Here is a 142,202-nt window from a genome sequence, read left to right as displayed (position 1 = left end):
TTTGAGCAATACCTGATAATTTACACCTACACCATTAGCAGTGGAGGGTAGATTTCTGGTGGTGTGATGCTGGCTGCCTCTCAGAGAGGTTTCCCTGGAGCTCTGGGTGGCAGGCTGGTCTGCAATCATGCATGCAGGGGCCTGACTAAACCGGGGGTTGTTGGAGCTTGAACTTGGCACACATACTTGCGTCTGAGGCGGAACAGAAATGGTGGTCTGAACGGGTAAAGCATTTGGTTGAGGGATGAAATTGGTAGTGTAAGATGATGGCACATTTGGGTTTGAAGTGTTCATTACTGATTGAGCTAAAGAAGAACTCTGCTGAGCAAGCTGCAGGTTGGAAAACGAAGCTCCCAAAACCTCCATCAGGCTCATGTAGTTGATATTCTGTAATGAAGGGAAAAAAAACTTCAGGTCAGAGTCACTCTAAAGAGTCAGTTGAGTCAAAACATTTCCTTTTGGTTAGTCTGATGTTACCTGAACCAGTCTGAATAAGTCTTCACCCAGACGGTGTTGCAATAGCGGTGTCTGATTAGATAATGGGTGAATGGGGGTTGTAGAATCCACTGTGGGTGCACCAGCTGCAGGGCTTTGCGGTTGGAGGCTTGGAGGATTGACAGGTGCGTTGGGTGGCAGCACTCTAGTTGAACCAGATGTATCTGGATGAACCTCAGGCTGGACAGTGGCAAGAGCTCGGGGCTCTGGGTGTGGGGGGGCTTGCATGCTTTTAGCATGACTGTGGCTTGAACAACAAAACAGGCAATTTCAACACCCAATGTCAACAATGATTTTTCCTTCCTGAGCTTTCACCACCAAAATGTTGATGTAGAAATAACAAAGCCGGGGCTGTGTTTTATTCTATATTTTATAACTGAACAGTGTGCTGTTGCAGAAAATCATTAACATAACAAATTTCAAAGAGTTATACAACATTGGAATTAATACCTTCTTCTATAATCTTGGCACTAACTTATTGCAGTAATGACACCTCTTAAATAAAATATTTAACAAAGTCATGAGCGTTCTTGCAAAGTAAGAAAGTTTACATTATAAACTCACAGAGAAGTGGAGCTGGACATGTCTTCCGCGTTTTCTGAAAAGTCCAGGTCTGCAATCTTTAAACTCTGCAAAGAACAAAAATCACTGTTATTTGTGTGTTTTTAAAAAAGTTGATGATAGATATGAATAATGGGAATCTTGAATGGTAATATTCACTGTTTCAATTGTGCAGATGTTCCCGTTGGAAACAGAGGATGACACTTCAAAGCCCTCACTGTCACTAGTTTTGTCTGCAAATAATAAACACATCAATTAATATACGGTGCTGTTTTAGAACGGTTTGCATTAGCAATTTTGATGATCGAAGATAACATAGGTAGTCTACCTTGTTTTTCAGGTGTAAGATCCAAGTCACCAAGAGATGGTTGTTGTTGTAAACTGGATTGTCTCTGCTGTGCATCAAAGGTTAGTTGCTCCTGGTCATTAGTGAGAGGTGTTCTGTGAAATGTCAGTTCCTCTGCTTCATCTGCATGAGAACCACTGCAGAGAAACAAATAATATATTAATGCATTAGGTAATTTGTATTTACAGTAAAACAAAAAGGAACTATGCTGTGTTATATGAAACCGTTCACGAAGAAACCATGTCAAATGATGATCAGTGCAAAATAAACATCTCCAAAAATATACACTTTCACCTATTCACATGCAAGTTTATTTTACTCTCATTTGTTGGTTGATGTATCCAAGCTAATTTTAGTCTAATAATAAAACATTGTAAATAAAAACATGGGGCACTCACATGGATAGTTCTTCTTGTTGTAGATTGTGATCAAGCCCAATGATGGGAGTGTTGGCTGAGCCAGGGTAGCCTGTATCAACACTGCTCTCTCTATCCAGTTTCATATCCATCCCTGGTTGCAGCACAGGGGCTACAGTCCACTGTGTTTCTGGAACTTGGATGTGGGTACTGTAGAGATCAGTCCCGAGTAGAGAGGTGTACCTGCGCTCCAGCAAACTGAGGGAAGTGAGAACAGCAGGTGCCGAGGCTTTGACACGGATCACCACTCCTTCCTCAACTATTCCTCCAACCCCTCCTCCCCTCTCTTTCTTCTTTTTGCCAAGATGTCCTAGTAGCACCCTCCTATCAGCCCAGCGTACCATCCACTCTAGCAGTCTGCCCAGCTCAGGAAACTGAGCTTCTAGTTTAGGATCCAGGCCCTGCTGCAGTTCAATCACAGCCTCCACAGGCTTTGAGGAGCCAAATATCAAGCTCTTTGAAGGCTGCTCTGTCGGAAAGATACTTTGACTAGGGCTAGTTTCAGAATCAAAGAGCCCCCCCTTCATTCTTTGGCTAAAAGGCCTCTGCTGGCGGAGGCCAAACAAACCTTTTTGCCTGCCAGTTCTCAGCCCAGGAAGAGAGGTGACTGAAAGGCTAGTTCTGGATACGGGAGCTTCACTCCAGACGGGGGAAGTTTGAAGATCTGGTGTTGCACCTTGTTTCACAGGCTTGTAGCAGCAGCCGGCTCTGAACACTGGAGGATCATTGCTTAAGTGTTTTCCTGCTGGATGGTGCGCATCTCTTTGACGGCGATGAACAGTTGTGAGCACATCAAAGGTGAGAGAATGCAACTCTCTCTCCCGCAGCTGGGAAGAGAAGCCCTTCAGCAAAGGAAGTTCCCCACCTGAGTCACCTCCATCAGCACTATCCTTCTCTAGCACGTAGCTGAGGAAGAGCTCCAGGAAATTTAGATACTCTTCATCTTCCAGCTCAAACTCCCAGATGCCAACCACCGGTAGGGAAGGCTGCTCATTTTCCTTGGCATCACCTGGCTTAATCTCCTCCTGAATGACGCTTTCAATCTTAACAGCAGTCTTCTTTGCATGTTTTCTGTCTTTTGCCTTTTTTGCTTTTTTGCCCCTGAAATAAACAACGCAGAGCACAGAATAAGCCCCAACATGCAAGATACATCAGTGTAATGAAGTGCTGCTATTCCACGCTGGCTACCTTTTCTTGGCTTTGCTATGCATTTCAGCCTCAGATGTATTATCCACTGTGTCTCCATCACTGTTCACTGGGGGAAACCCACAGTCAGTTAAGGTGCTGGTGCTCAGACTTGTACCCAGTGAGAGCTGCCTCAACATGGCCATCCCATGCTTACTTCCCCTGTCCTCCTCTTCCTCCTCTTTCTCCCATAGATGCAACTCAGTAGGGGCCAGGTGCCTCATCAAACGCCCCAGGTGTTTTCTCCTCTGCCTCAATTTGTCTTGAATCACAATCATCATCAACTCGTTCTCCTCCTGTTTTTCCCCCTCTAGAGCAAACAACAAACATAATAACATCACATGCATTTAGGAGTTGATGGAACATCATCATAAATCATGACAATAGTGTTTGAAAGCAACTTGTTAAAGAACAGGGGTGTTTGTACCAGGAACATGGTATTGCCTCAATCTCTGCATCAGTGAGTTATACTTTTCTCTCAGAGGGACTCTGACAGACTCTTCCTCCTCTGGGAAGGCTCGTACAAGCGTGTCTGCCACCTAAGATGAAGAACAAGCAAGGATGAGAAGATGACTCACTCAAGGTCATTCCGTTTTACTTAGATAAAGATTCCCTGTAGTGAAGTATGTAAAAAAAAAAAAAAGGTAGGAAAAAGTCATATCACCAGAGAGAAAGGAGGAAGTTCAGACACAAGGCTGAGCAGTATGTCCTGGAGGATCTCCTCAGCATTGAGGAAGTGAGAGAAAGGCAGGAACCGACAGGCCCAGTGGACAGCATCAACGCAGGCAGATGTCACTTCTGAACCACCAGGGATCTGAGGGACACAAATACACACATCATAGCGCATCCATGGCTGAGGATTTATATGATACATGTATAACCATGCCACATAATCACACAAATGGAATACCTGCTCATCTCTATTAAGCTGTCTGGCAGCCTGATACTTCCTGCAGGAAATGGAGAGCTGATCCCTGACATGAAGCATCCAACATAAACCACACAGCTCCCTGAAACAGACTTGTAAGAGAAATATAGTTAATAAGTTCTACCCAAAAGTAGACAATTGATTATGATATCTGCAATTCACTATGAGGGGCATCTTACTAATAGTTTGAATGGTGTCAGGGTCCAGGTGGCCGTCTTTCTTAGGTCCCTGTCTGAAGAATCCACTACGGGTGACAAACTTCATCAGGCCCTCTGGGAACTTATTTTCTTCTTCAGTGGCTGATGGATAGGAGTACTTCTTTTTGATCTAAAAACAATACCAGATATTGGCTCAATTTAATATGGCATGGCAGTTAATACCAAAGTGCAATCACTAACTTATCATATAACACTCATTAAGTCAGTAAGTTATCATGGTAATATTTGCACAAAGTGAGGCGATATAAGCAGGATAGGGAAATATAGGCAATCAGCTTTACAAGATACAACAAACCATCATTTCAGGTTTCATCTTTGTTCCTATAGAGATTTTCAATGGAATTCCATTGCTAGGCAACAGCCTTGTTCCTGGGTAACTTCCTGTCAGCTAATGTCATTCACATACAGTGCCTATAGAAAGTCATGATACCCTTTTGAAAGTCACTTTTTTGTTTTACAGCCTGAAACGATAATGCATAAAAAATCAAATATTTTTCCAGCGCAATTTACACATTTTGCCTCACAACGAAGTGGCTAAAGGACAGGAAGGTGAATGTCCTAGAGTGGCCGAGTCAGAGCCCTGACCTAAATCCTATAGAACATCTGTGGATAGACTTTGAGTGCAGTCCATTGCCGCTCACCACAGAATGTGAATGAACTCGAACAGTTCTGCAGGAAGAATGGGGAAATATTCCCCAATCTAGGTGCACAAAGCTGGTAGAGACAGATCCAAACAGACTGATGGCTGTAATTAAAGCAAAAGGTGCCTCCACAAAGTATCATATCGGGGGACTTATCAATTTTCCAATAGTGCTATTCTAGTTTTATAATTTTATTAATTTTCAGAAATCAAAAAAAAAAGAAAATTCACTGAAATGTTGTATGGCAAAATGTGTAAATTATACATTTTTATGTTATATAGTTTCAACAGGGTATCATGACTTTCTATAGGCACTGTACACTGACTGTTTTGCAATGTTTATGTTTACATCTTTAAACGTAACCTATTCGCATGAGGGACCACTTCATCTGTACTTAAAAAAAGAAAAAGAAATTGTCATTTCTTCAGGAAATAAGCTTTTGTTTATGTCAAGTGTATTTTAGATTGCACTCTTATATTTGCATTGCGTGGAATTGTAAACAAAGAATGTCAGCCTCACTAGTGGAACGATTAATCCTCTTATGAAACCAAATAAAACCCTTCAGTCCCAGAAAGTACCTTGTGTAGTATGTGTCTGGCACGGCGCAGATGGCTGATGTACCACTGGGCAGCAGGATGGCAACAACGTGCAGATCTCAGAAGTAACAGTAATCTTTGGAGAACTCCAGACACTTTGTGACGTGATGCAACTTCGGCAAACTGCCCTGTTGTCCCTACTGGGTCCTAAGTATGAGACGACATTTAACAGTAGAATTTATATGTAAACATACTATATTTAAAGGTCTTCTATGTAATGTACCTGTGTGTTGGGGGAAGGCTGAGGGCAATAAAGAGGTGGAGAAGGCAGATACAGCCCACTGGGCACCAACATAGGCAGGCAAGAACACAGGTATTTGGCTGTGTCCAGCAAGGAAGACAAGGGTGAAGACATGACATTCACTCCAGCCATGACTGAAGCCTTCAGAATCTCCTGTATGGAAACTTGTAACAAGTCCCAGTCTTCTCCTTCTGAAGGGTCTAGTAAAAGGAGTAGAGACAAAGCATGGATTAAAATCAATTGGTTCCATGTGTGTTGTGGTCATCTTATAGCTGTCAGAGCTCACCGACCTGTAAAGCTCTTGTCACCATATTTATCTCTGCATTCTTGGGAGTCAGACTTATTGCCGAGAAGACACTTCAACTCAACCTGAAAAATGCTTTCTGGTTCTAAAGCTGTTGGGAGGTGGAACTCTCTCCTCTTGAGCCTGTCATAAAAAAGATGTCATTGAGATGTCCATGAAAACAAACATGGTAAAAGAAATGTGATTAAATGTATTCTAGTATAAAAAAAAAAAACAAACTAGTTCACTCCTTTTGATTTTACTGTATGCTTTCACACTGACCGAGTGAAGTCAAAGTGGTCAGTGCAGTAATTCGTATAGGCCAGACTCAGAGAGGCCGCTGTCTTCCAGTCCCCAAGATGAGAAGCCAACCACACAGTCTCAGGAAGCAGACCCCCTATCAGGAGAAGATCCTGGGCATAGTCTACTGTCCATACTTCTGACAGCTGCTGTTGGCGCACTGCTCTAGCTGCCTCTTTCTGGCACAGTGGCACCAAGCGCCCAACACTAGGGGCTGATAGAGAACATACTGTATATCAAACAGCAACATAAATTAAGAAATTGTCTTTTTCACTGACACATAATTATTGAAACACACCATGAGGTAAATGCAGTGGAGGCAGAACGGCCACATGGTGAGTGGGCAATATGTAGAGGGGTTGGTTGGTGAAATAAGAGGCCATGAATCTCCCCAGGGTCTGAACCACGGCACAAGCTGCGTCACTGTGAAGGTCCATTGGCAGCCACGAGCAAGGAGTAGACTCTGCTGCAAGGCATAAAGGCAAAGTTCATAACAAACTAGAGCGACTCTGACATCATAGGATGTAGCAGGTATCTGATGTAGCAGAATGTGCAAACAAAAAAATGTGTCAAACTATTGATCACCATGGAGAAAGATCCAAGTTTCTATCACTGGGATCGAGTATGCAGTTTGATTAGTGCCAAAAGGATTTACAACTCCCCCATTTACCATGTTCATATTTAACAATATCAAGATTAAAAGAGGACATGTCACCTTGTCTCAAGGAGGAAAACATACTTTGACCACACAGCCTTTTCAATGACACATTCAAAGCTAATCCAAAACGGTCGGAATGACATATTACAACCTTTTGAGTTCACTCAGCACTCCTTGACGTATTAGTATGTAGAAGCTATTTACAATGTGATTCCATTAACTGACTCACACATGAAAGACCTCTAAAATGCAGGGGAATTATTGACCATGACTGACCTGCTTTGCAGGCCGGGTTGTCCTTCTTGTGTCCAGCCCTGTGCAGGATCAGGCGGGCCAAGTGGTCCCCCAACTCCTGAGCTTCTCTCAGATGGTACTGGGATAACAGACTATAGAGGAGTGCCAGACAAAGCCGTGTCTCCATGAAGACACTACGATCACAGCCTAACAGAAAGACATGATTACTATTTCAGACTGAATGTGATTATGTGGTGTACTTAAATGGGAAAAAAAACACAAAGCAATGGTTCGTACCTTTGTTACTCTCCTCACAAATTTGTGACCGCCATGTGTCAGCACTTTTTGAGTACGAGCCACACAGGAAAAGATGTTCACCTTGGGGGAGAAGGGTTGGTTTGATTTAAACTACCCAGTTTATTTCCTGTAGTTGGTACAATAACCACAGTTGGATAAATAGTCATTTTGCTATATACCTGGGTAACTCAGCAGTGCAGCACTCTTCTCGAGCCTTTCTCCTGTAGCCTGCAGAGCTGTTTGGATCCGTGACATGATGACAGACACCTGTTGCTGTTCCTCCTCCCAGCCATCACAGCCTTTAAAGCTTTTCAGTTCCCCCATATACTGCTGGGTGATCTTGTAGACCCACTGCCACACTCCCAACAATCTGGACAAAAAGAAAACCACCAATCTTGTTTGACTTTGAGACAGACTTGAAGAACCCATAATGAAAAGAGGGAGACTTCCGTGTCTTTTTTTTAAATTATCAAGCAGTTTGAGGTTCTATATAAATACTGTGCGTATTCATGTAGGTATCATGCACACAGCTCAGATTCAGAAACTGTGCAAGAACTGTTCAGAAACAAACACTGACACATAAAAATACAGAGAGATGGTCTGTACCTGCTGGATGGACGCTGGGGAACAGGTTTTGCCCTATTTACAAAACTGGATTTCTTTTCCTTCTCATCCTGTAACAGAGGCACATAGTGTGCATCAGAAGACCATTGTTGTGGTGGCTGGGAAGATTCCTTCTCTGCAGAGGACCAAACAGGTCTTTGCTGTAGGCTGTACGTGTTGTCAAGAGAATCAGAGACCAGCTGCAAGACAAGCAGGGCTGAGGACAGGTCATGAGATGATAACTGACAATGACCATTCTGATGGGACTCAGGGTGAGGGGTCAGCAGTAGGCGTATCAGCTGTTTACTGAGCTCTACCACCAGCCCCAGACAGCATGGCCCATCTGAGAAAGTGCTATCCCAGGGAAGAAAAGACAGAAGGGCTTTGAGAAGGTGCACAAGGCAAGAAGAGGTATTATTTTTCCCTGTGTAGACCATGGAGTACGGGGTCAAATGGAGTAAAGCAGCAAACCGGACCACACAGTAGAGGGTATGCTTCAGCAGACGAGTTCTATTTTCAACCGCATTTCCTAGAGACATGCCAAAAGCCCAAGCTGTTAACAGCTTAGCCTGGATTTTTCCAAGTTCACGATGAAGAAGAAGAGTCTTCCTCTCAGTTTCATCCAAGTCCTTTTCATAATCTGCGCTAGTACCAAGTCCAGTGTCAGTCTGTGTGTCCAGGGCGTGGAGTGTGTCAAACATTGAGGCAAACTCCAGACGGCCGCCATCCTCAACATGAGAACCAGCAGGAAGTCCATCAACATCAGAGTCATCCTCAAAGAAACTCTAGGGAACCACACAAACACACAGCAGGTTATAGACATCTAACATAAGTGAATTATGCAACGTATTACTCAGGGTAATCACATGCACAAAAGTAATTGGATTTTCACTGTTAGTAGTAATCTAACAAAATGCCAAATTCGAGAAGGCTGGGTTTTTCAAGTTATAAAGACAAAAGGATTTAAACTTTAAGATGCTGATGAAAATAAGTCAATGCATACACCAAACTCCATACATTTCTAGGTTATACTATTTGACCGACCTGTACTTTTTCAAGAATGTCCTTGGTACCACCCAATGTCCCCTGATCCTGCAGGAAAAGTGGTAATGTGGATCCATCTGTGGCTGCTGAAATGACAGAGTCTGCGGTGTTGGGCCCACGTGTAACAAGGCTGCTGTCAAGATTCAGGCAAGATAGGGGTGCCAACCATGTCTTAACATGAATCTGAAAATAACAAATGTGAAGAAACCATATTGTCAAGTATAGTCCAGCCGACAGTACATACAAAAGCGGAAACTGAGTAAGATCCCTGTCCCCAGTTTATCACCTGGGATTTATCCAGGCTCCGGCTCGCCTTCTCAAGGTCCTTGCTTGTGTCTGTTAGAAGAGATTTCAGCAACAAGGCAGGAGAAGGCCTATCTAGCACCCTCATAACTGTGGCCATGTAACCATCAGACACAATAAGATAAAACAGCCGTGGATGCCAGTTCACAGAATACCGCTGCCTAAGGACATCACGCACAGACAAGCTAGAGCTGGACAGAGAGGCCTCCCCTTTCCCTGCAGACATTGGCGCCCTGTAGAGGGAAGGGATAAAAAACTGTTATCAGGCACATTATATTAATGGTGAAATGATTAATTGATTAATCAAGTACATGATCGCCAACTATTAATGTCTTTGGTAATTGTGAAAGTCATTTTTCCAGCCAAAATACAAATCACTTTTTTGTTTCAGCTTCTCAGAGTGTGAGGTCATCAGCAGGTCAATAGATAATAATCAGTTGCAAGTTGCAGCCCTACATTATACATAGTAAAACATTACATTCTTCACACTGGGTTTACACTTGAATTCTTGGGACAGTATAAAGGAGAGAGGCAATGACATGGCTCTTTAGGTGAAAAGTGAAAGTGAAGCAATCGATAGCAAAGATGACCACAGATGAGAGAGGAGAATTATGAATAAATAACAAGCTCAAACAAATTAATAACTTGTAACAAGGGTTAATAAGTGATTATCTCAAATGTATACCGGTAAGTGACGAGAGGGTGAAGGGGTAGGAAGTGTGCAGGCCCAAAGTCAACATTGCAACCACAGCTTGTTAGAGTGAGAAGCCCACCAAGGCGAGCTAACATAAGAAGAGAGCCTCTTTTCAGAACACAGGCCAGGAAGAGACCGCCTGGTGACCAGCTCACACTGCCCACCCAGTAGGACCTAAAAGAGAAGATATGTAAAGTTCCATTTCTAAATTAATACACACTGTACATCAAAGGTTTGGAAGTAGTTCTATTGACAGATGGCATTAGGGTTATTCAACACGCACCCTTTATTGGCAATCATGTCCTGTGGTTTAAAACCTGGCAGTCTTGATTCAATTGTACAGACATTGTTGTCTTTGCTGATGCTGGTACATTTTATATTTAGACAATCTGGAAATGGCATATGGAACTAAGGCACACTGTCAACCCTTCTATGTTTATTTAATGTAGTGTGTCATACACCTTCACCAGCAATATTTAGACAGCAAGACTAAATCTGCCTTAGAAGCCTACGTGCAGTAACAACGAAATCCCCAATAACATGATTTCTGCACAATTTTTGGTCTGAAAGTATAGAGGTTAGGATGGATTTGGATAAAAATTATTAAATGGCAAACTAGTAAACCATAATCCATCATCAATGTGCCAAAAAGTCATTTGTTGGGACACTAAACAACTTTAAAGCCATGTTTTTTGGCTTATTTTTTTCCGCAGCTACTGCATTTAGGCTTTGTAGGGTAGAGATGTTGACCCATAGATTAAGCCTCTCATTGGCTGACTACTGCACAACACCAACCAAAGCGCATTTTTATTTACATACTGTACCTTATGTACTTCGAGGGGATCTCCATATTCTTATTTCCACATCCTCCAAGGCCACTTGATATTGAGACAAAATTCTGTGTGCTCACAAATAGGACCTGTGTTGCCTGCATTCAACAAGAGGGAAAGACATTTTGATACACATTTTTGGGAAAAAAGATCTATAAACATATAATGATAGATGGGTCAGATGCACACCTTGGGTTGTCTCTGATTCAGGACGATGGCCAACAGGCGGCCATCTGGGGAGAAGGCGGGCACCAAGGCCCCTCTGGACTTCACTGGTTGGCAGGGCGGGGTGAGACGAGACATCGGGTATGACTTGGTGGCCCACTGTATGCTGTATCCGACAGAACTATAAAGAGAAATGTGTGCCTTTTACCACTGTAATACCAAAAGAGAGTCCTGTCTGTGTTACATACTGCATGCCTGCTCACTCACCCCACTCTCACATGGCCCTCTTCCCATTGGATTTTCAAGCAGGTGATGATTAGCTTCTTTCCAGATGTGAAAACAAAGGCTGAAAAGCAGGCATCACCCAAAACCTAAGTTTGGAGTAAGATAAAATAAAATATGAGACATATAGAAAATAAGAAATGGAGTACAGATCGGTCTAACATTATACGTCAACTATATATTCTCTTCATTATAAAGACCTCTGTCTTGGCGAAGATGGTGTGTTGGGATGCTTCTTTGTCTTTTGAAGAAGGCAGAATAGAGTCTTCAAGGGGCTGTATATGTGCCCAGCGTCCTTTGACTGTGCCATCTCGCACCCCCGTCAAATCCCTGACATCAATACACTCCCACAGCAAAACTTGGCCTGTTATGGCTACCAGGAGCACACGCAAACCATCCCCTGAAACCTGGAGGGACAGTTGTGTGGCATTCCCTGTGAAAACATGCACACATAAATCTAATGATTAAAAATGTAATATTTCAAATGTATAACTGGAAACAGGACACTCTATAAGCAGCTAAAGTTAAAAACAAAGAAAGAGTAAACACCCACCCACAATGTGCTGCCATTAATATATCCAGGATAAATAATGGAACAGTACCTTGAACGGCAGTAGTCATTTGAACTACTTCTGGGACTGCTGCAGCAGTCTTCAACAATTCTTTATCCCTGTTCCACAGAAACAGCTCTCCTGAGACCAAAAGTCCACAAAGCCACATACCTGAAAAACAAAAACACCTGCATAGTGTATTCCTGGAATTGCCAGGTGACATGGCTTTTGCTTTGAGTTTACACATTAAACTTACCATTGTGGGATGCAGCCATTGTCACCACACTGTTGAGCAAAGGATGCAGTTTAGGAATCCTCTTCCTGGTACGACCAGACACCATGTTGATCTCACTTATCCGTTTGTCATCTAACAGGAACACAGATTCCTTCTCCTGAAGACGGACACGACACAGGTTCACAGTAATGTTCTTCTGACTAGGAGGGGTTCTGGCTGAAATGCTTTTACTGCTTTACTTGTCCTCACCTTCCCAAGCCAACAGAATCGTGGCCATGGTTTCTTCCGTTTGATACTGGATGACAACACGACCTCCAGCTTAAGCTCCATGATTAAAAGACAGCATCCGTTCTTCCTGTTGATTACACACTCAGGAAAGGTTAATAGAGATTGTAAGATCCCACTGGTCAAGCAAGGCGATAAAGCGTTAAATCAAACGTCATAGGTTAGCTGATAAACAACTATTGTATTTGATTCAATGTAAACATTCTGATAAGCTACGTAGCTTGTTATAAATGTCGCTCTTAAATATGCAATAGAATCGTTATGTGCTAACGTTACAGCAAGAAGTGGCATGTACTGACAGTATTAAAGTAACGTTACCGTGTTATTAAGTTTACCTTTAACTAGCATTAGCAACCTAGCTTATTTTTATTGGTCCCGAAAAAAGCCTCACCTGAGCTTTTCAACTGCATTTATCGTGCGCAAATGTTACGCTCGCATAATTTGGTCGCGTAAATGTTAATATTAATATATTATTAAATGTTACACCGTAACTAATCAAGCAAAATTTCGAAACTCCCTCCGCTTCTGTAGCCAGAATTGTTTCCCATGAGCCTCTGGGAGGAAGCTTCAACGCGTTGCCGTAGGAACGTAAATAACTGTCGCCTTGTGAGGCCGTGGCATAGTCAAGCATAGTCCGTTTTTTTCGTTTAGGCCGTACAGTCTATGGTTCAAACCAATGTTACCGTTTTTATTGTTAAATCAAATGGAGGAGAAAAAAAAAATAATAATGTTTTTTTTTTTTTCCTTTTTGAAGGAAATGAAGTCCGGTTACCCGGAAGTGAAAGCAAATATTTCAAAATGAAAGCCAGTAAAGGATGGTAGAGTGAAAATGTTATTTCTTATTACTATTATAATTCTTATTATTAGTATTATTATTATTATTATTATTATTATCATTATTATTATTTAAACATCAGAAGCTAAAAGGGGGCTTTGTTTTCCACTTTTCCCGTTTTTAGTTCAACACAAAAATAACTAAACAAAAAACAAATATTTCCGCTTCATTGGTTTAAACTAACGTATAGTATGATGAGCACATTTGAATTTGCCTTTCAATCAAGTGTTTTATATAGTGAATACTTAGGAATACAACCGTGGTAAATGTGGAGTAGTTTCTTTGTTAAAAGTTATAGGGGATATTCTGTCAGACTCAATCTCAAAAATTGATCTCAGATAGACTAAAAGTTCACAAAACATACCTTTACACAACTTATATAATAGCTCATCTACTAGAGAGGGTCAACTGTGAATGAAGTGGCAATCTTTGTGCAGCATGGGTTCATCCCAGATTTGGCTGTTTGGGACGGTGCAGTTTAAACCAAGAAACAAAGTGTACACAGACCCATATTGACTATGTTGTTGCACATCAGCTTACACTGCTGTCTTACCTTTGAACAAATCAAACTTGATGCATAAAGGCTGAAACTTTAGGTTCATGATTGTGTAGCTTACTCTGTACATTCAGTAATGCTGTCCACTACATTAATGCTTCAGAATACTTCTGCACAAGCATACTTGTGCCAGCAGATGGCATGCTTTAACAGACATAGCCAGCAAAGTGTCTGTTCACAGAAAGCCAGTTCTGACTAGCAGAAGAGATCACTGTGGTAGATACACAAAAGCATAAGAGGCTTTTTGTACTTTGCCTCTGAGCAATTGCAGATATCTCCCCAGAAGGTCAATTTTCTACTTCTGATAGAAACATTCAACTAGCTGAATGCAGTAAGCGGTCCTCTTCACTATTAACATGCTTTGGGTTGTGAGAACTCTAAAGCAATAAGGTCTCTTATTGGCTTGTTAGAGAGAGTTATTAGGTTTGCCCCCTGACCCCTGCTGGTATTTAATTACCCTTGCACTCTCTCCTTTTCATCATGATGAAGATGACAGCAGCCATTGCCAAAAGGTGAAAGAGGAGACTTCACTAGACATTAACTGGTTCATTTGCTTTTGCCTGCCAGGCACAGATGGAGCTCTTTATTACTGTCACTGCCAGGTACACTCTGGTCTGATGAGAACCATCTTAAGACGGAAAGCTTTACATCGTATGAGGACATGATGCCAGGGACAAAACAGAATAATAATCAGGATGAAACAAACAGCTAAAGCCCTACAGACTGTGTGCATTTATAATTTCAGATTATCCATTCTTTTGTGAAGAATTTGTTTTGTTATTTCAATAGAGCAAGACTAACATGATATTATTGTCATGCTTATGAGTGTATTGTTCAATCTAGCTGGGTTCAGAGTTTCAATTGTATCCCTTGGACCATTCCTCAATAAGGCTTTTTACGAGTTCAGTGTTTATATTTGTGTGTGTGTGTGTGTGTGTGTGTGTGTGTGTGTGTGTGTGTGCGTGCACGCGTGTTTACAAATGTTTGCATAAGGTTGAAGCGGTATGCCAGTTTTATGGAAAGTGTGTAGATATGCAAATTTTGCATTTGCATATCTACGATATTGAAAAAAATGTATGTTGACAAATGTATACAAATACAAAGGCTTTCAAGTTTTAATTATACAAAACATTTGCTCAACAGCAAAAAGTTTCATTCTATTAAGGGTCATTGTAACTTTTGATAATAATAACAAGTAATACCATGATACCATGAAAGAGTGACAATTCATGAGACAGTTTTGATACCTTCAGAGTCATATGCATACTCCTCTCGTAAATTATCGGTCAATTATTGTGATATTTTAGCCTCTCTGCATGTGTTTATTTATATGAATATCTTGACATCTCAACTCAGCTATATATGTCAAAACAGAGGGATACATGGCAAAAGTATGTAATGCACAAGCTTGAATGAAAAATGGTTGTTCTGAACAAAAAACATGGCTTATCAAGTAAGCAAATGTACAAGTCGTCTGAAAATGTATGTGCTTAATTTGATTCTGAAGTTAAATCCATTTTGGTTTGAGTTTGCATCTCTCTCTGATATAAAACACCTATCAGGAGAAATTAAATAACTACATTATCATAAAATATCATTAGTAATTGCAATACTGAACGAAAGTAAACATATTTCCACACAAATCTTATCTGAGTTTGTTAATCACTGATCATAACATACAAGCAGGTTAAGACTGAAGGATGTCTGTCAATCACCCAGCATCCTTTCTACAAAGGAAAGAAAAAAAAGGTCTTCTCTGTAATTTCTCTATAATTAGTACTAATGTTGCCTGCCCTCTTAACAAGGCATGCCTACACATAAAGTAGGGACTGTTGGGTTAGGATTTATGGATGTATCCTCTTGCAAACTTAACAATTACTTTGTGAATTATAAAATTTCATCATGTGTTTTCCAACAAAGGATCAGTATGATGTTTACATAATGCTCTTCAAACGCATGCTAATTGAGCTACTTTTAATTTTGATAACCCGATTAGTCATTACAAAAACATGTGATCCTCCAAAGAAAAACAATCCATCTACATCTTCAGTGTTCAATAGAGACATTAGTTGGCATGGTAACTTCATTTGCCATCTGCAGGCCTCATTCATACTGAAAAATGACACTCAGGAAGCTGGAAAGAAAAAATTCAATATTCTTCCTCACAGCAACATGGGTCAGAGTATGTCTGCTGCACTCGATCATCGTCCTCAGAAAACAATAAAAAACCTGTCTTTGAAGGGTTGAATTTGTAGTTGGTTTCCATCATCACATGTTTTGTTGGGGATATGTATTTGTGTACAGAGTGCAGAGAGCAGCATTGTGTGTTAAATATCGACAAATGGGTGTTCAAAGTCTAATTCAGCATTTGAGAATGAAAAGTGTTGGGAAAAAATGTCATTGTTTGCTTGTCTCGTCAGAGTTAGAAGAAGATCGATACCACTCTCATACTTAAAGAGTGGTATCGAGCTACTCATCAAGAAAGAAAGAAAGAAAGAAAGAAGTGTATTTCCACAAATGTCTAACTTTTTACCTGATCAGACATACTTATACATATATTTGAACATATATTTTGACTGAAGCACAGCTGTTCCTAATAACATTAACACTGCATACTAAATTGTTTTCAGCAACAAATCGTCAAATTTATTGTCTGTTTTCCCTCAGGCTATAATCTCATTTGAGAGGTTTTCCTGTACATTTTTAACTATGTTTGTCTGTGAAGCCTTACCACAGATGGTTGATTATAAAGAGTTTTTAGGCTTAACAAGCGTCTGTAGAAAACACAGTGTATCATCCATTACCTTGGTTGACTGTGCTAAAAGGTTGCTGATTCAAGGCTTTACTCATTTATGAGGTTGCTAAATTGGTTTGTATTATATTTTAAGGTGTTTGTGTCACTGGTGTAAAGTAAGTAACCTGCATGGACTCAAGTACTCTACAGCTTTGAGGCACTTTGAGGAGTTTTCCCATTTTATGCTTCATTAAACTTCAATACATTTCAACAGGTAATATTGCACTTTTTACACACCTACATTTATCACAGAACTTAGCGCGGCTTATAGAGTTACTGAACAGTATAAAGTCAAACGTATCTTTCCTTACTGTGTTTATCCTGAGGGAAATTGCTGTGCGACAGTTGCAACAGTTGCAGTACAAACAGGGAGGAGTGCAAATATAAAATGCCAATGCAGGTGCAAGAATAAGAATATCAATAAACAGAAATGCAAACAATAGACCTAGCAATGTCTACCACAATTACATATTAATGCATCAAAAGATAATAATCAAACATTATGATATTCATGTTCATATATTACTTTGGATGGGATATTCTCTAAGCAGTAGCCTACTTTTAATTTTGATAGCCTACTATAAATAATAAACTGCTTTTGAATGGAGGACTTTTCCTACTTGTTAGTACAAATTTACTGCAATTATTGGAATACTTCTCTATATCATTGCTTCTAATCCAGTTCACAGTTTCTCCCTCACTATCCCCCAAGTTAGTGTTGGAGATCTTTCTCCCAGCTGCTCCTGAACACCTGATCCCATTAAGAGTGAATTAAGCACTGCTGATTAGAAACATCTAGATGCTGTTAGATGTTAGAATGATTTCTTAATCGATCAAGTTAGGAGTCAAGTTAGACCGAAAACTTGCATTTGTTTTCATGCTAATATATATCAGACGTTCTTCCCCTTTAAATTTCTCCGGGAAACAGCAAACGCTTACTTTTTTGGACGGGTTTGGCATCGCGACAGCGGCCGCCTGCTCTTTCATACGATTGGTGGAGCCGTGGGAATATTCAAATACGGCCTTGATTGATTGGCCCAGAGCCGCTTTCAACAGTGCAGGGGATTCATTGCCATTCCGACATCACTCTCTATGGCACACACACACACTCTCTCACACACACACACATGCATACACAGCCTGGTCGGCAGCCGAGATGACACACAGGCAGCTGCACGGAAAACATCATCGGTGAAATTATTAATTCTACACGACTGTTGAATATGTCGAGGAAGTAAAAGTTCATGGAGCCACCTTCATCAATGGATATACGTCCGGAGGTTTCGCGGAATCAGTGGCGAGATTGCTTTTGTAGAGGAAATACGCCTTCCGAGCAGGAGAACAACCAATCAGCCGTGGGGAACCAAAGATAAACAAGCTTTATGATAAGACACAACTCTGTAAGTCATCGATTATGTTTCAGGATTACTCTCCTTGATGGTTTGGGAACACTGTGTCGGCTCATGCGAAATGTTTCTCTGTTTCTCTATGTTTTGTTGTAGCAGCTTGATTGATATTTAACGTTAGCCGTGTAACTACATGGCAATAAAAGAAATATTTCAGGTTGTAAAGATGCTTCAGTGCACGATGTCAGGTTTCGCCCTGCAGTGATTCCAAGTCGACAGCGCTAAAGTGGTGAAAGATGCCCAGTGCGCACTAATAGCCTAGATAGGAGCGTCTCGCCCCTTACTATATTATGAGTGTCCTGCTGTTGGCTAATGTGTATTTATATTGGCCGAGTCCAGTTATGAGAATTTATAGTATATTCACTATATAGAATAATTTAGAATAGAATAATCTAATACATGGAATAATTCCTAAAATGTAGACTATTCAACAGTTACACACGGGAATTAATAGGTCCAAATTGGTTATGATACTATAAGTTAAACATTTGCATAACAAAAATCTGTAGTTTCTAAATGTTTTTTTTTTCTGAGGGGAAAACTGTTCTCCTGTGAGCCAATGCAATTTCCTGGTCTCATCCTTTTCATTCTCAAATGACATCTTTGTTGGGATGGGGGCTCTGCGCGCAATGAAAGGCGCTTTATATGTCAGCATCTCCAGTGGATTGGGGAAGTGCTTTGAAGTATATTATCGGTCATTCAGGAGCTGCCTCTGAAGGTTTCCATTTCTATTGTCTAAAAGCCGGAGGTGGGATCATCGCACCTCACTGCACCGGTGGCAGCCGAGGTTGAAGGTTAGCTGCAGCAGAGGGGGCCTATATAGATTATTGGCCAGGTGTGAAATTCTACCCCGCATGCTTTTCCTGCTTGTGCCAGATCCTTTATTACCCAGAGAGATGGGATGTCACAGCTTCTCTCCAGAGGCAGAGAAGGAAAGCCTGCAATTTGGTGTTTTATTGTCCCCTTCTTCTTCATTTTCTTTCTTTTTTTTCTGGCTGTTTTGCGACCAAAGGAGAAAAATACCTCAACCCCCCCTTGGTTTATTTAAATTGTGAGGCATGTGACTATCAGGAATAGGCTTATATTTCTGTTTTATGATTTACTGTAAACATATTAAAATCATGGCATTGTATCTTTTGATTTACCACAATGTCATCATAAAAAATGTAGTGCCTTATCCCCCTTTCATCATAAAGTATATTGGCTTTCACTATAAATCCTTGGCCACTTTTACTTAGCCAGTGGATGTTTAGTGCTGCATGTTTTTTAGAGGTATAATCAAGACACCGCTGTGATTTTCAATTATAGAATATTATACAAAACTAGTCTCAATGAGATATTTATATTATTTTGGTTGTTTGTTTGAAAGTTGCTTTGCCTGGGCGTGCAGTTGTTTGAGGAGGCTTGTAAATTGCGTCATGTTATTAGCAGTCAATGTGCAGGTATCCCATGGGGGTTTCCCTCTGATCTTGCATCACATCCCAGCAGTAATTCCAACTCCGTGAAGGGAAGGGATTTGTCATTTGGCTGGCTGCTTCCCTTTGCCCTCTCAGGAGCGAAGCTGAGCTCTGATTTATTGTGAAGTTTCCCTGGTTCGCTCAATCTCCATGCCTACAGAATTACTGAATGGAGGAAACGGCTCACCACGAGAATGACCTTTTCTTGGATGACTGTTGCCCAGGCCAGTACAAGGACTGATTAAGGTCATGTCTTTTTCTGCCATGTCATCCGTAGCTTCACATTTAAGGTTGGTTAAGTGTACAGTGAGTTTTCTCTGTTGTGGATTAGCCTAAATGGTTTGGAGCCAGAATGATAAGATGCCTTTGAAAATAAATATGCACCCAACCACGCTGCCTTAAAGTAATGTCGATGGTTTGGTCGCTTAGCAGTTTATCTCGTGCACCCTCTGTAATCACCATTTCATCTGCTGAAGACATGTCATGTGTAATTACAGGCAGACTGCCATCTTTTGAAATCTGTCTAATTGGTCTTTTAATTCTAATAGGATGAAGGGGGGAGTGAGATGGGGGTTAAGGGTGGAGGGTTAAGGACCGGGGCCTCCGAGGTCATTGGGGGAGGGGACAGGACTGCAAGGGTTATTTGGAGCTCCAGTCATTTTTATTTTGTCTACACGATGGTGCTCAGTCATTACTTCCAATTAATGATTAAGACTGCCAAATTGCAATTGATGCATCACCATTTGCCCTAAATAGAAAGGCACTGAGATGATGACATTCTTAGTCGGTCCAGAGATCAAAGACCCTTTTTTTTTTTTCATCCTCAAACATTTTTGATGTTATGGTGATGCATGGTAGAGAGCTTATCATTAGGTTATCTCCCCAGAATAGGAGCCATACAGGCAGCAGTTTCTCTATCTTTGAAGATTTTAATGACTCGAAAGAATCAGTGACCCTGAACAGTAAACAGCCAGAGGATGGGGCTTGGGGCTTGGGGAGATGGAGTTTGTGTAACATAATGCCATTTTTTTCTGTCATTTTTGTCTTCATTTATGGTTTTAAAAACAGGCGATGAGAATGGGATACTTCAAAATGATCCAGTCCATGCCTGAGTTGACCAACAGATGTAAAGAACATTCAATTTAAATCCCAGTTCGATTCTTTTGAAAAATAACTCATCTTTCCGCAAGTGCACTCTTTTACCATCTGTTATCTTTAAAGTCAAGGTTTTTTAAAAGCTGGACAGCATACCCATAGCTTTTAAGTATGCATACTGGGATAAGGATAAGATAAGGCTTTGTTTACCCTCTACTGCTACCTTGGCATTGGCCAGACTTTACCCCATGCAGTTTGTTTCTATTACCTTGGTACTGTCTTTGTGGACAAGGGTAGATTTTGGTCAGTCCAAGGCTTTCCACTCACCAAGGCTGCCCTCGAAGATAAAAATCAAACCTGTCAGCTTTGGTTTAATGGCTCAATTTGTTTTTGTGTGTTTTCATCATCTGTATACATATAAAGTCAGAATGATCATGTCCATGTATAACCTCTTGTGTCTTCCATTAATATGATGTTGTGTGTAGCAGAACTATACAATGTGTATCTTCCCCAGGAGTGGGGGTCTTGGTGGAGATCTTCACTCTACTGAGTGCACTTTTCTAGTTCATATAATATTAATATATTAGGTAGGTTAACCACTAATCATTCTAGCAACATTGCTTTGAAAGACTGCCTTACAGATATGGCGCTATATTAACTCCAAAGTAAATGATTAATTGTTTGTCAAAACTGTTAACCTTGTAGACAAATACTTCATGCTTGCAGTGGCTGCTGCCGCTGCTGCTGCTGGAATTAATGGGGCAAGCTCTGATCCTACGGAGATGCTACTGTCATTTGTTTCAAACCATTTGTTGCTGCAGTGTTAAACGTTAAATTCCACTGAAAATAGCATTTGAAAATGTTCCTATTGAAGGCGATGTACATTTTTTCACTGTTGGGTAGACAAACGGTCGAAAGCTTAATGTATGTCTGTAGAATTTATTTGCACATTGCTCAAACAGTTTTAAATTTCTCACACAGTTAAGGTTTTTCATAGTTTATATGTCCTTTATTCAGATTTAGACATAGATTTGTAAGGAACTTTGATGTTATCCTACAATGGAAAAGCCTCATAGGGAGGTTGTTGAACAGGCAGGGTAAAAATGCTATTTAAATATAGCGTATGATTATACTGTAACAATAGCATAGAAGGTGACAGTGCTGACACCGCATATATAAACACATTTGCATTATCCTTTGCCCAATTATGTTTTGCAGTAGTGAAGAAATATGTGTAGATTGTTTAGAGACTGTTAAAGATTGTCAGTAGTTTGTTAAGATTTTTCAGACTTAAATGCCCTCAGCTTTATTGTAACATAACTGCCTTGTTGTGATGGCTACATGAAATTTTGCAAGGGAGAAACTGTAATGTTACCCAGCCATTAACGCTGTATGATTTACACCCAGGATTCTCTGGACATCTGTCTGAATATTGCGACTGTATTTACATAAATCTTGTGCTTGCCTTGCACGCGAATTCTACGGTAAATGCTTTTTAACACAGTTGTAATACCTTTTAGCTAATCTCAATGGAAATGAGGCTCATTGTTATCAGCCCGCAGGCCTCGAGTGTTCTTGCAGCGTAGAGCAGAGTGGCTCCGGGTTGTTTGGTTATCCTGTATGTGAACCTTTGTGTCCTTTTTTTTTTTCTTTTTCTCCAGAGAAGAAGAGAGAATTCTGGGTCTCTCTTATATGCTGCTCTGATACCAATTATGCAAACTATTATAGAATTTAACCAGGCCAGCTCTTATCGGCTAATCCAGAAGTAATAGATTCTATTAAAAATGTATGAGGGGTTTGGGGTGCGTGCGTGCGTGCGCGCGTGTGTGTGTGGTATATAGAAATGAATCCAGCAGCTGCTGTCTAATTCTGTCTGTATGTCAGACTACATCTCTGGTGTCCTTTATTTTGCCATACGTAATATACAATTAATTATACAGTAAGTGGATTGTTATTCATGGCCCTTGTCATGTTCATTCAAAGAGAGAGCCCTCTTTTTCTCTTCTGTAATGACCAATTGCTCTTTGTTAATCATTTATTTCCTCCTAAATTAACCTTATTTTTTTTCTGCCTTTCTGCTCTTTCCCTTTTGCACTTCTGCAGTTTCTGAGTGGAAGGAAGGAAAAACATTAGCATAGCACTCACATGCTAATCCACCCAGAGACCGAAAGGGATGCTTGTCTTAGACCTTTTTCATTATCATCTAATTATCAACTGAGGATTCTGAGAACTGCTAAGAGGAGCTGAGATGGTAGGGAGGGGCATGTGTCAATGTGAAAGTGAGAGTGTGTATAGAGTCAATGTGTGTCTTTATTCTGTACATTTCATGTTTGTTTAGAGGGAGCCTCCCTCTCTGCCATTTGCTTCTATCTCTGCACTGACCCTTGATGCCGCACAAACTCATAAAAGACACAGAAGGTCAGACAGATGCTCTTGTGTGAGGGCCTGTAATTTAGAGCTTTTTCTGCTTTGATGGATATTTTCGTGCTGTCGCATCGTATCGCCAGGTAAAAAACAAAGCATGGCATATTATAGATTTTTAAAAAACATTTTGACCTGTTTAGGCATGCAATGCAAACCTGAAATGACCTCGACATCAGCTACTGTTTGTGAGAACGCATACATTCATATCAGTTGGACCGTGTAAATCGATTTTACTTTGTCATACAAAGTCTTTGTATTATCCAATCAAGCCAATGTGTGAGAACTCACAGCGAGTGAATGGAGGTGTTGATGATGTTTCTATTTTGTACAAAACAGATGAAAACAAACATCCAAGGGTGAACAAGATGGGTCATTTACCCAAAGACGTAAGGCTGGACAAAATCTTCTATCCCGATAATGATTTATATCACGATATAACATGTTCTCTGGTAATTCAATAAATAAATAGATAGTCAGTTTTTCAGTTTGTGCGCGTTATTATCAATTCAGATGTCGCATAATTGTGTATCACAGTCTCAATATATGATTTCATCACAATACGATTCCATTGAAAGATGATAAACGATCATGTCTAATTATGGCCCACTCCTACGAAGATCGCAATGAAAATATCTGGAGAGACAAAGAGATTCTGGAATTTCTTCGATGCAGAATAGTCAGACAAATTCAACAACTGCAAGAGACTTAGTTGTTAAGGGCCAAATGACAGACCACGGTGTAATCAGCATCCTGTCCTGCCAAATGAAGTATTTCCAGTGAGAATGCGTCTGACTCTGTCCAGACCTGATCTGTCGTACATTATCCAGAGTTCATATGAGCAAACAGCCATGTCTGGGTAATCATAGCCAGCATTTCAATCTCAAGAAATATGATCATAGCCTACATTGTCTGGAGTTGAACTTCTTTCTATTACAGCATGAATATGAGTGGTGCTAGTTTGATGACAATACGCAATAGTGGTCTCAAGATAATAAGCTGAGGGATACTGTTTTTGTTGAACAGATGTCATTAAAACTTCAGTTAAAACCCTAAGGCATCTGCTAGTTAAACTAAAAACAGCCATTAGGAAATCTCTCCATCACTGCCTTCATGGCTCTTCAGCTTCCTTATCTCTCACAAAGTTCCATGCCCTGATCCCAGGACAGACGACACATTTAAATAAAAAAAAAATCTGTCAATGACTTGGAAAATGTATCTGACAAAACTTCCTTGGGGGACAGTTAGATGGACTGCAAAGCACAAGGTCTTTATCATCCCGGTATGCCCTTGGTGGACTACATCATGCTGCTTATCAGCTGCATGGAAGGCACCTGGGAGTAGTGAAGATTATAGATGACCTTGCAGCTTAAAATGAGTGCTCTTTTTCTTATTATGCATGTTAGAGAAGCCCTTAAATATGTGATCTTGTAAGACATGAGAAGTACAACCATATAGGCGCTGATTTGTAAAGCTGATTGAAGGAAGTAACACTGACAGTTAATGTTAATTACAAGGATTCTTGAACTGATTTGTGAAGGTTGAGCTGATCTATGCTGCATATTGCAATTTTTAAGATCGCTGACTTTGCAGTTGCCATGTCGTTAATATTGCCGCCATTCACTATTGTGAGAAGTGCAAGACATAAGACTTTTTGTTGAGGAGAAAATTATACGGAGGATTTATATTGCTTGATAACTTAGCCCAGATAGTATCATGAATTCTGGCATCACTTTGATTTCATATCTCTCTTCCCTTTTTTGGGTAATTCTACTCGAGAGTTTCCACAAGATCTATTTAAATTTAAAATTTAGATAACAGGATCAAAGAAACCATCATTACTTGCACTTTACGCACCATTTCTAGCTCCCTTCTGCTTTCAGTGAAAGTTTTTTTTTTTTTCTTTAAGCTACTGCAGGCTTCTCTTTGAATTATAATGCCCTCCTTGATGTATTTTATTCCAGCTGCAAATGATGAGAGTAATGGAAGGTATTCCGATTCACGTCTCATTTTCTGCTAGTGAAGGGATTTCCCTGGAGAAACTTTTTCTCCCTTGTGTTCCTTCTGCGTTTTCCGGCGCCTCCATCTTGACAAATGTGTGGTAATGGAAGGGTTGTTGTGAAATTGCCATTATTTTCTAAATGGAATCTGACCATGCTTAGGCTTTTAGGTCTGTGTGTGTGGGTGTGTGGGTGTGTGTGTGCGTGTGCGTGTGCGTGTGCATGTGCGTGTGCGTGTGCGTGTGTGTTCAGATGAGACAGGTTGCACTGAGCAGTTTGAAGTGGGCTTGTCACCAAGGGACAGATGTTGAGCGGAGGAGGGGGGCGGGTACACGAGAGAGGGAAGAGTGTGTGTGTGTGTGTGTGTGTGTGTGTATATGTGTGTATGTGTGTTGGCACCTGAGAAAAATCAAAGCCACTCTGTCTCTTCCTTTTGAGGTGAAGGTAATCATGTCTCTGCACCTCGTCACCGAACACTCTGTTCTGCGGTTGACTCACTTTAGCAGCCCTTTGGACCCTGGGGGAGAAATGAAAGCAAAAATCCAAAAGAACCTTAAAACTAAACATGAAAAAAGGCACTTTGACAGCTGTATGCTGCAGGCTTCTATTAGCCTTGTTTGGGACTTCTGCATGTGTAATCATTGGACTTATTACGTATGTTACGGTAGCCCCGGGTTCTTTAGTTTTGCAGTGCTAGCATTCAGACTTGGTGACTGTCAGATAATCAAAGAGAATGTCAAATGCGATTATCACTGAAATATTCCCTCAGTGCCTGGCTTTATCTTCAGAATGATTGCTTCAATCAGCGCATCTGTGGTGATGCACCCCTTCGCCTTCAGACACAGCCTCTCATTTCCTCTGACAATACTTAACTCTGCAAACAGCACAGCCTATTTGGTGGAGTGAGCTGCTTTTGGCTTTCTCAGCTGATCAATAAGGCCTAAATTTATAGAAAAATAAATCCAGGTCTCAGGGCTAGTTATAAATTGAAACACACGGCCAGAGGCTAAAGGCCCTGTAAATGATCCGTGTGATTGCAACCGACAGAGCAAGGTTGATAACAGGAAAGAGCCATCAAAAGAATTCGGAAGAAGGAGGAGATGGAGTCGTCATTATATTATGTTACTTTTTTGAATGCTCCATCTCAGCAATTCAAAGAGGGGCTCCTAAATTTTAATATGGTAAAAGGACCCAAGTGGTTGCAGAGCTACCAAAGTAACATGGAAAATATTTTTAAAGAGGAGAGCCTCCTATGGGGTTTTAGTTTTCTCCATAAGCAAGCTTGCAGTTTTCAAACTGATGTTTGATGTAAGAGTTTGAATGTATTACATATAATTTGATGTCTTTTCAAACTTAATGTTGGCATCTACTTTTTTTCCAGTGATCCTAGACACTGTGTGGCCTAGCTTTGCAATCACTAAAACTTTTACAATCAAAAGACACAAGAACAAAAATGGTGCAAGATCAAATCATTTCTCGTGAGGTTTTCCTTGATTAGTTGTTCTAGGGATGTCGATCTCAATCTGAAAAATCTCAAATGTTTACTTAACATGTTTATTTGCCGTCAACTATTAGTATTGGTATAAGTATTAGTATATTATTGGTTATAGACTTAAAACCCTTTTTCTTTATTTCTTTAGCAGGTTTAAACAGGCTGTGTGCGGCCCTAGAGAACTATCATGCTAGCCTGTATCCAGAGACGACAGGATATCTCATCGCAGAGTCTGGCCTGCGCACCCAAAAGCCTTGATGTTCCACCACCGCCATTACTGCTCTCAGTGCCACCACTGCAGCCACGCACCCACAAAGGTGAGTTTGCATCACGCATATAAAGACATTTTTGCCAGAAAGGACAAACAGAAAATACTATACGGATACCACAAACACACAATTTATTCAGTTTGTAACTAACATAGAAATGACTGGTATAACAAGTAAAATCTCTGTCATGTTCCTGAGTTACTTTTTTAATCAATCATGTTCAGCTTGACCTCGTCGCCTCCAAGTGCACCTAAAGCTCATGCATGGTTTTAGTGATGCGCTGAGATTTCAGCTCCTCTCAAAGCATCAAGAATTTAAAATAATGGGTCTCCTGATGATGATGATGCCTGTTAATTGGGTTACTAATCAGTGTGCGCCTGCAGTGCATATGCATGCAGGTCAAAGTGGACTCTAAAATAACAGAGTTAATCAACTCACATACAGGATCACTAATGATGTTCACATTTTGTGCAGAAAGTGCTCCCTGTCTGTGTTGTTTGACCTTCATCGTGAGTGATTATACCGCAGTCACTGAAAGGTTGAGTGGGTGTCTCAACCTAACCTGGACTGACATTTGTGATTAGATTGCGTTCAGTTAATTGATTGAATGTGACTTGTTTGCCAATTGAGTTCATGGTCCGATACTAGCTTCTTTATGGTTACTCTATATCTATATTATTTGTGCAGTGGTCCAAATTGCCTTTTTCTTCCTGGACAGTCGAGATTCACATAATGAGATCACATTGCCACAAATTAAGTTATTCTGCTGTGGTTTCCTTTTCCCGATTGCTTTAAAAATTTGCTGATGCCTTTATACTTATGTGCTGCCTCTGGTTTGAAGCTATATTGAAGATCTATAACTACTTACAGTTTAATGGTCCTGCTGTGTGTATTGCAGCCTTATGGACGTACTTAGCCATGGAATATCTTGAATTATTTGGCCCTTTAAAGATTCTTGTGTTTAGTATAGGTGTTGCAGTGTGTTATTATTTCATGCTTATGCTGTCATATATTTTGAGTTTTATTTGGAGTCATGGAAGAACAGCTACTGCACTGCAGAAGCTAACCGGGATCGTAAATGAAGTGAAACAGTACGACTCAGACTGTGGGCTCATGGAAAGCAAGTGCATGCATATACTGACTAGTAACATTTTGTACATTCTGACTTTTCTCAGACAGAATCACCATAATTTGACTATCTAATGTTATCTTAGGCTATGGGCTCCGGATTATCTTATCTGACTGATCCTGTTGCCAGTAAATGTTTTCTTTAATTTGCATTTTATACAGAATATCTTTGTTCATTCATCATGAAATCTAATCTCCCATTGAGTATGCATTACATAAGCCCCTCTCACACATGCACTGGAAGAAGAAGGGTAATTTACATGAAGACCCAAATGAAAGTGTTGACCAATACAAACCGCCTACGTGACTGTGGTGTACTACACGTCATGTCCTGCCACCCCTCGCCTAAACCAAACAGAGTGTTTCCCGTAAGTCAGAACGCACATGACACAGTCAACCTCCTGTTGTGTGCTACATATGAGAAAGGACAACTTAAAACCATTCTTTTTTTTCTGAGGTCACCAAACTTCATATACTGAAAATAACCTTAAAAGTCGGCACGAGACTAACACAAGAGTTACGTCCATACGGCCAATTGACAAAACGCATGGATAGTTTGAACAATGTGTTTCTAACTGCATCAGATAAATGCCTCTTTGTCTTTTTTTTTCTTTGCTATTAAATATAAATTGGGAATCAGTGGAGCACTGGTCTGCTAAACGCTTGAACAGAAGGGCCTTGTTTGCCTCAGGCAGAACCAGGGGTGCATTTCTCATCCTGTTTACCTGCCCCCCCCCCCCCCCCCCCCCTCCCTTCCTTTTTGAGTTTTATGTACTGCGACTGTGCATAGTGCAGCTCCCTCCAGCTCGAGCCTGACATTTCAAGCACACCCACAGGGAATAGAATGCTGATGGGAGCTCAGCCTGTGCGGCTCAGGCTTCTTCATTAAATGGCTCGCTGTTGGATTGAGTTAAATAGGGACGGTCTTTAGTCGATGCTGCGCTTTTGAGAACCATTTCCATTTTTAGCTATCACTAAATGGAACGCACAGGACATGAAAGCTCTCAGCCACACAAACGAAAGATTTCTAAGAATCGAGCGTCAGGAACTATGTGACAGCGAATGAGAGCTGTTCTTCTCTCTGCTATCTCCGCTTGAAAAAAAGCAGGGGCTGGAAGGGCTTTTTCCCACGCTGCCGGCCTGCGCTCGGGTCGGCTTTGAGAGGGTAAAGTTTGCCCAAGCTGGGCCAAGCGGCACAGAAACAAATGAGGAGTGACACTGGTGCAAAGGAGTATTCGCCAGAGCTTCCTGGAGCACACATAACTAAGTGTTCAACCCTGAGGTCACTCTGTTCTTTGAGCACCCTTCATGTAGAGATCACTGACATGGAAAGATGGAAGCATGTGAAAATTGGGTGAATGAGTGACTGTATTTTTATTTATTGTGTGTTTACAGAAGAATTTTGTGAATAGAGAGGTTAGTATGAATGAGATTCAAGAGCATGTGTTCTGGTGTCAGCATGTCCTGTGTCCACCTTTTCCTATCTATATCTAATGGTCCTCAGGGCTGCTAGGTTGAGTAAACCTCACAGAGGCATTAACTGGCAACCTTCTTTTAACCCCATGGGAGATAAATATGAATACATCTTTCTTTATATGAGTCTGTTGACATTAGAAAAGCTCCTGATTCCTGTATTAATCAATATTTTTTCATATCAACATCTAATGAGTGATGTGTAAGGGGCCATTCAGTGACAAACCCAAGTATGGAACTCTGAGCTTTTTAAGCTTCTTAAAGCCCATTGTTTTGGTTTTATGACGCATTTAGATTTGCAAATGGTAAATTCATTCACAAACAAAACACAGTGTTATAGTTGCAGAGTTGATCTAAAACTGACCCAGAAACTTTGGCTTCCTCCCACTATTAGTGTTGCACGTTAACAGAATTTTAGCCCGCTTTTAGCTTTGGATGTTTCTCATCAAAATACACTTTGGGAGTTGTAGATAACTTCTCACCTGACATTTTTATGCACACAGTCTTCTACTTTTTCATCAAATAAAGATATTTTCAAACAGTTCATCTTTTGTTTAGGAGAGTTTTATGTCCATTCAAGTCCATGCGATTAAAAGATGGGAATTTACTGAAATCATCCATCTCAATAACAATATCCCATATATATTGCATATACATTTTATTTTAAGTTTGTGACCTGAATTGAGAGGGAGGACATAGCAGCTGTTAGTTTTGATGTTACTGCACTGTCTAATCAGCAGACAGTCAATTTCAGAAGCTCGTCTCAAAGAGATGAATGAAGTCAGGGCCAATTAATTACACGGTTCTAATGACTGGGCTTATTGGGCCAACTGGGTGCATAGAGGGTGTTGCCATGGTAATAGAGACATAGGTTTTAATGGGCTTTGCTCAGTCCCTGTTTATTAAGGTAGGCCAGAGAATATAAAATATCAGGATGTGGTAAACAAGTATTTATGCCTGCTGAGAAGCACTGTTCTGTAATTAACTGCCATTTCTCAGTGCAATGTTCCTGCTGAGGATTAGATGCTGGTAAACATGTCATCTCACTGAAGTGTTTCACGATAAGTCTTCGGCATAACATCAAAGACCTGTCCAATTTTTGCCTGGCAGTTCAACCAACATGTATGGATACTAACAAGGGATAATTTAAGATTTTCTTTTTTGTTTTATCTCACATATTTAGTGGTCATTCTAATGGTTTTCCTATGTGGGCCCTCTGGGTATGTATTAGTTGGAAGCCGTGGTTTTGGAAATGCAATGAGCATGTCCAACTGCTGTTTTCAGCCCTGCCTCTGGGGCTTGTTGTGCTCATAAATTAGTGATTAACTGAAACTGCTCTGAAACAATGAGGTCTCTGCTCTAATCTTGGGGGAAATGGCTTCAATGTGACCACGGGAAAAGGATTAGCCAGTTTAAAGTGGCAGAAAGCATTGAGTGGGATTGTATGGGGGTGTAATCGGGGTTATGAAATACCATATATTTAGATCCAGTAAGTTCCCAATGTTTTTATCCCTCCAGAATATTTTCATGCTAATATTTATAAAAATGTCTTTTCTTTAAGTCACAAACACACAAATATAATATATTAAGCCTTGTGGTAATTGAGAGTTTATAATTGCCCCTCCTTCCCGCCCCACCCCCAACTGTGCATGTCCCCCTGCATGGAAAGAGGAAATCAGGATTAGGTGTTTCCTGTGAAAGTGTTCCAGTTCACTCAGCATGGTGCCGCAACAGTTGAGCAGCATGTTTAATATGTGGAGCCACTTCCAACCGAGAAAACATTTAAGCCTGACTTGTGGGACCATTAAATCTACCCATAGAGGGCTGTAGATGGCTCACACATCAGTGACAAGCTTTTCAGTCCTACGTAACCTACTTCAATCAAACAGCAAGTGGATGGAAAATGTTAAGGGTCAAATCATTTGAATTTGTAAGCACTGCATGATGCTCCCAGGGGTAAGGTTGCTCTGGAAAAGTGGCTAGTGTTATTTTCTGTGCCGTTTTTCTGCTGCCTCTGTGCCTGTGTTCTGTCAGGGCTGAAGAGTGAAACAGTGTGCAGTCTGCAGGTTCAGGGTGATTAAGTGCTTAAGGTCAGGCTGCTAATTATTTCTGCGCTGCTCCTTACCTAACAACACAGAGCTGCCATTCCCCGTTGTCATGTGAACAGCCTCATCTTTGTTTTCATTTTCATATCTTTGTTTTACACCACTGAATTCTGTTGTGTGACTGCAGTGCCTCTTAATAAAGAAACCTTGGAAACCATTTCACAAAGGTAAATATAGTTGACAATCTAAGGAAAAACTGTTGTAAAAACGTGAGATTTCCATGACTTTTCTGATTCTAAAGCAGGTTGAGGAGCTGTAAAAAATACTGTGAGAGAATCAAAACCTCAGAGAAATTCACACAGCTCATATTCAGAAACTGTGTCTTTCGTTGTCAGTTGTCAGGACTTATGTATGGTTGTGATGTCACAACTATACTATGTATATGTAGAAAGTGCCGCCACAGTGCAGTTAAAGTCGTTCCCCGGCTGTAATGATATGCAGAGATGCAGAGAGTGCAGATGCGGATGACCGGAAACGCCGACCAATCAGAGCAAACTGGGCTCATTTGGGAGAGGGGCGTAAAGAGACAGGCGCTAAAACGGAGCATTTCAGACTGAGAGGGAATAAAGGTAAATTTAAACAAATACTATAGGAAAAATAATGTGTCTTTTGAATATTAAAACATCTAAACATCTCCAGGCAAACACCCAAAATACAAAAATGAAGCTGAAAATGAGCATAGTATAGGCCCTTTAACTCACAAAATGTGACCTGTTTTGTCTATAGTATATGCAAAACATTTCTTCTGGCCTATGTGCTAATTATTACATACTAAAAACTCATTAATGCAGACCTACTTTAATATCAATGATTAAAGGAACCATGTTGTTCCAAAAAAATATTTACTAATTTACTGGCAGATACATTTCTGTGCTGTAGTTTCAAATGCCTGGAATTTAAAAGAGCGAAATAGCTGACTGAATATAAGTATCACAGCCTTATAATAAGTAAGAAGCTTGGGGTTCTGGCTTGATTCGTACATTTTTACTTATTTGTGTGGTTATTTTCAGGATAAAGGCCAAAATGAGCTGGGAGTGACTGATGCACATGTTTTAAAAATACCCTCCCTTTGAAGGTGCAAATTACCTCTTATCCAGATAACTATAGAAGCACTACTTAATGCACGTCGTTAATTATCACTTTCGCAAGTATGCATGTGCCCTCATGTTGGGAGTTAGGGTGAGACATCAGCCCCTACACAGTAGGTTTGTGCCTTTTTGGCGTAGTGCCAGATTGTAATTATTGAACCACAGTTTTTAAACACACAGCGAGTATTGTGAAGTCTTGCTTCAAGACATACAGTACTTATATTACTCCTATCACGCGCTTTGGGAAAGCCACAACTGGATGCTAAACATGTTGTGCTCAGTTTATGGCAATTTAACACCAATGATTGGTCTTAAAGTCCTTAAGATTGAAACAGTTACCTCTGGTTGTAATTTAGAGCATCTTTAACATTGGTCATGATTTCTCTGATCTCACTATGTCTGCTTCTGCCAAAATCAGCTCAAATGATCCGAATGATATGATTTAATGCACACGTCAAACAGCAGTGGTCCTCAGATGATAAATACGTGAATGCAGAGTGGGGAAGGCCTATTTGCTAATGAGGTTTCCATAGTGCCACATTAAGGCGGCCTCAGTGGGAAGTGCAGCTGTGTTGTGTCTCCATGGCTCTGACAGGTTTGTAATCTCCGGACTAACAATATCAGACACCCTGTGAAGACGTGTTACCATTCAAAGTGTTTGAAGTGTTTGTGGAACAGCGAGCCGATCGCAGCGTGCAGAGCTTGACACCGACGTTTTACTGAACAAGAGAACGACGTAAAATGCTTGTTTTGCTAAATTATCCGCCTTTGATAATTTAGCAATATTATTCCAGGCAGAAAATAGAATAGGTGACGGATTTATTATACTAAACATGAGATCAATTCTCATCATCTAAGCTATTTTCAGGTGGATATGAACCTCTTCTGCATATAATTTATGGTAATGAATATTCAGCTTTTAGCCAAAGGCCAGAAATCGTTAGTGCAGCTGTATTTTCCCTGTTCTCACATCTTGATAATGTATACAGTTTGAACACCTCGCCAACATACTAGATGACATGGTTTTATATAGCTGAGCTACACTGTGATACATAATAAACAGTGTTTTGCTTTGTTGTATTTCTCTGTAGAATTCATGCTCCTGGCACACTATGGTGCCATTCCTTCATCTCCGCTGGGAGATTGCTGGATGGATTGCTGGATGGATTGAACACTCCACCTTACCTCTTTCCTCCATTTTAAACACCCAATTTATTTCTTTCATGAGATGGATCTTTTAGATTGAATCATTTTCACAGTCGGGAAGCTCACTGTAGGCCTGAAAATGAAATGAACTCCCAAATCAATTTCAAATGGGAACAAGTGAGCTCTCCCCCGCATGGCTGGAATTGGTTTTGTTATTGAAAATGAAATTAAGTGTTTTGTTTTTATTTTTCGCCCTTTTTATTGCAGATTACCGCCTTGTTCTTTTGCCTGCTGTGATTTCCGCCGATCCGGGATAATTTCAGCACCTTTTTCTTTTTATGTCAGGAATTCCATAAAAGTGTCACACTGAAAGGTGGCGGTAATTTCTACCAGGTGATTTATTGTTTTTAAATGGGCCACCTTCTCCACCTTTCCTTTGTCGCTAGGAGTTAAGCAGCCATGAAATTGCCAGAATAATAGTGTTTAAATCCAATCTTAGTTTGTCCCGTCAGCTTTCCCCGCACACAATTCAATCAGCGGTGCTCTCGGTGATTGCTCCTTTTCCATCTGCATCAACTTTTCCCTTCACAGTTTAGGCTCCAAGCTTTTACAGTAGAATTGGTTCAGGGTTATAAAAGCATCAAGTGGAACCAAACTGTTCACAAAATGGCGATTGCTCAAATGATTACAGAGTTATTGAGAAACAACCAAAAATGGGGTGTGTATCAGCTAGGAAGAATTTTAGCATTAGCATTTAGCTACAATCACCCTCCTCTTGGGCTTCTCCTGCTGTGGTTTAACAGCTAAATGTCATCAAATAAATGTCATTGGAGCCATTTCAGTTAAATTAGGGTCCTCCTCCCTCTCCTGTTGCCATTTCCCGTCTTTTGATTTCCCAGGGCAAACTCATTTTGGGCTGAAATAAGTTTGAAGTGATTTCATTAAGCACTGCTCAAACATGGCTGGAGGGGTTTCCCTCCGTAAAATGAGTTTAAACAACATGTTGATGCCTGCCATTATTCCCTAAAACAGGTTTGAGATTGAAAGCAAAAAACAACAGAACACAAGCTTTCTCTGGGCTGCTTGTAGACTAATCACTTGTTCCTGTCTCCTTTGTTCCCAGGTGAGCCAGCCTCCATGATTTCTCGGTATCCTTCTCCTGCAGAGTTGGACGCTTTTGCCCAGAGGACGGCCAACAGCCCACTGTCCATCAAAATATTTCAATCTGAAATCCGGGTGCCACAACATAAACAGCTTAACAAAACAGTAAACGGCTTAGACACCACAGGCCAACGTTGTGGCCCCTACTCACACCCGTACTCAGGAGGCTACCAAGGTTTGTTGGCTGTCATCAAAGCCTCTGTGGTAGTCAAAGGTGTTGTGAAAAACTCTGAGGGCAGGAGGACTAAACATGCAAACACCCAGACTTCTGTGGCACCGTATAATAATCCTCTGAATAATGGCTATGCAGTCAGACACGGGCATAAAGCCTATCATATAAGCTCATGTAAGCCCCATGATGTTCCCATTGAGACACTTTGTTCTAGAGCAGGGATGGCCTCTGGAGATCAGAGCCTGGCCCCCCAGTCTGAGCTGGCGGAGGTTCAAAGCCTGATGAGGCAGATGAGCAGAGTTCCCCACAGCCAGGCCCTGCAGCTGGGGGGAGAAGCTCGAGCCAGCCCCTCTCTGCAGGCTGTGGCTGCAGTGGCTCATTCAGACTCAGACTTTGTCCTGGGAGTGCCGCCCCAGAGCAGTCTCGCATTTACAGGGGCAGTGCTGCCTACACAAAGCGCAGACATAGCCAAAGCTGGGTACTTAGAGAAAGGAGACTACACTGTGTGGCAACATAAACATCAAATTCAACAGCAGCAGCAGCAGCAGCAGCAGCATCCCTATCAGCAGGGAGCAGTGAGGATGTACAGCATGAGTAACAGTGCTCAGAGGCACAGAGCCGCAGAGCCCGGGGTTGGCCAGTCTCCTGAAACCTGCAACCATTTGCCGTACTCCTCGCAGCTATCGTATAGGCCGCATGAGCAAGTCAGCAGCTCCTCTCTGAACTGCGCCGCCATGCAGGGACAGTACTTTGCTCCTCACTGGGACAATGTTGTGGCTACCCCTGATAGTGACTGTTATACTTCTCAGGTGCTAGCAACGGGAACATGTGCAGCCAGGCCTAGAGACATGTGGCTCTCCCATCCCCATCCCCATCTCCACCCAAACCGCCATCAGCAGCACCACCACCACAACAACCCCCTGCAGAGAATCCAGCCACAGCTCCACCCTCCTCTTCCTCCTCACACCCAGGTCTACAGCGCAGACCAAAACCTCTGTTGTGGGCTGCCTAGTTCTAGCTTGTGCCACGCTGCAGTACTTAGCAGCAGCCTGCAGTCTCTGGAGTGCCTCATCAGTGAGATCCAACCTCCCTGCATCAAAGAGTGCATGCTGGGCCGTGGGTACGAAGCCATGGCGATGCCTCAGCTACTGGAGCACCACCAGCAAGCCCACATCCAGCTCCCCGTCTACAGATAAGACACGGTGTGGCGCCACACAAAAGGACGCAGAAGTGACAGACGTTTTATAGACAATGGAAGTGTGAGAATGAGACATGCCTTTTTTATAGTTTGTGCATGTACTGTATTTGTAGAAGGCTTTGTGTTTTGAGCCTGAAAAAGGTAAATGATAATCACAACTTAATATACAGGTTTGTCTTATGGACTCTCATGGTTTTATTTTTATATCTTAAATGACCATGCCTGCTGTTCCTCATTTGATATTGATGCTGAGCAATCATTCATCTGATTCATTTGAACACAAACTGTATATTTTGCAGGTGATTCCTCCGTAGGCCTTTACAAAAATGGAAACTTGCTGAACTGAAATAATCATTGGTAGTCCTACCCATCTGAGAACATTTACTTGAATCGCTGGTAACTGTTTTTGTGAATATATTGTATATTTTTACATAAAATGGCTACTTATTTCAACATTCCTCAATCATTAACTGAACTTTTGGTTGTCTGCTGCTTTGATATGGATTGTCTTTGTCCCACTATTCAGTGACCCCTGTGTTCATGCACAGTGCCCCAGTTTGGGGGGGGGGGGGGGGGTGTCATTTTGATCATTTGTATACAAATGTGTATTTTTTTGGTTATGCAGCCGCAGAGAAAGTTATGTGACATCTTGATTGATTTGATTTGGACTGTTGCATATCCAAATCAACACTGTGGCAGTGCAGGCCAAGTGAGATGCGCCCTTTTGTGGTACGTTTGTTGACATTTTCTTTTTCAATTTTAAGAGGTTGTTTGGACATTTTTCTTGAATGAAATCATCTTTGGAAGGTTTTGACACTGTGACACAACACCTGGGTATATATGAGTGCCATGACGGAGAACAGGCCACCTGAATCATTTACAATATCTTCTTTGTAGGGCTATATTATCTCTGGTGGTGTGAGGTGTATGACTGAGTAGTTCTTTGTGTGTCTGCACTGGTTCTGTAATAGTATTTATTTATGTCAGCCTGTTTAGTTATATGGCACACTGTCTCTATAATTATAAAGTGCAATTATTATATATGAACATGTGAGCGATCTCCATGAAGTATGTTGAAGTAATTACATTTTGCAATGTATGACCCTTATCCCTCAACCCTTTTTTGCCTCTTCTTAATAAGGATTGTCAAGTAAATGAAATTTTCCAAACGCGGCACATATTTTGTGTTATTATTAGTTATCTGCCAGACATGCAGCTGAGAAGAAGGTTTTATTATATTCATGAATGATAAACTTGTTGTGGAAAGATGATGCTTTTTTCTGGTTTTATTACAAAGGGATTTAAGGCTTAACCACCTGGCAAGTCTATTTTTCCAGCCATAGATCTCATTATATTCAGATCTCTCTTTTCACTGGAGGATCTCAGGTTTATATTGTGATGTAAATCAATCCTCAGCTGAAAGATATTGGACCGCTTCCTTTATAAATGAGTTGAAAGTGCAAATTGTGTTATCTCAGTGCTCATATTGTTATGTCAATTACTAGATGGAGGGCTGACACTTGAGGCAGAAGCCATTGAATACTTCAAAAGATACATGTAAATGAAAATGTTAGATTACATTTGTGCATTAAAAATACAGGCTTTCTTGATGATAAATCCACCAGAATATTAGTGGTCACATTATGTAGAAATGGGCTTGCCCATACCCATTATTGAATTGCTAATCTTTGATGGCGGCGTGCCTGCACCTCTTATTTTGCTTCATTTGTCCTCCTAAATTGGATGCTATAGCACTAATGTGGTTTAGGCGACTGTAGGCATAAATAGCACACCCATTTTAAGTAGTCCATTACAAAACAAATAAGCTAGATGGCATGAATAATGGCATTAGATGCACTGCTGGGGATAAAATTGCACTATTCAATTGATGACCTCATTGCAGATAACAAATATTTCAGAGTTAAAGGTCAGTGGCTTTGTCATTGAGGCATTGTTGTAAATGATTTCCTGTCTTTAGCCTATTGTGTCCTGGCTTCCCTTGGAGCTTTTCATCCTATCTATCAGTCAGGACAGGCCAGGCCGCTCTGCTAATAAACCTACAGGATTGCAGACATGCTCCTCTCGCTCTCGCTCAGAGACGATTAGAGGAACCAGAGCCAGGCCGACCTCTGGGACACACTTCAGATATGTGAGATTGGGCAGAAAAGGTAGCTTGATCCGGGGGATTAGGAGACATGAAGAAGAGAGGGGGTTTTCTGATGTTTCATAAATGAGTGTTCAAAATCCTCTGCGTTAACATTTCTTTCAGCAATCAGCCTCAGAAATAGTTTTTTGCTGGGAGCAAATTAAATTATGGTTCACCAGAAGAGCTTTTCAAAAATGCACAAAACTGCTCTTGGAAAACTCTAAACATAAATCACAACTAATGTTCAAAGTAATTTAAGGTCTGGAACTCTAACTGCATTGCATTGTATGGTTTTTTTTAATCACTGAACATTATTTTAAATAGCCCATGCAGTAGCTTCAACACAGATGTGAATTGAAAAAAAAAAAACAGACAAAGAGACTAAGATTAAAACTAAGTAAATATCGCCACCTAGAGTAAAATTTATGAACTGCAAATTATTTTTATGAGTTAAGAGTCATTCAACTCACCAGTAACACTTATTTAGTTTCACCATTTATTTTCACCAGAACAAATATGATCATAGTTCATCAACCAGAAACAAACCCATCAGGAGTATGAGAATCAATACAAAAAATGTGGATCTAACGAATAAATTACAGATTAAAAAGGTGCACACGATGTGCTATCTGGTGACGTGAAAAATATTGTTTGACATTAATGAAACAAAATAGAAGAACATACATCCGTTGAGACAAATACAATACATACAAGTTGACCACACCTTCAGACCTGACACAGACACACTGCAGACGCCACACAGGTTCAGACCTCAGAAGAAAAATAGTTCAGGTTGTTAACTTTTGCTTTGTTGGTAAAATAGAATTGCAAATATATTCATTCTGAGCTTATTTTGAAAACATTGTGTATTTGTACAGTAACACCAAGGCACAAGTGGATTAATGTGCACCTGTAATGGGCTGTTAAAATGTAAAACTACTACTGGGGCCGCTGCTCAGGTTAACAGTGGAGGTAAGTCCAAGGCTCAGGAGGCAGAGAACATCTCAATGTGAGGCATCAACACAAGTGGCAATAACAGTGTTTACAGTGGTGTGTTCTTCTCTTCATGGAACCGGTGAAAAAGCCAACTGTTAATGTCATAAATACGACAGCAACCCATGCAACATCACTCAGTACAAGAGTAACAGATGCACTTTATCTCTAACCTGCAATCATTTGGAATGATAAACAAGAACAAAAACAACCTTCTGCATTAATGTGTTTAAATTTAAAGCATTTTCATAATTATTAATCCATAAATACAGCAGTAATATTTAGTAAGCCTACTAAAACAAATAAATACCACACGGAAAGGAAACAATAGAACAATTCTATTGAAATCACATTTGAAAATGGGACACTTGACAGGTATGAATGATGTCCCTGGAAATCAAACAGTGTAGTCCAGCTCTGCGTTCAGATTTGTGTACATCTCATAGATGGCATCCACAGTGGCAGTGTAATTACCAAGGAACTGACGTACATTCGCCAGACAGTCCTCCTCTTTCACTTCCTCTCCTTTTGACAGAGCCTTGAGGAAGTTTGATTTGTAGGGAGCGGCACGTAGCGCTGCCTGCAACAGACATAAAAAAAGAACATTAAGATCACGACACATGTAAAACAAGAAACATAGATAAATACAGGGTAGGGGCACAAGATAGACACATGAAATATAACACAGCAGCAAAGAATAGGGGTTCTCTGGTAGACAAAATTATAGAAACACTGTATTAAATGCAAGCCACTAACAAATGAACTAACGTATTGATGTGGTGATATTCTATTAAATTAACAATAACAGGAGAAGGGACATTTTCCTCACAGTGAAAATCATTTGAACCATCCAGCCGTGGTATTTCTTTAGTGCCTCTTCGTAGGCTTTGGTGACATTAACCCGAATTAGGTTGGGGTTGTTCTCATCTCTTTCTCCATCTGCCAAACTCTGGAGCAGGATCTGTATGAAACGGAGACCCCTGCAGGAGAGACCCAGTACATACAAAAAAAGATCCAGTTTAGCAGCTGAAAGTTCAACATACAGTATGACATAACATTAAAGTCCGGGAGCACTCACCTTTTCAACCACATCAGAGCTAACGTTGCTCCAACTTTGGGCCACTCTGCTGCATGGTCTTCTCGCTCTGCCTCCACAATGTCCTGCAGGGTGGCGTACTTCTCAGGATCCTTAAGATACACTCCTTTAATTTTCTGTAAATGCACATCTGGGGTTGAGTTTGCAAGCAGGAGCTCATATAGGGTATCCCTAACAGTGGTATGATAATACACCAGTGCACTAGCAGTGGCATAAAAATACAGACATATCTGAATCTTACCGTTATATTGCCATTAATGTCTGATTTGATGACTGAAAATACACTGGATCCCAAGCAGTCTGGAGAGAGAGAAACAGACATTTGAGAGCAAAGCAATAAAATATGAATGACTTCATCAAACACGTCCCATGGTTCAGAGGGGAGGATGAATACGAAATAGCCTTGACATACAAACAGAGAGAGGGGCTGAAAATGCAGTGAATGCAAAGTTTCAGTTGTGGCACAATGAGGCCCAATGTGTGCTCTGTTCAATAAGTAAACAAAGAGTTTCTCTATAGGCTAAAACTGCCACAGTTGGATCCCCCCCCACCCCACCCCACCCCTGCCGTGACCCAGCAGCAGCAGCAGCTCTACTTCTGGTATGTGTGAAATAACCACGTCCTTGGGATCAGACTTTATAGTGACAAGTGATATGAACGCGTCATGAGGAACAAGCCAACCAAGTACAACCGTGACTGCCACAACACCGCGCCGTCTCAAACTCGTATATTATGTGCGTTGTTTTTAATCGAGTTCAGGTGTAAGCGTTACTCACCAAAAAATGAAGGGATATGAGACACAGACTCCAGGAACAACTTTGTGTCTACCGTCTTGTCAGGAGGCAGCTCTTTGAATTGGTTGTCCAGTAAAAGAGCCATGATACCGCCGTGATACAGCGGCAGTCGCGAGCAGCTTTCGTGCTGAAGAGGAACCCGGAACTCTTGGTCTTGTCAGATGGGTGGGGAAGCGCCACCAGCCCCTATAGCTTTCGTGCTTCTCCAACAGGTGGGGAATTATACATGGGCGTGTTGAAAACCGCTGCTTGTCCCCAATACACGCACACACACAAACAAAGAAACACGACAAAGCTTGCTGAGGTATGAATTATACTTTATTAAACCTAAGGCAGGGATTGTTTTCAACCACAGAGGCAGTGGGAGGCTATAAGTTACAGAGCACTAACAGGGTTGAGACCAGGGGTGGAAAGTGCAACTGAATACACGCACTTTTATTACTGTAACTGTAGTTAGTTTGTCCATAATGTTAAAATCCGCATTCATTTTTTATTTTTTTTTATTTATTTAATGTGGTGCTGTGGGTTACTAACTCATGAGCCAATCATATTTGGTTTGAAATTAATATTTAAAGGGTAGAACATAATATGCTAATTTTCAGGTTGTATTTTAGGTGTGTATTAGATGTTTACACGCTGTATTGTAAAACAAAAAACACATTATTTTTCTCATACTGTGTGAAAATACCTGTATACACCCCCTGTCTGAAACGCTCCATTTTAGCACCTGTCACTTTAAAATGAAAAGTATTATAATAATTCATTACACTTTGCCAAAGTGGCCTTACTCGGTCTGGAATGAATGGAAATCACTAGTTTATGGTGGCTAATGTTAAAGTATAGGCTAATGGACATTACTGAAATGTTACATCGTTTTACATTAAGAACATCTGTGCAAAAAAGAAAAGTGAAAGTAATTGGTGGCTAATCACAAGACAGTCCTGCATGACTAGTTCTCTCTTCAGATCATCCTACTAAAGATGGTCAGAACTACAATTTAGACAAAAAAGTATTCAAAGATAATAGGTTAAAGAAAAAAAGATTAAATAATTAACAAAAGCAAACTCCTAGATGATGCAGCAGAAAGGTCGCAAAGCGGACATTGAGCAAGATAAAAGAAGAAATTCAATAATAAAAAAATAAACTCGCTTTTAAGACTTTTGAAATTAACATTAGACATTAATATGTAATAATATGTACTCTACCCTCTCTACCTCTGCAGTATTCTGGTTGTCTCTCCACCCCTGGTTGAAACTGACCTGGCTCACAACAATGAGTGACACATTAGACCCAAGTTCTACAACGGGTACTTGAACTTTGAGGGCACATTTACGTTATCAGTGATTGTAAACCATAGCTTTACGTATGTGACCACAGGTAGCATCTAACACACTGGAGGTACAGCACCACACCAAATAGTCAAGCGTTGCCCATAACTTCCTGCCAGCTGAGACGTCCCAAACCTCAGAACAAAAGTTAGTCTGTGAGGAGCATCGTGTTAAACAAAAGCTTATGAAAATAAACATTGGTATTTTCTTAGAGGTATGACATACAGTTTATAAATAGAATAGCATTTGGGTTATTTTGATAAAGAATTACATAGACACATACATCTTATATATTTGCATAATGCTATTAAAATTGATTCAAAATGGATTTCACACACAGCCCACATTCACAAGCACACACACACACGCACACACACACGCATGCACGCACACGCACCATCAGAAGTATGGCTGTAACATTATAACTCCAAAAACTACTGAATCCCCTGCTGGAGCTGCTGGATGGAATGAAGGTTTGCACACTCTTGGTACTGCTGGCCTTACATGGTGCTCAATGCACTGAAGCTACTTTTATAGTCACAGTTTGCTCACTAAACAAACGTTTGAAGCAAGTGGCATCACAATGGTTCAGGATTAAAATACTGTCCTTGCATCTTAAAAAACATTTATAATGGCTAAAGGAAAATAACTGATATCACTGGTGTAGGTTAAAGTTCATGTACGGTAGTCTGATCCTTGATGCCAGGTGTCTTGCAGACTTTTGTCCCTTCTGGACCCTCAGCCATGCCAGACACCCAACCTCAAGAAACATACATTTTGAACTATGTGGAAAAGTACAATGTAGAAGGTTCAACTGCTTGTTGTTCTAGTCATTGTATACATATATATATATATATATATATATACACACACACACACACACACACACACACACACAACACTGCACTTTTGGATTTTGGGTGGATTAAACTGGATTAGTAACAGATTCTGTCCTACAGCTTTATAGGTGTTAGTTTACTCTGTATCACCATGATACAAAAACAACAAAAAAAAAAGAATGTTTTGATTGATCTGTAATTTTTCATGGTGTATCTCTTCTTTTTTTTTTTAAAAGGAATGCATGTGACCGCTTACACTATGGGAAATCAAAGAAATGGTGTTAACACTGATTAAGTTGAAATAAGCAACATCATTAATAAACTATTTTGGGTATATTAGGAATGTCTTTGGGATTTTAGTTGTTGTTTTCTTTGGTTGTCACAGTGACAAGTTGCTTGGCAGCTTTGGCAATGTCATAGGCGCACTGGATGACCTGCTGAGTGACCAGCTGGATGTCTGACGGGCAGGGGTTGTGCTCTGCGGCCTTCTGGCACTCTCCGTGGAGCCGGCTGGCGCTTGACGTGAGCAGACACAGAGACCCTCGCACGGTCTCCGAGGACGGCCTCTGTGAAGGAAAGGAGGGTTGATGGCGACTCGATAAAGGGCTGACATGACAACCTCCATAAATAAACCCTCATTGTGGTCAGTGGGCTGTATGTGTGTGAGTAAACATAAAACAAAGTAATCAAATAGATTGTAAATATAAAACTAAGTAATGCAATGAAAAGGGCCTATCTGATCTAAACATGTAATTCAAGATTCCCTTTGGCTGTTTTCAAACAAACAACAAATCCCATAATTGCTCGGGGGAGGAACGTCAAGCTGTTTGCAGGAGTCATCTTACCTTGGGAAACAGGGCGGCCATCTCTGTCACAGCCATGCAGATCTTTTCGGAACAAGGCAGGAAGCTGCGCGAGATGGAGACAAAAGTCTTAATCAACCATCCCTGTGGCACATACGGTATAGAACCACCAATGCAAAACAGCTACCACGATCATACTTCATGAAATTGAGCAACAGTTAATATTCCTTGTGTCAACCGTTAAAACCATTTACAAATACAGGACACTGTATGAATGATATTTATACAACTTCAACAAACCATTCAAAAATGTCTGACCGAATACCTACCTACTGTATTTGAATATGTAATTGAACTGAGATAACCAGTTTGAGTGAAATGTGTCACAAAGCGCCCAACAGGTGAGCAAATACAACACTGGGTTAGTACACAGCATGGTTGTTGAGGCTTCAAAATAAACAGCTTTAATTACATCAACATCATGACTTATACTAAAACTAAAAGCCGTTTTGTGGGCCAAAGACATCAATATCCTAACAGAAGAAGCCAATGATAAAGCTGTGAAAGCCTGCATTAGAACAGGGATACCCTGAAAAGAAGAACTATAGTTTCATATTAGTTAGTATTAGCAGTATATTAGTTAATATTTGAGTGTGAGGACTCACTTTCTAATGATATGTAACCAGTCAAGTCGCCTACACCATTTCTCACACAATTAAAAAGAAAATAAAGATGGATTTCCATGGATAAGCCTTTTATTTTAAAATATTTATACTGGATATTTAAACTGGGGTATTTAATATCTTATGTCATGATAAAGGGAAATTAAGTGCAGTAATGTAAAACTGAAGCAGGAAATGAATACAGGAAACCTAATTGACTAAAGTGAGTTGCTGTGGATTTTGCAAGTCATAGGGGAATACGTGGCCATGTGGTGTTTCCTGTCAGCTGCATTTAAAGACCCAAGACTTACCCCCAGCAGACACACCATTTCTAGGGCACAGGGACAGGGGCCAGTTTATGAGGCTCAAAATCAATGGCTCTCAATACTGGTCTTTGGGACCAGAGTGCTGCTGGTTGACTGTAATTGGCTTTAAAATTGGGTGTAAATTAGTCTCTGGTTAGCTGGCTAGAATAAATAAAAACTGGCGGGGTCCCGGGCCCTCAGGACAACTAACTGAAAAGCACTGACCTAGAAGCAGTTGAGACAGAGGATGGACCACCATTTACCCTCTTTAAAAAGGAAGAATGACAGAAATACAGTCATGGCTGAAATATATAGAGTTAAAGCTGTGGTTTACAGCAGAATAGAATTTTAAGAATTATCAACTAACTTTTAATACATTTGATGTCTTATAAGTTGAGTGATTTGTTGCTTTGTGATTACTATACTATTAACAATCATGACTTACCTTTCATGTTTGGTCTCCTGGGCGGCTCTCAGAAGCTCCTGTATGTTCTTAGTGATCTGTTCTGTTTTACAGATCACGTTCTCTGTGCATGGCAGGGTAGCATCTTCCTCAGTCTCCTCCCCCGGCTCCACTGCTTCAGAGGCTGGGAGAGGGCTGCTACAAATGAAAAGAAAAAAATGTTTTATCACCGCTTACTGTTATAGACAAAGGTTTACATACTTTATTTAAACTATTAAACTTTCAGATTTGCAGTACACTAGCTGAATTAAAGTTTTACTCCATAAGATTTGAGATACCTTGTTTCTTCTTTCAGAGCCCACCATCTTGTCATGTTCACGGTCACTATGTGTGTTGACTTTTGTTTTTTTGCTCTTTTGTAAATTTTATTGACACACATTCCCCTCTCCACTTTTGGTCTGTCCCCTATACGTTACCCTCTTAAACCCATACACACACATGTTCCTACTATACTTCTGCCCTTACTACAAGCCTTACTCAGAAGTTGGAAGTTCTCCTTTTTCCGATACAAGTGAATGCAGTCTGGCTTATAATTTGAATTACAGCAATGAGTTTATTCTGGACATCACAATTCAGTGCCTGTTAAGTGCCATATAATCCAACACACCAGATGTAAACTGTTGGGATAAAGCCAGTTATTTCAGATGTTTTATAAAACAAATACCCTAAATTGCACTAAAAGAACAAATCAGTAGTTGACATAAAATTAGTATTCAGTGTACTGTATATAGCAAAGAACAGGATCGATTCATTTTCGCTATTGAAATAGCTGATAGCAGTGACTATGATCAGCACTACATACATATATGCTACCAGAGGTAGACGACATGTTAAAGGCTTTTAACATCTGGTAGCTTACGTCAGACAGGTGCAAGCCACACTGTTCAGTTCAAGGACTCTTTCTGAACATCTGTCAAAACTAATATTAGTCTAACTTCCTCCTCTCTCTTCATGTGACCTTTAACATTGTAAGCTAGCTAGCTCTATCACATACAACGAGTCACAGTCAGTGTCATTTTGCTTAAGTGAACACAAACGTTCTTACCCAGTCTCCTCCAGTTCAGAGTGGTTGGGCGTCGTGTCGTAATCGTTCTCCAGCATGATACTCTGTCCTTCAAGACTGCAGCCCTATAGACACATCAGCAAATTAACATCAATCAAATACAGAAATAAGTGTATATAATTAGCATAAACATATTAACAGAGCAACTGTAGGCACATACAAATCAGAGTCATGCATTTCTGATAGTTCACACCATATAGTGTATATAAAGATGACGTGCCGTGTGTCCACTTCTTTCCGCTGTACAAAAGTGAAGCCAAAATATCCCAGATACGAATTACCGCCCAGCACTAGCAGGATTTATGACCTATGCTGCAGCCAGCCACTAGGGGGCGACCAAGATACTTTGGCTTCACTTTTGGGGAGCCGCCAAGCCGTCCATCTTTATCTACACTCTATGTTTTACATTGTCAGACATTTGGTTTTAACGCAGATGAAGAGAAAAAGACAGGAAATATACAACCACGTCATTGTGGTGTAACACAGCCCGTACTGCAGTGGATGCGATTAGTAGATGCAAAGAAATCCTGATGAAAACTGTTGATACACTTACCAGTGGCTATGAATGAGCCATTTTATCTATCTCTTAATGGTTATTTGACTCTGCTAACTGATCATATAAACAGATTGTCTCTGGTACAACATTTCATCATCACTTCTGATGTTTACTTGAAACCAGAGCAGCTCTGGTAAAGGTTCTCTGTGGATAAAAAAGCTGGAGTTGTTCAGATAACTGGCTGAAACAGAGGGACTGTGGTGCATGCAGGCAGGCAGGCAGGCCGACCATTTACTGATATAAAGCAGTTTAAAGACACAGGTCAGGAGGAGAAAGAAGACTGTGGGGTCAAGCAGGGGGATAGTTTTCACCACCCCCCAGGACTGCCTCTGAACCGAGGGAAACTTCAGTACTTAACCCTTCGAGATCGCTCATCCCACGACCAGGACAGGGAAGAGGGGAAGGTAGGGAGGGAGGAAGCAGCCGTCCCCAAAGGACCCCTCCCAATCTAGAAAGGGGTCAAACCAAGTTGAGCATACTCTATTGAGATGCAATGAATGAATCATTAAATAAATGAATGAAAAACCAACACCAGCCCCAAGCCAGGCATCATTATTTTGTCTTGTGAAGACAATCCAACAGTAACATTGGTGCTTATGTGCTTACATTGGTTGGGAAGGGTTGTAAAATCACTCCGTCATCTTGCCTAGCTGTTTCGACTCGGTGGGGGTACTGCCTCGGGGAGGAGCCCGTCTCATACATGGACATGGCGCGACCTCCGCGGGGTGGGTGTCGACCAAAGGGCCCCTGGGGGTTTTGCTGTCCACTGGGGGGTTGCCATCGCAGTGTTGTGTTTTCAGTCTGCAGGGAGTTCAGCTGAAGAGAACAAAACATCTTTCAAGACAACTCAAGCTGGGGGATGATCCCCTTACAAAAGCTCAGCCACACATCAATAATAGAGTAATACAGCTAAGCCTTGAGGTGAAAAGCAATTCCTTAAAATCAAGTTCATCAGCACCTCTGTTTTGTTTTGGTTTCTCACAACAAAAGGTTTGTTTCTTTGACAAATGACATGCTGACAGTGTGTGTTGATAGCAACTCCTGAAGCATGACAAAACTGCTGCATAAGTGGTTGCCCTTATTTACATGAACAGCACATATAAACTGACTAGAGTGATGGGAAACATGACTTGTTCAGCTTTCTGTCGAACAGCTATAGTCAACAATATACAAAACATTAATATTAAAAGAGGAGATTCAAGAGGCTATTTAGCTTAGTTGAGGAAATATCTTGAAGTTCCACTATATCAGCAAATTGAGGTTTTGGTGGGTTCAACAAGGGTGAGGAAGAAAAGGGACTGGAATGGAAGGACACTTTTAATAAAAATAGGACAGTTAAGGAGCAGATAAACCAGCAGGCGGAGACAAATAAAATACTGCCATCTCCCAAAATGGGTGCTTTTTTTATACACAATATATTTTTTCTAAGCGTGCAAATTTGGCAAAACTATCAGGTGCTCAAGTGTTGGTAGCAGCAACTAAGTACTGGCAAACAGAAATTAATTTGTCGTTATTGTTGCATGTGAGGGAGTATAACCCCATTTACACTTTGTAAATCTGATCTTTGAACAGAATGGATCACAATCTGATAAAAAAAAATGTGTGTAAATGCATCTAAGAAACAGTCAAGATGAATTGAAATCTGATTGCTGAATGTTGAAAAAGGTGTAAATAAAAGTCCCTCTGAAACATATGTTTTTAGTAAAAATATATTTCACCAGAAAAAGGTAGTGAGAATGGTGAAAATAGTCCATAGTGGGGGCACTAGAAACAGACTGCTGCCATTGAGTTTTTTCAAGTGTCATCACAGTATTGGAGTGGTAGCATGGTGGATGGGACCTGTTCTCTGACCCAGACAGGACCGTTATGGAGACAAGGGACATTTCCCAGAATCTCATAGCTGACAACAAACAATCACAACAGGATGACCTAATTTGAAAAACTTACAAAGAACATGTACAAGTATTATCTGAGGCAGAACTATCTGGAACAAGAGCAGGTAACATCTACGCGTAGCTGTAAGATGTTTGTTGAGCTTCTTTCTTGAGAATTAAACCTGTCAAATCTGCAAATCTGCTTTCTGAGTCTCGTATTTATGTTGAGCCACAACAGTAGCAGACATCTTAACACAGGAGGATTGACTCAAAACCTTAGCAAGTAAAACCGAAAAAAACACTTGCATGCAAATACCATTGGGGCTTAGTGGGACTTTTAGAACTACTAAGAAATAAGGAAGTGAATGACGCAATGCGGGTGGAGAGCTGTGTGTTGCCAATACTTGCTAGATGCCTTCTGGAAATCGCAAATATCTATTTTAATGATATTTTGTAATGGTGAGTATAGAGTTGATAGATCACACACACTCAAACTCTAATAATTGCAACATTTAGATGGTTTGATGTAAGTGGCTGTGTGATGGTTCTACAGATTTATGATGATGATCATGATATCCTCTGGTTAACATTTGTTGATTAATATTTACATATGACTTGTGAATACTCAATCTGTTTTAGACCGCAAAGAACTATAACATCTGATCCTGTTTTGCTGTTCCACTGAGCAGCATAGCAGAGGAAGTCTGGTGATTGTTAATTATTACCACAGGAATTTTTACCCCATCCAGACACATAGCATCCATTTTCTCTGTAACACTAGTAGTGAATTCTAACAACAAAAGCGTATATGGCATTTTCATCTACTTAAAGGTTGAAGTCTGCTCTGCCCTGCGACTGCAAATTCATTCGCTGTTTAATTCAGACAAAGTCTAATTCTAAATAGGGAAGTGGCCACGTGTGACACATTCAAACAGGCATGATCTAAACATAAATTTCTAATGTCCTTGGGTGAGATCAAATTACCAAATGTCTCTGGTAACATGAGGAAGTATCAAGTCCTGCACACAGACTAAAATGTTAACACTAAGTGGGTTTTTAGAGAGGAAATAAAGGCTACCAACACTAGCATGTGTCAGAGAGGATGTAAATATAAATATCCAATAGAAAGTGACCTCTTATAATGGATCTTGAAATATTTGTGTGAACTGTCATTCAAATAAAGAGAAGGAACTCAAACTATGAGGGCATACCACATTTAAACAAGTCCTGCAAAAACAAAAAAAGTGTCAATAATCTGCTTATAAAAGTGTCAATGATTTGCTTATAAAATGCATGGGAATTTACAAACCTTGCTCTGCATTGACCGCAACTCTTCACTGAGGTGGCAGTTGACTTTAAGAAGCTGTTGTATTTTGGCTTCTGATGCAGTGAGGGCAGTCTTCACCTCCATGAATTCCTGTACGGTGATTGGTCCATCAGATAAGTCAGATGACTCTGAGCTCTGCGGCAGAATATGTTACAGTGTTCAGCATTTCATCAGTTTAAAATGTAAAACAAGAAAGCGTTTTTCAAAACAGAAGCAGGTTCCAGCAATAATTAACCTTGGTTCTTCCATCATTGCAGCTGTCCCCACAGGTGGCCTCTTGCACTGGATCTTCATCTGATGCCACACTGTCGTAATCGGGCTGGTCATTGTCCTGGCTCTCACTGTTATGGCGACTGTCTATTCCCTGAAGGATCAGCTCCACGCTCTCTGAAGGCAGACAACCAGATCAAAGCATTAGAGATCAAACAAGCCCTGCTGGCTACAGGCAGCTGTATAAATCAAATAGCTAAGGAACACATTTTATTTTCATTAACTGAATCCAAAAATCAGGTCTCGCTCTTCTTTGTTTTACCCTTAACAAACAAACAGGCTAAGACATGGTTTGTTATAATTTACAGAATACAGGCGTTTTTCATTATTTAAGCTCTGATCCACAATCTGTTGGCACCATCTCTGCACAAACATCAGTACAAATGGTCCACATTCTAAATATAGCTGAGCCCACATGGTCCACATTTCTATACAAAATTCAATACTGACTTCATGCATCTTACTTCCAACAGCCAATTTAGACTTTCTTCACTGCTTATTCTCTGTTATTTTTCCTTCTTTGTATATGCTAATGGGACATTTACTGTAATACAAACCTTAACTAGAATTACCAACTTGCGGTTGTATGCCTCTGCCAACCAGTGAGATTGCAGTTTACATCCACACTGTCCAGGCTTATATAATATATGTAGTGAAGACTTTGAAGGACTTTAATGACAGATATTAAGTGTAGTTTTGGGCAAACTATAGATGTCTCCCCTTGAATGGCGTTGAATTATGACCAGATAAGCGTTTTTGCAGAACATTATGATGTCACAGTGAAATTGATCATCGACCTTGTGGATAAAAATCGCATAATTTTATGCTATTAGGCATTTGTGTGAAGTTTTGTCATAATTAGTGTAACAATTCTTGAGTTATGGATAAAAAAATATGTTTTGTGAGGTCACAGTGACCCTGACCTTTGACCTCCAAAATCTAATCAGTTCATCCTTGATTCCAGGGGAACATTTGTGCCAAATTTGAAGTAAAATCTCTCCAGGGGTTCTTGAGATATTGCGTTCAAGAATGGGACAGATGAACAACCCGGAACCATAATGCATCCGTCCACGGCTGTCACTGTTGCGGAGGCACAATATTCCCCACACTAAAGTATTCAAGGTCTATTAGAAATAAAAACTGAAAGGCATAATGTACCTTTGGGACTGTCGCAGGAATTACCCCACTGCCGTCGTTTAGCATCAGTTAGAATATCAATAACCAGGGTGGCAAATTCATGAGCACTAAACCTTGCCAATTTTTGACGACCCTGGGGAAGAAAAAAAAATCAAAAAACAGAAAGGAAAAAAAGGCAGCACTGTTAAATCCAGTATTTGCACAACACATTGAAGTTCAAACACTGGGGCAATCACTTACTTGGTTTCTGGTAGATGAGTACTCTGGATTGACAGGCAGAAAAGGCACAACTGTGGTGTCCGTTACAAGTGTGCTGTGGTTCTGAGTGGCCAACCACACTGAAAAGACACAAAATAAGACATGACATCTAAGATATGAATTACAAAGCGGGCATAAAAAGCTTTATACTGAAATTTCACCTGCATCTGTTTCTCTTCTGTCAACTTCATCGTAAACATCCATGGCAAGTTCTTCAAACTGATGGTTACTTAGCTGGAACACAATAAAGCATAATTTCTCATTCACTTTTAACATAATTCAATAGCAACTCAATTTTTGACCTTTTGAATCACATGTTAAAATGTCTCACCGACTGGAGCTTCTTCTTTGCAGCTTTTGCAAACTCGGACAAATCCAGGCTGCTTTGGGCATAAAAAAATTGATCATTTTGCTGCAAACAAAATTTCACACAAAAAGACAGACACGCAAAGGCAAAACATACTTACTCATTTCTTATCCATCAAAAGAATGCAGCATAGGAAAAATAACATTATTATTATTTTATTTTATGTAAAATGAAGAATTGACAAGTAGCCTGTTGGAGCTGATAATATCCCTTGGTAATAGACTTTTGTAATTAATAGGTACGAAACAAATGTTCTACTATGACTTAAAATATAGCTAGTACCTGTCTGCCATGTGTGGAATGATGAAGTGTTGCCCATTTCTGTGATCTATGACACACAAGAAGATGACAGTGAGCAATTTCCAGAGAAAAACTAAGAAGAAAAAGAAACTCCGCTCTAAAATGCCATGCAGAAGCAATGCTACCTTACCTGGTCTTCTTCCACAGAGGTAAAATGTTAACCGGTCAGTGAGTTCATACTGTATCTCCACTAGCCTGTCTGCCAGCTCCTGATGCCCAGCTTGTCTGCACAGATTAGGAATAAAAGGTCATGTTTCAAAAACAGGCAACTGAATGCCTGTTTCCTTTAAATGAAGCCATGTCAAAACCTTGTATATTCAACAATACATGTGTAAAGAAGAATACAAAGTCAGTTCCCAGTACTCAGTTTTTCAGTAATACGTGTTAAACTGAAGTAGAAGGTGTTTTGCTGTTAGCTGGCCATGGTGCCCAGTCATGTTTAGACAGCATTAAGCCTGTCATGCCAAAAACAACATAAGATGGAGTTTTTACTCTGATTTATTTATTAAGTAAAACAAGGCATTGATTCTAGCTCTGATCTATGTGCAATGCAGATATTGTCTCATTCATATAGTATCTGTTTTGTAAAATACGTAAACTAACAAGTATCATGACAAATACTGTCAGCTCGATTGCTTTTATCTTATTTTCTTATTTCTAGGTTCGAGTTCCAACTTTTGCTAAACTAGTCCAGCTGAGTCAGCTAGAACACTGTTCCTCAGAGTTTTTCCTTCCTCCCCTGCCTCAGTTAGTCAAACTCTTATTGAATTACTCAGACAAAATGCCACTGGGTCTGTGTGTCTAATGTCCATTGTAGTGTAAGGCATGCTAAATATTTCCGCCATTTCAACATCTAACACTTTTTGTTTTCCTTCTGTCACTTCCCTTTCAAGTCATACTGTGCATCATTTCCTCATTAACACCTAAATATATGAAGAGTACAACTTTCTTTTAAGTTTGTTTCTGTGTTTAGTCTCAAAGGATGTGTATCATTTCCTGCCACTAGTAAGCTCGGATGTGTCACTTGAGGTGATGCTTGCAGTCACACTTAACGTTAGTCATATGTACAGCAACAACAGTAAAACCTGTTAGCACTTTCCTATGATTTCTACATAGCACATAACACTATGAGATGATACCACAGAGCTCACCAGAAACCATGGGTAACAGAGGTGGCATGTGAACTAACTATGAATTACAAAACCCTTCAGTGCTTCAAAATAATACGTTGCATATTGTGGTATCTCTAAAATAACAAGGTGTTGATACAGATTTCCCACTGCTCATATCCAATGAGCATAATTTAATACAACAATAAACAGATAACCCAGTGCTTAATTAAAAACATGGGCCCTGCTTTACCTTGCATAATCGATGGGGGTCTTTCCACTAGAATCCAGAGCCCCGGGATCAGCTCCATAAACTGCCAACAGTTCTGCTTGTAACATCTGTCCTGCTTTGGCTGCTATATGTAGTGGAGTGTTTCCTTTCTCCTGTTGTCCCAAAAAATACAACACAATGATGAAGCATTCGTATTATGTCAAGTTTGACCTAACAAAATGTGTTTGTTTGTTCAACCACACTTACTGGATGGAAGAAGTTGGCCTGTGCTCCCAAAGATAAGAGTCTTAGGCAGGTCTCTAGGTTTCCAGTCCGAACACTGGAGTGGAGTTGCTGAAAGGAGATCGAAAACTAGTTTTTTTTTTTTTGTGAAGTGCATACACACATTGCTGACTTCAAAGGATACAACTGCCCAGATCAGAGTGACATGATTAAACTTTCCTGCTGGAAATATAATTTTGATAATAAGTATGGGGCATCATTTGTAATTGAATGGTTATTGAAATGGATCATATTAATCCATAATCCAGCTTTCATCTTAAATTATTTGCAAGGAATAAGATAATTCAGAGCACAAATCCAAGAAGAGACTGAAAAAAACGGTTATTGCAAGACTTGAGGTCCAACAGGCTACAGTATACTACAGTACATAATAGTCACACTCCTAGAGTGACAAGTACAAGTAAATGTGAGTGGCAGTGTGTTACAGGAGCACTGAAAGCTAAATATCTATCTATAAATAGGCCAGGCCATTACTGAAATATATAGGAAGTCATATATCAAAATTTAAAACCAAAAAACATTTCATGTGCAATGGTAAGCAAGTGAGTGCACCTTGTGGTGTTCAGAAACACCACATCACCAGTAGTTAACCACCAAAAGGCTTAGTCACATGGGAAAATGTTGGCTTATTCATACATATAAATACTGTCGGCAAATGAAGAATGCAGAGAAGTTAACACTAAAACAAAAAACAGAGCCATTTCTCACCTTGCTGAGGTCTTTTGCGGTTACACTGTCATCCTCTCGACAAGGCATCCGATGGACATACACCAACATCTGATATTTGGCCTTGATAAACTCTGTCTTGTTAGGACTGGAAACAACAAAAGATGCTCACAACTAAAACAAGGAAGACTGAAAATCTGCTATTTTCACGTGCCTATCACCTCACATGATCCATTATACGTTCAATCAAAATATATTTCAAGTGGGAATGTCCTGTCTAATATTTTTAATCAGACGGGATATGTGCACATTCAATGTAGATGTTTCTTTTACATCGGGAACTCTTACAGGAACTTAATTTAGTCTGGGTTTGTTCACTTGACGCGCAGGTTTAATGTCTGAGTTCCTAAAAAGGGTTAGCCCCCTAGAAAAAGTTCCTGTGTTAGAAACACCCAATAAGACAGCATTCATCTTGAAACCTTTATTTGAGGTGGAGGACAGCGGCCTGCTGTTTGGTGCAATGCGTACTACTCTCTGTTTTCTGGTGTTTGAATGTGTTTGCTCTGAGTGTGAGGGTCGGACTCAGCATGGCTGTGTTTATATGTGGCTGACTGTTTATCTTTACTGTACCAGCCAGACACCGGCCGACACAGTGTTTATACCTGGCAGCAGATGTGGGTGACTGCATCACATCTTTCATTTTGTATTTCTGTTACGACTTCTTTGTTAAGCCCACTGATACCAAGCCGACTTTAAAGAACTAGTGGTAAACAAGGCTGACTGTTGCGTCGCCTTACGCCGCCTGTATCTTGTCCAAAAAGTGGTACTTAAACACACTTCAAAGACAATAGCAAGTAGCCAACTAGTGCACACGTTCTGCGCAGAAGAGGAAATTCTCCATAAATCAAATTCAACATGCATTTTCCCCACCTGAACATCAACTGATCAAGTCACGCCATTTCTTAAAGTTTCATGAGACCGACTGGCCATGAGTCATGTTCATGCATGTTCACTGACCTTAACTATGAAAATCAATGTTGCCAATAAAGCTTTATATCAAAGTGCAAACAAGCAAATCAAAATCAGCACTGATGCATCAAAACCTTTCAAAAGCACTTACTGAACTCTGTCCTGGGGGTTGGCTTTGCGCTTCCCACTCACTGAAGAGGAAGGGTCCAGAAGACTATGCTCCCATATGGAATTAGCTCCATTGCCATACAGTGTCTGGACCATCTGCAACATGAAACCACATATAACAGTTAAACCTGAATGTATTTGCATATATATAAGGTTGATGATTTGTCATATTGCGCAGCAACTGTAGTATCTAAAGTGATTCTTTCAATTTGCATCCGAGTATTTGGTGTATACTGCATTTAGCAAGCGGTTTTCCCACTTCTATCTTTAATCGCATTTAAGATATCCATAATAGCATTTCTCCTATTTAAAATTTAATTATTTCTAGTCAGAATGATGATTTAAGATATCCACAATGGCATTCTTACTAGCACAAATGACGTCATTGCCATTCATGTATATTGGGCTTTCAATTCTAGATATCCACAATAACATTTTAGATATCTAGAATTAATATTCTGGATACTTGTAATTTCATTCTTTCTAGTAAAATTGCAGTTGTAATCACATCTGTACTAGTCACAATTATTTTGGACAGTCAAAATTACATGATGGATATCTGGAATGGTTCTTCCTTTGGGATATCTGGAATTAAAATTAGGAGAAGTAACAGTTGGATTGTAGATATCTGAAATGGGAGTTTTCCCAAGTAAGAATAACATTACATATATCCAGAATGTTCATTCTAGATATTTAAAATGTAATCGTGGAAATCTGAAATGACAATTGTAGACATGAATAATTCCATTGTGGGTATCTAAAATGTTATTTTTGACTAGGAAGAATTGAATGAATATATATCCGGTCTAGCTATTAAATGTTTAAAGTGCTTGCCACGGTGTATGTGGGGGGCTTGTGTCCAGCTGTCTCCTCACCTGTAACTGGGAGGGTGGCCACGGAGAGTGAGTCATATGTCGGACTTGAGAGCTGTGTCGCCCCAGACCTCGATGGATGCTGCAGCACTCATCGCAGATCAACACACCCCTGTTAACAGAGGCCCAGCGTGGCTCTAGAATAAGATGCAAATGTTAACGTTAGTTGGTCCACCAGTCTAACGACAGATGATAAACGTTAACTTACACACAACCTTACACTGAAGCGTGTATGGTCATTAGACGAGGGTATTCATCAATCACTGACAGCAACAAATAACACTTCCAGGGTGGTTTGCTTCTTCGACACATGCCAAAATCACAATGCAACCAGGCGTGGGTATGCCACTGTTGTTGCAACATAAACGGCTTGTAATCCGTTTATTAATGAGCTAAATAAGCGAATTTATCTGGTGATGCTAACATTAACATTTAGCCTAATTAAACCATCATCCGAGACAAATTAGTGTGGTTACCATTACAGAGACACGACATATTTTCACAGGTTTCCACAAGAACAACATTTACAACATTGACTGGGTTAGCAAACTGGACGTTAAGTTAAGTTGTAGTAAGGGCTGTTAGCTGCTTTAGCTAAGCAGCTAAAGCTAGCTCGTTTGACATCATACCCGGAGAACTGCAATCAGCGCAGACCTCTCTGCTTCGGACTCGCTTTGACATCCCTTGATAGAAATCCTCCAGGAAAAGACAAATATTTGAAAGGTATGTTACAACACAGCTAGACAAAGATAAGACGGGGACTGCCCGCCCTAGCAGATTGTATTAACCGATTCTAACAGGCAGAACTGTGCTCGTCTGCCTCCCTCCTGTACCGTCCCCCCTACTGTTGAACAAAGCAGTGTCCCATTCCAACTCTAACACAGCCTCCTCTGTGCCTCCTTGTCTGCCTCCTCTGTGCCTCCTTGTCTGCCTCCTCTGTGCCTCCTTGTCTGCCTCCTCCCCCCTCGTTTACCTTGATGTCAATCCTATGCAGCTATACCATTCAACTCACAGCTAATAAGAGCATATGTGCTGTACAATATGTAGCCTATTGTATGTGGATATATTGGTCAATTTAAGATGAGGGTTCTGACAATGGGTGTAGATAAAATAATTCACAAAGTTCACTTTTACCAGCAACTGTTCTGCCCAAGGCTGGGTTCAGAGGCGATTCTAGAGTCTGTTGGGACCCTGGGCCACAATTCACAGGGGGCCCCTCAAACTAGTGTCCATCACCATAATGTTATGATCTGACACCCAAAAATGTGAAATGTAGACTTTTTCAATTTCAAACGTGCACATTTTAGTTGTCATTAGGTTTGTTTCAACTGAATCATGCAGGTCACTTGCAATTGCAGTAAAAAAAAAACCAACAACTTGCACCTGGAGTGGGTGGAGTCAGGTGGGGCCCTCATAGGGAGGTCAGGTTTTTCTACTGTCATTGCAAACTTTGGTCATTGTCACTGCTGTACTACTGTCTAGTTTGTCAGTCGTCGTCTTCCCCCCGGCCTGGGGCCCCAAGCAGTTGCAGGACCTGCCTGCTGGGAAGTGGCACCTCCAACTTGATTATGGACAAGGCCAGTGCCCAGACTGCCAGGAGGGCTTCCACGCCTCAGGCTGTGCATAGCCCAAGACTTCTGGAGGACGTTGAATGCCAGGGCCCTCAGTGTGCACAAGCTGACCACTCGGTTCCTAGGTGCATATAACGTTGACTAATCGCTAGCAGCAGCAGGCAAGGGAGGCCACTGCTTGGGGCCCCAGGCCAGTAGTGGTCCCCAGAGGGCTGACAAACTTTAAACTACAGCAGTGACAATCTGCAAAGTTGGAGACCTGACACACCTTAGAGGGCCCCACGTAACTACACCCACTCCTGTGCATTTTTTTGCCTATAGCCCATTCATACTCTAGAATTGTCTCTGCCCAGGCGCCTTGGTGTTTAAAATGTGAGCTAACTACTATGGCCCCTGGGCCCCTCAGTGCTTACAGTATGAAGAGTTTGGCGTTTAAAGCGTAACTGACCTCTAGGGCCCCCTAGTGTTAAAGGCAACAAAAAGCCATAGTGGCCACAGTGCAAGCTTCAGAGTGCAGTGATGCTGTTGTTGCATTGTGTCTGAAAGGGCCATTAGACAGAATAAAAAATGAAGTGCAGAGTAGCGTGTGTCAAACTAGGTCTCAGCTTATGGTCACTTTATCAATAATCAGACCTTGTCAGACAGCTATTGTTTGACAATCTGGGTTGTGACTTTGCAAAGAGGAAGGCCAGAAAGACACCAACATAGGAAAGCTTTGAGCCTCCAAGAGACATGTGCCCACGGGCCTACCATGATCTGGCACTGGCATATTCACCTGCACTTGTATAATTCCACATTAACACTTTAAACATCTACTGTACGATATTTCAGAGGGAATTATGTTACTTTTTATTCCACTGCATAGATACATCCTATGTAACCTACTTCACTGCCTCCTACTTAATGTCAAATTAACTTCAAGGTGGTTGACAACATCCTGACTACCTACAGTATCTAGCAGTCATGCAGACAGATGAGTCAGAGATGTCTCTTCACCCATCTTCATTGGACCAGTCAGTTAAAAAGGCTACGTGTATCCAGCACAACAACACCAATCTGAAAACATTTTACCCGCACTAGGCTGATCATTTCTCTGCTGATGGGAAATTTAGATTGTATGCCCTGCAGTCCGTATGCTCATTTTCGTTGGTGTTTCTATGAGTATAATGAGGGGATTTCTGGTGTCTACAGCCAATGTGGCTTCCTCTTTTAATTCCAGTTTATGGTAAGTATCATTATCATTAATACTCTTATCTAGTTGTTTTTTGACCTAAGTGGCACTGATGAACCAGTGTGGTCCTAAAAAAAAGCCTGATAAAAACAATCTGTGTTTTTGTTTGTGTTTTGGTCCTGTTACATTTTCATTTGTGGCATTTCTGCAAGAGTCTCCCCATGTTTTAGTAGAGTCTAAAGTTGAGGTTTGTGGTCAGAGGATATAAATTTGTCTACTCTCAATTATTTTCCCAGTACCATGGTAAGTATCCCTTTAATATCTCTGGGTGTATTAGTCTATTGGGGCCAATGCTGCAAATCAGTGAGTAGGACTGACAATTATATGTTATTATCGTATTTCAATATGATTTTTGCGTCAATGTTAAGTAGGCCCCACTTTGATATATTTTGTAATTAGCTGGATTAGCAAATAAAAAAAACAGCCGGGTTATTATATCCATCAAAAAGGTCCTATTATATCACTGTATACTGTATATACGTGTGTGTGTGTTTGTGTGTGTGTGTGTGTGTGTGTGTGTAGTGAATCTATAGACAGTATATAGAATTGATACTGTGATATAAAAATCCCAGAGTAGCAGACATTAGTGAAAAAACAACATAGGCTACGGCAGCACATATAGCGTAAGTGAACTAACCTATTCTGCCTCGATAAAATCCAACCATTATGGGTCTCAACCATATTCAAATTTGCTTTATTGGCATGTCCATAATGTAGGATTGCCACAGCAGGTTGTACAATATAGCCTTTGCATTTACATTACTACTCTATTCATACAATTTACTTATAAAATAATATACATGGCCTATGATAACATGAGATACAGTTTGACAATTAAATACAATGTTAATGGGGAAAACCATATTGTGGGGTGGTTGTATGTGAATGCATTACAGTGACGTGTCATTCTCTTGACTTTCTGTGGTTTAATTGTGAGAATTAATCTATTGAAGCCTTGAATTAACTGTTATTGTCATATCTGTGTATCAGAGTCTGGAGATTTTATTGATAGAACTAATTAAGAAACTTTTCATGAAAATATACCAAATGTGGATCCAACTCAGGAACAATAAATACGCACACCTTGCGTGTTATAGGGAGTGGGTAGAGGACGTGTGCGTGTCGGCGTTGTACGGGTTTGATGTAAAGGCTACTGTGACTTTAAAGGGGTGTTGGTTCCCAGAGAGGTAACAGATAGGTTTAATTTTGTCGCTAAGATCACATCGAGCCTCTCTGTCTTTTCACCAGTGTTGTCTCAATCTCATTGCTTTTCAAGAAGACATTCTCCAAAAAAAAAACAAATAAGGGGGGAAAAAAGCCGTGCGTGTCAGACAGACGCTACACCCTTCCTGGAGCGATGGGAGGTACTGCCACCGTTATTGTTTTCCTGTCGTGAGCCTGTCATCGTTTATTTCCCAACACAAGCAATCTGATCAGCATATTCATTATGTTTTCTCCCGTGACAGAGGCCGAGACGCGTCAGAAATTGCTGCGCAATGTGAAGAAAGAGGTGCGTTTTCATTTTAATTTCTTTCTCGCTCATCACAGTTTATGTTTACTGGCGCTGAAAGCTTAGACAATGTATGTGTGCGTGTACGTGCGTGTGTGTGTGTGTGTGTGTGGACATCGTTCATCTGGTTTGAGCCACGACTACGCCATACAGGCCTGTTTATCATACAATTGAGCATTTATTTGACATAGCCTAATAAAAGCGGATGCAATTAGTAAGATGGCATGTTTTTGACTGCTGTTAGACTGGCGTAAGATGATGGTGACGATGATAGTGATGAAGATGATGATGATGATGACGATAATGATACAGATGATGGTGGTGATGATGCTGAATAAAAACTGCATATTTATGAAGCGCCATGTAAACATTAATTTGCTTCTATTAATGTTTTTTCATAACATGGGATAATCTATCAATGTATCTATCTATCTATCTATCTATCTATCTATCTATCTATCTATCTATCTATCTATAAAGAAAGAATGGTTAAACTGGCATTTCTGTAACGCAGCATCTTATTATTCAAAACTTAAAGGTGTGACCTTGGCATCTGTTTCATTGGCATTTAGAGTGTGCTCTTGAAACAATCAAATGCAACCCAAGCTGAGTGATTAACTAGTGAGTTATGAGCCATTAGGATATTAATCTGACAGAAATGAAAGACAGAGCACCTCAGCCCTTTCCAAACTGCTCTGTGACTCCGTGACTCCCCAGGTAGATAGAACAGGATGTCTTATTTATTGCTGAGAAAGACCCAGTGCTTCCAGTCTTATCGTGTCCGTGCAACCCCAAACCCCCCCCAAACACCTGTGACTCATTGCCTCTTATACATGCATGACTCTGGCACTAGATCCTGCAGTAAGGTGGGGCTCTGCTGTGATATATAGATTTAAAATACAACAAATTAATTGGAGTTATAGCATTTAGATGTTCAGTTCAGGTTGAAAAAGCAGACTTTTTAGGTCGTAAGAACAGGGAAGCAAGCAATTTTGCATCTGCAAGTCTGTGATTCTGGACATGTTTTTATGCAATTAAATTCCAATATACACCTAAAAACATTAAATTCATTCAGTTTTACGGCTCCATGTTGCACTGCCTATCAACGTGACATTTAATAAAATGTCAGGGTTTACAAATAATGTAATTTGCTAAAAAAAAACCAAGGTAGATACAGTAAAAAATACCAAATTCTAAAATTTGATTTAATGATGATGATGACAGGAATGACAACTAGTTGTTTACAAAAGCTGATATTTTATAAAGTTATCTCAGGTGCAGCTTGGAGACAGATATAGAGAAAGCATTATTAATATTTGTGTATTAGCTGACAGGGATGATCTTGCTCTGAGACGCCACAGAGTTGCATTATGGGAAGTGTAGGCAGTGTTTTGGGTGTTCAACGCACAAGGGAATTATGTTCTCCAACTTCTGGAGTGAGCTTTATAGGATGCTCGTAAAATAGTTATCTGATAGTTCCTGCCTTATGCATCTCAGCTGCGACATTCCCAGAAGTCACAGGAGTCAAGAAAAATTTCCTCCAAAACATCTAAAACAAAAGCCAAAACACATGTGAGACTTGAGGGAAATCTTAGGGTTTTGGGCAATTTTCTTTCCATGCTCTAGTTAAAGTTATGACGCGGGAAAGCAGACAAAAGTTAGTGTTATAGTTTTAAAAGAATCCAATGTTGATCAAAGATAGTGTGGGAGAGTATGCTAGAGGTTACTGAGTCCGACTGATGGGTTCACACAATAAATTAATATTTTTTCTCTATTTGTTATCCACACGAATGTGTTGTTGAACTGCACGGCTCCTTCGTTTCTCATCATAACCCCATTTACTGTCCCTGTTGTGCTTCTTGTTTTGACTCCCTGTCACCTCATGTAACTGTGTCAGACAGATTAAGTCTTGTCTCACCGTGTACCTTTCTCTCTTAGGTGAAACAAATTATGGAGGAGGCTGTAACAAGGAAATTTGTGCACGCAGACAGCAGCCACATCATATCCTTCTGCGGTAAAAGTTTTTTTTGTGTGTGATTACATTGCACAATAAGCCATCTTGCTTGGGCATGGTGTTCCAAAATACAGGGTACATGCTCCAGGCCTTTTCCATTAGCTTCAGTCTTTCAGAATGGATATCGTGCACAAGATGGGGCTAAAAAGAGGGAAAGACTAAGTACATAAGAGAGACGGAGTCATTTTGTGGCATCATTTAGTTTTTTGCATCTTATAAAAATTGTCTTTTTTTTTGTTGTTAGTTACAGTTTAGCCTTTTGTATATAATTCGTGAGACTATAGCACAGGATATGCTGTGTGAAATAGGACAAGCCAGAGATGTTACAACCACACTAACATGTAGACTGCAGATGGGGGACATCCGTTTGTCAACAAGTTCAACCACACAGTGCAAAATGGTCCTTTACAGTCTAATCAAGCAAGTCCTAACAATTAATTTTCATATTATTATATAGCTATTAGTCATGCCTTTTTAGATTTAATAAGGTGGATGGGTGGATGGATGAATGGATGGATATATATTAAAGTATCCTAACACCCTTCAAAGGTGTTGATACTAACCAGGAGTGAGGTGTGTGTGATTCACATCCCTCATATCCTAGCAACAGTAGACAGTGTTGGGCAGATTTCAGTCTATTTCTACCGTGCAACCTGAGCTTGCTTTTCCCCTGATTTTTTTAATAAATAAAATATTATGGCTTGAGGCTTTTCACAGAGGCTTTCACAGACAGGACAGGAATATTGCGCTCTTTAGGGCATATAAAAAGACACCACCATAAGAGACCCCCCCAGAAATGAAATATTGACTAATACTCTCTGTGTGTTTGTGTGTGTGTAGCCGTAGTGGAGGCCTGCATGCTTCATGGACTGAAGCGTCGTATTGCAGGTCTGCTGTGTAGCAACAAGGTTGCAGCACTCTTCATGAAGGCGGCAAAAAGCTTTTCGCCTGCTGAGGAACTCTGCCACAAGGTCCACGAGCTGGAACAACTCATCGAAAACAGGTAAGATGTTGACTTCCACCTGCAAGAGGCCAGTGACATAGAATCGTTATATGCTCTCTTTTTTTTCTAGCCTAGAATATCTTTCCTCTTTGTGTTCTACTTTTATGTCCTATAATGCATCTCAATACCACGTCTTGTCCAATATGTCTATTCAATTCTGGACTTCTCATCCGTCAGGTTTATTTTATTTTATTTTATTTTTTCAGCAAGCAGAATAATTCTTCAATAAGTAATGACCGCAGTCGGCAATCCAAGCTGGGCAACCTCCCTCCTCAGGGTCTGAAGCACCTGTGGATCCGGACTGCACTGATGGAGAAGCTCCTGGACAAGATTGTCCTGTACTTGGTGGAGAACAGCAGGTATTGTTATACATTATTCAATTAAATTATAATCTACTGGCTATAAAGTATTTATCTGTAAGAACCAATAGGTATACCAATCTCAGAAACAACTGTTGGTGTTCAACCTTATTGAATTTTATGCAAAATATTATATTCTTCCAGCTTTTCTCCTTTTGCACAAACTGTATGTCCACATCCCATATTTTGTGGCTGCAGCATAGACTGTATGAAAAAATGGACGTAGCCTCTACGTCGAGGTCTGTTCTCTCAACTTGATCCAATCGTACTTGCCTATGGAAGATGCCATCATGTCAGACTTTGACTTTTTTTGTACCAGGCCTTTAACAGGTTTAATTATGCTGTGAAAACGACCTGTTTAACATGGGGGTCAATAAGAAATTGCTCTATTATGAAACCTACCCCTGGTGGACACTCAGCGAACTGCAATTTTTGACACTCTCGCATTGGATCATCCAGGAAGTCGCTGTGGTTGGGGCCTAAGTTGCAGCTATTATATCCAAACAGGAAACCGGGATTTGAAATCTTGAAATGTTCTAAATATTGTTTCCCATAGTGCCTTCTATGAGAAAGGAGCCATGCTGTTGGATCCTGTGGATGGACCAATTCTTGCATCTCTGTTGGGTAAACCACATTAACCTTCACATGGAGCACACTAAAACAGCCAAACCCTTTATTTTTCCTTAATGTAATAACTTTCAGTTTATATTATTCAGAATTTGACTAACTTTGTTTTACAGTTGGCCCTTGTGCTTTGGAGTACACCAAAGTCAAGACTGCAGACCATTTCTGGACGGACCCATCTGCTGACGAGCTCGTGCAGCGGCATCGCATCCACAGCGGCCACTGTCGGCAGGATTCACCCTCCAGACGGCCTGCCCTGGTTAGATAGTGAAGTACTTCACTGATAAATTAAATATTAAGTTATAAACTACTGTGTGTAATACACTTCTGATGTCTTCTTAACCTGTATCAGATCCAGAAGAGACAGTCCAGTGGTAGCATGGATGATCGCCCTCTCATGTGGGTGAGGGACTATGTCGAATCACTCCACCAAAACTCCAGAGCCACACTTCTGTTTGGAAAGAACAATGTCCTGGTGCAACCGGTGCGTGTTTTTCTATTTCAGTATATCTTTTAATACAATAATAATACAAGACTTTAAGATCCTTTCCACCTGTTTACTGATTTATACCCAACTTATCAAAATAGGATTGCAGATGTCATGCTGTGATTTTATATGTTTTTACTGTTGTCTGCAGAGAGATGACATGGAGGCCATCCCAGGCTATCTTTCCCTACATCAAACTGCAGACCTTATGACACTGAAATGGACGCCCAATCAGCTGATGAATGGCAATGTGGGGGAGCTAGATTCTGAGAAAAGGTTGGGCTGATAAAACCCAATCTAATAAAAAACAAACTCGCTTTTACACAGTTTACTCAAGGGCTTCTAATTTCTCTCATCTTTCAGTGTTTATTGGGATTATGCTATGACAATTCGTTTGGATGAGATTGTGTATCTCCACTGTCATCAGCAAGGTACTATCAGCAAGCAACCCCCCATCTTGTTTTAAACAGCCAAAGTAGGACTTTTAAGAGTTATTCATGTCGTTACTTATTGTGGTAATTTCTTCAGTGAACAGTGGTGGGACGGTGGTTTTGGTGAGCCAGGATGGGATCCAGAGACCTCCTCTCCATTTCCCCAAAGGGGGCCACCTCCTCCAGTTTCTCACCTGCCTGGAGACCGGCCTGCTACCTCACGGACAGCTGGACCCGCCGCTCTGGAATCAGAGAGGAAAGGTCGGCATTAACAGAGCATAATAATAAAATATCTCAGATTTCAGTCATTTACGCAATAGTGCTACATTTCCCTACTTTACTATGATCTGTTGTTACAATCTGTTGCTTTTCCATTCACAGGGAAAGGTTTTCCCCAAGCTGCGAAGGAGGAGTCCACACGGCTCCTGTGATTCTGTGTCCGATAAGGAAGATGATGAAGCAACCGATTATGTGTTTCGGATTCTCTTTCCTGGCAATCAGATGGAGTTCAGTAAGTGTCTTTCATCTTCGTGCTCTACCCCTCTAAACTGATCTAATAAAACATCATCAGAGATAACATCTACAATTGCATTACTCTCTTAATACTGATTTCCAGATTAGGCAATATAGATAAATCTGTTTTCCTTATGCATATACTCGGTGTAATTCTTTTAAATTAATTTATTTTTATTGCCACATATTTTCCTGCCTATTTAGTGTCTTTGTGTCCATTTCACATTCTAGTCCCGTCCTCAACTTTGCATGGACATACAGTAATTTGTCCGCCACATCTCCATCTCCATCCTCTCACTTGGTTTGTTTTTTTTCTTCCATTTTTTAAAAACGTTTTCTTATCATTTTCATACATGCACTTTTACGTCAAAATATTCCATCTGGTTTTACTAGTTTATGATGATAGTTGCAATGGTAATGATAAGGGCTATTATGCTTAGCAGTGGCCCTGGAGCTGATGGACCAGGGCGTAAACATGTGGCAACCTACGCCCAGAAAGTCCTCGTGCTCCTCCTGCTCACAGAATGGCTCCTCTGATGGCTCTCTGCCTAATGGCTGTAATCAGGAAAGGTAAGCATTTCACTGGGACAAATATAAATTCAGATCAATCGGGTGGACTAAGTTTGCCATTTTCCTTTTACCATCAGGGCTCCCTTAAAGCTCCTTTGTGACACGATGAAGTACCAGATAATTTCCCGTGCTTTCTATGGATGTGAGTATAAACAACGGTTAACTTTGATTAATTTGGGAATCATTTCATTTCCGGTGACTCTTATCCATATGAAAATGTTTTTCCTTTCCTCTCCAGGGCTTGCATACTGCCGTCATCTGTCCACAGTTCGTACCCACCTTTCTGCTCTGGTCAACACCACTATAGTTGACCATGATGTGCCCTGTAATGCCCGGGGAGGCCTCTCTGTGGAGGTCTGGGGCCGATTCCTCAAGGACAGCTCTGTAAGATTCCCACAGAAACAAATAGCCATAAGATATATGTTGGTTTTAATTGATTTCAGTATTAAATTGTTCTTTTAAGAAGTGTGTGATTTCAGTGTGCGATGATAAATACTTGACTTCTTTTTGTTCAGGCGTATGAGGAAGAGGAGATACACAGGCTTGTGTATTTTGGTGGTGTGGCTCCTTCACTGCGTAAAGAGGTCTGGCCCTTCCTGTTGGGACACTACCAGTTTACCATGACTGAGAAATGCCGGCTAGAGGTAATTGTATCTTCTGTCAGACTGTCTACTTCTAAGGTACACACATGGATGGATTACTGAGCATGCCAACCGGGCACAGGCCAAGGGGTCCATAAAGTGAGGCACAAAGAGATGCTAAATGACTGAAAATAGACACAAAACGACCACATAGAGACAAAAAATTATGACAAAGACACGCAGAACAAAACAATGACATAGAAATGTAAAATGGCAAAAAATAAATGCAAAACCCCCACCGAAAGATGCAAAATGACTAAGGCTGTGCCCAGGGGCTTATTGTCTCATAATTCGTCCATGAGTTCACATGTACACCACAGGGCATGTTTCAAGTTTTGTTTACACATGGTTTCTCTTTCAGATCGACGAGCGGATGCGGACCACATATGAGCAGACTATGAAGGAATGGCAGGGATGTGAGGCCATTGTCCGTCAGAGGGAGAGAGAGAAACATGCTGAGGCCATCGCCAGATGTTCGTCTGGAGCCAGTGTGGAAAGAGGTCCGGTGCAGCGGGACTCCACCATCAGTACAGATGCAAGTTTGACCTTTTGACAAAATGTTCTGTATTATATAACCATTATCACAACAGAGAAAATACACAAAAAACTGTTTATAGTATTATGAGGACATATCCAAAAAAGTTTGCTGACAGTTCTGCCTTTTGTCTCTTCTCCACTCCAGTCGTCTCTAAGTAGCAGTTCAGATCAACAGAATGCCCACTCACAAAGTGATTCCAGCAGCAATGCACAGGTAGTTACATGAGTATGAACATCACAGCAGCAATGCTCTCCAGTAAAAGACCTAACTGAATATATAGTTCATGATAATGCCCTCCATTTTCCAAAGCATATCACAACTTTTTAGATTAAATCAACTTGTCTGGAATAGGTAAAGAGTCTTAATACATGTTTTTTCACCTTTATCCTTTGTGCCAGTTATACTACTGACAAAAAAATGGGGCCGCTTTCAAGGGTATGCTGAACTCTGGCAATTTATATCTTCCTGGCAGAAAACATTTATGAGCTCTGTTGTCAGAAAGATGAAAGATAAAGATTCCACAGTTATGGTAGTGGCTCTGTGGGGTTGCAATGAGTCTATACTGCCTAGTTTTGCCAGTATTCTGTCATCATCAAAATAATGGACAATTTTTTGACCTGATGAGTCAGAGGTTTACCAAAGTGACAGTGCCAAATTACATGTCAATCCATTTAATAGTTGTAGTTGTCAGGGGATCACCAAAGTCATTAGGATACATAATCTGGTATCTATGACTGTCTGCACAAAATTTTGTGCCAATTAATTTAGCTGTTGAGATATTTCTTGGGATGAGTAAAAACTTTGGAGGAAATGTCAGGGGATCACCAAAGTCACGAATGGCATCCTTTGTCTAGGGAACTTGAATGTCTGTGCTACATTTCACAGCAATTCATCCTATAGCTTTTGAGATATCTCTTTCTGGACCAAAGCGATGGACAGGCATGTGTCCATATGTAAAAAAGAAAAAAGGTGACCAAATGTTAGTTTGCTAATCTGAGGGATAGGAATCATTCTTGAAATGTATAGTATGCCTTGGAAATTTTGAAATGCGTCAAATATATCTGATTTGTCACTAATGGGCTAACACATGCAGAACCACTTGTGTAACCCCTCAACATTTGTGCAAGTCATGGAAGCGGGATGCAAAGTATAATGCATGTTCATCACTTTTCTTTGGTTACCAGGTATTTGGATCAGTTGAGACAGTGGATCAGATTGAGACCGAGCCCAGGGCTGAAGAAGGAGAAGTAGAACCCAGCAGTCCACTGAAGGACATCACAAGAGGCTCTGTAGACACCCCACAGCTTAGCTCCAGCAGCCCATCCTCCCCAAGTCTGTCAAATCAACATCCGGGTTCAGAAAATAGCCCTCTTGTAACAGAGTCAACTGTTGGATCTGCAGCCACTCAGCAGTCAGAGGAAGCATCAGAAGTCTTCCATGAGAAAACATCACAGCCAGGAGGGGAAGATGTAGTGGACCCAGTAGCCAAGGACGGGGATTCAGAGAAAAAGATGGAGACAGTTTCAGAAAGTGAGGTGGTTAAGGACTGTGAAATCAGTGAGTCACAAGAGACAGCCGAATCAGAAGAAAAACAAGAAGAAGAAGAAAAAGATGTAACAACAAATGAGAAATCTGAAGTTTTAAAAGCAGTAGACACAAATATGAATTTAAGAAGTGTTCCAGAAAGCACTAATGTCCTAAAGCTAGAAACGGAGATTCATAATGAATATTTCCAAGCACCTCCACTCGGACAGACCTTGACTTTTCAAGCACACAAGAGCAAAGATCTGAAAGTGGAGCCATTGTGTGCGTCTGCAGCAGAAAAAGATACTAAACCAGAGAGTGAAAAAGAGCTGCAGATTTCTGAAAAATTTGAATTGGCTTCTGAAAAAAAGGCCTGTCCCACAGAATCCGAAAGAAAGGATTCTGAAGCAGCGGTTTGTGACTTGGTTGAAATGAAAAAAGCTGCAGAAATTCCGTTTGACAAACCTGGTTCAAATTCACCCGTCAGACAAGTGCTGAACGCTCTCCAGTCAGCCTCAAGGGGCAGCCTTTCATTGTCGTCCCACTCTCGGCAGTCTCCAGACACGGCCGATTCAGATGACTCTCCCTCTGCCCTGGAAATGGAGGACATCCCTGCAGGGACATGTGTGACCTCTGAGGATATGAGGACCAGGCCTTTGGCAGGCCTCGCCGCACCCCCTGTGTCCCTCGCGCAACGACAGAAAATGGCATCAGAAGACCTTGTCCTCGATCACCATCTGGACACAGCCTGTAACACCAGTCCTGAGGGCACCGACCTGGGCCTTTCTGAAGAGGAGCCCGAGATGGAAAATGTGCTCACTGAAACAGAATCTGCAGAGGTGGGGGGAGACACAAAATACAACGAATCCTCAGAAGAACAAACCTATTCGGTAAGCATTGCACATGAAATACAGACATACTTTTTTCTTTTTAATCATAAGCCCACCCTAACATAATTCACTGTTATTTTTGTAGCAAGAAATACTGGACATGTACTTGATCAATTTACATCGCATTGACAAAGATGTCAGACGTTGTGACAGAGCATATTGGTACTTCACTCCTGACAACCTGGAGAAGCTGCGTAACATCATGTGCAGGTGGATATGTCGCCATGTTAAATATCTCTGACGTCGACCCAAAAACAGAAAATCTTTTTAAAAATCTGGTTGTCTTTGCAGTTATGTGTGGCAGCATCTGGAGATAGGTTACGTCCAGGGCATGTGTGATCTGCTGGCTCCCCTACTAGTTATTCTGGATGATGGTCAGTGACACTTTCCTGTAAACTCTATCATCATCGTCAAACCTTCATTTAAAACAGGGAGGGGCGTGATCAGTACACATAAGTCACTTCTTTTTTTTTAAATGTGTTTGTGCTTCCCAGAGGTCATGGCATTCAGCTGCTTCACTGAACTGATGAAGAGGATGAACCAGAATTTCCCTCACGGAGGTGCCATGGACTCTCACTTTGCCAACATGCGTTCTCTTATCCAGGTATGTACATATATGAACACTAACACATGTGTGCATGCATATACACAAAACCTATATGTACAGTAATTATGACATTTTGTTTTTATACTAATAGATCCTGGACTCTGAGCTGTTTGAACTGATGCAGCAGAATGGAGACTACACTCATTTCTACTTCTGTTATCGTTGGTTTCTTCTTGACTTCAAAAGAGGTGATCTAAAATACAGGCATCGTGATTTTTGCTTGAACTGTGCGTTAAAAAAGAACTGAGCATTTGACATAACTTTCATTTCTTTCTGTTTTGCACAGAAATGGTGTATGATGATGTGTACTCTGTGTGGGAAACAATCTGGGCAGCAAAGTACACCTCCTCTGAGCACTTTGTGCTCTTCATTGCTCTGGCACTTGTGGAGATGTATAGAGACATCATCCTAGAAAACAACATGGACTTCACAGACATAATCAAGTTCTTTAATGGTAAGAAATAAAAAACGCTACCATATATTGGGAACAGTGTTGCCAGAACTTATTCATAATTATACCAGACTAACATACAATTCTAATAATCAGATTAAGCAAAGTAAAACCAGTTGATATGTCAGCTATAATAATGCATTATACTTTCAAAATAAAACTCACTCAGTCAGAGAAAGTGAACTATTAAAGGTCCCTTACTATGTTAATTTGCAGGTTCATACTTGTATTTTCGGTGTCTACTAGTAAATGTTTAATGTGTTATTGTTTAAAAGACACAAACATTTCTCATAGTGTCTGTCTGAATATACTTGTATTCACCCTCTGTGTGAATCGCTCAGTTTTAGCGCCTGTCTCTTTAAGAATTCCATTTCCTCTCTAAATCTCTGCACCATCATTGCTACCAGGGAATGACTGTAACAGCACTGCAGCATCACTTCCTTCGATACTGTATATAGTATAGTTGTGACATCATAACAGTACAGAAGTACTGACTGAGTCAGAAGTCCTTTCCTTTCTGAATACAGGCTGTGTGCATTTGGATTGAGTGTTTTGATAGTTTCACAGTAATTATATAGCACCTCAGCTTTTATTATAAAAAATATACACGAAAATCTCACTTTTAAATGTCAGAAATATTCCTAAGCAATTTACTCTCTTGTAAGTTACGATCATTTTTCAAATTCTCCTCCCAGAAATGGCAGAGCGACACAATGTCCCACAGGTCCTGACGATGGCTCGAGACTTGGTCAACAAAGTGCAGACACTCATCGAGAACAAGTGATGCAGGATGCTGCTGCTCTGCTGCTTCTCCCATGTTTCTTTGTGCTAAATTGTTTCAAGATACTGACACAACCACATAATAGTCACATATTTAAGAGGAAAATAATAAAGGTTAATGAAATGCAGCAATTGGTAAGTAACGAAAACAACTAGTCATTATTTTAAGACAGTTGTATAACAACTTCTTCCCACTTGCTCCTCTCTATATTCTGGAGATGCAATTATTGCCAGTAAATTTATTTTTCAAAGTGTTATTGTTCACCCAGTGAATGTACCCTTGTTGAAAATGCTTCAGGATGTTATTTATTTTGCCTTAAATTGAGCAACTTTTCAGGGACACAGCAACCAAATTCTTCACTGTATTGTTTTTCTACAAGGTTGATTTTGTTCAGTTGTACCTGCCACACATTTTGTGATGCACTTGGATATATTTTCAATATTATTATTATTTGCTGAAACTGTAGCTACCATGAATTAAACATCCTGTGATGCACTTGAATATATTTTCAGTAATAATATCTAGCATTATTAGATGATTTGGTTTCGTAATGATAATGGTACATTAGAAGAGGTTGTGTCCCTGTAGCATTTGTGGTTTGCTTCTCAAAAGCCATTGTGAGGACCACTTGTTGGTCCTCCTCCTGCATTTGCCTCTGATACAAACAAGCTTGTGGGATATCCAGACCAAACATGGGAACTCTGTCTAGTCTGGCAGGTTGCATAATGTTTGCATCTACAGTATCACCCTTTCTTCTGGTACTAAGTTCTCCTACATTGTTCTCCTTCTATCTTTGACCTCCTCTATGCATTGATTAGCTTTTACGGTACATTCCCCTCACCTTAAATAACACAATGTTGCTCAGGCTGAAGAATTCAGCTGCTGTTTTCTCACGACGTAAAGGCAGTACAGTGCTAACAGATTTGACTTACCCGCAGAATTGCGACAGCTGCTGTGATGGTTAATTTCGAGCCGGTGGTAAACTCAAAGGGGTGTGCAGTTGAGGCAGCATGCTTTCTTTGCACTTTGCACTCTTTTTCACTCCCACCTTGACATCAGTTTCATGTTTTTTTTGCCTCTGTCTTGCCCTTCCAGTCTTAGTTGCCTTGTATTTAACACACTCTAGTTCAGTGTTTTTATATGCCCAACCTTTTGGCAACAGGTCTTATAATAATTGGTGATATTTCCTGAATTAACTGTGAATTTTCGTCATTATAACCTCAACATCCCGTGACATTTTAGAACAGGATTTAAGAAACTAGACTTTACCATCTTTGCATAATAGTCAGACGTAGTGTGTACCCAGTAAGTGCCCTCTTCTTAGCCTTGATAAACTTACCTCCCTTATTTATTAATTTATAAGAACAGCCCACTTGAGCTCAGCCTGCTGAATTTTATCTGGTGCCCCCCGGATCCTTGGAGGGCTCTCTTTTTGGCCAGACTGTAATGGTCACCAGATTTATTACTGCACACCTCCTCACATAAGAGTTGCTGTTCATTGTGCTGTCTTACAGTGCTCCTAAGACTGGCATAACTTCAGCTACTTGTAAATGTGCTCTTTTTGAAGCTCCCATAAGGTTTTAACAGCCTAAGTACCAGAAGGTCAAGTTATTACATTTTAAGGGTCGGTTCAGTTTTAGCTTGTCAATTGTATGTAGCCGTGCAGATCATTTTGTTTTTATGTCTACACCACTGGATCTTCTGATGCTAATCTAATACAGTGGATGTTAATGGCATAACATTTGTTCAGCTGAAAATGATATAATATGATGTTTGGCAGAAATTCCAGATGGATATCCTAAAATCTCAGCAGATAAATGCAAAACTATCTACATGGCTAGATGCCAGCACAAGTATGTTATTTAATGGTGCCACTCACAGGTGCAAAATAGCCAAAACACACCCATGTTTGGTTCACTGTGGCTTAAATACCAGTGTTTCCATATCACTGCTTATGTGTCTCCATATGATCCTCTAAAACATGCCTGAGTATTGCTGTGTTTGTTGTCAGAAGATTTACTGGTATGCAATGTGTTAAAAAGAAACTAAGCTAGTACATATTTATTAAATGCAATACAATGTCTGTATATGGGCTTTATCTGATTATAATGAACAGAAAGATAAAAGTATGCCGTTGGAAATAAATCTATTTTTATTTTTTTCTGTCTTCTCAAATTGTCACCTGGTATAATTAATTTATTGCGTATTAAAAATATTATATTTTGCATCTCATGTGCCTCATGTATATTTCCACACCTGACACGTACGTACTTAAGTTTCTGTGGTTAGCACCGGTGCCTTGTTTGTCCCTTTTTGTTTTTTTCAGTTCAATCTAGCAGACACTTACATGCCCACATGTACATTGTTAAAGTGGCTGTGGCTCAGGAGCGGGTTGTCCACTAATCGGAAGGTTTTGTGCCATCAGTGTATGAATGTGTGAAAGGTGGAATGTGGCAAGTAATGTTTAAGTGCCTTGAGTGGTGGGGTGACTAGAAAAGCGCAGCATTGTAAATCCATTTACCAACGTTTTTGTTCTGTTACTTATTTCTGAAGAGATCGCTTCCTAATGTGACTTTAATGATTCATATTGTGCAAAAATGTATTCCAAAGTTTGAGCTTAAAAGAAAGATCCCCCTTTATCCCACCACCACAGCTCAGAGATTATCTGGCAGAACGCAGAGGGGATTTCATAGCTTTGACTGAACTCGGAAACTCTATGGCTTGTTAACTCCAAGAGGATTACATTTCAATCACACTATGTAGAATCTGAGTACTCCCCGTCTTCACCAAGTAAAATAAAATCTTGGCTTAATTTAAAATATAAACAGGCTATTTTCACAGAGGACATTTTGACATTCTACAGAATAAAGTCATACAGGTGTAAACAATACACTTAATGATAGCTGCATGGGGCATCGTGAGTCAGTATCCCATTTATATTTGATAAGTCAAAATGTTAGCTGTGAAAAAGGCATATTCTTCAGCCCACTAGATGTGCCAACATTTAGGATTACTGCAATGTCCACACACCAGTTCAATATCTGCTTAAACCTTTTTAAAGTTGACTTGCTTTAATAAAGTAATGATCTATTAAAAACAAGTTTAAGGAGAATGAATGAAACAGCCAGTAAAAGTTTGCATTTTATTGGTAAACAAAAAACAACATTACAGATGCATACAAATTATAGTCCACCTACAGGCCACCTCGGACAGAGGTTCACACATTACAAAAAAAAGAATCAGACAGGTGAGGCTCACAGTCAACAAACAGTATGTCACTACTCTAAAAGGCTCACTAATGTTTTGAATCAGAGTAGGATATCAGAATACGAAATACTTTAATGATCCCAGGGGGAATTTATTTAGCGATTGATTCACTTCACATGTTCTTAGATTGGCAAATACTTCATACTTATGCAACAGAAATGCAACACAATGAGGAAAATCTAATCAAGAATGTAAGAAGCAATATGATCCATAGCCTGATAGCTGCAGAATTGTATAATATGTTTTGGACAAACATTAAACATTAATATTCCTGTCAATGTTTGACATTAAAATCCAGGATGTATTTATAAAAAAAAACTCCAATTATTTACGTCATAATCAAATACAATTAGGTTGCTAAGAAAAACAAAAAAAATGAAAAGGTAGTTTCCCCTTTGTGGGACTGATAAAGGAATATCTTATTTTATCTTGACCTCCAATAGGTTGTCAGTGTTTTGGACAAACATTGCTAATCCTGTCATTGTTTGACATTAAAATCCGGGATGTATTTATAAAAGAAACCTCAATCAAATACAATTACGTTGCTAAGAAAAACAAAAAAAGTAACAATTATGATGCCAGATAACACGTGGGTGTCTACAGAACAGAAAAAAAAATTAAGGCTGCGGGGAGAAGCAGGGTGTTCAGGTGATCACAACCGTGGAATGTATGTACCAAGAAATAGCAAGAGGGTATCCTACGAGGAGGCCTGGGGTATAAAAAAAATAAAATAAAAAGAATTACAAAACATTTCCCCAATCCCTCTAAAAATGGCAAGCCTTTCTACCGGTAATGACGCGGCGGTGGGCTATGGTGCTGTGGAGGGTGCCTCCTGGGGGGTGGACTATGACGCGACATAGCATGGCGTGGAGGCGACTGGTAGCGTGGAGGTGGAGATCCTCTGTTATGGTAGGGAGGTGAATAGCGACCTCTGGATCTGGAGCGGGAACGTGATCGATTCCAGTTGGGAGTGCCCCTCTCCTCAAAGACGCGGATGTAAGCAGTCTCGCCCTATCGAAGGAAAAAGAAAAATACAGGCCATTTGTTCCTTTCACCATCTCAAGAATAAAAAAGGGACAATTGAATCTCATCAACACTGGAACTCACTTGATGTGAACGGAACTCGGTTCGATCCAGTCTGCGTAGTGCATACTCCATGTCCTCTCTACGGATAAACTCCACCACGCCCTCTCCATCACGCTGCACATCTGCAAAACAAACGTCTCCTGCCTCGCGCATATGATCTTTCAGATCCTGCCAGCTCCCAGTTGGTGGTAACCCTGGAATAGGAAAACACATGTGATGGGGACAAAACGTACTTCCTTGCTTTAAATGACCTGGCACTTTCAAATCATTGGAGGGACATGTTCATCTTTTGCACAACGTCTAAACACTTTGGAGGTAAACAACACCTTTCCTATGGTTTTAATGCATTTTTTTAAGTATGAGCTTAACAGAAATAGACATTTAAAAGCTCAAACAAAATTAGTGGTAGAACGTTTCAGTGAACCCCCTTTTTTTTCAAAAGACCAGACCCCAAAAGTGTTGTACTTTCAGCACTGCTTTAGCATGACCAGTCAAGTCAGGCAACTAAAAACCTCTGTCTAAGCAGCCCAATTCTACAACTTGTATAAACATGCTTGTATAAAGGAGATAAATGTAGTACACAGTAATAAATGACATGCAATGACAAAATTGCACCTACCAGTCACTACAGTCGGTGTTTGGGATTATGCAGCCAACATGACCGGTTTCAGTTTACTGTTTTGTTTTTCATGACTTTAAGTGCTGACTTGACCTCCTTTGACCAGTCCACCATGAGAGAAACATATCTGCCTATGACTCATGACGTCCTCTACTAGTTCCCTTGTCCTCCAGTCCGCCATTAGAGAGAGAGAGAGAGACGTATCTGCCTATGACTCATGACGTCCTCTACTAGTTCCCTTGTCCTCCAGTCCGCCATTAGAGAGAGAGAGACATATCTGCCTATGACTCATGTTGTCCTCTACTAGTTCCCTTGTCCTCCAGTCCGCCATTAGAGAGAGAGAGAGACATATCTGCCTATGACTCATGACGTCCTCTACTAGTTCCCTTGTCCTCCAGTCCGCCATCAGAGTGAGAGAGAGACATATCTGCCTATGACTCATGACGTCCTCTACTAGTTCCCTTGTCCTCCAGTCCGCCATGAGAGAGAGAAAGAGACATATCTGCCTATGACTCATGGTGTCCCTTTACCAGTCCCTTTGTCCTCCAGTCCGCCATACGAGAGAGAGAGAGACATAACTGACTATGACTCATGACATCCTCTACTAGTCCCCTTGTCCTTCAGTCCGCCATGGGAGAGAGAAACACAACTGCCTATGACTCATATCATCCTCTACTAGTCCCCTTGTCCTCCAATCCGCCATGAGAGGGAACGTTATCTGCCTACAGCTCTTACGTCCACCATCCTACGTATACTTCCGGGATGCCGAGAAAGAGAGAATATGAATTGGCTAGGACTCATGTCGTCCACCTACCAGTCACTATGACCCGAAATTCAGATCTTCGAGTTGGGGGTCCAAATCTTCCCCTGGGGCCGCCTCCTCCTCCTCCTCCTCCTCCTCCCCCTCCACCACCTCCGCCGCCGCCACCACCACCACCTCCACCTCCCATAGGACCAAATTTAGCACCAGAGGATCGAGGATACTCCACACGCAGCTTGGAGTCTCCATATCCATATCCATTTCTTCCATAGACAGCATCATCTGCATCCCTAAAAGAGAGCAAATAACTCCTTACCAAAGTACGCTTCTTTCACTTGTGGACAGAGATCCATCCATTCCCTGCAGGCAGTCAGTGGAGACGATATCATACCATAAAACTTAAGGTATCCAGCAAGGGGAATGTGATTCAACTTGCCACAGACCATCCCTGAAACTCACCGTGGGTCTTCAAATCGGACGAAGGCAAAAGGGATAGTGCCTCTATTGGCCTTCAATTCAATGTCGCGGATTTTTCCATATTTGTAGAAGAGATCCTCAATGTCTCTCTCCTGGACATCCACAGGAAGATTCCCCACATAGATCCGGCCATCCGACATGGTGGTTGAGTGCGTGGAACTGCTGACACAGAATGGGGGCACCTGCAGACTTTAAGATCACTTCTTGCTTTGACAAATTGCTGTTGAAGTCGTCCTTATCCTAATCCTAGTTCCAATCCGAAACTTAGTCCATTTGCCTCCACTTCCTTAATTTAGACAAAAATAAAACTCTAAGCCTGGGATGAAGCCATGATAGTAGTAAATGATGGTTTCAAGAGAAATTGCACAGACCATTGGATCCAAGCCTGAAAGCTTTAAAAAACAGGGTAATGAATGTCAAACAACCTTAATAAATAGTTAATATTATACTGCTTGAACTTAAGCACTGCCTTAAGAAAATCTACTGGAAAATAAACCCTGAGTAATACACATGCTTACATAAATGTTGCTGTGTGTGTGTGTGTGTGTGTGTGTGTGTACATCAATATGTACAGAAAGGTAATGAATTGGAAATGAAAAAGGAAAAAAACAACTACCCCCTCAAAAGGAAATTTCCCCTTTGTGGGACTAATAAAGGAGTATCTTATTTTATCTTAACCTCCAATAGGTTGTCAGTGTGTGTGTAAATATTTACTCAGCCTAAAGATCTACCAGCATTGCAATGAGATTTTACTCAACAAATCGCCGATAATGTCCACAACAAATTAGGATACAATAACAAGTGTACTATGTATGGCAGTAATGACTTACTGAATTGCAACTACAATATAAAAGTGTAATTACTTTTCTGGACACTCGCCTATAACATTAATATGGTGTAAACTGGCAATGGTATGTTGTATAACATTGAAATAATAGCCTGTAATTAATTTCATAATCAACAGTTTGTGAACCAACCAAACCTGATTCAATTTTGGATTCATTTTAAATCTATCCGAATTATTATTAAAAAAAGTATTTATACAGCCGATATACTACAAGATTTTTTTCAGGGAAATGTGATTATATAGGCTACCTTTCAAGTACTAATTTATTCATTTTGTATTTATTGTTCAATTTGTACTTCCTTTTTAAAAACTGTGTATTTAAGTACTCTTTCTTCTGTAAAAGTACTTATGTCATCATAATGGTAGATTGAGATGTTCAGTAAAAGGAAAAATGACTGCCTTTATGTATATATATGTACATATATATAAATAAAAGTATGATGTCGGAATGTTCTACAACTGTTTGTGTCACAGTATTATGAGAATTAGCAAATAAAGTTATTTTTTAACTGTTAATCGTTAACTGCTTTCCAGCTAAACATTCATGTTGCGTCTGAGATTGATTACTTATTTTAATAAACGTTAGCTAAGACCTCGAAAGCTGCTGGTATACACCATCGCTTTAATAGTAACGCTATGGGGAGAAAAAGAAGGTGGTTGTCAATAATTAAATTTAGTTAACCTTTGCCTTAGTCTCGAACTGTGCTGAGGCTAAACTAGCCTGCAGCTGCCGAGCTAACTTAACTTTAGCGTCGACAGGTTGATCCCTTACAAGCAGTTTCTATAACATACAGTCTTAGTGAGTGGTCATGACATACAACAGAAAACATTTAAGTTCAGCTTGACATTTGTAGATTGAAGTTAACGCCGACTTAAGACGTGTTATGTATCTTAACGTTAGTTCAGTACGACAGAGGTCTCTTTGTTGATAATGTCAGATCAGCTAGTCGGGCTAACGAGTCTCTGTTCCGTGCAACAATATTTATCACACTCGGAGATAAACATTAATTAGGCAGTACACATTAAATATTTGCAGTAAACAACACTTAAATTACCAAAACAGTAGATTACCTTTAAAATGAATCAAGGGCGCCTTCTTTCACAGATGTAATGCTAACAGTTAGCAGGCTGTGCCGCTGTTTCCGTGCTAGTTAGCAATGTTAGCTAACAGTGGCCCAGCTGCTCCGTGACTTCTTCTACTTCTTCATTTCCGGTAGAAAGGAAGTTAAGGGGAATCGCTCTGCTGCCCACTGCTGGAAAGAATAAGAACATGTTACTGCCGTTGGTATACAGTGCCTATAGAAAGTCACGAAATTGTCACTTTTTTGTTTTACAGCCTGAAATGATAATACATTAAAATATTTCTGAAAATTCATAAAAATTAAAAACTAGAATAGCAATTTTGGAAAAGTGATCAGTCCCTTAAGAATAACCATTATAAACATTGCCAGGTATAACCAATCACCTTCCAGATTACACATCAAGTTAACTGGCCTCCACCTGACATCAACTGTGGCGGCTTTGATTTTACTTCAGAATAAAATCAGCTGTTCCTCAAGGATTCCACACCTAGGAGCGCATGATAACACAAAGAAATCAACATGGTTGGAAATATGCCTTCAAAAGAGCTCAGGAATAAAGTTGTGGATAGGCACAATCTTGGAGAATGATATGAAATATTTCAAAGGCTTTAACTATCCATCAGAGTACCGTTCAGAGTATTGTCCAGAAGGCATATGGCATCACCCAGACATCGCCTAGATCGGGCCGCCCCTCCAAACTGGAGGACCGAGCCAGGAAAAGATTGATCAGGGAAGCTACCAAAAGGCCCATGGTGACCTTGAAGGAGTTACAAGTCTAAATGGCAGAGGTTGGTCAATCTGTGCATGTGACAACACTTTCACAAGTTCAATGTATGTATTCTATGTATGACAGGGTGGCAAGAAAGAAGCCTCTTCTGGGAAAAAAATGTCATACTGAGTCTTGTAAAAAAACATATTGAAGATTATGATGCCATGTGGTAAAAGGTTACATGGTCAGATGAGACCATAGACCAAGCACTATGTTTGGGGGAAACCAAAGGCAGCACAACCCCCAAAACACACCATCCCTACAGTGAAGCATGGTGGTGGCAGCATTATGTTGTGGGCTTGTTTCTCTTCAGCAGGGACTGGGCAGCTGGTCAGGATTGAAGGGAAAATGGATGCTGCCAAGTTCACCCAAATTCTTGAGCAACACCTGCAGTCCTCTGAGACTTGAAAATGGGCAAGTGGTTCACCCCCCAGCATGACAACGACCCAAAACACACCACCACAAAAACAACACAGTGGCTAAAGGATAGGAAGGTGAATGACCTGACCTGAATCCTACAGTCCATCGACGCTCACCACAGAATTTGATTGAACTTGAACAGTTCTGCAGGAACAATGGGAAAATATTTCCCAATCTAGGTGCACAAAGCTGGTAGAGACAGATCCAATCAGACTGATGGCTGTAATTAAAGCAAAAGGTGCTTCCACAAAGTATTAAATCTGGGGACTCATTTATTTTCTAACCCTGGTATTCTAGTTTTTCATTTTTTATTACTTTTCAGAAACTGGAATGTTGTAAGGCAAAATGTGTAAATCATACTGGAAATATAAATACATTTTTATGTTTTATCATTTCAGGCTGTAAAACAAAAAAGCAACTATTTCAAAAGGGTATCAGGACTTTCTATAGACATCGTATCCCTACAGGGATTTAGTCATGAATGCTGGAATAAAATGAATTTAGACTTAAACTTCTCTTTATTAATCCTTTGGGATGACTCCCTCAAGGAAATTGAACTCCAGCAGCTTACAAACACACAAGGGAGGTATAAAAAAAAAAAAAAAAATCAGTACAGGATAACCAATAAACTCATAGCTAAATAAATACAGAAAGTATAATTATATTTGGCTTTGGATATTTGGCTGTTGCATAGAAAATAAAACATTTAAATATATACATACAAACACATATCCCAAGCTTGGCTGTTTCCAAAAAAACAGTAGAAAATTGTAAAAAAAAAACAATGAAACTGTCTCTGGAGAGTCAAGACCGCAGGACACTCTTTTTTTTTCACACTGCCTTTGTGTTGCCTCCATCCTGTTCTGGGAAGTTCCAGGGGTGATGTCTCTCTGGGTGGGTTGTGATATAACCAATTACACAATACTCTCAATGTGTACATGGATTCATTGGCCCTCACAACGAACAGAAAAGGTGAGCGCACATTGATATATGTTGATGAAAGCTTTTCTGTGGCCCCTGTTTGACCTATGCTGACTTTTGTTGTTATTGTTTTTTATGTTTAAATGTAATATTATCATATATACTGTATATTGCTTAGCTATTTTTTTAAAATACATTTTATTTGCTCACTGGTCTTATTTGTATGAATATCTAATTTTTCTGATTGTCTGCTTGTTCTTAATCTGAAATAAAGATTTCTAAATTGAAAAAAAAAAGACTTTCTTGAGAATTGGCTCATTAAGAAAGACACAATTCATAAGGGGAATCATTGAAAGCCAAAACTTACTGCAATATTGGTTTGTAAGTATTACATTGCTAAAATGTCAACAAGCCTAGAAAACAGTTAAGATAATCAGATGTCTTCTCAAAAACCATGTAATAGAATATCTAACACTGTCAATATGAATGTAAGGCAGGGATGATCACTTAAATTAGAACCACATTATTGTCCTATACAAGAAAAACTGAATGTAAAATTAAAAAGTCAAATGTTGCATTAGAATAGATTTGTATTTTACTTTATTGAAAGTGCCTTATAGGCCTCATAGGAAACACAACAGTGCACTGGTGGGCTTGTCAAACTGCAGTGCAGCCAAACATTGTTCAAACAAAGAGGGATTTGTTTAAACTATTGTAAGATCACCAAGTTTCAGACTGTGCATTGCACAAAACATCTGGCATTATTTCATTAGATGCAATGGTGCATCCACAAAACTTGAATCTTGGGTTTCTATATTTCACTCAATGTAAAATAGTTTCAAGAGCTGTAAAGAAAAGCGGATACACAATCTGATACCCATCTGAGTGAAATGTGCCACATTTGTAGTCTGTTAAAAAAAAGAATAACTTCCTTGCTGGCTTGCTTGCAGTCAGATCGCAACCAACCAATGAAGTGGTTATGTAACATGTGAGGCACCGCCCCCCGCGGCTGACTTTAAATATACCCACCGCCACAGAGACCCCATAGAGGCACTCGTGCTTTACGGGCGGCAGTTTTCAGAAAAGTAAAGTAAAACCATGTCGTATACTAAGTTTGTAGCAGCTCTCGTTAGGACAAACCCGGGAAATGTCAGCAAAATACGCATTTCCCCTAGAAGATGTCGGACCACAGTGGCATCCACCCAGAGCCGAGAAGAGAAAGCCCAGCAGATAGATGGGTGCCCCGTGGTGGAAGCTGTCCCGGTTGAACTCATCAGCCAGACCAAAAATGTTCAAAACACGCCGTTAAATCCAATCCACGTTGACTTCGACAACACCGAGGAAGCCTACAAAAGCAAAGGAAACATTGAACTGCTCCGAAGTCTGCTGGTCTTCAAGCTTTGCACTATTGACGTCCTCGTTGAGAAGAACAAAGAGGTGAGTTGATTTTGTCCAGCCTGCTCTTTCGATTAAAAAAAAAAAAGTATGTATGCTATAATTTATACATATTATATACATGTAAGTAGTATAAATTGTAGCATATAACTGAGTAATTATTAAGTGACTGGGCATGCAAGTGAGATTCAACCATATTATGGTACTAGATAATAACTACTGAGCAGTAATGAGCAGTGGTGGAAGAAGATATTTTCCTTGGTAAAAGCAGTAGACTAGTAATACCACAGTATAGACACAAATGTTACAAGTAGTGGTCATGCATTCAAAGCTTTACTTAAGTAAAAGTACAAAAGTTGTAGCATCAGAATATGCTGGATGGGCCAAAAGTAAAAGTATTTATTATGCACAATGGCCTATGTCAGATCAGGATCAGAGAATCAGTAACAATAATTTACTTTATTGTCATTATAAATAAATACAATATTAAAAAATTGGTGCAGACATGAAAAGAACACATTCATGAAACACCCATTGACAAAGACAGACGTAGTGAAAATGAAGATAAAAACTTGAATAAATAGAATAATTTAACTGTATTGTACATTTTGTAGGTAAAGTGTGGGTAGATGAAGTACAAGTACCTCAAAACTGTGCAGTTATTGAGTAAATGTTGTTAGTTATGTTCCACCACTGCCTGCTACGGTGATAAAATAACTTCTCGTCCTTGTTTTGTTTTGTTTTCAGCTGATGGATCTGAGTAAGAAGGTGTTTGGTCAGTGGATGTTTGAGAAGCTCATGAAGATGACCTTCTATGGTCAGTTTGTGGCAGGAGAAGACCACAACTCCATCAAACCTTTGATTCGGAAGAATCAGGCCTTTGGCGTGGGGGCAGTTTTGGACTATAGCGTTGAGGAGGACTTGACACAAGAGGAGGCAGAGAAGAAAGAAATGGAGTAAGTGATAATGTTTACACATTGCAGAACAGGAGTTTAGTACAATGGAGGCTTCTTTTCTCTTTAATACTTTGTGGTTCAGTATGAAATGTTGTACTGATGATTTAAACCAACACAGTTTATCCGTTTAAACTTTAATACATGCCATATGTGCACTGGTGTGGGCGCCATTTATGAGTTATGTAATATGCTAAACTCAAAAGGCCTGTTGAGTCAAGTTTATTTGCACAATGCAGTATCACATGCTTGACACAGCCCGTGCTCTCTTGAAAACAAGACAAGACAAAGACAAGGAGATACTCTGAACAACAAACAACCTGGAAAACTGGAAGAAACTAGGAGAGGCCATTTAAAGGGAGTACCCCTGCCCCCACCACTCTGCACACATGGTTGTAATAGGATCTGCATACTTGGAAGAGCAATTACAGGAATACAAGGGAATGGTTGCAATGAATAGATTTACAGTAATAATAATATCTTTACAGCTGTATGTAAAACTACCAACTTTAATTTTGTTCACTGCTAATGCCTTTTTACCAAAGCAAGTACATTCACGGCTCTGTGACTGTGGCGTACATATTATACAGTAGGCCCCAACAGGTCATTTTGCCCTTGAGTGCGTTGAGCCAATCATGCTTGCTGAGGTTCATTTTACTGTTCAAAACCTATGGCACTGAAACACACAGGTTAAAAGTCTGGACAACCCTTACTCTGTTTTTTCACCTGTGTTATGTGTCGTCCCTCTGCAAATGATCTTTTGGCTCCTTTATTTACACACAAACTTTACAACATTCCAATAAACTATAGTTTTATATTGTCCTTTTTAATCTTATCACTTGTGACTTCCGTCATGTGTCTTATCAAATTCAAATGAGTCATGCAATCCAAGGTATTTTTCCTACACAAAAAAAGACGGTAAACAGACTGTGTTTCATTTCCAGTAGCAATACAGTGCCCGTCCTCTATTGGCTGGCTAGAACAGACCCCTCTCTTGTGATTGGTTGAGCTGCTTATTCAGCTGCCAGCCTTCTAGAGTAATGTGATAGATCCCTTGGTGGGGCACACACGCCAATGTTATGCAATGTCCTAAAGAGGAAATAAGCTCAGTTGGCAGACATACACATGCTGAGCTCAAGCGAAACACAGTTTTATTTAGGATCCAGTTTTTTTTGTTTTATCAAGACTGTTTTCAAATTCAGAAAGACAAGAGTGTTAGGTCCATGAAGATGACGACACAGTGAACACAGTGGTTCTGTTTGTTCCCTAAAGCATCTCTCATGTCACAGTCAGCTTGAAAGGGAAATCATTATCATCTGAACTGCATAAAAAGGTTCCAGCAAGACTGCTTAAAATGACACATTACTTTCTTTAACATACAAGCCATACTCTGTCGTTTTCACATTTGTCTTTTGACATTGCAGTAGAGCTATCATTTGACCTTCCCATGTTCACTGTTGGCATACTGTTTGGTTAATTAACTCAAACAGTGTAAGTGACATAAGAAGTCATACAACTGGGAGAAAATATAGATGCTATAATAGTTTGTTGTGTAGAAAAGAAAATATATATAGTTTTGCTGTTCTGTTCTGATGCCAATCCCTTCTTCTTTTTCAGTGCATGTGTTTCTGAAGCAGAGAAAGAAAGTCCAGGTTTGTATATAGGTTGATTTATTGCGTGTGATGAAGTGAACAGTTCAGTTTTCAAATGTGTTGCACAATCAGTCACTGCAGTCCAAGTTTGTAACTGGAAAGACTCAGCAACTGATATACAGTTGCTGCAGCTCGGCCTGAATGCAACACAAGTCTAGCCAAGTGGCCATGTGCCTGCAGAGGACTGGTTATATCCAGATTTAGTGGGGACTGAAATTTCCCCCCGGGTGCGGTGAAAAGACGCTGGGTTCATGTTACGGATGTTTGAAACTCAAGTATAGATTCATCTACTAGTGCTTTCTCTGCTCTTATTTTAAAGCCTGATGTGATATTGAATGTTAATTCCTTAATACATATTCTAAGTATCACTCTCTAGCAGTAATATCAGTGATAGTTGTAGTGGCACCACATCATTTGTCATGAGATACATGCGTAGACATCATTAAGAATATTTAATAAACTGTAATGGAATAATAGAATGCTCCCACAGTTATCATACATAATTAAATGTACAGTACTCAAATTAAGTACTCATGTGAATCTAAAGAGCCAAGAAAAAATAGTTTTAATATCGTGGAACTCGTTCAGAATACTATGGTTTAAATTATATCCCATAATCCCATTGATAGAAATGTGATGGAGACATTTAATTCCCAGTGAGCTCCAAATTAATAGTAGTAAAAAATGCAAAACTATGTGGAGGAAAAAAAACTTTAAGTTGGTGGTGAAAACTCTTTTTCAGTGTCAGGCAGCTAACGTTACGTTTCTTCTCACTCCAGATGCTGATCATCGTGAGAAAAAGTACAAGGCCCATCGCCAGTTCGGGGACAGGCGTGGAGGGGTTATTAGCGCTCGCACCTACTTCTATGCAGATGAGTCCAAATGTGACAACCAAATGGAGACATTCATCAACTGCATTAAAGCCTCTGGTAAGCAGTAAAGTATTTGAGGTTAGTTTGTTAGTTATTATTGTTGTAGTGGCTATAAAATACACAAAAGCTAGTGTAAAAAAGTAAATTTGTTACATAAATGATAGGGTTGAATTACACCAGATAAAATGGATGGGAAGTTACACAACATCTAGTGACATAAAATGTGTTATTAATTACAGGCGGAGCCTCAGCAGATGGATTTTCTGCCATTAAAATGACTGCTCTCGGACGCCCACAGTTCCTTGTAAGTTTAACTTCATGCCTTTACTATGAATTGAAAATTAGGGCCCCACAGACTACAGATGTTTTGAAAAAAGACCTAAAAATCTACCTGTTCACCAAAGCACTTTGCTAAATGTCTTTAAATGTTGTTCTCCTTTAAACTTATTGCCTATTTTTCTTTTATTCTATTCTGCTCTGTAGCACTTTGATATTGTCGAATGTAATACAAATGAAATGTATTATCATTAATAATACCGAATTTAGAAAAGCGTGAATGGAATTGTTTGGCAACAACTGTGCTTTTAAATCTAACACTAATAAGCCATCATCATTTATTATAGCATAATGGGTAAATAAAACATTAGCCATTTATTTCTCTCTTTATGGCTTTGAGTCAGTGCCAAGTGATTGGTGTGATCATAGGGGCACATAGTGTAGAAACTCTAGCAGTGTTATTACTGAATGTATGTCAATTGGCAGTGAGCAAGAGGTGTAATTTTCTGTAAATAAAATACTGATTTCTCCAGCTAACCTCATCTCAGTGTGACTGAAATGCAACATCATTTGTAAAATGTGTTCTGTGTTTGAACAGCTCCAGTTTTCAGAAGTGCTGGTGAAATGGAGACAGTTCTTTAACGTCCTTGCAGCACAACAGGGGAAATCTGAAATGATGCTTTTGGAACAAAAGCTGGAGCCGGAACAACTCAAGGTGTGTTTTGCCTTCAGCAGGTCTAAAGCAGGTTCATGCAAGTCTACCATAACTGGTGTCTACAAATAATTTCAAGCTTTTTCTAAGATGTTCTTTAGTTGTGTTCAAGCCTTTGTGACTTTACGTGAAACTTAAATAAAGTCAGCTGCAATATTTGTTTTAAATTATTAAAATGTTTTCTTTGTAGGAAAGTTTGACTAAGATGGGTGTTGGAGCCAAGGATGACATAGAGAATTGGTTTACTGGAGAGAAACTGGGTTTGTCAGGGTAAGATTGTAAATCATTAGTGTAATGATGACTACAAATACTTCACAATAATACGTTTGTATTGTATACATCGATGCAGTAGTGTTTACGTGTCTCACATATTTTTACCAGAACGATCGATCTGCTGGACTGGAACAGTTTAATAAACGATACAACAAATATCTCCAATCTGCTCATGGTGCCAAACCTTGAGGTGAGTCATGTAAATAATTAGTGTTGTGCCCATAGGCTGAGAGGGACGTAAACGCACAGTGGCAATTCAGTAAGTGTTAAAAGGGCGTTTCCAGAAGTGATACGGCAGTTGATAACAGAAACACATGTTGCAACATATGTCTGAACTTCACATTTCAGACCCCTAAATTTGGCAGATAAATGTAATTATACAGCTAATGATCTAATAAAGATTATCTAATACATGAATAGAATAATGTAAACAAGACAACAGTTTGTATTCCCCCCTTATAACTTCATGACTTCTTTATGATATGATGGAAACAGGTTAATCCAACTCTTGCTTGCACAAGAAATTGATCTTCTTTACACAAGATAATAACTTGTGGCACAATGCCATATCTTCTTCCCACAAGTAAACATTTGTTCTGATGAGGAAAAAACATGATATCATTTCTGCAGAGTTGGTACAAGTCGGGTTCTTTTGCACATGCTGCTCTCACTCCCCCCACACTAAAACCCCGCCCTGCCTGTCACATACTGATAGTTTGCAGGTTTATCGTGGTCATAAAGATGGCTTTCAAAACAAATGCCAAACGATTCAATGCTTTTGTGTGTTGTTTGTGCAGACAGGCCATCTGGAACCTTTGTTGAACAAGTTTACAGCCGAGGAGGAGCGGCAGATGAAGAGAATGCTACAGAGAGTTGACGTTCTGGCCAAGGTAAAGATACCAAAACAAATACATGTGCATCTAGTATTCATTTTATTAGGCAATACAGAAATCTAAACCCAATCTATTAAAATCAAACCTAGTTCAAGGAAATAAAATAAAATGCTAAGGCAATAAACCCAGCTTGCCTTGCACATTAATAAGTGTCACCTATAAATACTCTTTTACAGCATGCCTTGGAGAATGGGGTAAGGCTAATGGTGGATGCCGAGCAGACATACTTCCAACCAGCTATTAGTCGACTGACCCTGGAAATGCAGAGGATATTCAACAGAGACAAGCCGATCATTTTCAACACTTACCAGTGTTACCTGAAGGTGAGATCACAGTTCCCTCTTTAAAGGTAATCATGGTTACTTTTACCATTGATTATTCATATCTACAAATCCTTCCTTTCTCTGCTGTGAAACCAAAATAATATTTTTTTGCCAATTATGTTGGTACGTTTTGTAATGTAAAGTTTTTTGTTGCTTGTAACCATACCGTAGTGATAGAAAAGCCTAAACATATTTTGTTTAGGCTAGCTCATGTTCACTGTGATATGGAGACATCACAAGTGGCTCTAGAAATGTCATGTTTCGTTTATTCAGGAATACTTGTTTTACACATTTGGAATTCAAATCTGGTTTCTGTAGCCATAGAGGCACCCTGCCCTGTAACGATTGTTGAAATTTAGTCATATCCTTTTGTGCTTTTTTGAAACTTTAAGGACGCTTATGACAATGTAACTGTGGACGTGGAGCTGTCAAGACGGGAGGGCTGGTACTTTGGTGCCAAACTGGTTCGTGGAGCCTACATGTACCAAGAGAGAGATAGGGCCAAAGAGATTGGCTATGAAGACCCGATAAACCCGGACTATGAGGCCACTAACATGATGTACCACAAGTAAGTTTTTGATAATTATCAAGGCCCTTTGTAGTTCATGGAGAAAATTCCTAAATCCTAACCACCTGCTTTGTTGTTTGTCCAGGTGTTTGGAGTATGTGCTGGAGGAGATCGACCAAAGCAGGAAAGCAAATATCATGGTTGCAACTCACAACGAGGACACGGTGAAATTTACTCTCAAAAAGTACGTTTTGCGACAGGCCCGCATGAAAAATTCAAATCCCATTTGGCATGTACCAAGTGTAGATTTAGTATGAGCATACAGAAAAGCCTTAAACCTCTCATTCATAAAGGATTAATGCTAATGGTTTAAACTAATGCATAGGATAATTGAAACGGAGTCTTTGTCAACTGTCTAAAGCATTTCAAGGATTTACAGAATGAGATTGCCAAATCAGTGGTGTAGTACTGCACTTCAGCTCTTATTATGTAACAGCCCTTGAACATGTATGTTTTTTGTTTCAGGATGAATGAGATGGGACTTTCACCCAGTGAGAATAAAGTTTACTTTGGACAGCTGCTGGGCATGTGTGACCAGATCAGCTTCCCGCTAGGTATGTTGCACTCAGCTCAGATACTTAAAGTAAACACTAAGTTATGGAATATGGTGGCTTACAGAACTACACAAGGTCTGGTTGCCTTTAAGAGGTCCCACTGAAACCTAGTCCCACATCTATCCAGGCTATAGATATCTTTGGAACAAACAACTCCACGTTATGTGACGTTGGTTCAGCAGGAACAGATTATCAGTCTGAACAGAAACACATAACCACCCAAATAGGGGATAGGGGGGACTGAAAGACAATATCTTTTGTGAATTGGACTTTGAGACGGGGCAGATAGCGGTCGCAAGTGATGCACAATTCACAATGCTATCACCGGCCACAAAACATTCTTTGTGAACCACCCCTAGTGTACTACTGTACGTAATAGCGCTTTATGCCAAAATACAATTTTTTTGTATAAAACAATCCCTCAGACAAATATGTCCTTGCATAATTAGACAAATTCAATGTGAAGGTCACAGTGCTTTGATTTTTAAACATGTGTTACTGTTAAAATATTTGTGCAGTGATCAGTTTTCAAGCGGAATGTTTTATTGCAGGTAATTAATAGTGAGACATAGAGGCTGGTTTGACCTTGTCCTGTCACTTGATATATACGTACAGTATATCATATCAACTATATCAGTGTTATCTTAATACAATATTTTTTCAGCAGAACTCACTTTCTAGATAAAAAAAGATTATGTCTGCTTAATGAATATGTACAAAGTCATGACGTGGAGTGTTGATATGGTGGAGATAGTGGACATTGATTTAAAACATGTCTCCTTGCTCTGTGTTTATTCCAGGTCAGGCAGGTTTCCCAGTCTACAAGTATGTCCCGTATGGCCCAGTCAATGAGGTCATTCCTTATCTGTCTCGCCGGGCTCAAGAGAACCGTGGCTTCATGAAAGGATCCCAAAGAGAGCGCAGTCTGCTGTGGACGGAGCTGAAACGCAGGGTGCTGGGTGGACAGATTTTCTACAAGCCTGTCTACTGAGTCACAAGACCGCTTTATACTACATACAGTACAACATACTAACTGCAGTATGTCTGTAAGCATTCCCCCATCTTAACCTGCTAACGGCTCTCAGAAGAGGAAGATTAATGTCCTTCCCTGTTTTGTTAGGCTGCACAGTAAAGAGCAAAGTTATGCAGTTTTACTGACGAATATGACAAAATGGCAGTATATATATTACAGAAGTGTTACACCATGATGATACGTTGTGGGGATTAATGAGCTGCTCCATTAACTAGTGATGATTGTTTTTTTGTGTCTAAATCAGAGTTTGAAATTGACCATGGCAATCCTCAGAGCTGAAAGCGAGCAGTGCGTCAGAATCAATGCAATGTGGATGTGCCTCTTTACATGTTTGACATACAACATGGAAATATCCAGTAGAGGCTAAGCGAAATATATAAATATAGATACTGTGTACATTCGGTTACCAAAGGTGGCTTGTATATAAATGTATATACCCTTTGTTTTTTTTAAATGGCATACAACACTCTTTTCCTCAGTGTTCAGTTCATCTTGTGTAGCTGTCACTCAAAAGTGCTTTATGATTGTTTTCACAGGATCAACTGGAACAATTGTGTTGTGGTCTTTGTTAGCTGTACACTCCTCTGAGGGGATTGTAAATTATTTTAGCATGTTTACTGCTGCTATTGTGAGTCATTGTGTTCTACTTGAACAAATATTGTTGAGAGATTATTATTGTTATGCAGCACAGTAAATGTAGCATCACAAACCAGATTATCCTCTTTTTGATCTCTCTTGACACATGCACGTTGATTGATGGACCTAAGGTAAAGAGCAGATCAAATATAAAGTTCTAAGTGCATACGTGTCCAGGGTCATTTTGCTGTGAATATGTGGAAACTACCTGTGACATGGTAGTGACTGTTTTGCAGTTACCGACCTTCATTTTACCTCTGACAAAACAAACTCCTTTCATTGTGTACTGAGCAGTAAGATGCTGTTGGGGCGGCAGTAGCTCAGTCCATAGGTGACTTGGCTGGGAACCGTAGGGTCACTGGTTCAAGTCCCTGTCTGGACCATGTATGGAGCGTGGACTAGTGGCTGGAGAGGTGCCAGTTCATCTCCTGGGCACTGCCGAGGTGTTGTTGAGCAAGGCACTGAACCCCCAACTGCTTGGGGCGCTGGTCACTGGCAGCCCCCTCGCTCTAACATCTCTCCTTGATTGCATGTATAGGTCCTGTTTGTGCATGTGTGTATTTCGGGCCTGTGTGTGTAACATGTTTAATAACAAGAGTGAAAAAATTCAATTTCCCCGTGCGGGATAAATAAAGTTCTTCTTCTAAAGTTACTTAATGTGATCCAGTTTGAGTGGATCATTCACTTTAACATTTGACATGTGCCAGATGGTCCTTACTTCATATTTGTCTGAAGTCACAAGCATCCTTTGTTCATCGAACAGAGGCAGAAACATGTTTGAAGCAGAAAACCAGGAACTGTTCTGCTCTGTGTTCCAAAATATCCCAAAAACATGCCACAATTACTGCTGTATTTTACCTGCACTGTTGCATAGGCTGCAGTGGAGGGAAAACTGCTTGTGAGTTCAGTTTTATTTGAGACTGGTTGTGTCAGTACCTCTGGTTTCCCATAGCCTTTGAATCAAGTGTAAGTTGTGCTGCCCAGTGTAGTCATCTGAGAGATGGTTGATTGAATTGAAGTCAAGGAAAGTGTTCTTTTTAGGACTGGAAATTTTTACTCTAATGTTCTTAGACCCTTTGTAAAAGTCATAAAATTGAAAACGTTTCGCTAAGTGAAATTAAATATTCAATATTTTAGGGAACACCACAAAAGTTACAGTAATAGCCTTGACATAAAGTCACTTAAGTTCTTTTTTTGTTTTAGTCTCATATTTTGAACACTACCAGCACTACACAAAGTGCCTTTATTGGTGTGGATAGTTTGAGTGTCTCCTCAAAGTTGATTTTAGGAAATGAACACAGTGTGCTATGTAGTTTGTTAATCTTGTCCCACTGGCTCAACTTGAGTATTTCAGTATGAATTTGGTTTTATTTGAGTGTATTTCCTGATGTTTTTCTTTCTTGTGTTAAGTTGCCTCATAACTGCTCTATTGATTCACCATAATTTGTACATTGTAAAATATATGCAATAATTGATAAACACAATAAAATACAGTTCATATAAAAAGCAATCAGAATTGTGTTTACTGTTGTAGCTGTGGATACTGCAGGTGGACATTCAATCAAACAACACTGGGCTGGAAATATTGGGGGAAGATCATTGAAAACTCATGTTACACATGGCTGAAAATATTTTAAAACAGTCTGTTGCTGCCTTATATGTATATGCCTCCAGCTTCTTCGACTGTCGGCAGTCCCTGAATGGATCGATGCAACCCTAATATCGCGTAGTGACGTAGATCAGGTTGTCCTCACTGACGAATTTTGATGTGAATGACAACAGCTACGACTATTGCCACACAGACACTACAGTGGTGGGCTCCCTGTGTCAAATCGATGTGAACCACTGAATCAGAGATAATTCATCCCCAGCCAACGCTAGCAGCACCTGAGGCAGCACCTGAGTCAAGGTGCCTGGAGACTAAAGAAAAACAGCCCCACAACACAACACGCAGCTGTGATGAGACTAAGCAGACCCTGCTGGGTGTGCTCTCTAAACAGCTAGATGTTATATTCAGGTATTATTTTCATTGTGACATTTTTACAAGCCATACACACACATTCTAAATCCAGTATATTAATACCAGGTCTTAAGTGAAACATGAACAATGTCACAAAAATAATATAATACTCAATCCAATACAATAGTAGACTGGTGTTCTTGTGACTGGCCAACAAGTTCTCGTGAACAAAAAAAAATGATGTTAATCAGTATACACCCCTCATATCTGCATTCTCTGATCTGTTGCTGGGGTTAAAGATGGTCAAATGTTACAGAGCAAAGACACTGGGTTAAGTGTTGTTAAGTGTTACATATCGTTGTCATGGCAAATAAACATTGGTACAGTCATGTAGCCATATTAGAGCATTTTTGGAAATACTGTACGTTGGATACACCTACAGATGCCATTTTCATGCTCAAGAGAAAGCTTGTTATTAACCTACATATTTAAGCATGCCTTACTTTGATAATGCAGTGAGATTGGAAGTGTCATTTCAGAAGCTACAGGCCTAGTCTACTTCTTTTTAAAAAAAATATGATATGTCACACTAGAATCTGCTAGAACAATGATGTAGACCAAAGTACTGAATACTCAAACTGTATTAATAACGCACCTTTCAAAACCAGACTAACAAGGAAGGTACTGTACAGTGCAAACAGTGAATAAAAAGTAGATGGAAAGAATTGGAAATGTAGAGGTGTGCCATCCAATAGTAGCCTGTTTCACACACCAATTCAGCCTCTGTGGGAGGAGAATTTACATCTGACTTCTCTCTGTCCTCACAGCCAATGAGATATGACTTCAGAGTGTGTACAGCATGCCTAAGAGTGGGAGGATTTTCTTTCAACTTTGCAGAAAACCCTCAAACCGACACTGCTAATGCTGTCATCTGCAGGTAAAAGAAGCTCTTTACTTTTATTTCTTCCACATGTTGTTTCCTTGTATGATTTACAATGTCATTTACACTCAAAAATCAAAGGTTTTTTGTTTGTTTTTTAGGATAAGGGGTCTACAGAATTGTCATTTGAAGCTTCAGTCTCATTAGAGGAAATTAGGTTGGCAACCACAGTAAGCCACACAGTCCAAAATCAATAATAATTATAAAAATAAAAAAACAGACTTGATTAATAATTACAAACCTGACTTGTTTAAAAGACCTTCCAGTTCTAATGTAAAGTGCAGGAGCAGTGGGTCAGACCCAATGAGCTTATGATGAGTGTGAATCTCCAGTTCAGTGATGATTAGCACAGACATGTTGCATATGTGTAGGCTTTTATCAAGTGGAATTTATTTCTGTGTGAACGTTTCTGCTGTGCTCATCAAATGTAACAAAGGGACAGATGAATATCAATGATAAAGATAAGAAGTGAGAGCTGGTGTGCATTGCTCCTGGGTTGTGATCCAGGTATCTGAATTGTCATGACCAGGTATTCACCTTTTTTGATATTTTACTAGTTTCACTTTGAGTTATATACTGTTATAACTGTCTCCTTTCCCTTTACGTGTCTGTTGGTTGCTGAGAAGGAAATTCAAGCACTATAAACATGTTTAAAGTATAAACATGGGGGCTCTTTGTTTCATTTGTCAGAAATGATGATGCAGCGGTTTTCTTGCTTATCTGTGTTGTCTCTGCTCTATCTCCCCCTTTTGTTATTCTACAGCTGGTCATTTAAATCTTCTTTGAACCTCTTTTAGAAATGTTAGATTTCATTCAAGTAAGTTTGGCCTGGGCCTTTGTGTAAATACATAATAAACCTGCTGACAATCTGCTATCGAGGGATGAGGCGAGGGAGTAATTAGTCAGCATGCGTGTATGAATTGCCACGGGGCTTTACAACTGTTGAAGAGCTTGGTTGCGTGAGAGCACGACACTTCACAAAACTTCAAAGCCTTATTGGTCTTTTTCCTGCATTATTGTCCTCTACACATGCATGCTCTCTGATTTCATCCTCAGGATCACGTTGGGTTATGTCTGGCATCAAAGGAAAGAAGTGCACATTTTTTACACGAAGGCTCATTCTCTGGGTTTTACTGACCAACATCATGGTGGTGCTGTACTGCTTGACAAACCCAACCCAAGTAAAGATCAGGTAAAGATTGATAAGGAAAGCATCATTGTATTGAGCAAAGTTCATTCGTTTTTTGATATGGTTTGCTTATCCATCCATTCTGTTTATAGGGACTCATCACAAGACACGTGTCCTCTCAGTATGGCGAAATTATTGAAGAAAAATGTAAGTGCACCGTCTCGAAGCACAAAGTCAGAAGAGTGCTACCCCATGGTTGACATCATGTTCATGAAGACCCATAAAACTGCTAGCAGCACCATACTCAACATCCTCTTCAGGTTTGGAGAAAAGCACAAGCTTAAATTTGCCTTCCCTGATGGGCGCAATGACTTCTTCTATCCATCTCCTTTCCTGTGCTCCCAGGTGAAGGACTACACACCTGGAGACTGTTTCAACCTTGTTTGTAACCACATGCGTTTTGACTATAAAGAAGTAGCCAAGCTCCTTCCTCCAGATGCTGTGTACATCACCATCTTACGTGACCCCGTGGATCTCTTTGAGTCGTCCTTCCACTATTATCACAGAGCAGTTCCTCTCACATGGAGGATCAACGGTGAGAACAAACTGGCAGAGTTTCTAAACAACCCTCAGATCTTCTATAGTCCAGAGGCTTTCAACTCATTCTACCTTAAAAATCTGCTCTTTTTTGACTTTGGTTTTGACAACAACCTGGAGGCAGATGATCCCCGTGTAATGAGGAATATTCATAACTTATCGAAACGTTTTGATCTGGTTCTTGTAGCAGAACATTTCGAGGAGTCTCTTATCCTGCTTAAGGACACACTGTGTTGGACCATGGAGGACATCCTGTATTTTAAACTCAATGCTCGCAGGAGCTCATCTGTATCTCGCCTGACCCCTGAGTTGAGAGCCAAAGCTTTACAGTGGAACGGCGCTGACTGGAGACTCTATCAGCACTTTAACGCTTCCTTCTGGGCCAGAGTAGAGACGTATGGGAGAGAAAGAATGAAACAGGAGGTGAGTGAGTTGAGGAAAAGAAATGCTGAGATGAAGGCCATCTGTATCGAGGACGGAGGTGCAGTCGAAGCCCAAAAGATTCAGGACAGGCGTTTCCTGCCCTGGCAGCCAGTTGGAGAGTCTTCCATCCTGGGGTACAACGTGAAGAAAAATATTGATCCTAAATTCAGGAGAATCTGTGAAAAAATGCTCACACCTGAAATACAATACTTGTCGGACCTTGGCGTGAGCCTGTGGCTTACTAGACTGTGGGGTTGGTTAAAAGATGCTGTTTTTACAGTTTAACTTAGATTAAAACATTCAAAATATAGCAATTTATCCTGCACCGCATTTGTATGTTTCTTATTGAAACAAATGTTCTCCTTGTTTTAGTAAATCTTTTGGTAACACTTCATAATATATCCTGTGACTTATAGTGTAATTACCCAACACTAATGGTGTAAGATTGTTGTATAAATCAGTACATATGAATATTCACTGGTCCTTACTGCTACTTAAAAGTAGGTACGGTGGAACAAGGGAGTGGCAATTGTGCCTTTTAGCAGAAATGAGAAATAACTTACTCTGTAAGTATTTTAGTATTTACTAGATATCCACAGGCTGTTTCAGAGGAAATAAGAAATTACTTACACTGTAAGTATTTCTAAGTACTGGGTACTTATGGGGTATTTTAAAAAGAAATGAGAAATAGTTATTTCAGCAATAGTGTGCAATTTGCTTGATTGTCTATTGCAAGCAATAGTTCCCTGGTGCTATTGTTTTTTGGTGGTAAGCCCATAGGCATCAAACCGGGTGTGACCTCTACCAATGAGCATCAGTGATAGTTGTAATGTTATTGAAAGTGCAGTTCTTGTTATTCAGTGGGACAGGCAATGCTGGTGCACCCCCTAGAGGTCTATAGCAGTATGCAATGAAATGGCAGGGGCCTTGCCTGACCCTGTCGGTTTACATAAGATGTTTTCATCATAGCCAGCGATGATGGTTTGAAGCCAGTATAAGCGTCAGTCCCACCCATCATACCCTATTGCCAGTTTTTCTTTTTTTAAATAAATGATGGCCTTGGATCTTAAGCAATTGTTTATACATAAAGGTTAATCTAAATAAAAGCTTTATAATTGTATGTCACCAGACAAGTGGAGTTTAACATTTTAATTATGTGCATGAGAATCATCATCTACTTTAATGCTTAAATTTGACTGTCTGCTAGTTTTTTCTCTTTTGTAAATATGCTTTTTTTGTGAACTTACTTGGAAATATGCTTTATAAACAGTGTATAATTATTGATTTGTTTTTTTAAATGTCATACATGGACTGACTTTTGCTGTAATGTAGTAGATGGTGCAATAATGAGCAGTTGTCTGTTCTCCTTACATTGTTATGTGGCTTGTGACATGTCTATTTTACCACCTACTATGGAAATAAAGAGTGTCTTTTTATCTAGGTGATGTTGCATCTTGCCCAACTACAGCAATTTGGAATATGTTAATCAGGCTGTTCGTATTAATACATCACTAGCCTTAAACTTCAAACTGCTCACTTTTACATTTGCATTCTTTTTGAGCTTTTTTCTTTTGCATTGGTGTCAGATACCAAAAAAATATATACTTCAAAACCAATAAAATCAACTGCTGGCTTATGAAAAGGACACCAAGTATCCATCCATTGCCAACTTTGAAAAAAGGCAGTGGAACAGTTTGATTACAACTGCATCATGCTAAGACCCTTCCAAGTTATTCCTTTAATGTGGATTTATTCTCCAACACAGTCACAGGGATTGTGGAGTTAATGTGTACATAAGGCTGCTGGACACACTTTAAGATGACATATTGAGGTTAGGGTGTGTGCCTATGAAAACACTACTCAAGTCAGTAAATAAGTAAATAATAGTAATGATAGTGGAACTGAACTAGTAAATTCGCTTTTACACATGCTTGTCCATATGCTAAATCAAAACAAAGCAAGATCTCTAAGATATTCACATGTTTAATTTAACCATTTACAATCAGTGGAGAGATGTTTTACAAATAACAGGAAGGGGAGGAAGGCGTGATAGGAACCATTTCTCCATCTTCATGGTGGTGTGCGCAGTCCATCAGCTCCCGCAGGTCCCACTGGGCATGACTTTGAGCACAATGTCCATGATGACTGATGCTTGGTTCCGGTGTGGAGTCCAGGAAGAATGGATGATTGAAGTGTGACAACAATTTTACTTCAGCCTTCAGGTAACTCCGTAGCACCCTACTCCTCCTCTTTGCTCTCGTAATTATGTTTGATGTGTTTCCACAGTTTCTACAAAAAAAAAATCACATTCGGTAACGTTAGACATTTTATATAAAGAGATGGGTTGTATGAACAAACAGAGTTATAAACTGACGCGATTGTTCGTAGCAGGCAGGCTAGCTAAGCTAACGCTAGCGCCGCTTCGTCCTCTGCTTACAAGGTCAGGTAAAAACGAGCATTTTAAACACAAAAAGACACACTTACCCCGCGATTCATTTGCTCAAAAATCGCGTCGCCACCTTGGTCAAATAGTCTTTCGAAGAAGATCGCTCCAACCATGATGGTTACAGCAAAAGTAGACGTCCTCTTGAAGAGCAGATGATAGACGTTCTTTGCTAGCGACATGTTGGTGGATTGACGTATTGCGCATGAACGGAAGCGCTGACCCTACAGCGCTACCGTAGCAAAAACGGTTAGCAGTAAGTAGTATTTCCTTTTCCTCTCTAGCTAGTAAACGTTACATACTGTGTTTTCAAAGTAAACATCATAGAAGAGGACTGCACTGTTTCACAAACGGTTTGTGCTTTTGGACGTTTAACTTCGCAGTGCTTTGAAGCAAACGTTGTAATAGTAACCATGTTAAGCGAAGTAACCAGAGGTAACAACAGTGTTTCGCCGGATTAGGGGGAACTCTTTGTAGGAGCATCAAACTGTCAGGACACACGCTGAGTGATATTTCTAAACAGTTTTGTGCCTTTTAGAATTTGTATAGAACAGCAAGTCATACCACGACACACTCAAAATAAAGGCACGTCCATCACTAAACCACGAGATGGCAGCAAAAGAATGCTACTACACGTGTCCCTGTTTATGATGCTGCTGGTGTTCTTGGTGTTCTTGTACGTGGCTGGAACCAGTTTGTGCCTCCAGTGTAATGATTTTGTTTAGTGCTATACCAAATCTGAACATGAATACAAAATAATTCAATGCAAAGTCAATCATGCATTGATGCGAAAGACTCCAATGTCAAAATAACTATACCACGACCATGATTAGGCATAAATTGGGTCTGTAAGGTATGTACTTTTGACCTTTTTTTCCCTGAAGTGATTAGTCGATCAATTGATTATTGAACTCACAGAGATGGATATCAATTAACATACTTATTATTTTATATATGAGGCAGTTTTATAGCACTGAAAATGACAAAACAAATGTGAAGATGTCGTCTTGGGCATCTCAGGGAAACTTTGATCTGCATTTGGGTCCATTTTTATTTTATAGGCTAAACCACTCGTTCATTAATCAGAAAAATAATCAACATAATAATGATTTTGATGATTGTAAAAATGACAGACAACATAATTAATAATTGTACACATAATCTGTCTGGCTAAACTCCATTTTTTCTCTGTGTGGCTTTGTTAATGAATCCGCCTGTGCATAATGATACTTAACATAACACTCATGTGCAGAATCCATTTCAGTCAGCACGGCTGTTCACTCTGTGTGTTGACAGAGCAGTTATGTCAATGTCTTTTGTTTCTGTTCAGTGTCTTATAGTGATATGAAAGGTGACATCTTGTTGTTTTGAGCACCTAACCTGCACCATGGGGAGGAGATACTACTGTGACTACTGTGACCGATCCTTTCAGGACAACATGCATAACAGGAAAAAACATCTTAACGGTGTTCAGCATCACAGAGCTAAAAAGGCCTGGTATGACTATTTCAGAGGTGAGACTAGCAGTTGTCCTTTGACGCAATAAAACAAAACAAATGACATGCTATGATTTGTATGATCTATGATGATTTAGTGTAAATGTGTTGGTTGTAAACAGGGATCCTATAATTACAATTTACTATTCAAGTGCCACATCTTTAAGCTGTTTAGGACATTTTGATTAAAGAATTAAGCATGCTTACATTTCATTACGCCATCTTAGCTGCCCACCTGCTTACTTTATCATGGAAGATTATATAAACAACCAAGTACACAACACTATCGTTTTTTTCCCCCACAGACTCTTCAGCCATTCTGTGTGATGAGCAAACAAAGAAACCCTGCAGGAAGTTTCTCCAAAAAGGTAACAGAACAGTTTAACCATACATTTATCCAACAACCAGGAAATTATGTTAAATATCTCCATTCTAATAATGTTTTTTTTTTTCCTGGCTTTTTTTTTTTAGGAATTTGTGATTTTGGCCCTAACTGCAGATTTTCTCACATGTCCGAAGAGGATCTGTATAACTTAAAGAATCAAGTGGAAGGTAAGTTGGAATTAAAGGGTAATTCTCTCTGCCATATGATTGAGAACTTTTTGCGTCACAGTTCCCCAAAGCAATATGCCACGCATTTAATGCACATACTGTAGCATTTGCAAATATAAACAGTATTATCTCAATTATTCTTTAATAATGAATAATCTAACATTGGATTCACAGATGTCACATATGATCAACGCAGTCCAGATTGTTAATGGCTCAAAAGTTGTGCTGCAAAGGGGGTTTAAAGTAAACTTTAAAGGTCCCATATTAAGATCATCTTCAGACTCATACTTGTATTTCTGGTTTCTACTTAAACACGTTTACATGCTTGAATGTCCAAAAAACACATTAGTTATTTCATGTTGGCTCTCTGAATATACCTGTATTAACCCTCTGACTAGCGCCTGTCTCTTTAAGACCCTTTCCGGAAAAAGCCGAGTCTGGTCTGATTGGTTAGTGTTTTTGGGTCTTCTGCATCTGCACTCTCAGCGTCATTGATATTGAGGAATAACTGGCACTGTAGCAGCACTTTTTTACTTAGTAAAGTTGTGACATCACAATCGTGCAGAAACCCGGACGGCTCGCTTAGAGCCACAGTTTCTGAATACAGGCTGTGTGCATTTCTATGTGGATTGAGTGTTTTGATACTTTCACAGTATTTATATAGCACCTCGACCTGCTTTATAATAAACAAATACACGGAAATTTCATTTTTCAATATATGGGACATTTAAAAAAAAACCAGCAAGCATGTCAACAACCTTGTGTCAGCACTTTCCCTAAGTCCTTAGCATTTTCTAAAAATATGATAGTATACAGGTACTAATTGTCAAGTCATTTGTCATTTTGTCCAGATGACTGTATGAATTGTGACGCGTTGACAGTGAGATGGAGTGAGATTTAATTTCTTTCAGATGAAAGATGGCAGAGAGAGGACTCTGTAGACAGAAGGATGTCTGGGCAAAGTATGGAAGAATGGCTCAAGAGAAGGGAAAAGAAGCAAACTGCCGTGGGTATCAAAGGGTATGCACTTTCATTTTTGCCTTAACATTTATTCATACATGGTTAGCATTGCTAATGGTTATTCCTGTCGATTTATTTCAACTGATCCATTATTTATTTCTGCAGAGATCAAAAAATTCAGGAAGACAGTGAAGAGGGCCTAGAAGAAAGTGCCATACCTCAGCAGCTCCTCTCCATCCCTGACCTTCCACCATCTCTTCTACCTCCTCCTCCAGGCGGATGGAAAGTCAAAGTGAACACAGAATGGGGTTGAATGTATACACTTTGTTGTTCAAATCACTATTAAGTCGATATCTGACATTATTAGAAGGAGGGGTGGTAAAAAATACACGTTATCATGGAATGGTGTCACGTTCCTATTTGAAGGTTTTTCAGTTTGAAATAAGGTTTTCAGTTGATTCTAAAAAGCTGTTTTACTTTTCTAATTTTAAATGAGAATAAAACCATTTAGTTTGACGTACAGTTTTGGTCATGTTTGTTTAAAAGGCAGTCTTAGCCATACAAATACTGCATAATAATCATAATAACAACCCTCATAATTGACGCACATCAGTGTATTGTTGATTACTCCGCCAATCTGAAGTAGAGGGCCTTTACCGTGAACCTCCTCTAAGGAGTTACATTTAATGTCATATTGCCCCGAATGGAATGGAGGATCGCTGAGCAGATGGAAATATTTTTTTGTTTTATTTTAATTCTCTGTCACTGGGGGAATCACTCATCTGACTGAATGTTGTGTCTTACCCAGCCATCTGAAAACATAATTTTACTTCTAAATAGTAAAGATTGCACACTAATGATCTGGACTAAGTTTTCATAGTTAGAAAGTTTGTTAATGAGCCTCATGCTGATCCAGATTTGTGATTAATGTATTTATAATTGTCATTGGCATTTTAAAGTCCTCAATTGGGTTATTCCCCACAACTGGGCTGCAATGTAAATATGTATACCCAATTCAGTGTGCGCAGTGTCTCATTAAATTGTTTTTTTTTCTGTTTTGTATCATTTTGTTGAACTCTAATCTGCTGTCTTGCCCAGAATATGTGTCTGACTTTAAAGTTACCCAGTGGTGTTTTAGACCCCCAGTAGCACTCTGGAGCAGTGTTTTAATGCATGCGTCCCTTTTTTTTGTATCGTGTAAACCCATAAGGACACGTGCACTCTCAGTTTTGGTTTCAGGCATTTCTGCCTATCGATGGCTTCAGTGACATGGGAACAAACCCTAACAATGCTCCAAATGTTGCATGTGGATAGTGCATGCATGCAACATGTTTAGTACCTCTCAAGGATGCACACAGTGGTAAGAGTGTTTTTTTCATGCTGTTTTGATGACCTGACTATTTTCATCTATTTCAATAAAACTATTTTTTTAGTCATTTAAGTAGTGAGCTTGTGGCTTTATTTATTACAGGATCCTTATCTTTTTATATATAGGTGTATGCTATACATTAAACACAATGATACACCTAGTCCTTATCCAAGATCTAATCTTCTCAGATCTAAATTACTACATGTTGTGCTCACAACCTACCCGTTCTCTTACAACTACTACAGTAACCGAGTATGCATGTTATTTGTCCCTAAAGCTCTTAATTCTAAGGCTTGGATGTTTGTTCCCGCTACTACATAAAATGCATCACTATATGGCTACAAGGAAATGGGTTCTGCATGCTCAACATGCCTGATGCTACACTGTCGGGGCCAATACACTATCAGATCCTAACAGATAACCCCTCCTGATCCTAAAGTGTTGACTGAAGAAGGAATTCAGATGTTCAATGAAAATGCACCCCCCTCCAGATCAGCTCTTCTTTTTTTCAGCTCTTCTTTTTTTTCTTATCCTCTATACTTATTCGAGCATAAAGTCTTGCAGAAGACGTCCTCAGGGGAGCCAGAATGAACGTTTTTATATGTATTTTCTGGACGTTGTAATTCCAATTAACTCTGTTTGTCAGTGGACATCTACGATTAACCGTGGCTAAACATCTTTCCTCAACTAACTAATTCTGGTTGTCAATGGACGTCCATATTAAAGCATGTTGGAGCTGTTTGTTTGTTTGTCCAGATTATGACCTGGCCCAATGGAACCCAATGTCAACCTGTTTCCTGCCTGCTCAGTGGTATTAATGTTATGTGGATAATGTTCATAAAAAATGTTCCTTTTTTGAAAATTTGTAAACACACATTTGTAAACAGAAAAAACATAAACAGCCAGCTCATTTCTAATGCCTTCGTTTTTAATTGGACTACATGCATCTAGACAGCACTTACATTAGTGTATAATTGATGCAGTAATCTCTACATGTGCAGTAACAGTTACAGAAACAAAACAGAGCTGGATATTCTCAATCTAGACATTAAAATTACTCATAATGTCACACAGCAGGATGATACAAATATTAAAGTTTGAAGGACCTAACTAAGAACGGGGAGAGGGAAATACATCACTAATTATTGGTACTTGATTTACTAATGAGGCATTTCAATTAAAAAAAAGTACATTTAGCGTCAGGTTCATCTTTGCCAAAAGGGATTTCAGTAAAAATGGTTTCTCTTCTTTCTAGACGGTGTTCTAAAGTTACTCTAAGTCAAGGCATGAGAGCACATTTTTTTTACACCAAATGACAAAAGGCACAGAAGACATCTACAGGCCAAATCAAATTGATATCAACAATTAAGACAATCTGTCAACAGAGTGTACACAAATATGCTCATTAAAGCACTGTAACATAGAATAGGACACAATAATTGCTTATATATCTTAAGACAAGATTTTACACAATAATTATATTTTACATTCACACAACACCCACACTTTACATGATATGTACACATGAGGTAATGTGATGTCCTAAGTAGTTCTTACATACAAACAGTCACTATGTACAAGATAAAATATATATTTTTATTGCCAGAATGATACTCGCTGTTTCATATGTTTACTCTTGTGATGTAACTTTGATAAACTTTTCATAGATAAAAAGAGCAAGAAAAAAATATATATAGCATTTTGTAACACTTGTCAAAAGTGTCAGTTATTTGTTAAAGAAAACATTCTAAAAAAAGAATCTTAACTCAGAAAAGTTAATGTAAGTGCATGGCCCTAATACACACAAGAACTTGTATCTGAATGTCCAGTCAACCCGGAAATTATATCAGACACCTATTTTTTTTGGGGCATTGTTTTATACAAAACATTTTGCTTACGTTCATCATAAAATCACATAGATTTAATGTATCACTTTTTCAAGTAAGAAAATATAACCATGTTATACTTTAAACAATATGTTGTTTTGGTGGTCCATGAAAAGTCAGAAAACAACATTTGTCATGATATGTTAAATTATTGTTCACAGCATACTTCAAAGTATTTAGTATTTTTGATATTGTCTGCACGTCCACAAAAATCGACATTTACAGGAAAATGTCAAATACTGAGGTTTCTTTTTCAATGATTACCATACAAATTGCATAATTATTTGAATACATACACCAGGGTTCAAAATTTGATCTCACACACATAGAACACACATATTTTTCTAGTTTAATGTACATGCAAGTGTGTTGTGTGAACTGATTTTTCATTTGCTATAAATATTACAGTTGTTGAAGCTCTAAACATTTCAAGGTTGACTTCACTGGTAGCTCAGGTCTTTCACTGTGACTCATTATGACTCATTTTAGTGCCAAGATGCACAGAATTGCATTATTGTGCATGTATCGCTGGCAGACTGAGTATGAAACACTTGTTTTTTTTACTGTTCACTTCAGTTTAATTCTTAATCCTACAGTTTTAGATGGGAAAACAGCAGTTTGATTTACAAATCAATTCACAGGTGTTCAGGCAAGAAGGCTCAGTATGAGCTGTAAAACAAACCAATGCACTTTTTCTTTGGCCCGAGTACACAGAATGTTGTAGAGGGTCACAGACTGCTACCACATGAAATTCAATCCCATTGTTATGTGTGCATTTGTCTTTTGGTCCAAGATTTGCTGTGTGTCTGCCAGTTACTGCAGCTCTGATCTTCTTACTTTATCTTTTCTATGCTTCTTTTCAGCAGTGCTGTCCAGTGTGTTCCTGTACCTGTTCACCAATTTATTCCAGTTGTTGGACTCTCGTTGACACATCGAGGACTTGTTGGATAATATAACATAATAAACGGGTTTATGTTTGTAGCATCTAATAAAAGTAGCAAAGCAGTGCACCTCACTAGATTACCATGGTTCCGTTCTCTGTGTTGTCCTAAAGCTGTAGCTTCACAATACCTTCACAAGACCAAGTGTCAAGAGCACAGCCTGTGAGGCTATGCTTAGGCCTAACAGTGCTTTGAGCTAAATGCTAATGCTAGCACGGGAGCATGCTCATAAGGACAAAACTAACATGCTGATGTTTAGTAGGTACAATGTTTACCATGTTCACCAACCTAGTTAAGCGTTTTAGCATGCTAATATTGCTAAGTAGCATTAAGCACAAGGACACACAGCTGAGGTTGATTTGAATGTTGCGGGATGAAAAGTCAAGGGATCAGCAAAGGTATTACAGTTCGTCCTGAGACATTTCACTCAAACCACAAATGGCAACCTCAAGGTGATGCTAGATGGGGAAAAAATCAAAGGAATCACCAAAGTCCTTGTGATGCATCCTTTGGGAACCATAATGGTCTGTAGCAAATTTTGTGCCAATTCATCAAGTAGATGTTGAGATATTTCACAGGGTAACTGTGGATAGGGGACTGTGGAAACTTTGTCGGCTATTCAACCTTTCAATCTCTTTACTTATTATATTTTGATTTTCATTGTCTGCTTGCTTTTGGTACTGTTTCACTGCTTCTTTTTTTTAACTTACATTTTTACTGATGCTTTTGTCATTGCACTATTCCTTTTGCTGCTGTAACACTGTAAATGCCCCCAATGGTAGAACTAATAAAGGACATTTCTTATCTTAAAATTTTGATAATGCTGGTGGCATTACAGGGAAAGTCAGGGGATCACTAAAGTCAGCAGTGTTTATTCTCTGGGAACAATGAGTGTCAAAATAGTTCAAAATTTCATGGCAAAAGTTTTTGAGATATCTGGACCAAAGTGGTGAACATGCTGCCATTGCCATCCCTACAGCATTTTAGCGTGGCTAAAAAGTTGTCACTTTAAATATTTATTTAACAGATATATAAATGGCTTTAAGGGGGCTGTTCTTTTGTTAACATTTCCAATAGATCACAGGTGGTGGATTTCTGGACTGGAAATCTTGGTACCAAAACAAACAGAGACCTAAAAGAGACATTATGCAGTACCTAGTCATTTGTATGTTTTCATAAATGATTTAAAGCTACTTTATATGCAGCCCATCAACATGTTGGTATTGCTTTATTACTATCATCAGTAATATCATTATTGGGTGCATTCCAAACGGCAGAGTTCTCATCAACAACATTAATTGTTTTTATATACACAGACACAGCACAGCTATTACTATAGCAGGTACTACACTCTGCTTTCATATCTAATTTCTTAGAAAACATCAGACATTTGAATTAATGACATACTCTTTTCACATAGTAATCAGCCCTTGAAATGTCTTTCTTTCTTTTATCCCATAATACGCTATGATTTTTGGTCGTACAAAACGACTGCGTGACATCATTCATTATAGAGAGAAGCTGTGATAGCATCGTCGTGGGTGTTGAAAACATTGAACAAAACCAAAGACAGTCCTGTATTTTGGTTCATGTTTGCTTTTTCATTGTCCTTCCTTAAATCTCTTTGTTACCAGCTGGTGTTGTATTTACTTCATCCCTCTGCGGAGCATTTGATTTGCCGCAATGAGCATAACGCTGATGATAAATGCAATGGCGAAGGCACAAATCAGGCTTTTACGCACACAAGTGTGTTTTTCCTGTTGTGTTGGGCTTGCTGTGGAAAGATTTAGAAAAAAATGTGAGCACATGTTAGTGTTTCAGCAGCGCTTTAAAAAAGGCTTGAACAATGTGTGAAATATAATCTGTATGTGACGTACTGTCAATGTCCACATGGGACTCCGGACTGTTCAGGTGGCTCTCCTCGGTCATGATGATGTTCTCAATGTCTTTCATGGTGAGGTGGTCACGGAAGGTATCGTAAAGCAGTCTCTTAAGCTCATCCACAGTAAGTTTCTGCATGTCACACTAGGGAGACATAAAACACCAAGAGAGTTCTAATTAGCAGTGAAACAACCTCTGTCTCAAAGCACCTCAGTGATGCAAATAAGCTGTAGGACAACAATAAATAGTTGTAGTACACGGTCGCTCCTGGTGAACTAATTTATTTGATTATGCAACTAAATGCAAGAATATTAATATGCTGCATGTGATGTACGGTAATTAACAGAGTGGTGTAGTGTGTCAAAGCCATTTGGAAAGTGGGTTTTTGAGAAAAGACAGAGAAGCAAATTGGAATATAATGTGTGATGTAACAATAATGCTCAAATTAGTTGTTTAAATTACAGAATTTTACATTAGTAATATCTGTACTGTAATCCCAATTGAAACAGATGGCTTTGTGTCATGCAAAAACAGAAAACCTAGAAGGGAAATTTACTCAAAAGAGGAAAGAGATGGATTAATGAACACTGACAACAGATAAATTATAGACTTGATACTGATGACAAAATATACCTTCCAAAACACTGAATCAAAGTCTGCTCCGTGGAACTTATCAGGCATTCCAGCGGCAGAGAGTTTAGGACCAAGCAATGTGACAAATTCATCGAAGCCAACTTGACCGTCACCTGATGAAAAGGACAGAAAAACGTGTCACTGTATAGGGTAGATAGTAAAAATAGGTTTGTGAAAACTCACAAAAACTCTTGTGAGACTCGCTTCCTGACCACCTATACTAACCTTAAAAGATCCGGTGTGTAATGTTTTCTTGTATAAATTGGTTTATATTGCCATTGAGCGCACAGGTTGTTATGCAACTTAACCTTCACTGACTTTCTTAGTTGCCGATAACATCCTGTGGACTGACTTCTATGTAAAGGTTTTAGATTTTCCAGGAAACTCCAAAAGATGTGACATTTTAGAGTCCTCAGTCTCTCTTTAGCTCACCTACAGCCAATGGTGATAGCTAAATTGAGTCCGCTAATTCCAACAAACGAACTGGTCAGTCCATTCATGCTGTTCTTCTGTTGTACATTCTGCAGTGGTGGCCTGATGGACCTAAGGTTGGGGGCTTTACTGTGTAATGGTAGCAAATACTTTGCGGCTGGGACGTCAGACTCAGGGCAATCTGGGATCGTACCCCCGGTAGTGGGGTTCAGGGCTGGCTTAGGGCTACCAACTGCTGCAGCTAACCTAACTTTAGCTTTTTACATCTGGTTATTGCATTTACGCTTCATAAATCATAAACGTGATGCTAATTTGTGAAGATTATTTTGCTGAAAAAAAATGTGTTTGCTTGTCACATAGCTTATTAGGGAACAGTGGTTAGAGCAGTCGCCCCATGTAAAGAGGCTGAGGGTCCTTGAGGCAGCGGGCGTGGGTTCGACTCCGACCTGCCGCCCTTTGCTACATGTCTCCCTCTCTCTCTCTTACCCAATTTCCTGTCTGTCCTATATAATAAAGGCTTAAAAACGGCCAAAAAATAATAATAAAAAGAACTTCAAAATCCCATCCCATCCCTATAAAAAACATCATCCCTGCATCACTTTATTGAACGTGCTGACCTAGGTAGAGAGAGAGAGAGACACACACCATCTATATCAAGTCTTTGGATGATAACCTCCAGTTCCACCTCATTGGGCATGTAGCCCAGTGAGCGCATGGCCATCCCCAACTCCTGCTTTGAGATGAAGCCATTCCCGTCTCGGTCGAATACTTTGAAAGCCTCACGAATCTCTGTTGGGAGAAAGGGCAGTAATTATGTTAAGAGTGGAGAGGAAGGAGGCATAGCATGTTTGTATAGATTTATCAATTACAATTTCACACTGAGAGCAACAGCAGGCTGATTAAGTTGAATATGTTGATATGAAATATGTGTGTACACAGTATTTAGAGTACGAGTTTAAAACAGTTTAAAATTGTGTGTTTGTTAGTGTTAAAGAGTGGAAAATGCAGGACGAAGAGCAGTTTAAAAAAATGTTCTTGCTACAAATACTGCAGAGTCAGTCAAAGATAGGTCTGGTAATATTTAATATTCTTATTATAGTCAATATTTCCCTTGAAAATTCCCAAACCACGGTGATGTGAGCCTACTAACAAGTATTATCTGTGTAGCCAAATGCACCGCGGAGAGAGACCGAGACATGGCAGTTAAAACTTTCATTATCATGGAGAGAGAAGAATGTAATTGAAAGTTCAGCACCATGGAGAGAGACAGAGACACAGCAGTTAAATGTTTTAGCATCATGAACACCATGCAAGTGCATAGTGCAAAGTGCATTTTTCTGACTTGTATTAAAAAAATAGAATGAATATATGAAGAGCGTCTAAAGTTTATAGATAGAATTGCAATATATTATGTTTTGTTACCTGGCCTGTTATACAATATGTTTCTGTTGAGATCATATGGTGCAAATTCCTTGTTTACTTTAGACATACTAATAGGCACTTTGAGTTGTTGGGCTGCTTGTTACCATAGCCATAGCACAATTGGTTGTGCTATAAGGCAGTGAGCAGGTTCATGTTTATAATTAACAACAACTTTTTGGTAGATAATCCATAAACATTGCCATTTGGCTCCTATCTTCACCCTGCACCACAGTATTCTGTTTGAAGTGGTAAACATAAGCAGTTGCACATCAAAGGCACAGAACCTCTGTGGCTCTTTTTGATGTAGATCCTAAAATATACAAGACTCTTCAATGCTCACCGAGTAGTCTTGTGTCATTAGATGAAACAAGACAAGCAATTAAGAAAATTGAACATGTAGGATTTGAAATTATATCACATAAAGGATACAACATATACAAGTACAAGGTTAGCCTGATATACTAGAAATAGAAAAGAAAAGGTGCTGGGAAGAACAAGAAAATGAACATTCATATTAACATAATTGACAGTGAGTTGACAATCCCACCTCTACGCACTGTAGCCTATAGGTTTAACATCAACAAAAGCTTAAACACTTAAAAACAAAGACTCATCCCTACATTCAGTTATGAGATTTACTTGAATATTGCTGCTGAACCGAGAGCTAGTATTGACCTTCTTTTCAGCTTCATTAGATCAAGAGAATGTGACTATACTATGAAAAAAGTGATTAAAATAGTATGTGATTGGGAAAGCACCACCTTTTATTTGCATTCAAGCCCAAGTGGACAAGCACTGACCATCCATCATGTGTGCATGAATGTCTGCCGTTTACAAATGATAGCCCACAGCAGACAGTCAATAGCCATGTGTGAAAATATAAGAGTGTTGCAGGAGGCCTGGTCTTTGGTGCATTTACTGAGTTCCTCCTAAACAAGGTACACTGTCTGTACCAAACCTTGACATATTAAACACAAAATATTTGTCTAAATTCAGCACCACCCTACATGCAATGTCACGACCTCTGGCGTCAGTGACAAATAATGAATTCACTGAGCCAGCTGGGGAGTGGCTGGACTACTGATTGTTTCACACCATGAGGAATTCATTTTTTCCCCTTTTCTTAAAGGACAGATGCAACCACGAGGGACTCGACTATGTCTTTATGTCATGGCACATGCCTGCAAACATACATGCAAAAACCATTTAGACATACAGTAAATATAGAGAGTAGAGTATACACATGATACTACAGAACCGCCACCATTGTTGTTTAAAGAAAGAAACTTGCAAAAGTGAGCTTTGCTGAAAACATTCAACAGACTCAGCTTTTTGTTCCACTATGAGTCCTTCATCAGAGAATCTGAGTAACCTTGCTCTGCTCTGAGGGTGCAACAGCTCGGTTGTCTAACAGCAAGGCCATGCCATTAAAATCCTTACACTGTATGTAATCGCAGTTTGTTTTCTTATTTTTATTAATTCAGTATTTCCCATGCAGCAGCAAATACTCGAGGTCTGAATGACCAAGCCTTTCAGGGTTCATTCGGCTGATAGGAAAACCGTTTCAGAGCATTTACTGAAATACCCACTTGTTTAACACTACTAAGCAGATCATTAATATTGTAAAATAAGTTATTGCTCAAGTCAGTAATGATACATTGACCGTAAATGTCATGTATGCTATAAAATATCATTAGTGACTTACAGCTTTTATGACCAATGCCTCACAATATTTGTACTCTTTGAGGCAATGGCATTGACTGTAGCACTGAGTCAAACAAAATACGTCATCAGTGTTGAGTCAAGTCAAGGGTAAAAACATGGTCATGGGTGTGTCCACAGTGACAAATATGCTGCACCAGATAGAGCAAAGAGGGAACAAATGATTTGGTAAATGTGTGGCAGACCTGGAAAACAAAATCACAAACAATACTTAACATATTTTGCAAACTAAAGATAACGAATATGACAAGTAAGAGGATTTGCGTTTTGGGGGAGATCATGAAGCTTGCAACAAACAAAGATCATGAAGCTTTTGGTGTCACTGTTGACTTTAGCTATAACAACATCTCATTTTTGAGCAAAGTTATTCAAACAAAGCTTATTTTTGGATGCATGTAAATCATCAATAACAAAGCTACAGCTTTCAGCCAAAGTATGCAACTGAAAGGTACAAATCTGATGAATGTGGCATTGTTTGTTGCACAATGGTTTATGGAGGGTCCAAACAAATGTGCGCTAGTGTGCTGCTACCTTTCCCTAAATCAGTAAATAATCTCTCTTTTGTTTCTGATAATGTGCATCATTTACTTTCTGGTGACAGGTGCTCTGTCATCTTGGAAATATTTCTGGGGGCTGCAGAATAAATATCCGTTTCCGTTGCTTTTTTACTTTTTTTGCACAAAAATGCCTTTGACACCCTTCAGTGTATCCTTTATTACAGATGTTGGATGATTGGGCCACTTGAGGCCAAAAGGGGGGTGGGGGGTAAATTACATTGACTGATAACACATTAAACCACCTTTTGAGTTTACTGAAAATGAAGTGATATGCCTGATTCATCAAATTTTGCCATGTAAGACCAAAATGAAATATTGATTGACAATTTCATGGCAGGTTACACCGACAGCTGCCCAAAGAATCATGACACTGATTGTTTCCTGGATATCAAGCCCGGCTTGTTGATGTTTATTTATTCTGCAATGTAAGGTATTTTGTTTTAGCTTATATGGCGTACTGATTATTACCTTTGTCTTTAATGTATCACCTTTAGCTCACAGTTTACTTCTTGCCCACTCTCAAACTTCCCCCATAAGGAGTAACCTTGGAAACTTGTACTTTTAGCAGCCCATACATAATTTGTGATAAGCTCAAATCTATGTGTCCTAAATATCAAAGAGCCACTTCTGCCAGCCCTGAGATCTAAACCCAGCACTTAAAAGTCTGCTGACCTTCCAGGTGAGCTAAAACTGAACATGAGGTCCAACAGATCTTACTGACCTTTCTGACCGGTCAACAGAATGATTCATGGTGGTTGTTGCTGCAGCTAAAAACGTCTGTGAAAATAGTCCATGATGAGGGCTGATGCCAAGAAGCCCACTGCTGCACATAGGCAGAATGTCTGTGTCACTGGCAAGGGCAGAAAGCATATTGAAGCTCGCCCACTTGAATAATTGAGGAAATCCCAAATAATGGCTTAGAGCCAGAAGAATAGAGTGGGAGAGCAAAACATTTGGAGGAAGATGATCTGCTGTGAATGACCTTATCCTAAACGTGCCATTTCTATTAAAAACAAAACAAAAAACAGCCAGCAAGACATTTATCAATCATAGAGGAACAGAAATACTTTGAAATATATTTTCCCCTACTTTTATTTTTTATCTAAGTGAACAATTTGCAATTAAAATATACCACAACAGGAGATAAAAAGCAACATTTCTTATTATGAATTAACTGTGAAATCTGACTAGTGTGTGCTAGAGTACTGCATCAAGAATCTCCTAAAAATCTTATTCACTGAGTCATAAAATTAGTAGGCTATTATTTTTCAAACACATTTTGGTAGATAAGCATTGTTGTCTTTTTTATGAGTTATCTTGCTGAGAGGACATTTTTGCCTTTTTTGCAGACTAATTATTATGTTGTTCAGCCATTTGTTTCCATGATCATAATCAGGATCAACTTGTTGCTGAGGTTTCTAAACATATACAGTGGGATGTCCAGGCTCTGTATATTCACTGGTGGTCCCACTACCTTAATGTGGGACATGTATAACATTAAAGTGGGTAGCATCATTTGCTGCTAGACCTCATTATGACTATTTCTATCATTTTGTTGGTCGGGATGTGACTTTTCTTTTTCCTTGACTTTCAAATTTCAAATAACAAAATTGCAAAACCTAAATTCAGGTTCATCACAGTTTTAAATATTATTTCAACAAAGAATTCTCCTGGCTTTCTGCCTAATGGTCAAACTGTGAGTTTATGTGAATATGCTGGGAATGGACAGAAAGTAGGCCTTCCTGAAACAGAGCTTGTTTATGGCATTCCTATGCATTTGAGAAGATATTGGAAAATGTACTGGGTGCTCAGGGAGAACAGGAGCTGTATTTTGAACAAGGAAACAAACGTTGTTATCCTTGAAGAAAAGCCTGCACCACGTCTCAGGCTGACAGCTATTGTCCAGTTCACTGCAAAAGTTCCTCTTCACTTTCAGAAAGGATCGTGACATTTCACAGGAAACGGTAATAGAGTTAATACAGCAGGAGGTAAATGAAGAGGCTCCACAGGAACTGAAGAGAAGAGAATAACAACAGGCAGTCTTCCGTTTCCAAAGTTTCTCTAAGTGCATGAATACATCTCACAACTCCTTTCACAATAGGTTTCGTCTACAAACAGTTACCTTATTATTAAAGCTCATATCAGATGTGAAATACAGAAGATAGTCCAGTCAGATTCAGAAAGAGGACGTCAATTTAGACTGGAAAAGGGTTATTTTCAATAAAAACAGGAACTTTTCATCTCTGTGTCCAAGATGCTTCCAGTGGCTTTGATTAAAGAGATGCAAATGAATGCATGGGATGCATTTGGATACATATGTCTTTTTCTCACAGAAAATGAACAATCTTATCTTAAGTATGTTTTTTACAGCAACCTCAGAATTCAAGTCCAGAGTAAGAAAATATTACAAAGAGTATTACTTGCCCTAATCCACATTCTCCACTCCAAAGAAAATGTGAGGTTTCGTATGTTTTTTAAGATGAAGAACGTGATTTTCTTATCAAAAGGTAGTTCAAGAAAATTGGTTAAAAGGTAAAGGAAAATCACGGTGAGATCAACCAGACTCTGTTGGTGGCCCCAAGGTGGTTACATTAGTAATGGTATTACTGAACCCTGACACATCCTTTTCTCTCATAATGAAAAGGGAAACAACATGTGAATCCTATTAACCAGAGGCTACAAAAATAATAAATGCTGTATATAAAATAAATCTGAGAGAGCTCCATTAAGGCTCTCTCAAAGGAACAAGAAAAGGTCTTCACATCATACAAATACTGTCAGCGTAATGCAAATGTACACATGAATAATAAGGGCTGTCAAATTAAATTGTGCAGAAATATCTAAGAACACTTTTATCTTGACGGATCGATTTAACTGATGTTTCTGGCTGGCTATAAACCCCAAAATATATGTAAGCTGAAATCTGACATCAATAACAGTCAAACAGGAATTTATTTAGTTTGGTGTGTGCTAGACTTGTAATTAGGTGTCTACTTACAGCAGCTAACGTGTATGGATATCCATAAGTACATACTGTACTGAGTACATTACTCATACACCTTTATTGAATCTGCACAAAGACCAGGCTTTTGCCAAAAAATAACCACAGATATGTTACACTGGATACACACAGCTGACTCTGTGTGTGAACTGAATTAGTAAAAAATGCAATATGATGAATTACGATGTGACAGGACATGACACGCCATACTTTATTGCCCCTTTGGAGAGACTTATAACAACACGTACACATAGTAAAAAAAGATAAATCGCCCTATCATCACAGGTCCCACACATTTACACGTCATATTTCTTGCTACTAAAGATTTACTGCTTCTTCACATTATTACATTTATATACGTCACTGGAGATGACGTGAAGAAATGCTGCACAAGCCCTGCAGCTCAAACAACTCCTGCTGTCAGAAAGTATTAAACATTCCCCTACCTGAGTAGAAATGATGTGACCTTTAACTTTTCGGGGTAATAATTAAGAATTATTAACAAGGATAGCGCTTGAGTTTATTAGCATTTGCTGCTGTTTTGCATGTAAAATCAAATTATATATTCCTCATATAGACAGCAGAGATTTAACTTCAACTGATCTCTTTTGTTATAAGATTGGATTGTTTCTGTTTTATTTGATTGTTGTCAGGCTTTATGTTGTTTTGTTCAATTCAACTGTAACATTTCTATAGCCTTAAGATAGTCGCCTGCCAAATCCTTCAAGGTTTTCATGGTAAAATAACGATATGGGAAAAGGCTGATTACGTGTTGAACATGATGTTCTTTGAAGTTTTGTTAACTAATGTTTTCTGTGGAGAATATGTCCATATCTCCTGTAATGAGAGAGAGTTGTGGCCACATGTGAGATTTAGTCAAGACAAACCCATCCCACATGTGAACCCTTCAATTGACTGTATATATAACACTAAATGTGACATCACAGTATAACTCATGGGATCATAGTTTTATATATATATATTTGGAGGACACAGTCTCATTATTAACATCTTTCGTTAATGATGTTGTTTGTAACTGTGAAGGCGACAACAGTAATGACCAAATATATTATAGCAAATATATTTGTCATTGACCACATTTAAACTACAGCAAAGATGACGTGGCATTAAGGGGATAGTTTGAGAATCTTTAAAAGTGGAATTGTATGAGGTAATCTGACTGGACAGAACCATCTGAGAAGATTGGATTCGATCAGATTGGATTTACTCAGTGCTGTTCTCTTCTTTTAACAAAGAAATACTATCCAGCTCTGATAAAACTGTTGCTATTGCAGCATCTAAGACAACCTCTGTAGGAGCCGCCACACACACAACTAATGATGAGCCTTTTCTAAATATAGCGTACGCTTAAAGTTCTATTACTTTTTTTAGGTGGACTAGGGGGCTAAAATACATTTTGCTGCAGGCCTCATCCACATCAACACATTGCTCAGCTTCCATTCGGTTCTTCTGACTGCTTCTCAAAACTGGGGGTGTGCCGACCGCCATTTGCTGTAGGTAATACACGGACTATACCACTTGTTGTTATTATAAAAAAGTCAAAAGACACATGCAGTATGAAGAGCATCTCCAGCCTATGTAAATCTGCGTATAGATTCCTGCAAGCTGTAATGCAATAACACACACATTTACTTGTCTGTTTACAATGTTACTGAAAAAAACCCACTCCATTCGTAACACAAAAGAAGACAGCTTTGCATGCAAAGTGGAAGATGGTCTACCCTCCGCTACAATGCCTGGCGTCTGGGGGATTCTCCTGCAGGCTGTGATCTATAAATACTGTTCACATCCTCTGTCAGCGATGCACCGAGGAGTGATAGAAGCTCGGAGAGAGCTCCTAGAGTGTAACTGCCGGGAAGTCTCAACTGTTGAGCCATAAAACGAGAGTGTTATCAGTTTCAACATGTGCAGTTTAAATGTCTGCCAGTTTACTGTGAGTTATGGCATGTGTTTTATTATAATTGTAATATTGACAAGGTAAAAAGGGTTGAAAAATGTGTATCTAATTAATGCCTTGTGATAAAACCAGTTCATGTAATAGATATATGTCATTTACAATGAGCATAATCACTCAGAATATTTCTACAGATCAGTCTCTATTCTCTTAAATATACAATATGTGCATGTCTTTCTTTACATTTGAGTGTAATTATACAATGAAATGAAGACATCTCAGTATATATTAGTCAAAGTATCATAGATGTATTTAATTACTGCAGAGGTTCATGCATAATGGGCTGAACTTGGCTCTGGACCTTGGTTTTAATGTTGCGCTCATTTAATTGGGACACACTTGGCCCAGCAAAATGTCCACATAGACATTTGCAAAATCCTCTTTTACACAGGGTAAACATGCATAAATGGACGTGTTGAACATGAATAATGCAGTGATCACTTCTATATCACGGGCATAAAGTAGATTTAGTGAGAAATTCGGATTTTCCTTGCACTGAGAAATATCCATAACAGAGAGATTACATACAGTAACAACCCCATGCCCAAGTTCAATCATCATATATATTATATATATATATATATATATATATATATATATATATATATATATATATATCATATATTCTACTAGAACATGTTTACATGCTTTAATGTTCAAAAAAGACATTATTTTTCTCATTCTGAGTGTCTGGATATAACTGTATTCATCTGTGCTCTCTGCATCTCTGCACCACCACTGCAGCCTAGGAATGACTATGCAGCAGTTTCTACCTATATATAGAATAGTTGTGACATTTCAACCATACAGACGTCCTGACAGCTCGTTTAAAAGCACAGTTTCTGAATTCCCCTGTGGATTGAACATTTTGATACTTTCACATTTAAAAAGCACCTTGACCTGCTTTATAATAAAAAAGACATGGGAACCTTACTTTTCAACTTAGGGACCTTTAAAAGAATTACTATGAGAGATTCAAAGGCTCAAAGATGCAGTCGTACAGTTGCTTGCACAGTAGTAATTGTTTTGAATACATATCATGGTTTATGACAACTGCATGACACAAGGGTGAAGAAAAGGGCAGGAAGCATTGCCAGTGACCCTGCCCACCTAGGCAACCATCTGTTCAAAAACATTCCTTGGAAACTGCAGTTCTATTAAGAGCTGTGAGTACTCAATCAGCCTCCCTAAAGCTCATCCAGTGTAAACAGCAGTGTCTCCATCCAGTGCTGTCCACTACTGTTACTGTATTATACTTATAGAGAATTATCTAAATATTGCAGCCAATTTGGTTATGGTGAATACAGTTGACATCGGAGTACAGATATAAATGTGATCCACATTAAATGTCATATTAAAGATCACTAATATCTTGAGATGGCAGGATTACAGAGATTTACAGATAATCTCTATGGAGACTTGAGTGTGCCACCAGAAAAATTACCCATATTTATTAAAAGTATTTGTTAAATAAAATCCTCATTAAATGTGCCAGTACAAGAGTGTGTCTAATTGTGTTTTGAATTTCTTTCTGAGTGATGCATAGTGTCTTCCTGTTATTTTCCATGCTACAATGAACTTTTCCTTAATGTTTTTAAAGATGCCACTGAGACACATTATAGGAAATGATGCCATGCATTAAGGCCCTAATGTCTTGCAGATAAAAAAGTTCTCAATTTTACTCTTCAATAAATAATCTGGGAGTTTTCTCGGTTAGTTGAGCCCAGTCAGAGTATTACTGAAACAGCATAGTCACCATTTGAGAAACTGCAGCTCAAGGCACTTGTATCGGCTTAAGCATTGCTTAAACATCAAAGTGTCTGATGATATAGTTAATGGCCTCAAGAAAGTTCTTTATATGTGTAACATCGTCTTTACACATTGGGGGGGCTGGAGCCGATCCCAGCTGACAATGGGCGTGAGGCGGAGTACACCCTGGACAGGACACCAGTCCATCGCATGGCACATAGAGACAAACAGAGACAGACAACCATTCACACTCACACTCACACCTACGGACAATTTAGAGTCATCAATTAACCTAACATGTGCATGTCTTTGGACTGTGGGAGGAAGCCGGAGAACCGGAAGAAAACCCATGCAGACACGGGGAGAACATGCAAACTCTACCCAGAAGGGTCCCAGCTGGGATTCAAACCAAGAACCCTCTTGCTGTAAGGCGACAATGCTAACCACCACATCACTGTGCGGCCAAGACAATATAATAATAAATCTATATGAAATCTGACATTTATCCGTTCATCTTGATGGTCTGGGCCCGTATTCACAAAGTGTTTTATCATACCACTAGGAGGGATAAGAGAAAGGGGCAGAGTGGACCCCGTTTGTATGGATGAGGTCCTGTTTCATGAAACTGTGACTGGGTGTCTTGGGCTGTTTTGGGTCTATGTCAGTGAATTCTTTACAGAAATACTGTAGGAGGTATGTTGCCATGTGTCCAAATAAAGATTTTAAAAGTGTCACTGATTTAACATGAAACAAAGAATAAGATCAGCTACTGACTTGTCAATGTGTACAGTATGTGCAGCTAATTGTCAGCCTCTTAGATGTCTGGCAGCTCCGCAACAATTAGCTACTATCCATGTAACAAGCCTCGTAATTATGAGACTACATTAACCTTGACTGATGGTGAGAGGAGAAATGCCAAAAACTGGATGCAAGAACAGATATTACTTCTTGCCCAAGTTGTGCATGACAGGAAAGACATTGTTAAAGGAAAACATTTTTAAAAGGTCAGTATCATTAAAGGTTTCTAAAATGTTGACACAAATACGAGGCAGATTGCAGAACACATTTCATTTTAGGCTTGATTGTGTCTGTGTGTCTTAGCAGTCCTCTTGACTATCTCTAAGTGTTCACAGATTTAGGAGGGCTAAAATGCTTTGTGAAAAATTCTTAGACCAAAAATTAAGGAGTCCTAAATTTTTGACTGCCACCTCCATATTTTTTTTTAAAGTTACTCCTCAAGCAGCAAGTTAGAAGTTCTTTTAGCATTAAGATGTTTTATGAATTCAGGCCCCGGATTCTATAAAGTCAAAATGGAGTTGCATCATTACTGTGCTTATTTCGAGTGTTAGTAGCCATCTCCCAAATCTTAGCAGTTCAGTGATGTGTATGTAATCTGTTTCTCAGACAATCCCAAATTAAACTGGGTCTATATACCCATATACCCAACTCGCTAGGAAAAAAGCTATTATCATAAATTTGATTAGGAAAAGTAATTACACAAGTTGAGCAATTAGGCAACTTCTGCCCTGCAGTAATTAAAGGTTTTGGGGATGGAACAATGTTTACAGCTGATATAGACCTCTGAGAAAAAGGGAGCAATTTTCAAACACTGGACCACAGTGGTGTTCGCAGACCTACAAATGCATCACCCACGCTGTGTGTTCAGGTGGAGCAGTTGTAGTATAAAGGGTAGTTGGTCAGTAAGTGGGAGGATCTGTCTGAGGATCTGTAAATGGAAGAGGTTCATCTGTAACTATCATACCTGCCTCAACAGCTACTACAAGCAGAGAGTGTTTGAGGAACTGGTGGAGCTTCTCTGTGGCAAAAGGTATAGAGCACTGTTTACACTGCAGGACACTGACGAGGTGTGTGAGGCCAAATAAATGCAGCAGAGCATTATGTGCTCAGTGAATCTTCCCTGGGTAAATACATTCACGGTTGAATGGTCTGTCTCAGTTCTATTCTGAATATTTAATGGCTCTCAATTAATAAGCTACACTTTGAGAAGATTTCTCCATCGCCTCAAAAGCTGTATCTACCGCACGGCTGCTCATGCAACGCACAGCACTCTATTTGACTGTTCCTCTAAGTCTTGCTTTTCAATAGAAAACCCTTTTAATTAAATTTTGTCGTCACCGCAGATAGTGGATTTTCAATGTCAAACGAGTGGCTCAAAGGCAGGGCAGGCAGCCACTCGTGGGGCCCGGGCAACCTACCGACAGAAGAAGGGAAATGGAATTCCCTTTGCATGAAAAGACTTGGTGACATCAAATCTGATCTGAGTTATCTCTTTATTGTAGTCTGCCTCGCTTGGCTCCAAACCACTGGCAGCTGTGCTTTCTCATCGTGTGGACCATTTGCCAAAACAAAAACCTCTGTTCTTACTACGGTTACTATGGCGAGAATGATCATAATGCTCCAATGAATATTTAAAAGTACAACCCCGTGCCGTGGATAGTCTTTTTTTTTATTAATTAATGACGGAAAGAAATACATCAGACAAAGCGTTAGGAGCTGAGAGGATTTAATTTAAGACTCAATCAATCAATCTCCCATCATATTAATGGGATGTATCTGCCATAGATCTTCTAGAAATGGTACTGTAATGTACATTTTTATAGATAATGGTTTCCCATTCACAGCCCTTCTCTCTCAATTCCAGGCTCCTCTTTTTGTGCAAAAATAAAGCCTTGTCTCCCTGATTCTAAAGTCTTGTCTCTCGACTCAAACACAAATGACTTATAGTAAGTGAAATCCGGTGCCATTAAGTCAAACAGTAAGAAAGAAACAGGTGCCATGGATATAACCAGGAGATGTGTCATTGTGTATAATAAAGATGTTGTTTAGTCACGAGTTTAAGACAATGTGCACTGTATGTGCTTGACAACCATGGTTGGTGTTAATAGACTGTCACTGTAAGAAGCATATTTGAGGATGATGTGACATTTTGAATGGATGTACCATGAACAAAAAGGCCAAAAATCAGAAGCAATAACATATAGAAAAGAAAACACAAGTGAAGAGATGTCAGCATAGTGTATACATTCTGCCTATGTATCCCAGATGTGGTGGAACATTGAAACCCTTAATATTATGTAGAATATCTGCACTACTGAACCTGTTTCATAAGCAGCCTACAGTTCAGCGTCAGATTTGTGGATCAGGGAAAGAAGCGCACACCGGCTGGAGCTCTCCAGAGTGCTGAACTGGTTTGCCGGGGTGGACGTTGCATTTCAACTCTTTAAACATTACAAAAACAACACACAGCCACAATCCAACCGACTACAAACAGACCAGACTCACCTTCCACCTCATCCTCAGGGAGGATAACAGGGGTCCGGTAGGAGAGGACATCTGGAATAGTGCAAAGTCCCTTGTACATGAACCTGGTGGTCACAGCACGCACTGGCATTTCTGCGAGGGGAAACCAGCTGTGTCGCGATCTTCATATATCCGAAGCTCTCCGGAGTTTTTGAGACAGACCCTTTGCCACCGTCCTTGATGAAACACAATCTCAAGCAAATGAAACGGGAAACCCCCACCCCTTCTCAAAGTTACAACCCTCGTTATTTTTCTATATATTCTCGATGATAGTAACACGATAAAAAACAAAAACAAATTAAAAAAAACACACGTTGCGCTGTGCTGCGTCCTTAACCACGGACGGAGCTCGTCAATCGCCTCTGGTTTCAGTGCATTACCTTAAGCAGATTACTGTGAGCAAGGTATGAAGCACATTCGGGATGTTGTTCCATTAAAAAACACACCTATAAAACTTTTACTTCATAGCCTTTCAGATACCGATTAGCTCAGATTTAAACGATGCACTCAAAGAGATAAACAGACTGCTTCTCCGTTCTCCCATCTACACATGAAAAAAAGAAATGTTCTGCATGTATTTCACATATATTTGCACTATATCGATCTTTTCGCTATTGGTTTCAATGAGTCCTACAACGCATCTTGCTCTATCCAACTGTCTGTTCCCGACATTTGCTTCACTTTTCTTCCCCCTTTCGGCATCTTCTTACAAAAAACAACAACAAAAAACAACGAATCGATGATACGAGATAAAAACGGCAGCGCTGACGAGCTGATACTATCCGGTAAGCGAGACACAAACTGAATCTAGTAACGTTTCTTTTTTTCTTTTCTTTTTTCCTGGAGAGCAGCTTCAAGGGAATCCTGGGTGCCCCCCCTCCCCTTCCCGTCTGATACAGACACGCTGTATGAGGCAGTGATCCTCTCTCTCCAGCTGTCTGCTCCAGTCTCATTTGGGCTCTCACAAAGCAGTGCACACACACACACACACACACACACACACACACACACACACACACACACACACACACACACACACACACACACACACTGCCACTGCCTCTGTCACACAGCGGAATCGATTGACCGTTTCAAAACTCTAATGTGATTATCTTCATTTTCTGCACACTGCCAGTCTGCGCGATAAATGTTAACACGACTTAAAATACATTTGGGCAAATATAAAAGTTTGCATGTTTTAATAGGCTTCTTAAAACATTTTTTAAAAGTGAGAATTATCAACAGGTGAGGGTCTTTGCCACAACAAGCCAGGAGGCTAAATTGAAGAGTGTCTAATAGGAAGGCTGACTGAAATATTAAATTGAGCCTCCGGCCACTTGGCGCCAAGCATATTCAGTGCAGTCAGGCACACAGTTCATAATCAAACATGAATTCAGTGGAATGTAGAATTTAAAATCGGAGCTGTGGTTTTGAGAGGCTTATTAGTTAAAGCAGAGGTGTGAGGTGAGTCCACAAAGCTTCAGGGGAGGCTCAGTGAATGGAAGTGAAAAAATACATTAGTTATTTCATGAGTTATCAAAAGAAGATCACATAGAATAGCCTAAATGTGTATGATTGGTTTAAAGGGAATGAGAAGAAATGTTACTGTTCCCCCGCTTTCCCAGAGTCAGTTTATGTATTTGGTGTATAACCTGAAGTTAGGCTCAACAGCAATATTAGGGTATCTTGGCTCAAATGTTGAGTGTCTGTGGGATCAGATAACATAATCATGATCCCAGGCTTCCAGGAATTGAGCAAAAGTAGTAAGTAAACTAAGTGAGGTGAGGGGGCACTTTTTTCCAAGCTTTGTCTGAAGGGAGTAGCCTCGTGAGACCATCCTGATCTCACAAGCTCCATTGTATTTTATTCGCAGATCAGTCTGGTAACGTGCAACAGAGAAAATCTTGAGCAGTTTGCCAAGCGAACGTCCAATCAGCCTATGGTGTTGAGGCGGGTTTGAGTATGACCCAACGCATGTAAATTGGACCTGATCTAGACACATTTTCAGACAGCGGTGGCTCTAATTCTGTTAGCCGTTCGCTAACACTTTTTTCTCTATGATCCTTCTGTTGGAATACGCAGCGGGCACCTGAAATTGTGCCTTTTATCCATATATCCGCAGTACAAAAACTGCAAATATCCTTTACCAACATGTTGTTTACTTGCTTTGCCCCATGCTCTGTTCATTCTTCATACGCTTCATTGATCTGATTGGTTGATTTGACCCGATAGACAGATGGTTTATCCAATCAGAAACCAGTATTTTCTTCCCTTCCCAAAAGATCTCGGAACAAGAGTTCCCAATCATGCAAATCAATCCATCTGGCAGAGTCAGGTTATAAGGGGAGGCCCACAGACTCAGACTCTGATTTAAAGGGAACCACCAAACACCAAATCAATTAACCAGGTCAAAAGAGTGGTTTAACATTTTGGGACATAGTTGCATTTTTGCTGAGAGTTAATATCTGTATGACGAATAAAAAGCTACATCCGGCTGACAATTACACAGTGGAATAGCTAGCCTCGCTCTGGCCAAGCTAACAAAAATATGCCTACCAACACCTCTACAGACCACTAACTCCTGGAGTCTCCACTGATTTCCCAGTAATCTCACAGTAGCGCAAACACTGCAGAAAGTAATAGCACCCAGTAAAGAAATAATCCAGCACCATATAGTGGTCATTGTTTTGCGGACCAATTATCATCTCCAGGCGCAAGGATGAAGTTGGAGATTAAACAAATGAGATATAATGTGTTAATTGGTGGATTTTGTTGCATTCTCCCATTTTGGCTTTATGCTCAACTAAGCTAATCATCTGTGTGTATTTCCCAAAATGTCAAATCATTTATTTAAAGCATTGACTTGGAGCTTATCAGTGCACATGGCCTTACTTATTGGCAGTAAGTTGACCACAGCATAAACAACTCAAAGCAAAATATCTCTTCACTTATCAACAAGAGATGAGCAAATAATACAAAATATCCTATGTGAAGAAACTTTTTTCTAGTAATCCTGTGACGGCCAAGGATTTATAGGAGATATAACCATGCTCTTTTTAAAACGACGTAGACGAAATCGGAATTTGTTTATGAAATAAAAATCCAGCTTCTGAAAATGAGCAAGCCCAAAGAGAGGGTTAGAGCAGCACACATTTATTTATTTAAATCCCAAACAAAGCAGGGCACACCCTCAACTTTTGTTCAAAAGCAGCTGTATGAATCACTGAAATGTGATGAATGTTCGGTACGAGCAAACCCTCTGAAAACATAAACAAACATTACACACTGAGAATGCCTGTATCTTGCATGATGCCCTCGTGTGTTAGTATCTTTCCACGCTGGTTCACAGCAGATAAGTGCGCCACGTGCTGTGAGAGCAGCATGTGGTTCCACTGGTTGGTTCTTCAAGGGTTTACAGGAATGACAGGTCTATTCCCGTCTGAATGTGAAGGGATTGTCTCTGTCTGCTGCACCTGAGCCTCCCGCTGGCTCTGTATTCACACAAGAAAACTTAAAACATCACAAACAGGCTTTGTTCTCTGCAGATCCTACACAACATGATGGGTATGTGATGGCTCAGAGTCTGAGACTTTAATCATTTTCGCAGTCTTTAAAACTCTAAAAAACACACAGTGAATACTAGCACTGATATCTGGTAATTTTTTTTATCCAAGGCAGTAATGATTGGTGTTCGTTATAAGTTGTTGGGAAAGAAATGTTGATGGAAATGATTTTTGAAAATGTCCTAATGCAGCTCATCTTATGGTAAGCTATTTTTGCAGCATGCCAGTTTTTCAAACACACTATTAAATATCCAAAACTGTCACTGCATTCATTTATGAATCTTTTAATAAATATTTATACACACCAAATCATATCATAAAGATCTTTGTTAAACGTCTCATTAAAATCTACATTAACATGAACAGAATGGGTTAATATACAATTTATAGACAGTTTATCTGAAAATAACCTTCATTAGAAGTCTACAAATAAAAAAAGAACTTCCTTTTATCATAACAACAGCTGAAACAAGATGCTTCTTAGGCTACATCCACCCGAATATGTTTTCATTGCCGTCCACAAAAGCGGTTTAGCACCATAACAAAAAATGCATATCGCATGACCTTTCACTTACACTGAGCACTGTCTAATGTAACCAACTATGTGGTTGAAAATACAGAAAATTCTATGGAGAACAGCAATGACTAAGAAGTAAGCTTTTGGACCTGAAGACAAGGTGGCATTGTCTCTGAAAGTACACATGAGTGTAACGGGGTAGGATTACTGGGAGCACCATCGAGAGCCCAAGGGAGCCATGGCAATGGAAAAGAAGCCCAGCAACATCATTGTCATTGTTTCCAAAGACCTCAGTTTCTGCCCGTCCAGACTAAAACACAACTCTGGAGTTTTTAAACTAAAATCAGGTCAAACAGTGTTTCCAAACATTTTCCATTTTAGGAGTTGGCGTAGCGTTGCCGTTATGCATTTTAAAACGAAAACAACTTGTTGATGTCCCCCTACTCTCTGGAGAAGCTGTGAAAGCTTGCTTGAGCAGTTCAATCACTCACAAACTATTCACACACCCAAACCCGCCAAAGTCAGCCTGAGGCTGACACTGGTGGAGTGCACCTCAGTCCTGACATCCATCCTATCTCCATCAAATTAAGCCTCTAGGGAGAGCTGAGGGTTGTATACAGAGGCAAAAGACCTGAGAGCAGCGGGGAGGTAAGAGAAATCAAAACCACAGGTGCTGACATCCCGAAAGTCGGTATGGAAGTATTTAGTGCTGAATGGAGGTAAACCTTTGTCAGTCTTTGACTGAGGGCCCAGACAAATGTAGCAGGAATCATCAACTGCCCTAGTAAGTAGTGCAGATGAGGACATCTCACTGCAGTTTAAAAATATGCATTACAAAATATCCTACACTTACCGGAACTTAAATGGTATTCTGAGCAATGGGGTCCCATGTGATCTCTTTTTTTCCCCGGCCTAAATTGGATAAGATTTGGATAATTTCATATATTACATTCAACCTGGAATGATTTTTAATGCCTGGGGTCGGTTTTACAAATATACTTAAGACCAGTCTTAATTTTAAAGTTAGACTGTTTCAGAAAATAAGGGAGACTAACGATATTTTAGCCTAAAAAGTTAGCCACATTTCCTTGGGAAGCAGTGGGGGATCTGCTGACAAAATGATAAAAAAAGAGCAAAACTTGGCTGGTGTTTTCGCCCTCTACTACAAATCAAATTTCCCCTCGAGGGGCAATAAAGATCTGAACTGAACTCATAATATTTTTAGAGACCACAGAAACCTGTTGGAAAATTACAGCGGATGGAGACATCTTCATTGATTTAGTTTGTCCTGAGCCTGACTGGTGCGTCAGCAGAAGTATGAGCCCTGCCACATTAAGAATCCACAAAAAATCAGCTCTGTTATTGTTAAACTCTTCATTATTCCTGTGAACATAACTGTTAATCGTTTTTCTTGGAGGCATTTTTTTCTGCTGCAGTGAAGGGAACTGAGCAATGCGATGCGGCTGCTCAGTTGGCCATGTAGTTTTAAATCATAAAAAAGTAATACATTTACCTCAGAATTCATAGCAAATCAACCAAGTTGCTATTGCTTTTCAGGCACAATTACTTGATATTCATACATGGTTGTGTGTGTCTCCATTATTTTTGACAACTCCTTATAATTGTCGAGGAGAAGTCAAACTATCTACAGTATATATAATGAGATTCATGTTTATAAGGAAACACAGGTCATATTTTAAATAAACAAACTGTCGGAACATTTTCTCCGGCATGGCAAATGCAATCTATAAAGTGAACGGTGCAGAAAGAAGTTCCAAAAATCTCATCAATGGCACCAACATCAAAACAGCTTACCGTCAAAGATTAATTTGGCATTATGGATTGCTTTTGTAATTGACTAAAGAACCTTTGGTTTCAGAAACTATGAGGTCGCACCACAGACAGCATGTATGTGATCAGAATTGTAACAGCAAGTCTTAGACACCGATTTGTTTGTTTTTTATTTCTTACTTTCTCAGGGTTTGTAGGAGGCTTGGTACGAGAAGTGTTTTGGATTATTACAGCAAAACATTTGCATCAGAGCTCTCAGGCAGTGGAGAATTAAGTTGAGTCAATTTTTGTATAGCCCCAAATCACAAATATGATTAAGGAACAAAGCTCAAAATGTTAACCTCAGGAAAAATAAAAGATGCAAATGGCATAGGGTAGACAGAATTTTATTTTTTACTTTTTAAAATTGCATTATGGACACGAGAGAAATGAGAATCCTTGTTTTGGAATCCAGTTGTATATTTTGGTATTGAGCCTAGTCACCGTCCAAAGGAAACTATAGTATTTGTCATATATCATATTCAAATTTAGTCATTAAAAAAAAAATATATTAATCCCTTCATTAAGATTAAAACAATTATTATGTATCTAAAAATAATAAAAAATAAATACATTTATGTTAAAAATCTTCAATGTTCTCATACAGTCAGTCTGAATATACCTGTATCTCTCTGTCTGAAACACTGGCGCCTGTCTCTTTAAGCCCCCCTCCTGAAAAAGCCAGGTCTGCTCTGGTTGGTAAGTGTCAGGGTCTTCAACATCTGTGCTCTCTGCTTCTTTGCACCGTCATTGCAGCCGGGATAGTTGTGACATCATAACTGTACAGATGTCCTGACAGCTTGTTTAAAGGCCCACTTTCTAGATACAGACTGTGTGCATTTTCTCTTGATTGTGCATTTTGATACTTTCACAGTATTTAGACAGCATCTACCTCTGCTTTATAATAAAAAGACATGGAAATGTCAACATCTTCTTATCTTATGTGAACTTTAAATACACAGTCTATCGGTTGTGATCAAATCTCAGGTGAAATGACTCAATGCATATTTGTTAGCAATAAATATTTCCAAACTCAATACAGTATGATAGACAATGGGACAGAGAGGAGAATTAAGGGTTTTAGGGAGTATCGGGTGTAGAAGAGACCTGATACACACATAAAAGAAAGGGCATGAGCTGACAGCAAAAGGCGTGTGTTCTTTTTGTTTTCCCACCACAAAGTATGCTCTTAAGATGTCAGTGTTGCTGACACATCTTTTAATCTCCTCTGCTGGTTGTTTGTTCTTTTATTTATTTTTATTCTGGATAACATGGTGTTCTCTATTAAATTCTTCTTAAGGTCACCTTCTTGTTCTTATCTTCCAACACAAGAGCTGCTTCAACTGTCCTTCAAAACACATATAGAAGATTTTTAGATGAGAAATCAACTAACACAAGAATCGCACCTATTTCTGTTATATTGTTGGATGCAGTTTTCACCATTGTGATCTGTGAGCTGCAGGTTTAATTGGCAATCAGGGATACACGTACAACCGGGCCTGTAATGCACGGTGATTCATGAATATTTGATAATCAAATGCATTATCGCAATTCACATTCACCATGAGCATCTGCTCTGGCTCCGTCAACTTCCCTGATGCTAATTTGCCCTTGGTCCGGTCAGACTGCACCACACTCCAGTTTATACGTGAACCAAGGGTTTAATGCACTGGCCCCTTTGAGGAGGGTTATGATGTCATCATGCTGTAAAACATGTTCAATTAAGGTGTGATGTGTGAAAATGCAATTCTTGAATGTATTATTCATGGATTTTAATACTTACCTCGCCCAGTAGAGCTGGAATACATGAGGCTGCAACACACTGGGCTCCGAAAGTAAACTTGTTGCTCGATTTTAGAGAAGAGAGAACCAGACATTTGGGTACTGTCTGCAGTCTGTTTGCACTTGCAGTATTGCCGTATCATTCTCTGTCCACGTCTGTGACAACAAATTATGATGGATTCTTTAAATTACCTGTTGCCGTGGCAGATGGCATGCTTTGTCATTAACGCCAATTGTGAGAATTCCCTGGCATCTTATCTTGATGAAATATTTATCATGAATCTTCATGACCAATAGCGATGTAATTAATTTCTTCTTTCACACTCTGAGGACCAAATGAGCACCTAAAAGTGCTTGCTGAATTTTTACATCATCACATATTCAAGTGATGTATTAAAATATAATGAATTGCAGTACCCCTCATAATAGCTGTGACTGCATGGGGCATGTCTGGAGACTGACTAAGGATGGATTAGAAATCTGATTGGCCACTCTTGGTGTGACCCCTAAATCCTGAGTACTGATTGGCTGGTGGCAATGTAAGAGTGTGTTAGTCTGCTAAGAGAGGACTAAAACCATGCATCCCCTGAGGAAATAGAAAAAGTATCATCAACTTGTCTGTGTTTTACTTTAGTCCTTCAGTCACAATGGTTTAAATACATGATGATCTAAGTCCAAATTGATAGGTGGGTTTGACTATGATATCATTTAATGTTGCATCCATCAGTATTTTTTTACTTTAAAGAAAATCTAGGCAATTAACTTCAATAATTGTAGTTGATCTACAATCTGGATTTTTAGAGCTTTTTCAGTGAAACAGCTTCCTGCAGTGGCTGGAAAAGTTGCTGTTAGAGTGCAAGAGTGAACCATAACACTAAAGTTACCGGTCAGAAAAGCAACACGACCAATACTTACATTTATAGGGGTGGTGACCTCTAGAGGGCGTAGAAAGTATGACAGGAGCAAAGGAGGAAGTCAGGTGATGTAGTGTAAAGAGCGACAGTTACGCCATGTTCTACCTCCCGTACGTCAAAGTCTGTAGGTTAAGTTACATAACAAACGTACCTATTTAAACCCATCCAATTATCTTTTCCGAAACCTAACCAAGCAACTTATTCTCATCAACAGGTTCGTATAATTTTTGTGCATAATTTTTTGTTATGCACAAAAATCTGTACGATATCTTAAGAGCTGTGAGGTTCTATTTAATGCCATTAGGCATTGAAACGACTCGGTTAGGATTAGAAAAAAGGTTGTTGTTTAGCTTAGTTTTTGACTTCAGGTCACGAATAATAAGTATAAGTATAAGTAAATAAATAAGTTTGTGCATTTGCGTGAGGTCGGATGACAGTAATCATAGATCTAGATATCCTAGAAAAGTTATACCCATTGGAATAGTTCTTTGATCTTGGAATGGGTTATGAAAACATTAATTATTAAATATATCATTTTAAAGCTGCAGTCGGCAAGTCTGTCGGATTGAGTTGACTAAGTCAAATTTCGAATGTTTACAACTCTCACGCCCTTACCCTACTATCACCGAGCTCCTCGGCTCCCTCCCACAGAGTGCTCGTCAGTGCGTGTGCACCAGATTCCTGTGAACGTGCCTGTCTCTTCTCTCATTAATAAACAGCATGGAGTACACGCTACACGGAGGTAGGCTGGCTAACTTAACCATAGATAGCTATTGCTAACGCCATGTTTATGTGTGTGCATGTGACTCTAGGTGCACGTTTTTTTCTAAAACCAGATGATTTATGTTGTTCTATCGGAGCATAGTGTCAGTTTCAGTGAATATGATCAAAACAAAATTTCCGCATACAGCTATAAGTACTATATGACTTTTTTAAGAAGAAAACATAATACATAGTGTTATATTCAAACCTTCTGACACATAAAATACTTGATAGTCAAAAAAACAACTGATCAGATAAGTTTTTGTTGTTGGTTCTACATGTCAACATACGTCTTTGTGAATTACATACTGACATTTTTGTGTGTTTATCCGTCTGTTCTGTCCAATCAGCAAGATGCATTGGATCAGTTTAGTGGCAAATATAAATACACAAGTCAACAGCGAGGTTAAACAAGCTACACATTAAGTGACTCAGCTGCCATCGTGTTGTCTAGAGGATGGATTGTCCGTGCTATAGCATTCTATCCTTACCCTGTCCATTTAATCTGGCAATCAGGAGAACATGGCTGCTGCCACCCGAGCAGACACAAAAACATCCTGACAGGTGGAAAACAGCTTTAAGGGTATCTTCATGTTCAATAGCAAGGCACTGGTGGAAGACAGGTCCCTTGGGAAACAAACAGAGAGAATACCCAGGGGAAAAAAGCTAGCTCCTGCTATTTTTATTGTATTCCTTTGATTTGTGTGTTACTCTTTCCCCTAGATACGTATACATACTAACAACTATTCAGTATAACATAAACACAGTCATCAAGTTGTTCAATTTACTTCCCTCTGCTTGGATATTGTCTCCACATTTCACATTTGATGTAATGGAAATGGGAGTGTACTGCTGTACAACCCCAAATAAATTGCCTCTTTTTCTTTTAATTCTAATATCCAATTAGAGTTTCTCCTCTATATCATTGGACAAATACATGGCTTACCCAATGAGGATTAAAAATCTGAGCTCATTTTACAGATGGCAGAAGACAAATTTCTCTGGTAAAACTTTCTGCTTTCTTTCCGCTGTTAAACTGTGACAATCAAACTGACACAATACTTGGTGTGAAAACTCACTTCTCTTTTATTGTAGACTGCTTCTGAAGCGTAATGTGTTTGTCCAACCAGCAAATCATCCTAGATTATTCCATCAATAAACATTTTACCACTAGGATTAAATTAATGGACTTTGAGTGGCTGCATTTGGAGTCCATCTTCATAACCCGCTGCATGAAACAGCAGCTAATGACCTTCAAGAATGAACATGAAGTGCACATTCATCACACACTCTGAACACATATACGAGGCTCTCTTTCACTTAATATAAATAAAAACATGAATCCCTCTAATAAAATAACAGTGTCTAATCCCAGGATAAAATGCCAGGATACACATCGCTGCTAGAATGTTTTTTCCTCAAACTAAAATGTAAATAATCATTCACTTTGCAGTTATGGATAATAGAAAGAATCTGCATACAGTGCCTTGTTTACCCATTTGTTTGCTATGTGCATGTGTTCAAATCACATTGGTCGTAATCGTCAGCGCAGACAACTTTTGCTCTCTGTTCAGTCTTGGAAGCCCCCGGGCAGGTCATTAACCACGGGTAGTGACACGGTGGTCGGATGGCTCGCTGTTGACTATACACCAGGGGGTGACCATCAATCACGGTAAGAGGCACAGCAGACTGACAGATGCTTGATGGGTGATGCCACTAAATATGCTGTCATTTGGCCAGAGACTGACACCAGACTCAGTCAGCCAGCCCCTTTAAATGATAGAACCGGCAGAAGGAATCATCATATGGCACAAAGACGTATGAATGCCTTCTACATTTCCCACAATGTTTCTCTCTAGAAGAATCTCTCAGTTTTGTAAAGATTAATTGAACTCAGGGGAATAATATTTCCAGGAGAAGCTCTTGAATTATCAAACATGCAGCAAAGTCAATGGAATTAGATCTCTTTGTGTATTTTACTCCTTTGTTCACCTATTCTTACAAATCTCATCACAATTATGTTGCGTTCTGCCCAAAACCGTGACCTTGAAGCTAAACTGTTAGCCCTTGGGGATCTTGTCTTGCACTAAAGTCAATTATGTTGCGGAAATGCATTATGTTAGGTAGAATTCCCCAGACAATCAGTCATTGTCTGCACAAGATGGTTGCAATGGCTCATCCTTCTCATCGCCCATTCCATTACACTGCAGCCCAGGTGGAGATCTGTGGTAGGACCATTCCTGTTGCAGACAAGGTCACCCTGCACTGTGAATGGGGCAGTCCCTTGTATATTTACAATTGCACGATTTAGGATCAATTATGAAAACTCTCTGTCATTGTCCAGTTGGGAATTTTTCTCAAGGTTTCAATGAATAAACTGCCTAGAAACAAATTCCTTTTTCTATTGTATATAGATTTTGAAGATGGCTCTTGCAAATTACACTGTGCTTTTAAAATCTCCGCCTCTCAATCTAGATCCAACTATGGCTTCTTTCTCACACTTTATATAATGATATCACATGTAGCTGTTAGATTGGAGGAAAGACAGAGCAGAAAGGGAGCTTTTACAAAAAGAGCATTAAAAGTCTAGTCACAACAGCGCTTTGAAAAGCCGGATCAATACCATTTCTGTGACCAATTTTACAGTTATCCGGAATGGTTGCCTCTGGAGTAATAAAGCTGTTTTCTTCACACATCCCTCAATCTTTGCTGTAATGTCCCTGGTGGCAATATATTAAGGCAATACGTTTGACAATCCCACGGGTATGTCAGAATCTTCACGTCTGCAGCTGATCAACTCGATCAAGACATGTAAGTTGAAAATTCAAGAAGTAAATTAAATTGCAAGTTCAATTTCTGTCTCAGAGATCTTCGTGGCTGAGCCTTTTGTTTCCACTCTTAGAATAAATTCATTATCTCACAATTGCAGTTACAAGACAATCCAATCTCAGGACTTCACAATAACTGATTAGGCCAGGTGCCACCTCTTGATTGTGATCTTAATGGATCAGCACCATCTCTAAGGAAGGCGTTTTTGAACAGATGGTTCGTTTATGCAGGGGTCAGTATGATCCTTCCTGTCCTCCCCTTTGCCCTCACATCATGCAGGGCCTGTTAGTAGTCAGCTGACAGCCAATCACCAGCGTAAGAGCGCACACAACATGCTAGAGTTTGTCCTTGGAAAAATAGACAGGGTGAACCAGATTGTGATCCAAAATGTGACTATACTGATGATTGTGAAATTGAACTTGAACGTAAACCTTTTTCACCACTTGTGGTGCTGTGGAGCAATAATTTATTTGCTCGACAAATTTGTTGTTTGCTTTACCAGCACATGTGCAGTACAAGGATGCACTGTAAATGTATGTATCTATACATGAAGTAATATTGTCAGCTGTTGGTAGCAGTGTGCCAATAATAGACAATAAGAACAATGCAGAGGTTTACAAAAAGGAGGTTTGATGAGGTTTGAAAATGCATGAAATATGTTTGTGAGGCCTTAAGGATGCACTCGGTTTGTTTTGTTGGGAAACAATGGATATAAAAAAACTGTCTTTGTTTGGAATAACAGCTCCAGAGGGTGCTTTCAAGTCTGTTCCTTTTTCATTTTCAGAGAACGAACGTCCTCTGGCTGGATTTCTTAATGAAGCAGCAGATGCTCTCATGGCAGCTTTCCTGCGTTCTAGCAACCCTTCAAACCAGATAACTGCCTTCCTCCTGACAGGATGTCCACTATAAAACAGACAATTGCTGAGGTGTCATTCAGTTGGAAGAGTTGCTAAGATGCTTTCCAGGATAAAAAACTATTACCAAAATAGCTCCATATGCACAGACAGATTTGTCACAAGGATAAATCTTAAGTCCGTGCCACATTTCAGACAAGGCTGTGTCCGAATGAACATCGCTTGAAGGACGTGGACTGATTTAAGGCAGGAAAGGGTCAGGTGAAGGTTTCTTATTAACCCTTTCAACCCCCCATTTCAGTACACAGCATTCATCATCCATTCCCGCCACACAGGATGGACTAAAAGCCGTTTGAACACTGAAAGCTTTAACGCTGTAATTGCATTTTGGGATGTAAGCACTTTGGGAAACTTCCTTGAGTTGCTTGCATTCCCACCGACAGGATGATCTGGTGATCTCATTTTTCTGACATTGCTAGTTTTGCAACATTGTCATGTTCCTCTTTTTTTCATCTGTAGGACCAATATTAGCTAATGCTGCGTTTCTCAAGAAATACAAGTTAGCATACATGTGGTCTCCTCTGTCTGATTTAATATCAAACTCTCTGTACTGTATGCTACAGTATACATAATAGGGAAAAGTGAACATATAGAAAACATGCTCATTTACATTGGGCTCTTAGTGTGTCATTATGACTGAATAGCTTTCTTTAGATTTCTTAAAGGCCCCTATTGTAAAAAAGTGAGATATCCATGTCTTTTTTTTAAATAATAAAGCAGGTCAAGGTGCTGTATAAATACAATGAAAGTTCTAAAATACTAAATTAGCAGAGAAATGCACACAGCCAGTATTCAGAAATGGTGTCTTTAAACTAGAAGACAGGACTTCTGTACAGTTGTGATGTGAAAGTGCCGCTGTGTGCAATAAGACAACCAAAAAGAGCTGTTTGGCTGAAGGGCAGGTACAGAATTGGGGAGCTAATGAAGAGGAATGAGGCACAGGTGTGCAGATGCGTGTGGTGATCCGGTGAGGATGAATGGCGGGAACACACTACGGACAAATGCTGGACATGGAGGGAATACCAGGGTCTGACACAACATAAAGGGTAATGACAGACTAAACAGAAAAATAAATTGCAGGAAAACTATTCAGCGTCTGGCCTGTCATAATGACAGTGGGTAAATAATTAAATGTGGATAAGTAAAAGAGTTAAGAACTTATTAAATCTTGATGACACCCACACCATCTGTTCCAGATTGATGTGATCAAATGTATGTACATAAATTAGCCTAACTGTCTTTGATGGTGTGTTTTGTGAGTGTCTGTATCACAGTTTAAATATGTTTATTATGTATTTGTACTGAACGCCCTTCACAGCCTTGACTCATTATTGTATTGGAGAGATATGTTGTCTACAGATAGAAGAACAGCAGTGTTGGTCGACTGCACAGTGGATGCAGAAACTGGCTTCGGCTATGTTGAACAATAACCTCTCAGGGAGTAAGGAGATGTGCAGGCAGTAGATTGCAAATAGATATAGTTGAGCTCATTTCTACACATAAGGTGCTGAGGTGGAACAAAGCTGCTGGAAGGGGACTGAATTCAGGGTTAAAGGATTACTGTTAGAGGAGCTGGATGGATTGTAACACATTTTGTTCCCTCACACATGCTTGTGTTTTTAGAGAAAAATATAATTGCCCACCACACTTGCCGTGTCCTAATTTCATGTTTCATACCAACATATACCACTGTACTATTAACATACAAAAATGTCAAATGTCCATCATACTTAGACTCAACTCCCCCCACGTTTCAATACCATCCAATTTGCTTTTATTTTTTTCCGCCTGGAGCGCCTCCATTTTCTCTATGCGTCGTGGAAGAGTAGGATGTGACAGTTTCTGACACAGACAGGTGCAAATAATCAAATAATATTGGCTCAGTTCTTCTCAAGTGTCCCAATAAGCCATGGCCCTGTGATAATGGACCAGCATGCACTTTACCTGGATTCTGAAAAAGAAGAAGCTAAATTAAATTCTGTAAAGAGAACTTAGTGGTCTGCACTTTTTGTGTATATGTATGTTTATGTGTGTGTGGTGTGTTTACAGTGAAAAAAAAAGATAATTTTTATATGACAAAATTGATACTATTCAAAAAACTCAACATGCACACGTGGTTGATTTTTTTAGTGTGCTCTTGATGTTGGTGAGTCAGTAAAAATGTCATTAAAGTGTAATTCCAATGTCAAAGCATTCCAAGGTCCTTTTCGGCATGAATAGACATTAAATAAGCCATCAAAGTTTTTGGGTTGAATACCTATTATAAAGAGAAATCCTGGAGAGTAGCTAGCAGCCAGACATGGCTAACACCGAGTAGCTCAGTACAGAGCGTTGAACACATCTGAAACAGCTTTTTTGAAGCACTAATATTGCTCAACATAGCACCAAACCTCTGCAGTAGCATGATAACATTTCCTACACATAAAACAAAGCACCAACAACATAGTTAGACTCAGACAACTTCATTAATCCCCCAAGGGGCAATTCAATTCAGTTAAGTTTATTAAAGTTACATTCATATTCAGAGGCCATACAAGTTGAGTACCCAATGCACTGGAGTTCAGTTCAATACTTTCCTCCTTGAACTAACTCGCCAGGTTTTTTCTGTTAATAGGTGATCACCCAAAAAATCTGCCTTGATGGCTTTTTTTAATGTATATTCATGCTGAAAAAGACCATGGGATGCTTTAAACTGGAATTACACTTTAAAACTTTGGAGACACATTTTTAGTTATTGGCTCTCAAAGGTTGCAGTTTGACGACCAGCAGGAGACGTCTTGCATTGTGAAAGTGCACTAATCTCTCATATACTAACAAACAGATTATAACTGAATGACATTAACTGAGTGGAGAATTCTAAAACACCTATAATATAAATGAACCAGTGGTCGCCTATGGCTGACATGGTCAAACATCACATCTTGATATTGACATCAAGCTAAAACTTTTCTGACCCAACATATTAATTCTCCTTGGCATCAACTAAAAGAACCAAAGACAGCTGTAGGATATGTTCAATTAAATGGCCTTTAAATGTTCATCTTTGATTTATTGCCTTTAAACGATCATCTGGAAATGATCGAAGTGAGCCATAAAACATTAACATTGCCTCTTACATCGCAATAAGGTCTATCCCTCTGGCTATCAGCGCCACCGTTTGCTTGGCTGTTTTGACCAGACAAGGACATTCCCCGTATTTTAATATTATAATATCATAATCCAAAATCATGTCATCTTGATGCAGATCTCATCAAAGACAGAGGAGTGAAAACTCTTTTGAAGGTCAATGACTTAACAATTGTACCCATGTGCTGTAAATAAAAGATAGTAAGCTATATGGTACCAGGCTTTGGAAAATTGATACAAAGAAGACTGAGAAGGATGATTGTAGCCTACAGTACTAGAATTGGATCTTTGGATGTATCTCTCCAAATCTTCTTTCTCTTTTATTTTTCTATCTGACTGAAACACCTGTGTCTCCTCTGTCCTAAGGTATTTTTTTATGGTTTGTCTGAGAAAGAGAGCATCTAAGAGCAAAAAAGAGAAAGCTTTGCCATGACTTTGGAATTACAGATGACCTTTCAATTGAACTGTTTCCATTAATTCTCTTTAACTAGCCGTGTAATTGCATACTTGGGGTTTCTTTTATCTCACTTTTCTAAAGCCTGTCTTTCTGTTTCACACCTTTTGTCTTTGTCAGAGAGATTTAATTGGAAATTGAACATTGTTTAGATTCAAACCTTGGATTCTCCACAAAGACGTTTTTGTGCGTTACCATTTGATTATCCTCTTCTTTCTGCTTTTGCGCTGCTCATTCTCCTTCGGCTGGAGCTGTTTTCAATCGCTTTTCCATCTTCTGTACTCTCTCGCCCTTCAGGCAAGACCAATGCATCCTGCTAATCTGCTGTCATCTCTTTCTTCATCAGCAATTTTTGCCCCCTCTATCTGGCCCTCAGCATCTTCAGGTTTCTTTTTCTTTTTCTCCAACAAACCGTTGCGTCTTCCTTATCCTCGGATTTAGCCTCTGGCTTGACCAAGCTCACTGAGAACCAGTGAAGAATAGGGTCCGAAATGCCAACCAGATTCTCCAGGGAATATAGTTTGACATTTTTGGAAATATGCTCATTTGCTTTCATGTTGAGGGTTAGATGAATAGATCGATGCCACTCTGAAGCCTGTTCACCAGCGGCCATCTTAGCATAAAAACTCTAAGTTAGCCTGGCTAGTGAGGTTTATGAGTGCTGTAGACTGATATTGTTACTTTCTTTTAATCTTTAATCTACCCCAACATAAGTAACATACATACAAAATAACATCTGTCATGCACATTTAAAAAGGATCAAATATTTTACACGGCTATAGGTGCGTTTCCATTAGGGTCAAATACCCGGAATGAGGCGGGTCTATCCTGCTGAAACGCCCCGAATTTGCATGAGTCGCTTGAGTGGCCGTTCGAGAATCCGTTTGTTGTCCCTTTGGGAGAGCAGAGTCGCTCTCTCTCCC

At 39.7% G+C, this 142,202-nt stretch overlaps 11 protein-coding genes across 13 annotated transcripts in view; 5 read left to right on the top strand and 6 right to left on the bottom strand.

Annotated features, from left to right (window-relative positions):
* Positions 1–12,916, bottom strand: part of cplane1 (ciliogenesis and planar polarity effector 1) — a 19,664-nt gene extending 6,748 nt beyond the window's left edge. Inside the window, exons 1-31 of the mRNA XM_083930139.1 lie at positions 12,783–12,916; positions 12,356–12,461; positions 12,128–12,263; positions 11,923–12,042; positions 11,521–11,753; positions 11,306–11,409; positions 11,063–11,219; positions 10,868–10,971; positions 10,035–10,217; positions 9,333–9,582; positions 9,047–9,229; positions 8,006–8,787; positions 7,579–7,769; positions 7,400–7,480; positions 7,145–7,309; positions 6,509–6,676; positions 6,193–6,424; positions 5,918–6,054; positions 5,610–5,827; positions 5,369–5,533; positions 4,111–4,258; positions 3,914–4,023; positions 3,668–3,817; positions 3,431–3,542; positions 3,007–3,313; positions 1,801–2,919; positions 1,385–1,539; positions 1,216–1,289; positions 1,060–1,124; positions 478–736; positions 13–387 (exon numbers count right to left, since the gene is read on the bottom strand). Of these exons, the coding sequence (XP_083786265.1) occupies positions 13–387; positions 478–736; positions 1,060–1,124; positions 1,216–1,289; positions 1,385–1,539; positions 1,801–2,919; positions 3,007–3,313; positions 3,431–3,542; positions 3,668–3,817; positions 3,914–4,023; positions 4,111–4,258; positions 5,369–5,533; positions 5,610–5,827; positions 5,918–6,054; positions 6,193–6,424; positions 6,509–6,676; positions 7,145–7,309; positions 7,400–7,480; positions 7,579–7,769; positions 8,006–8,787; positions 9,047–9,229; positions 9,333–9,582; positions 10,035–10,217; positions 10,868–10,971; positions 11,063–11,219; positions 11,306–11,409; positions 11,521–11,753; positions 11,923–12,042; positions 12,128–12,263; positions 12,356–12,436 (6,564 nt within the window). The 5' untranslated portion in view covers positions 12,437–12,461; positions 12,783–12,916. The remainder of the gene's footprint in view (positions 1–12; positions 388–477; positions 737–1,059; positions 1,125–1,215; positions 1,290–1,384; positions 1,540–1,800; positions 2,920–3,006; positions 3,314–3,430; positions 3,543–3,667; positions 3,818–3,913; positions 4,024–4,110; positions 4,259–5,368; positions 5,534–5,609; positions 5,828–5,917; positions 6,055–6,192; positions 6,425–6,508; positions 6,677–7,144; positions 7,310–7,399; positions 7,481–7,578; positions 7,770–8,005; positions 8,788–9,046; positions 9,230–9,332; positions 9,583–10,034; positions 10,218–10,867; positions 10,972–11,062; positions 11,220–11,305; positions 11,410–11,520; positions 11,754–11,922; positions 12,043–12,127; positions 12,264–12,355; positions 12,462–12,782) is intronic.
* Positions 12,917–17,889: 4,973 nt separating this feature from the next.
* LOC310958425 (protein FAM222A-like) lies at positions 17,890–36,185 on the top strand (the record flags this gene model as incomplete). The annotated part of the gene is made up of 3 exons (XM_083929357.1): positions 17,890–17,976; positions 26,596–26,764; positions 34,780–36,185. The coding sequence occupies exons 2-3, from the start codon at positions 26,635–26,637 to the stop codon at positions 36,183–36,185; spliced, it is 1,536 nt and encodes a 511-aa protein (XP_083785483.1). The 5' UTR covers positions 17,890–17,976; positions 26,596–26,634.
* Positions 36,186–38,834: 2,649 nt separating this feature from the next.
* LOC310958428 (glycolipid transfer protein-like) lies at positions 38,835–41,349 on the bottom strand. The gene is made up of 5 exons (XM_083929360.1): positions 41,199–41,349; positions 40,664–40,722; positions 40,405–40,538; positions 40,156–40,306; positions 38,835–39,906 (listed from the first exon to the last, which is right to left on the bottom strand). The coding sequence occupies exons 1-5, from the start codon at positions 41,299–41,301 to the stop codon at positions 39,724–39,726; spliced, it is 630 nt and encodes a 209-aa protein (XP_083785486.1). The 5' UTR covers positions 41,302–41,349; the 3' UTR covers positions 38,835–39,723.
* A 180-nt stretch (positions 41,350–41,529) lies between these two features.
* git2b (G protein-coupled receptor kinase interacting ArfGAP 2b) lies at positions 41,530–57,898 on the bottom strand. Of its 3 annotated transcripts, none has more exons than XM_083929353.1 (20): positions 57,696–57,898; positions 57,070–57,203; positions 56,178–56,290; positions 55,100–55,205; positions 54,356–54,442; positions 54,131–54,261; positions 52,899–52,993; positions 52,751–52,796; positions 52,433–52,484; positions 52,263–52,335; positions 52,084–52,181; positions 51,865–51,976; positions 50,672–50,823; positions 50,419–50,571; positions 47,842–48,051; positions 47,594–47,683; positions 46,662–46,744; positions 45,599–45,754; positions 44,229–44,292; positions 41,530–43,949 (listed from the first exon to the last, which is right to left on the bottom strand). In XM_083929353.1, exons 1-20 carry the CDS (start codon positions 57,745–57,747, stop codon positions 43,740–43,742), a joined length of 2,217 nt encoding a protein of 738 aa, XP_083785479.1. In that variant the 5' UTR covers positions 57,748–57,898; the 3' UTR covers positions 41,530–43,739. The 3 variants fall into 3 exon arrangements, with proteins under 3 accessions (XP_083785479.1, XP_083785480.1, XP_083785481.1); XM_083929354.1 differs by having other exon boundaries at positions 52,433–52,481; XM_083929355.1 differs by lacking the exon at positions 47,594–47,683.
* Positions 57,899–61,315: 3,417 nt separating this feature from the next.
* On the top strand, positions 61,316–73,098 carry sgsm1b (small G protein signaling modulator 1b; the record flags this gene model as incomplete). Its single annotated transcript, XM_083929951.1, has 24 exons — positions 61,316–61,378; positions 63,317–63,392; positions 64,233–64,395; positions 64,602–64,754; positions 65,311–65,378; positions 65,495–65,637; positions 65,731–65,862; positions 66,017–66,141; positions 66,229–66,296; positions 66,394–66,557; positions 66,678–66,807; positions 67,253–67,379; positions 67,457–67,521; positions 67,618–67,763; positions 67,895–68,023; positions 68,382–68,555; positions 68,703–68,771; positions 69,743–70,972; positions 71,058–71,182; positions 71,264–71,346; positions 71,467–71,576; positions 71,671–71,767; positions 71,866–72,033; positions 72,726–73,098. The coding sequence occupies 24 exons, from the start codon at positions 61,316–61,318 to the stop codon at positions 72,812–72,814; spliced, it is 3,897 nt and encodes a 1,298-aa protein (XP_083786077.1). The 3' UTR covers positions 72,815–73,098.
* A 2,892-nt stretch (positions 73,099–75,990) lies between these two features.
* On the bottom strand, positions 75,991–81,027 carry srsf9 (serine and arginine rich splicing factor 9). Its single transcript, XM_083930326.1, has 5 exons — positions 80,939–81,027; positions 79,003–79,412; positions 78,598–78,833; positions 77,186–77,358; positions 75,991–77,089 (listed from the first exon to the last, which is right to left on the bottom strand). Exons 2-5 carry the CDS (start codon positions 79,158–79,160, stop codon positions 76,862–76,864), a joined length of 795 nt encoding a protein of 264 aa, XP_083786452.1. The 5' UTR covers positions 79,161–79,412; positions 80,939–81,027; the 3' UTR covers positions 75,991–76,861.
* Positions 81,028–84,117: 3,090 nt separating this feature from the next.
* prodha (proline dehydrogenase (oxidase) 1a) lies at positions 84,118–93,031 on the top strand. Its single transcript, XM_083929950.1, has 14 exons — positions 84,118–84,496; positions 85,202–85,410; positions 87,025–87,059; positions 87,839–87,988; positions 88,171–88,235; positions 88,806–88,922; positions 89,110–89,189; positions 89,301–89,382; positions 89,990–90,082; positions 90,262–90,408; positions 90,801–90,976; positions 91,062–91,160; positions 91,442–91,530; positions 92,331–93,031. Exons 1-14 carry the CDS (start codon positions 84,158–84,160, stop codon positions 92,519–92,521), a joined length of 1,872 nt encoding a protein of 623 aa, XP_083786076.1. The 5' UTR covers positions 84,118–84,157; the 3' UTR covers positions 92,522–93,031.
* A 3,012-nt stretch (positions 93,032–96,043) lies between these two features.
* On the top strand, positions 96,044–98,533 carry gal3st1b (galactose-3-O-sulfotransferase 1b; the record flags this gene model as incomplete). Its single annotated transcript, XM_083930138.1, has 3 exons — positions 96,044–96,096; positions 97,156–97,291; positions 97,381–98,533. Exons 1-3 carry the CDS (start codon positions 96,081–96,083, stop codon positions 98,531–98,533), a joined length of 1,305 nt encoding a protein of 434 aa, XP_083786264.1. The 5' UTR covers positions 96,044–96,080.
* Positions 98,534–100,217: 1,684 nt separating this feature from the next.
* Positions 100,218–100,883, bottom strand: uqcr10 (ubiquinol-cytochrome c reductase, complex III subunit X). Its single transcript, XM_083929483.1, has 2 exons — positions 100,733–100,883; positions 100,218–100,537 (listed from the first exon to the last, which is right to left on the bottom strand). Exons 1-2 carry the CDS (start codon positions 100,871–100,873, stop codon positions 100,487–100,489), a joined length of 192 nt encoding a protein of 63 aa, XP_083785609.1. The 5' UTR covers positions 100,874–100,883; the 3' UTR covers positions 100,218–100,486.
* Positions 100,884–100,932: 49 nt separating this feature from the next.
* zmat5 (zinc finger, matrin-type 5) lies at positions 100,933–105,140 on the top strand. Its single transcript, XM_083929493.1, has 6 exons — positions 100,933–101,044; positions 102,022–102,205; positions 102,493–102,555; positions 102,659–102,739; positions 103,651–103,759; positions 103,865–105,140. The coding sequence occupies exons 2-6, from the start codon at positions 102,079–102,081 to the stop codon at positions 104,010–104,012; spliced, it is 528 nt and encodes a 175-aa protein (XP_083785619.1). The 5' UTR covers positions 100,933–101,044; positions 102,022–102,078; the 3' UTR covers positions 104,013–105,140.
* Positions 105,141–109,541: 4,401 nt separating this feature from the next.
* cabp7b (calcium binding protein 7b) lies at positions 109,542–124,679 on the bottom strand (the record flags this gene model as incomplete). Its single annotated transcript, XM_083930351.1, has 5 exons — positions 109,542–109,669; positions 109,773–109,920; positions 110,410–110,522; positions 111,487–111,630; positions 124,571–124,679. 5 exons carry the CDS (start codon positions 124,677–124,679, stop codon positions 109,542–109,544), a joined length of 642 nt encoding a protein of 213 aa, XP_083786477.1.
* Positions 124,680–142,202: the final 17,523 nt, after the last annotated feature.

Source organism: Echiichthys vipera (assembly GCF_963691815.1).
Source record: "Echiichthys vipera genome assembly, chromosome: 16".
Taxonomy (NCBI): domain Eukaryota; kingdom Metazoa; phylum Chordata; class Actinopteri; order Perciformes; family Trachinidae; genus Echiichthys; species Echiichthys vipera.
Note: the sequence above shows the minus strand (reverse complement) of the source record. Positions and strands in the feature narration are given on the sequence as shown.

What these genes read in the sequence shown, in the direction of transcription:
- prodha (XM_083929950.1), top strand. Translation starts at nt 84,158, where the DNA reads ATGTCGTATACTAAGTTTGTAGCAGCTCTCGTTAGGACAAACCCGGGA. An exon ending in AGCAGAGAAAGAAAGTCCAG is followed by an intron (nt 87,060 to 87,838) that starts GTTTGTATATAG and finishes TTCTCACTCCAG; the next exon opens with ATGCTGATCATCGTGAGAAA. An exon ending in TCATGGTGCCAAACCTTGAG is followed by an intron (nt 89,383 to 89,989) that starts GTGAGTCATGTA and finishes TTGTTTGTGCAG; the next exon opens with ACAGGCCATCTGGAACCTTT.
- git2b (XM_083929353.1), bottom strand. Translation starts at nt 57,747, where the DNA reads ATGTCAAAGCGAGTCCGAAGCAGAGAGGTCTGCGCTGATTGCAGTTCT. An exon ending in CCTCTGTGGAAGAAGACCAG is followed by an intron (nt 52,797 to 52,898) that starts GTAAGGTAGCAT and finishes TGTGTGTCATAG; the next exon opens with ATCACAGAAATGGGCAACAC. An exon ending in CAGGAGACCAAACATGAAAG is followed by an intron (nt 44,293 to 45,598) that starts GTAAGTCATGAT and finishes CATCTCGCGCAG; the next exon opens with CTTCCTGCCTTGTTCCGAAA.
- zmat5 (XM_083929493.1), top strand. Translation starts at nt 102,079, where the DNA reads ATGGGGAGGAGATACTACTGTGACTACTGTGACCGATCCTTTCAGGAC. An exon ending in CTGGTATGACTATTTCAGAG is followed by an intron (nt 102,206 to 102,492) that starts GTGAGACTAGCA and finishes TTTCCCCCACAG; the next exon opens with ACTCTTCAGCCATTCTGTGT. An exon ending in CTTAAAGAATCAAGTGGAAG is followed by an intron (nt 102,740 to 103,650) that starts GTAAGTTGGAAT and finishes AATTTCTTTCAG; the next exon opens with ATGAAAGATGGCAGAGAGAG.
- LOC310958428 (XM_083929360.1), bottom strand. Translation starts at nt 41,301, where the DNA reads ATGGCTCTTTTACTGGACAACCAATTCAAAGAGCTGCCTCCTGACAAG. An exon ending in TCATATCCCTTCATTTTTTG is followed by an intron (nt 40,723 to 41,198) that starts GTGAGTAACGCT and finishes CTCTCTCTCCAG; the next exon opens with ACTGCTTGGGATCCAGTGTA. An exon ending in GCTCTGATGTGGTTGAAAAG is followed by an intron (nt 40,307 to 40,404) that starts GTGAGTGCTCCC and finishes TCTCTCCTGCAG; the next exon opens with GGGTCTCCGTTTCATACAGA.
- uqcr10 (XM_083929483.1), bottom strand. Translation starts at nt 100,873, where the DNA reads ATGTCGCTAGCAAAGAACGTCTATCATCTGCTCTTCAAGAGGACGTCT. An exon ending in TTGAGCAAATGAATCGCGGG is followed by an intron (nt 100,538 to 100,732) that starts GTAAGTGTGTCT and finishes TTTTTTTTGTAG; the next exon opens with AAACTGTGGAAACACATCAA.
- srsf9 (XM_083930326.1), bottom strand. Translation starts at nt 79,160, where the DNA reads ATGTCGGATGGCCGGATCTATGTGGGGAATCTTCCTGTGGATGTCCAG. An exon ending in GTCCGATTTGAAGACCCACG is followed by an intron (nt 78,834 to 79,002) that starts GTGAGTTTCAGG and finishes GCTCTCTTTTAG; the next exon opens with GGATGCAGATGATGCTGTCT. An exon ending in CCGAGTTCCGTTCACATCAA is followed by an intron (nt 77,090 to 77,185) that starts GTGAGTTCCAGT and finishes TTCCTTCGATAG; the next exon opens with GGCGAGACTGCTTACATCCG.